Source organism: Pezoporus flaviventris, unplaced genomic scaffold (assembly GCF_033815535.1).
Source record: "Pezoporus flaviventris isolate CSIRO_AGI_PZ_B2104156 unplaced genomic scaffold, CSIRO_AGI_Pfla_v1 ptg000037l, whole genome shotgun sequence".
Lineage (NCBI taxonomy): Eukaryota > Metazoa > Chordata > Aves > Psittaciformes > Psittacidae > Pezoporus > Pezoporus flaviventris.
Genome location: NW_026892585.1, coordinates 14,918,530 through 15,062,708, shown reverse-complemented (window position 1 = coordinate 15,062,708; position 144,179 = coordinate 14,918,530). Strand labels below are relative to the sequence as shown.

General features: G+C 41.3%; 3 protein-coding genes and 1 long non-coding RNA gene across 4 annotated transcripts; 3 read left to right on the top strand and 1 right to left on the bottom strand.

The window, feature by feature from the left end:
• Positions 1 to 55,019: 55,019 nt before the first annotated feature.
• On the bottom strand, positions 55,020 to 81,709 carry LOC133275074 (uncharacterized). Its single transcript, XR_009745387.1, has 2 exons — positions 81,566 to 81,709; positions 55,020 to 55,964 (listed from the first exon to the last, which is right to left on the bottom strand). It is a non-coding gene; the product is annotated as an uncharacterized LOC133275074 (long non-coding RNA).
• A 4,374-nt stretch (positions 81,710 to 86,083) lies between these two features.
• On the top strand, positions 86,084 to 97,094 carry NPVF (neuropeptide VF precursor). The gene is made up of 4 exons (XM_061465059.1): positions 86,084 to 86,366; positions 93,278 to 93,375; positions 95,161 to 95,530; positions 96,399 to 97,094. The coding sequence occupies exons 1-4, from the start codon at positions 86,135 to 86,137 to the stop codon at positions 96,404 to 96,406; spliced, it is 708 nt and encodes a 235-aa protein (XP_061321043.1). The 5' UTR covers positions 86,084 to 86,134; the 3' UTR covers positions 96,407 to 97,094.
• A 4,697-nt stretch (positions 97,095 to 101,791) lies between these two features.
• SPMIP4 (sperm microtubule inner protein 4) lies at positions 101,792 to 122,641 on the top strand. The gene is made up of 8 exons (XM_061465100.1): positions 101,792 to 101,919; positions 102,734 to 102,889; positions 110,426 to 110,497; positions 115,916 to 115,993; positions 117,017 to 117,176; positions 119,987 to 120,050; positions 120,247 to 120,338; positions 122,423 to 122,641. The coding sequence occupies exons 1-8, from the start codon at positions 101,792 to 101,794 to the stop codon at positions 122,597 to 122,599; spliced, it is 927 nt and encodes a 308-aa protein (XP_061321084.1). The 3' UTR covers positions 122,600 to 122,641.
• An 8,889-nt stretch (positions 122,642 to 131,530) lies between these two features.
• On the top strand, positions 131,531 to 134,368 carry LOC133275062 (cytochrome c). Its single transcript, XM_061464795.1, has 3 exons — positions 131,531 to 131,681; positions 132,742 to 132,918; positions 133,078 to 134,368. Exons 2-3 carry the CDS (start codon positions 132,750 to 132,752, stop codon positions 133,221 to 133,223), a joined length of 315 nt encoding a protein of 104 aa, XP_061320779.1. The 5' UTR covers positions 131,531 to 131,681; positions 132,742 to 132,749; the 3' UTR covers positions 133,224 to 134,368.
• Positions 134,369 to 144,179: the final 9,811 nt, after the last annotated feature.

Sequence of the window (144,179 nt, the reverse complement as noted above, 5' to 3'; positions counted from 1 at the left end):
ATACCCTGTCAGAAATTATTCTGGTGACCCTGTCCAGTGCATTGCAAAGTCCTTATAAGAATGCAAAAGGCATGACACCTTCTGGTTTAGTGCTATTTTGCATTGTTGCTTCCCAACAAACAGGAGTCTTATGCAAGGCAAAGCATCAGAGGGTTGGGTTGCATATGCTTGAGAACAGTGAGAGCATCTCTGAATGATAACTAACATTATTTAATTGCAAGGGCTTTATAGCTCAGACGAGTCCCCTATGTAAGCAGGTCACAACCTTACCTTGGAGTATGCACGAGTTACGACTTGCTTCCTATCAGCTCTTGGCATCAGCTTCTACCAGCCAATTACTCATTTTCCAAACAAGCTCTTCCATCATAAAAGCATGTGCTGTCCATTGGTCCATGTGACGATTAGGAACTAGGAGGGCCTCAGTGACCCACAGGTCCGTGACTGAGTTCTTGGTGCTTTTATGACATTAAAAAAACCCCAAACCTTTCACTCTGAAATGTCTTTGGATTAAGAACTAGTTGTGAATTTGGCGTTCATTAATTTTAGATCTGAACAGGATCACTATGACCTTTGATTTTATCTTTGTTGTTGCAGCTGGGGGCAAAGTAGCAATGTAGTTTTTTCTTAGGAGACCATAATCTCAGCAAGAAAAGGACATTGCCAGCTGCACTCTGTTTCTGCCTAGCAATCTGAGATGGAAAAAGCCTGTGAGTGTAAGTGGTACAGCCCGTAAGTAGTACAGTAAATAGAGCATATTGTGCAATACAATTACTTATCTGACATTCTTCTGGACAAAACGTCCTGAATGGCTTAATGTTTTTAGTGCATATGAAAGAAGGGCAAAGAAAAGCCTCCTCAGTTTCCTCAAGGCAGACTGACTCCTAGTATTAGCGCCTCATTTGCCCTGGCTAAAGATAAATTAGCCCATTACACTACACCTCCTCTGCCCTCTGGCAATGGATTAAGTAACTTCAGTCAGGGTATGCCACAAGTTATTTTTGTGTGCTTTTACACCACAACTCAAACAACGTTCTTCTTATGCAGGCTCTGTATGCGTGTATGTATTTATTAGGGTAGGTCACGGCCCCATTATGCCAGATGATATACGTGTACATCATTAGAGACAACCCCAACTGAGACTGCACTGCGGCCTTACCTGCACCAAGTGGAACAGTTCAGGCTGCCCAATGTGTTCCCCAGATGTGCTCCCCAGGACCAGACGCTGCAGAAAAGTCCCATTCAGCCGCCTGGGCTGTGCAGCCCACAAGGGGACTAATGGCATAGTTTCAGTTAAGCATGTGCTTAAATGCTTTCCTGGGCAAGGGCCAGAACGATTTGTGTCCTGCCGGTTTCAACCCACACGGCTCCAAAGACATTTGCAAGGGTTCCGTAGAGGTAAATCAAACCCCTAGACTTGAATACAAAGTGAGCTCCGTTTTCCTCACACCGCCCAGATGAATCCCATGGAAGAAACAGAAGCCTATGGGATTTTCCACTGATGGCGTTTTGCCTAGCTCAGCCCTTCTGCGACTGTCAGAGCTGTGGTTAAAGCTGGAACCCCAAAACTTTGGCAGGCTGTCATTCTCTCAGAATGTGCAGTTTCATCAGATACAAAATGTTTTACAAAACTGGTCTTGCTCGGCCAAAATAAGGTTTTGGAAAAAAACAGGAAATGTTTTTTCACTACGTTTTCAATATTTTAAATTAGGGGTTTTGATGTCTCAATAAAAAAAAAAAAAAATTTAAAAAACATCAGTTTTAAGTTACAAATATCACTATTCAAAAGTCAGAATGCCCATTCCATGATAAGTATGTCCCCTTTTGGGTAAGAAGGGAATCTCTTTCAACATGAAAGGTACAGTCATCCACTTTACCTATGGAAATTCAGACAGAGTCTCATTTATGTATAATGCAAATATTCCATTACTTATAATCAGAAAGCATATGAGCACCTGAGAGAATGCATTCCCTGAGGCAGCTGACTTACTCAGGGGCTAGGGTTCTATCTCACATCCATCTGGAGAACTCCTTCAGGCTCTCAGAAACCCCGGGAACCCTGATAGTTCTAGCACAAGCCAAGGATTTAACAACATCCAGATACTCAGCTGCAGAGCTGAACCAGCATCCCAGGTGTTTCTAAAAGGAGGATGAACACCCGGAGGACTCCCATCCCAGACTGAAGGAAGCTGCAGAGCACAGAAACTGCAGTTTACTGACCAGAGTCAGCTTGAAAAGTAACACCACCTGAAGGGGATGGGAAGATTCATTGTCCCATCAGCTATGCCAATGAGCTGGTGGGAAACCAGACGAGAAGAGTCCATAGTGGAGGTCTTCTCCCGATGACACAAACCTTCACCTGCTTCACAAAACTGTCATCCGGTGCTAAATACATCTCAAGAGAAGGGGAAAAAAAAAGAAATTGAGAATATTAATCTACCTGAAAACATTGTTTTATTTTCTTTTTCTCTTATATAAAAGACAAATCATACATTTGGGGATGGAGGAGGAGGCAACTGCAATTTGAGCAGAAAATAAAGGTCTCAAAATCCTTTGCCAAATGGAACTTCTGCTGTGAACACAGCTTTAATCACAGTAGGACAATGTTCTTCTCTATTGTACCTTAGTGGGAGATCTGTTGGCTCAAACAAAATAGATTCTCCTCAAAGAATGAAATGAGTTGACAATGTTGATATTGTCTTTGAATGACTTCCAAAAGAAAATCAGGAAATGCATACCAAACTTGATTTGAAATGTACTTGTTGTACTGATAGGGGGGAAAAGATAATCAGATGAAATATCCTGATTATACAATTCATGAACATAGAGTGAAGTGAGAAACAGGAAATATATGAAAACATCCCTATTCATAGGTTTATATGGTCTTTTCAATTTTCATCAAGCATAGAAGACAATGAATAGCAGAGGATTTGAAGTTTGCAGAGATATTTCTGCAAATCTAGAAGCAGTGAAATGTTATAAAAGCACAGTTTAATAGAGGAAGAATTGCTTTTCCTTTTCAAATTGGTGTGTATAATTGTTTTGCAGTATTCTAACCGTCTTTCCATGATTATCCTTATTTTTAACCATCATTTTGTTGTCAGACATTTGATTCTTTTCTCACTATTGAAAACTTTTCACACTATTACCTTTATTCTTATCCTGTTATATCTGATTTTTTTTAAACAGGGATCTTTCAAGGTGAGTGTTGCTGCACAGTTTGGTTTTTCAAAACCTAGCTAGATCCAGGCACTGATCTAATGGTTCAATAGTGGCTTCTGTTGACTTTTTATTGCCCTCAAGGGAAAAAGAAATTCTGCCCTTGGGGACATAAGGGCAGTCCATCAGAGCTGTGATCTCAAACTTTATTCAGAAAGTTTTGAAACAAAAACACACTTTGTGAAATACATCTATAAAAGAGTTTTTTTCTTTGTCTACTACATTTTATTGGATCCAAGGAATTCCTTGTTAAGAAAAGAATTTATGACTGTCACTTTATCATTATATTGTATTTTTCCCATTATTTTGATCAATTATATCACCACCTTACAGAAGGGCACAGCCCATTTTCAAATATGAGGCTTTGTTTCTCTTAACAACTCAGGTGTGAGAATAGACAGGGGAAAGGGATGTTTCCCTTAACAGCTCAGGGCTATAAAAATAATAAGGACCATGATAATGCTGAGGCAAACTGAATACAACAGGTCTCCTGAATGGAACCCCCTGGCAATACAAATAGAAGTGCAAAAGGTTGTTTTTTAATTAGCAGAAGGGCACAAAATATTGAGTAATTTCACTGCCAAACTGCAATAGGAAATTGCTGTCTTCTGGGTACTACTCCATATTCCCTTGAGATCAGACGAAGCGGCTGTCTGACTAGGGCCTTGCGTTGTCCCAGGTTTCATAAGTGGGATCAGAGCAAGCCTGAGTGACAGTAGGGGATGCCCCTGTCCATGTGTGCCCACCAGTGTGCCATGGCTGTCCAGGCAGAGTGGAGGCAGGGCTGCAGTGGGATGCAGTGCTCTCAGCTGGACCAACAGGCAGTCATGTTTGATGCTAAATCCCAAGAGCTCTTAGTGAAACCTGCCTCCAAGGTGTGTTTCCCTAAACAGTGGACATGCTGAGACCCTTCTCCTGATGCAAGGGCATGCCCCACCTCCATGCTCTCTGAGCCACTATGTGCTTCCTCCTGTGCACCTTTGAGTCCAAGCCATGAGAAGAAGGATATCATACAAGTCCTAAGTGTGAGCTGTTTGCAGTACAGAAGGCACAAGAAATGCATTTAGTCCTGTAACAGGAGGACTTGGCACAGGAGTGCTGGGCAAAAGAACCTTTTATATATAGGCAGACGACCACATAAATGTGTCTCCCTTTCATTTTCTGTTGGTTTCCTCTATATCTGTAAAGCACCTCATTTTGGAACACTCCTGTGTAAATAGTTACTGCACAAGCAATCCTGAAACCTGACGGTTATGCTGGAAATCTGGGCATTCTCAGAGGTAGGGGAGTCACAAGATTTGGGATGGGTGTTTTGTACATGGATCTTCACAAAGCAAATTTTTCTGTGCTTTAAGCTCTGAGGGATATGGTGACAAAGATATTTTGCTGTAGTTGCAAACAACCCCATCTGAGGTTTGCTTCAGATTAAAAGTGACAGTCACTCGATCCAGCTCTTAAAAGGCACCTAGGTAGTTAAACTGAAAAGTCAAATGTATCCTAGTATGATGGTCACCTCATCAACCCAGTGTGACCCATTGGATCCCATACATGTTGACGTACCAGTAAAAAGAAAAATATCAAGATTGTAAACAAAACATCATTATTACTTTATGAATTTTTATCTTCTATGGTTACTTACAAGCCAAATAAAGCAGCACTCCAAGGGATTTATATTCAAAAAAGAACACTTCAGTAGTCAAGATATCGGCCTGAGATAGTATGGGGAGGAACAACTAAATCTGCTTCTCCAATCTAAAACAGGATCATCAAGGTGCCTGTGTCCACACCTGTTAGTCTGAGGAATATGGAGAGCGTAGGCTGAGTGAGGTGAGCAGATCTCAAGATCTTACATGCTGAAGACAGGCACGTTCAAGTCCATCCACTGCTGTGTCCCCCTCCTTGCCCCTGTGCCCTTTCAACATTTACTCCTGATGGAGACGAGATGAGTCAGACACAGCTACTAACTAAAACAGGAGTAATGCAGTGCTCAACCTTATTCTATATTGATCTTCTTGCCTATTAGTAGCATTGGCAATATTTCTGCTGCCAGGATGGATTTTTTTATTTGTTATCTGTCCTGTTCTCTCACTATATATTCCTTTGTGTTCTCTGCTATGGTGCCTGATTGGATTAGTCCTAGTAAAGTTAATTGATCAAGGCCTGTTGGAGTCCCAAGCTTCTAATACCTCTCCTAAAGAAGCCCATATATAGGCTATGCTGGATTCACATAACTCTGAACACACAAGAGGACCTATAGCAGAAAAATAATGACCTAAAATCCAAGCTCCTGCCTTTCTCTGGAATTTAGATATGCATTTGCTGATTTTGAATACTACTTGGATCAGTAACGAGAGGAAAACTTCCCAGAGTCTCATCAGGAAGGTTCAGGGTTAAAAGCTGCAGCAAAAAGAAATTGCACCAATTATTTCCATCTGAGATTCCTGTGTAAGAGAAAAGGCTGGTAGGCAAATTGGGATTGGTGTATTTGGACGATGAAGAAGGCATCGGTTCCCAGGAGCTGGTAATTAGCCTAGTATCACTGTTTGGACTCGTGGTTAAGCCGAGTCTGCCAGAAAAAGGGGAAGACAGATTGAGCAAATTATTTATCCTGAAAGCCATCTCAGAAACCTTGGGGAATGTTTTTCTGACCTTTGTAGCAATGTTATAGTGCTCTTGGGGGATTACAGACTGGTCGAGTAAGTTGCTCACACGTTCACTGAGAGCATTAGGCTGTTTTGTCTGAAAGACCTTCTAGGGAGGGAAAATTACTTGTCAAAGAATTAGCAGAGATGGTGGGCCTGATTTCAGCTGTTAGACTATGCCACAGGGAAAATGGTTTCTGGTTGCTGATGATATGCTATGCCTGAAGGGTGTCCCTGTGTGCCTGCAATACAACCTCTCCCCTGGCAGCTATTCACTGATGCCTGGGGATGCCTTTCCCAGCCCTCACAGCCTCATTTGACCCCGCAGCTTTCTTCAGCAGCAGATGAAAAAATGAAGAAGAAACTTTGTGGCACCTACTCAGTTACTCTTCCAGAGAGATGCTTTTTTCATGCTGCCCTTAGGAAAGCCTCATTCCCCCACAGGGTGTGTCAAGGGCTTCCTTCACTCAATTTGGGTGTCTTAGGCTCTTCAAGACTATCGTGAAGAAGCAGAAATGAGCTCACTGCAGGGCTTGCTGTGAGGTGGCAGAGCATATCCCTGCCATGCAGGGTAATATAGGAAGGACCACAGGTGGCAGGTACTAATAGGTTCACCATTTCTGTCACTAGAGCTTTCCCTGTTTCAGGTGGCACAGATTAAGCAGTAAGCGAGCAGCAATGAGCTTCAAAAATAGAGCTTCCACCCCCAGGAAGTGTCCTACAATGGTGATTGCAAGTTGCAGCAATTCTCAGATGTAAGCTTGTATTCTCTCTATAACAAGACTGAAAATACTGTGGCCCAAACATTCATATGTGTTTAACTTTAAATATAGCTATCTCAGTCATCTTCTCAGAGTGACTTATCCCCCACATCCCTTGGAAATCCCACACTGACATAAGCATCTCATAAGCACACCTGTAGCTCACTAAATGTCTGCCTGGTGCAGAAACATTTCGGAGACAGGCCCAAAGCTGCTTCCATCACTATTCAGAGCAAATTAGTGAAGCTGATGTGTTGTTTTGGAATCATCCTGGCTGACATCAGAAAACAGGATAAAATTCTAAACACAGAACTAAAATCAGTGTTGCCACAAAGGCTGTCTGGTCACATCAGAGGAACAAATGGAAGTTATTGCAACTATCCTCTGCCAATTTATGTCTATCCAGAGCGATATTTGCCATCTCATGGCAGGAAGATACTGAACTGCTCCTCAGCCACATAAAACAGTTTCCTTATCTGTGAAAGGCAGGTGCGAGGACAGTAAAATGTTTCATGCATTTTAGTGCAGCATTAATGAGATGCAGTGGTAGATTCAGGCACACTGAAGTAAATGGCATGAGGTGTCCAGTCCCATTACTTTTGTACCCACTGACTTGTCAGAAAAGACTATTCCTAGGAGCTGCTTGGTCTTTTAATGTTTTCCTCCCTTCTCCCCATTATTGTAAACTAAAATAAAAAGATTTAGTATATATTTTTGTATCCTATTTTGCAAAATTCTGTGCTGTGGCATGGTGGAATACCTGAATTTTACAGCAGCTCTGTTAGTTTTGTGCATTGCTTCTGCAAGTCTCAGAGCTGCTTCCAAAAAGGAGAAGCACAGAATAAGAAAAGAACAAAAAAGAAAAGAATGGATCTCTAGAGGTGAGGTGGAACTGAGCACAGAAACAGCGATACTTTCATGTCAGACACAGATTCAAAACTCTGGGGCTCAAGTTGTACATCATGTCACTTCCCAGAACAGTAAGGAGTTGTTTAATAAACTGACATATTGGTATGTAGCCTGAAAGAAAAGGAAATCATAGAGGAATTGTTGCAGTTTCTGAGAATGAGAGAGTCTTCACATACACGTACATGTTACAGGCTTGCATAGGCCCACTGAAATCAAATACTTGTATGTTTGAAGTTACAAACAATGCTTTCCTGCCTTAGTGGATCAAGTCCAGCGAGCTCCACACCACCCAGAACAATCTTGAAGCAGTTTCTTCCTCTCATTTGGCTCTCTTGGTATGAGAAAAAGCTTTCATAGGTTGTCATCTCTGCTTAGCAGAGGCTCTTTTCATGGATAATATGATGTTAAAGGAGAGATGAGTTGTCCTAGGAATACCTCAGTGCATTAAATCTAACATGATGAAAGGAGACAGCCCTAATCTGAAGAGAAACACAGCCACCTCCACCCAGACTCTAGTGGCAGAAGAACATAGTGCATATCTATTAAGGCACTTTAGGCAGTGAGTCATTTCTGGCAGCGAAATAACTTTATTATTCTTGATCTGCAAGAACAAGAGGCCTTCCAGGTCCACAAAAAAGAAACCAGACCAGCATCACTTCAGTTTGTAGACAAGGCAAATGGGTAAATAGATTTAGGTGAGAGACTTAGTCTTCAATACTGCATAGGAGAAAAGGGTTCCCATACTTACCCAAACCTGCTTAATTAGATCATAGCATCATTTATGATTAATTATTTCCAGGCCATAGGAAAGATGGAAAGATGGAGAAAAATTATTCCAGTAACACTGGAAAGAATTTTGAAGGAATACAATTGAAAAGGGACTCTAACCCATCCCAAGGCTGTCATCCCATTGCTGCCTATGTTTGCTTTCCACTACACCATTAGCTGGATGGCAAAATAGAGCATGAAATCTGCCATGGGAGTAGAGTCACTGCACGCAGGTCTAAGTGAGTTACTTGTTCTGCCTCCCTGCCTCCCTACTGCCTGTCATAGATGGATTTCCACAATAACACAGGTGTAGCTGCATCACCTGCCTCTTTGCCTGATGCTGTCACCAGAAATGGCATCACAACCATGGTATAAAAGGTAACGATTCTGTTCTCACATCTGAAAGGGCTTTTCATGTTAACACATCAGAGCCTTGCTCCCTTTGGGATTGTACTCTCAAGGAGTATCCTCTCTCTGTCTGGTTTAAAGCAGGAGGTTTCTGAAGCTTTGAAGGAGCAATCGCTGGGACAGCCTGGCTTTGGTGCAACAGTAACTCTCTATTCCAGCTCCCCAAACCACCACTTTTGAAGCGGTCCCTTTGATTTCACCTGATGTATTAATTCTGTAGCACATAAAATACGTGTTTTTCTGATTACTGTACACAGAAACTTATTAATAACTGGACCAGACCCATTCACTGAGGTTGTCCTGCCACCAGACTCATCTTCAGTGAAGTTGCTCTCAATTTTAATTGCTCCAACTGAATGGGACAAGAAAAGGGGTAGTGATGGTTTTGCTTTGTGCTTGAGTGTTCACTGAAAAAAAAAGAGGGAAATCACACTACCCAGCTTGACTTTTCTCATGCTGTTTGTGTCTTTAGTGTCTATGTGTAATATATATATACGTGAGTTTGCTACTTCTCAAGGAGTCGGAACTGTGCCAGATGTGTGGCAGAGCAAAAAGCAAAAGAACTCTACCCAGAAGAGCACATAATTTTATGGTGGCATTATAAACTTTTCACTACTTCTCCTACCTCCCCAGCTACAAAGTTCCTTTCCTGAACCTCAGCCCATAGAAAAGCTGAGGTACGTAGTTAAGGAGTCAGATGCAAAAAAAAACCCAAGTCAAATGGAAATCCGGTGTCTCAGCTGTAGATGTTTATAACAACAGAAGAAAATCTTCCTCAGCCAGCAAAATTTACATTTTGTTCAGCTTCACTGCTTTCTTTGCATATGAGTGCCCTGAATGAATTCACAGGTTTGAAAAAGAGGCTGAAAAAGTCACTGGTTGGATGGACTTACCTCCAGAGACAGCTAAACAAAGGATTCAGGCAACCAAACCAGGTTTTGTCTTTCTGCCCTCTGATGGCTTTGGCCTGATGTGCTTAGAGGGTGATAGTCTTAAATCAGGGAGATGAGAAAGAGAGGAAGCAAGCCATTCAAAAGCATCCAGGAGACACAGCAGCCTGCTCTGGTACAGTGCAGCTAGCCATTGCCTCAGAACTGTCACTAAGCCTCTGCTGGACTGTCGTGTCTGTGTTAATCACGTACTCCTGGTATAGAAATAAAGTGGGGCAAGCGTATTCCAAGCATATTAATGATTATATCTTTATTCATCAAATTTCCCTGTTTGTTTTTTTTTAATATATTCAGCCTGATTCTGCTGTCCCTTCCACCTGCTTGAAACACAAGTAGCAGAAGTTTCAAAGCCTGGTGCCTGTAAGGTGGGAACTGAACCTGTGTTCCCCCAGGATAAAATCCCAATTCCACTCATGCCAAGACTTTGTGAGGCAGAATTTACCAATTTAAACCCCATTTCTTTCACTGACATAAAACCTGACTTACACAAGATGTTGCTCATAAGAAGAGGCTTAGCAAGATGAAAGAGGAAAGGAAGGAGGAAGGAGTTTAGTTAAGAGGTTTACTTCAGCTTCTTATTGGAAGATAAAAGTAGAATTCCCACTGAAACTAGCAATGATTTATTTATTGGAAAAAAAAGGCAATTAAACTTTATAGTCACTAGTACTCTGTAAAAAAAAAAAACCAAAACCCATAATAAAACCAACAGATATATTAAATAATACGTTTACACTAATGGCAAACAATGTTACCATCTGCCTGCCAATCAAAGTGCATGCTAAAATTCCTCACTGAACTGGAACTGCAGAAACAAAAAGGGATACAGGAGCATTATGGCAGCCTGGGTTATAAATTACAGGCAGTAGGTATATTGCTATGAAAGTTGTATCATTCCTTACAATGAATTCAACCTCTTGACCCATCCCTTTTCTTCAAAATTTCATCTCTTTATATGGCCACTTCTTGGACAGCCAGGCCAGAATTCAGGTGCCTGAAGATCTGCAGCATGTTTAAAAAGATGAGAAACGACAAATACTTTGACAAATTATCTCTCAAGCCTGGCCATTTCTGTAGTACTTCATGCATTCTGATCAGACCTCCCAGCTTTAATGAGTTTGCCCTTGGTGGAGGCTGTGAGAGCAATATTAGTGCGTTTGCAAGAGGGTGAAATCCAGTGATGGCTGTTGCAGAGGGCAGTGCCAAAACCTGGCCAGCTTCTAGCCTGAGCTGGAGAACCAGGGAAGGAGAACCAGCTCTGGGGAGGACTGGTAAGATCGAGATAAACCAGATCTTTCCATGTCTGAAAATATTTTTCCTGGTTCCTGAACAAAACAGAAACATTTGTGTGCAAATGAAATTCTGTGCGGAGTGGAGGTCTGATAAAATGTTACTTTGGGTCAATCAAAACTTTCTGCCATTGTGAAATCAAAGCATTTTGGTCCAAGCTTGTCCTTTGAAAGCTTCTTGGTGTTTTCTTGTGTGAAAATAATAACAATGAATTGCATGTGGGAAAAAAAATCATTTCCAAATGAACACTGAAAAGATTCCATTCCAGAAATGTTCACATAGGCCACTTCAACCTTAGGGGAATGCTTTGTTCTAGGACAAGAAGTTCTGGAAACAGAATCCTGCCAGAACTGACAATTTTTTTCAAAACACTGAGAAGAAAAAATGGCACTTTTCTCTTAGAGGAAACTTTGGTTACAAAACAAATAGTTTGGGTGTACTTTGTGGAGCTGAACCATCGTGGTCTGAACCTGAGTGTCAGGAGATAACCATCAGGCAGCTTTAGCTCCTGCTAAGGTGACACCGAGTGAGGATCCTGGTCCTTGCTGTTAGTCAAACAGCATTTACTGTCGATCCTGGTAACCTCATGTGTGATCAATACTACAGATGCACCTTGGTGGATATAGTTCAGAAGTGCAATCCAGGCTCAAGCCTGTATCATTTTAAACTTGTAGGCATCCTGACAGTTGGGTACAACACCATGACATGTGGATTTATTGTAACTGGCTGCTTTCAGGAGCAGAGAAGCAGATCTCTGTTTCACAGGAGGCAGCTTACTTTCCTCGTACGGACCATGCTGAAGGCCTAACTCTGCCTATGCAGAGGTCTGAAAAAGAAGGGGTAGTTTCCCTGTGCCTCCCTACATCGATATTTATTCATTTTCCATTTACTGGCCAGAGCTGTCTAGGGGAAAGTGGGAAAGCATTATCGGCAGCAGTGCGACCCACGGATAGACCACCAGATTAAGATAAATTTCCTAATTTAAGAATTATTTTGATGGGGTGGGAAAGGGCAGATCAGTTTTGTCACCTCTGCCAACAGCCCCCGGCATGCACGACTGCTCTCATTGTGGAGGAGAGCCGTGCCTATCAGCACGGACATTAACTCTCAGCCATTACTGCAGGCAGAGCAGCTGCAGGAGCTTAGCGACCCCCCCCTACGCTTACACTGCCGGGCTATTTTAATTGCAACCCATAGCTTAAAGTCTTCATTAAGTTCTCTCCGAGCCCTGCCTCCTCCTCTGTAAGATCAGCCGCTTGTCGCCCTGACTGGCGGAGCAGCGAGGAACATCTGCAGTTCAAAAGTGATGCATATGCAACAGCGGGCTCAGGATTAAAGGTCAACAGACTCCTCCGACACCCAGGACCGTCCCTCCCTTGCAGGGTGTCTGGTGTCTTTTGTTGGAAACTCTATACTTCCTGCCAGGCTTTTTGCCCACTCGCTCAGCCCAACTGCCGCAAGGCTGGCGCGGCACCTTAGCAAGCTGCCCGGGGCTGCCCTCGCACAGTGGCTGCCGCAGGCGAATGGTCGGGTCCTTCCCTCCGCTTCTTGTCGCAAAGCCCATAGAGAGGATGACTGCAACAGCTGCAGTGCTGGCTTGCTCTTGACAAATGGTGCTGTCACTCTTCTTATTGATTAGCAATGTTATGACATTTCCCTTCAAAAACACAGATGTGGCATGGGCAGCGACAGGAGCACCGCTCTGGGAGGAACATAATGTTTGCTGTTGTTCCCATTCTCCTCTCTGCATCTGTTCATATCCTTGGCGATGGTTTCATGCGCTGACTCTTTTATCAAGAAGCAGCGGGAGCAGGTGAAACCTTTGCCTGGGTTAAAGGCAAATACGTCTTGTTCCATCAGGGGACTGAGCGGGCAGATGACAAGCCTGGTTTTCCCCCACTTTGTACCAGTGTGCTTGGAGATAGCTGGGGACTCAGTCAAGCCAGTTTTTGCAAGGGAAAGTGAAAGTGTGGTGGATCCATATGTGATTTCAGACTCCTTTTGTGAGGTCCTTGGGCCAATTTTCTGTCTCGAGAAGTATTAGTAAAACCTCATAATCATACCTATGAAGTTTTGGTGGTATATTTGCATCCAGCAGGTCATCACAGAAGCACTGAGTCCTTGCAGAACACTGCTTCACCTCCACACACAGCACCTTGCCCAATCAATCTTGTGTAGGTACACAGCTCTGCACAGACACATATCCAAGCCCATGATCTGGATCAGGGGAGGTTTTCTCATGCCTTTGTCAACTGTGTGCAAAACCTGGAAGCATTTCAGTATGCCTCTCAAAAGCCAAGCTAGAGCCTGTCTTGGGAAGTTGTCCAGGTGAATGGGTTTTACAGCCCTTCAGGGAAGTCATTCTTTCATCCCCTGGATCCCCCAAAGGGGATGTTTGCACATCAGCAGAGCCATTCTCATGCAGGTGAGCCCTAACTGCAATCCACCTCCATGGAAAACCTTCCTCCTGCAATAGAGAATGGTGACCTAATACTGCCAGGTTGCAGAGGCTTGGAAGGGGTGGCTAAGGAGGGAGGACACCAGGACCCATCTTTGGCATGAGGACAAAAGCTTCTGAGAGGGATGGTCTGAGATCAGCCTTTCTACATATGGTTAAACTGCGTTTCTGGGCAAAGCCTGCACCAGAGAGCTGTGGGTATCAGCATTTATCTCTGCTCTATGCTCAGATTTTCAGTGTAAAGGCAAGTCCTGTCCATGTGCTCTGACCACATTGGAGAGAAATCCCAGCTGGTACAGTGAGAAACAACATTTTCCTCAGTTAGGGCACAGAAGCTGACCTTCTTTTATCAAATATTTATAGGCCAAAACACAAGTTTTGGAGGTTCTCTGTATTTTAAAATTACTTAAAGCCTTTCTTAATAGTTTGAAACATTTAATTCAGCTTTCAGTAAATCCTTTGTGTGCTTCACAGGTTAGAGGAAGAGTGCTTACCTTCCAGTCCTAAAGGCTGTTCCTTAGATGCTGAATTGCAGAACCATGCACGATCTGCATTAAAAGCCTTGGAAATTCATGATAAGCTGACCCCATACACAGCAGTTAACGAGCTTGTTGTTCCATTTAAGGAATCTCTGTATCTTTTGACTCAGAAAAAGCAAAGTGTGTCCAATATAATTTCTTTCCTTGACTAAAGTCTCTTACAGTACTAATACATCTAAAATGGACTGATCCACAAGCTTGATTTACATGAACTTGAAGCAAAACACATTAGCATGATTGTGTAGGCATTACTGTACAGAGCATGCTGGTAATGAGAAGCATATTTGTGAATGCCTCTTGTACAGCTTTCTGCACATTTTACAGCCAAAAAAAGAGATACAGTCTAGAGGGAAAAAAAGAAAAATACAACAAAAACAAGATTTTGACCCCCAGGCAACATGATGTAGATTAATATGAGTTAAATGGTATGTGACCAATTTGTAAGGCATTTGGTTTGTATCTTGAGAAATTGAAGACGAGATCATTTTTCCTTGCAATCACAGTAAGCCTTAGGCTACAAGCTCTTGTAGTCTCTACAATTGCCACAGGCCTCCTCTTTAATATACTAGTGTATCCTAGAATATTTCTTACAACTTTCATAGTCCAACGATGTGATAGATTTGCTTGCATGATATACTCCTGCTGCCTTTCCTTGGGAAAAGCCTCCATTAGTTGTAATGTGTGCTTATAGCTTCTGTGAGTTTCATTAATTTCTTTGTAATATTTTGCCCAGAGCTGTTCATTTATGCAATAGTTGCAGTAATCTACATCCTATACAGTATGCAGGGATTATACAATAAGAAAAGCATTTTTCTGCCACAGGTTCATCACTACTTCTGAAGAAGATTGTTCCAGGCTGGTAAAAGGCCAGTAAATTGTGGGTTCAGAGTCAACCCACCTCTTTTGTTTATATAAGAAATTTTTGTTTATTTAAAACAGCAACAACAATGTCAAAATGATTCGGTTCTAAGTGTTTTATTGAGGTTTAGAGTGAAAACTTTCAAGTATTTTACCAAACAGGTTGTAAGACAGCATTCTCAGTGGAGCAGCTGGTCCAGAGACAGACTAATTGAGGTCACAAGGAACTCAGTAGAAGGCTTCAAATACACCTGAGGAGCTCCATACCCATGAAGCAACCTCTTCCTCTAAAATTCGTCTCCCTTATCACATCACATCGCATCACATCACACCACCTTCCTACGTGAGCAAACAGCCAGAAGACATCTCAAATGTCTCAAGTTCAGTTTAAGTTTCTACCCCACTCTTTGCAGCTATAATTCAGGAAATGAGTTGCCTTTGCTTTTCAAATGACCTAAAGAAAGTGCTCCAAAGGCAGCGACTAGAATATGCCCTTCAGGTTTCTATGCTTAAGAAAAAAAATCTATGATCTGTTTGGCAGTCTTCCACTTGGGTGTGTGGGCAATATCATTCAGGAATATGTGGTAGATATAAAGACAAGATGTTCTGTAATTGTTAAGCTCATTTGCCTGAGTAGTGGACAAGGAGGGTCAAATAGAGGTTGCTTTTCACTTATTTATTTATCTCTTTATTTATGTAAGAATTAAGATACAAGGACTGAAAGATGGGCAATCAGGCAATCATGGGCTCAAGTGCAGATGTATGGGTCAAAGCTCACCCAGGACCTCTTTGCGCCTCCAGATGCCAACATCCTTGCCACTGACAGAGGCAGATATGCAGTTCTGCAACTGTTAGAGCAGAGAAGCAGCACCCATGAACAGCTCCTCCTGCCCACCAGAGAGCAATAACAGTGCTTGAGAAATTTTGTCTCATTACTGGCTCCGGGTCCTGGCTGGTTGCTGTGTCCTTTGCAGAGTTTTGCATCACAAAATACACAAACCTATCCTTGGCTTTGCAGGCAGCAGAGGGGCATATTTCCTATGACACTTTGAGCAGTGCTTGTTGAAGAGAGAGATGTGGGATTGTGCACTCAGTTAATGACACCTTGTTAAATGCTGGCTGTGCCATGGGAAAGGAGGGATGAGCATTTTGACTCTTCACTGCTGTTGCCACCTTCTCTACTGTGCTAATGGTTATGGTGTGCTAGCCCTCACAAGCATGCCAAGCCAGGATTAGTCTCCCTCTTCCTTCAGTGGCATTATAGATGGTTTGGAGAAGAGAGGGAAGGCAGATTTGCAATAGATACTCATCCACAAAGAAAACAGGGGAAATGAGTCTTCATCCTTTTCAACATCTTCTATTTTTCAGTAAGAATATTACGGGTTTAAATGGGGTTTCTAGAAAATGGGCATCCACATAGAATCACAGATATGTTTGGGGTGAAAGGGGCTGCTAAACGTCACCTAGTCCAACCTCCTATTCAAAGCAGAGCCAGATTGACTGTTCAGGTGGGTTTCAAATACTTGTCAAGCAGAAGAACCAGGATTCAAACAGACATTTTTTTGTTTACCTTGAGTATCTCAAACTCCAGATATGACACTCAAGAAGATACATGTGGTAACACAAGCTGCTCTTCAAACCACTCCATTTGTATTCGGTTTTCCTGAAAGCACCCCTGTTGGAGGAGTGTACGTACACTGAATTCACGGGGTCACAGCCCTTTATGTCAAGGTTGAATCTGTCCTTTCCCATCCAACATAGCTATTTAACCCTGTATTTTCAAGACTTACTGTCCTTTTCCCCCCCACCTTGTTACAGGACACAGCCTCCAGTTCATCAGGGTAGCAGCCCTGGCCTGCACCCTTTGGCCTTGGGAGGATGGCAGGCTGCTCATTGAGGGCATTGGTTAGGCAGGAATTTTCTTTTCCCTCCTGCTCTCCACCATGGGATAATTACAAAACTGATGGGCTATCTCTCCTCTAAGCCCAGCAACAAAGCCTCGCAGCTTGTAAGAATAATTCAGGCACAATTAGTCTTGGTGTGAAGCCAGGGCCTCCCACGGATGCGTCTGCTTGGTCCAGTGCAGAAGCTACAATCTCTTTAATGATGGGAGGTTCAACTAAATTAAAGTTGACCCTCAGGCTTCTGGCAGCTAAATTCCAGCTGTAACCTTCCCTCTCACCCTTTCCTCTGGAAAAAACCTTACCAATAACAAAATGCAAGTGAGAGGGGGAGGAAACCTCTCTGTTGTTAACCTTTACAGGACAGTGGATGTATCCAAATCAGACAAAAAACATGATGTCTCCCGCTGAAGTGCCATAAATAGTGCTATCTCCCAGTGTGATCTTTGAGAGAATCTGGTTTGGGGAAAGAACAGAAGAGTCCTAAAAAGAGTGCGTGAAAAATGATGAAAGTTGCTTTGAAGTGAGTCCGAGAGCTGCAGTGCTTTCAGCAGCTTCCCCCTGGAAGCCCTTGAAATTCTATCTGCAATAAAAGGTACCAAAAGAAAACAGCTGGCAGGAGCTGTTAAAGTGGAAACAATATGCAGTTCAGAAGAGATAAACAGGATGGGCACGTAGTAGAATGAGAAAGAAGGTATGGATCTGTTACCTGATAAGAGCAGCACTTCTGTCCTGAGCTGAGACTGCTCAGCCAGGGAGATATCGCTGGCTTCAGGAAAGTGGCCTGGGAGGAAACAGGTTTAGCCCTTGATTTTCATGGGCACATGCATTTTACTTTGCACTGGAGGACAAGGGCAATCGGATCTGGTCCCCTGATTCTTTTCTGAATAGGTCTTGGCTTGCATAAAACAGGTTAAGGTGTCATGCTGAATGACACTGCCAAAGCAGAAGCCAGTCTTCTGTACCGATAATTCTCTAGTACCCAAGACAATGGCAGCTGGAATGGGAGCCGCTTTGCAGTTTTGGGACACTGAGGCACTCTTGCTAGCTGGGCAGTAACCCTGCTGCCAGCTGCAGAGATGGATCCACTCCTTGTGCAACTCTGAAGCAATGCCACAGCTGTGGCCAAACCTAAAGCCTGCAGCCAAATATAAAGCTGGCTTTTGCCCTCACTGATACCACAATCTTTAGAGAGAGGAACTGGTGAAGGACTAACAGTTGGGTTGGAACAGGATCTGTCAGTTTATGCAATGCAAAGTAAAATATTGCTAACGGAGAGTGCATAGACCTTTACCTGTTTTAATTTAGAGAAATCATAGACCTTGCTGTGGTCCCCAAGATCTTTACTGAAGGGACTGAGAGCAGAATATGGCCATGGGATGATGGTGAGGAATCCACATGCAACCACATCTGTGAAAAAGTCTCCCATGCTCTGATCTGCTATTGACTCTGCCCCTGTCACTACTGACAGAAAGTCTGCTTAGAGACCTCTGCTCACTGGGAACGAATATTAATCAAAACTTTTGTCCCGTCTCTACAGATGCACTTCAGATCAAAAGCATTTCTAGGGGAAAACAATAATTCAGAGATGTGGTGGGAGTGGAGCAGAATGGAGCTGAGTCATTCTTTCCATATGCTTTCATTTCTGTTTTGCACAACTCTCATTCTGCAGCTCCGATGTAATTATTTGTGTAACCATTAGATTGCCCCAGTGTTAGGTTCAGAAGCAAAACGGCAACCCACACAGCTCCACTGATTTTCCAGGCTTGTGTAATTTCAAGGAATATTAAAATACAGAGAAATGGCCTACAGTGAATTTTAGAAAAGGTGTGAAAATGTTCATATCAAATCATTGTGCAGATGACCCAAGACGTTGTACAAATAACATGTGACATGGTGTACTTAGAGTTTTGGTGAGATGTCAGCTTGGGCAGGGTCATGCTGAAGAGAGGAAAGAATAGCCAGGATTTATGTTTTCTAGATATATGTTAGATCTCCTCCATGTGGCAAGGGTCTGACACCTTGCGGAACTCTAAAGGATAACCCATAAACAGGGAGAGGATTGCATCTGTGATAGTAGGTATCATTTTACATTGTGGGCAATTCCTCTGTCTTCAGAAAGGTCCCAGTTACTCAAAATGCTTTGGGGGCTTAAATACTACTGAGGACGTGGGTCTAAAATGCTTATTCAAAAAAGGAGTCAGGCAGTCACATAGTTCCAGCAGCTCCAAGTACTTTGATATATCTGAGTCTGCAAAATTCTTTCCCACTTGCACCAGTTTTATCCTGATTTGTAACTGATTTAGCTCCCCATAAAATCAGTGGGCATCCCTCTATTTTCTGTAATAGATGCTTGACTGGGTGTTAGGGAAGAAAAGTTCAGTCTGGCTAATCCATACGCACAGATACTGTTGAACTTGCTTATTAGGAAAAGAGCTTGGGATGGATGAAAATGAAGTGCTAAACACATCCAGAAGTCAGGAGACTGAAGATGCCACCAGCAATGGAAAGATGATTCCAATACTTCCATAGGAGTAACAGATTGTATGATATTCAACTACATTTTGTCTTACAGGTAAATCCTCTGGAAGTTAATAAAATCTTCAATCTCTTTTAAAGGCTTTTGAGCAACTGAATGAAATTTAATTGTCAATTACAATCTGACCATGCAGTGCTAGATCCAGAAAACTTACAGAGAGACTCTTTCGTATTACATTCTGTAGCTTTTATAAGCAGAAGATTTCATTAAAGCATTGAGATTCATTCTTTATAAATTCTTCACAAGTCTTTCACTGAACAATTAGCAATAATATATTTTTACCTGAATGCATCCAGCTAGCAATTGATCTGTACACTGAAAAAAAGGATGTTCTCTTGTGAGAAATTCTCTGTGAATTTATAGTTCAGATAGAATCAAGAAAAGCGAACGATATTGCAGTACAGTGAACACCGTTCGCCATCCTCTCCTCCAGGTCAGTGCAAGATCTGTTTTATACAGGAAGTGGTCTTCACTGCCACAAGACCAGTGTCTTGTGTCATTGAGATCTGGTTGTACCTTGGATTTTCCAGCCTTCTTATATACAGAATCAATAATACATGTGAGGAACTGAATGGTTAGTTTCCATGTATGATTTTTTTTTTTTTTTATGTTTGCCATTTGTCTACCCTGATTTTTGACTTACCAAATATTGTTATGTTGGCCAGTTTCAAACTTGAGCCTGTGAGGACTTCTTTAGCACTCTGCAGAAATAAAATAAGGGAGAGATTCCTGTGCTCAGCAAATTCTCTGTATCTTTTGAGATGAAACCTAATTTTCAATCTTCCTGACATTTTATTCCAGATTCAGACCCAGTAACTCATTGAAGCCACTGTTACTGAAAACCACAGAAACCCTGTAACACTGTTTAGAGTTAGCCACATCCTGTTCACCCAGTGACAGCTCTTTGTTTTCCACCATCCATCACCAGGAAGGTTACCCCCAGCATCCAAGGACTGGAGCAACCAGATCCCCACCGCCTCACCAGAGCTCAGTCCCGAAGCAGCTGCCTGCATCACTCACAACCACCTTCCAGGAGCACTGGCCCTCGAGATGCTGCAAAATGAGGGCCTCAGGCAAAAGATAGCAGGATGGGTCTTGTCTGAATTGGACATGATGCCATTGCAGCCGAAAAGCTATGGGAGAGCAAAAGGGGAGACCAAAGACTTGTAATCTCGTTATATCCCCATCCTCGTTTTCCTCCCCCTGATCAAATTTAATTTGATAAAGTAATGAGGGCAATAACTGCCAAAGCTCAGGCCACCCAGGGAATAGCTGAGCACATGCAAAATGATGGATTCAGAGCAGCATGTAACATTTCTTAACACAACATGTTTCCCTTTAAATCATCATTTGAGTCTTAACTCCTGGAGCAACCTCAATATACACTGCTTGTCTCCTCAGAAGTGCCCTCTGACAGGGAACAGGCTCTGTGTGCAATGCCTTTGTCTAATTGCATTTTGGCAGAGCACAGTGAGGAAAAAAAGACAATATGAACCAGTTAATTCCATGGTCAAAGCCTGCCTATGTCTGAAAAGCAGAGGAAGGTCAAATCCTTCTCGCTTTGCTGAACTGTCCTGCGTAGGATGTGAAACACTGCTGTCCTGGTGACTCTAGGTGAGCATTAAGGGCAGCTTTCAGTCAGCTGCTCACGTTTGTGCGTGTTCACTGGTAATGGTTAATGTGACTATAATTACCGCATGGATATACTTGGTTGGCTTTCCCACACAAGCTATTTGTTGGTAGATGTAAACTGGGGAGAGGCAGGAAAGTATTACAGGACACAGGTACTTTTTGCTGACAAGTTAGAAGTATTTCTTACAACCTGAAGCTTTGCATGAAAGTATTTAAAGTATTTGCAACTCAAGATGACAAACACATTAAACATCATCATGCAGAATATCCCACTTTACATCTCATGACACGAGCCTGTGTTTGTGTGCCTTACCTCTCAATTACACAATCAGCTTTTGCTTTTCTGTATGTCTTACATTGTAAAACATGCCCTACCTTCTACAAGAGGCTAAGACAGCTGGGAAAGGTGGCTGCCCCTCTGAGCTGTGCTCCAGGAGGGGATTTAAGGAAAAGCACAGTCTCTTTTAGGAGGCTGTTGATGCTGCTGCTGCTCAAGGGAGGCAAATTAAGACTTCGGGAGATGAAAATCCTCCTTGCTCAGGCAAAGTGCCTGGGCTCTGTACTAGAACAAAAACTGTGTCCTAAGACAGGGTCTTGCAGTGACTACTGTTTAACGAACATGCTTAATATTGCAGAAAAATAGGGGATGATGATAATTTCTCCAGAGATGATAAAAAATAACCTTTTCTTTGTCTCTCATTAACAGGGACATGCAGGCAGATGAGCCTGAACCCTGGCTTCAAGAAGCATCTACCTGTCCTTTTTAAATTGGTGGGACTACTCTTGAAAAAAAACAAAACAAAACAAAACAAAAAAGGTAGAACGTAAGCCAGCTTTATTTTTCACAATTTCCTATATTCTGGCTGTGCTAAATCAGGGTCAGCAAATGACAGTCACACCAGGAGTATCCTCACAAGGATGAAGGTGTGGGAAGGCATCCAGGATAGTGTTAATGGGACTCTGAGTCTTGCAGCAGCTCTCTGCTCTGTGGCAGTCTCAAAATTCACTGTAGAGGAGGAAGGGGGAGTGTGGTCCGGAGGGGGAAAGATGGATTACCTTGTAGCTGACCTGTTCTTTGTTCATCTCTGTGGCACCACATCCTTTGCCACACAAGTCATAAAATTTCCTACCAGTAGCTATTTTGACAGTGACATAATAAACTCAGAAGGGAATGAAGAAACACATCCAGAAGTGTCAAAATAATGTAGCCTACTCTGTTTGTACTAATGTTATAATATAGTAAATTATCAGTCGTTGTATACCAACACAAAAGTAAAACTCATCTTTTAAAATTTATTTCAGAGGTTCAAACATATTTTTGCTTTTGCAAAGTAACATCACATACCTTGATAAAGAGTCCTTTTTGTTAACCTAAGAAGGAATGATTACCTCGGAAATGAACGTGATTGCTATGAAAACCTCTGGCAAGAACACAAACAAGAAAAATATAGTCTAGTATCAAAGTGGCCCGGAAAGACATGACTCAGATCATGGGTTTAATTTATTTTGGACAATTTCTCATCTGGTAGCATTTTTCCATACTATTTTAATGGCTCTGGTACTCTTACTGCATTCTAAAATTAACCTTCACCTTACATGCACTGAGGAAATCTCGTAACTACATCCGTATGCAACATTGCATAGGATTGCCAGCTGCTGGTACTATGGTATTAATTTCAAATATATTTCAATTTTCTTTGAAAAGCAGCATAATGTAAACTGAAATTATATCAAATGCAATAATAATAAATATAAAAAAGTCCGTATGTCTAAATGTAGTAGTCAGAAGCTCCCCTGCTACTGGTGTGCAGTTGTGTCAGACAATTTAGGAGCGCACTCTGCGCAGCAAAAGGCTATGAGCTGCTAGACCTGACACTGGTATGAACTAGGAGGGGCAGCTGGAACTAGATGGTCCTTTCCAACCTAAACCATTCTATGATTCTATTATTTGAGGTGCCACAGAATGATGTGACCAAACCACGTTGTCAGGCGCTGGAGGGTCAGCAGATAAAACAGATAATCTGCCCACTAATGATGCTGTCTCTGTATTTTGTGCAATCCTTGTACAGCAACAAAATAAACCCAGCAAGAGTAGGGAGGGTTTGAACCTAGGCACTGACAAAGTCAGCCTGGTGCAGTTCCATGTGAGAGACCCATTTTGCCTCTCTCTAAAGGGAGGTGGGGCCAAGCCTTGCTGGAGCAGGGAGTCACAGTGAGTATTTGCTCCTGCTCTAGTGAGCACCAGGTACATCTGGCCCACAAAGCAGCACCCAAGAAAATGCACCTACCGCAACATAGCAATAGCAGGGCAGAGTGCCTTTTGTGCTGAGCACAAGATCACAGACCTGGTTTATCCTGGCCCTCAGTGACAGCAAAATATTTACCAATGGACCATGATGCCTTTGAAATGAAGGGCTTTTCTGGGCTGAGGGTACCGGGGGTACCTCAGGAACTCAAGCAGAGAGGAGTTGCAGAGCCTGGCTATGATGATATTTGAAGTGGAAAGAAAACAGCCTGATGGCTTTGGCTGCTTCTTCAGGCTGTGGAAAAATATAGCGTAGAAATCAGTATGGAGAAGCCACTTAAAGGGATGGCATTTTTACAGTTAATATGCAATTTATCCCCTATGTTCCCAGATGCCTACTAGAAGACGATGGTGGCTTGCTTGGGTTTTTTTGCTGCTTGCTTTGTGCCTTTTTTTTTTTAATTGGTACTAATGTCTGTTCATTTTTATACACTTGGCAGGGAGCCTGAGGGGCAGGTAGATAGCTTTCAGATCATCTGTCCTATAAAGTCACTAGAAATTACCTGGTCCTCCTTTGCCCAATTATTTGATTCTCCAAATGTTGATAGTAGAGGAAGACATGAAATTGGCTCCAGGGCAGGCTTAACCTTTTCAAGAGCTCCATAATAGATTTTTCAAGCCAATTCCCTAAGTTTTATTGAGAGAAATGTACAGCAGTTCGGGTTTGCCTATATGGCCACTCATCTTTGACTGCTCGGTGGTGGTTTCGAAGCGGACTGCCAATTAGTGTTAATTGCACGGGGGTTTGTGTGCATGTACGTGTGCGTGTAACATAGACCTGTGTCTCCTCCTCAGACCATCAGTCATGTCACACATGCCACAGGCCCATCCAACAGCTGTGAGGTGACCTGGAGATGAAAAGCTCACATCCCATATCCAATCCCCAGAGCCAGCTGGGTCCGTCCCCTAAATGACTATATGAATCCTAATAACAGCTAAGGGCATTGTCAACAGGTACCCCAGGCTATCCTGCTGCCCCCAGGGAGCTGCCATGGCGGTGTGATATCTCAGCTGGTCTTATGGAAAGCCCCATGATACTGTGTTTGCCTCCACCACAGAGGGTGTGCCTCTTGGGTCAGGGGTGGGTGGATGGATGGCTCCTCACCCTCTGCTCCTAATGAGCACGACAGGTCACTGAGGAAGGGAAAATGGCCCCATTTTCCCAGCCACTCCAGCAAAGTTGTACCATCCCCAGTGAGTGGATGGTGTGGCCCTGGCTGGCAGGACAGCAGGGTTTTTTGGCTCTTGGCACACCATGAATGGGAGAGCTGTATGCTCCCAGGTGCTTGCCCACTTGCACCCAGCTCCCCACCACTCAGTCCTGATAAAAGTCAGTTTTGCTCTTCTGTTTGCTTTGCAAGTGCTTAGAGTACAGCACTTAGTAAGAAGCCTGCACCCAGCTAAGTAGGACATTTGGACCATGTGAAAAGCCTTCCTCGACCCATGTTGTCTTAAGGTTTTAATCTCTTTTTGGTTCACTGGGAATGTCTGCAGTTAACTTGCCATGGTGGGAGCACAGCCTGTAATTCACTGTGGTGTGTGTGCTGCACGTTTACAAGCTGACACTGGTAGCTGGACCTTTTAAGACTAAAACTGAGGAAATGCACAGTGAGAGCAGCCAACTCAACACTTGCAAATTGTTGCTTCCTAGAATCACAGTAAGAAATAAGATTATCATGAGGAAAGATTTTCTTTCAAAACCATCCAGATAGGGTTCATTTTAAAGCACAATTCAATATCTGCTTTCATGGATCTTAGCATTTCGATATTAAAAAAATATAAAAAAAAATTATAGAATCCTCTTTGCACCAAAACCATTAAAAACTGCTACTGGGGAAAGTTCTGATATAGTATCAATGTTGTCATTATGGCATGTATAATAAATTGCTTACCACTGTATACTGCATATAGTTCATTAAAGAGTTGCAGGTAAGAAGAGGTAAACAGTATTTTTTCTGGAAGGGAGAGATCACATCCACCGAGGAGTCAAAACTTTCGCCTGGGAAAGACCTGCAGAAAATTGTGCACCCTGATTTACACTCGTTAGTCAGGAAAGACGAGATCTGGGATGTGGTGGCAGAGGCATTTTGGGACTTTCTACGCTGTCGCTGACTCTTTGCCGCAGAGCTTGAGAAGCAAAATTTAAGCAGCCCTGTGCTGTCACCGATAATGAAGTAGCTCCACCATCTGGGGCTTTTTAGAATTGCGTTTCTTCCTCCGTAACACCAGACTCTATGCATGGGTTTTGTTTTGTTGTGCTTTTTTTAACTGGTAAGACCGCATATTCGAAATAAAAGTCACTATAAGATAAAGCTGTAAATGCGGATGGCAACATCCAGCTGGTCCTTGTGGTCTATCCAGCAAGAACTTCTGTCTCTGAACTAAGAGGAATCTTTGTTTTACAAGCTTCCCATTGCGTTGTGTTACAGCTACTAAAGTCTTTAGCAGTCACTGTCCCAAGAGATAACAGTAGAGTGGAAGAAAGGATGTATCCTAAAAATATTTTTCTGAGACACATCGTATTTATTTAATTCCATTAATTTATTTAATTCCATTAAGGCCAAGTGGAGTTATTCCTGAAATGCAAGGGTATGAAAAAAGGCAGATGCAGAACAGAAAATGAAAGGCTTTCATGAAAGAATGAATAAGGCCAGTGCCTTTATAGCTATAATTTGGTTTTATTGTTAAGAGCCTTGTCCTAAGCTCCTTGCACTCTGTTTTCAAGTAAAAATCCAGTATGTAAGCATGAATTTCAAACAGTAAGAAATTCAACCCAGCCAAAATCAGCCTGGCAGCAGAAGAGTATAATCAAACCCAGACCTTGCCCACAGTGTGGCTCTTCTCAGTTGCTCCCACATTAGCATAGTTGGATCTCATATTATGCCCCCCAAGTCTTTATTATTTTGTTTTCTTCCATATTTCCCCACACCCATTAGCTCTGGACTGGTTGGTATGAATTAACTGTGAGTCCACACATACGCAGTTTAAGGTGGGGGGGTGAGCAAGTGGCTGCATGGTCCTGAGTTACTGGATGGGCTTAAACCACAACAGACAGGTGGGCAAACTGAGTGAAGGCATGAACTTTTCAGAGCTATCTTGGAGCTCCAAGGGCTCAAGGGCTCCTATCCTGCTGGCACTGCTGTCCCCAGGGCTCTCTGACAGTGCTACCCTGCCTAAGGCTATGACTGAGAACCAAGCACCGAGCAGGTCCAAGTGGCGATGGCATCCCCTCTGCCACCCCCCTGCAGTCCTGCTATCAGCCCCTGCACAGCTTAGGACTAAGTGGCTTATTTCAGTCCCACCTGCCTTTTCTGTCAACATGGGCACCACTTTACATGGGACTCATATACAACAGGTCTCAACAGCCGCTGACCCCAGAGGATGTGTATGAGCAGCCTCAGACCTCTGAAGCTATGCAGAGAGAGAGGGAGAGGGATGGTGGTGCCCTGGAAAGACTAAAGATATCTTTTTCCCAGCAGTTCTAGTTTTAAGTCCCACTGTACATAGAAAATGTTTATTCCTCTATCGCATGTGGCTAAAAAAGAGCATACCTAGTATGTACAGAGAACTGGCGTTTGGTTTTCCCATTTGTGACCTTACCTGCAGCAGCTAAAATCCCACATAGAGATCAAATCTATTTTGTAAGTGTTTTACTGGGCGTAGCGGAAAATTTGGCATCAGAGCAAAGAGATGAAAGAAGGCAATAGTCATTGCTGACATCATGACACAAACAAAATAGACACACTCACTCCCTTTCAGAAAGGAGATAAAGAAGCATATGGGCACTCACAGTTCTGATGTTTTGTTATTTCTGTTCCTCCCCCAGCCTTACTCCCATCCTCCCTAGAAACCTCTGCTTTCTTTTCTAACTGCTGTCTTCTTGGCACTCCTCAGGATGAGAAGAAAGCAATCCCAACGGCAAAAAGAATAATGTCCTCATTTACAGAAACTGTACGAAATCCAACAATATTCTTAACAATATCAACAAGGCAACAAGGTCACGTTAGAGTTTTGAGAAACTGCAGACCTGTGTTTGCTGGTGAGGCAATAGGGTTTACACTGCTGACCATGAACGGTTGTCCCATTTCCTCCAGTCACACAAACAGTCAGAGTCCATGACCTCAGTGCTGCTGCAAAGATCATCTCACTGCTTTAACTGGTGGACCAGTAAGTTTATATCCTGAAATCAATGAAACTTAAGTCAATGAGAGAAAGAATGGGTCCACCAGCAGACACTCTTGGATAGCAATGCCCTAGTACTTCACCTGGTTTTTGCTGGAGGAGGGCAGACCCCTGCTTTCATTCAATAGCTGTGCTTGCTTCACCAAGGCAGCACTTTTTCTTGGCAAAACAGAAACCTGGAGTGCAAGAAGCACTTCCTGCACGTACCAATGTATACTTTCATAAGCAATTGTTCTAATCATTAGTTTTCTCAGACTGGTCCCTATTGCTGGGTTATACTAAGTCAGCATCCAGCCCAGGACCCTGTCCCAAAGAGCAGGCTCACAGAGCCCAAGTCCCAGAGCAGCGGTGAGCAATCCAAGCCAACCCTCCCTGTGTCCTGGCTATCAGTCAGCAGGGCAGTTGGGACTTACCCAACCAGAAACTGCACCTACATCACCTGTGTTTAAAAGCCACCATCAGATCTATTCTTCAAAGTTCTATTGAGTTTTGTTTTGAACCTGTCTAATCAGCCCATAGTTAAGAGTTTCATGGTTTAACTATTCATTGTGTGAAGAAAAGTGGTTACTTTATTTTGTTTCAATTTCCTGCCTCTCAATCCATCAAAGATTTAAAAAGAGGACAGAAAACAAAAGAGATCTTAACCCTCTTGTGAAGCCAAGTTGAAGAAAAGGAAGGTGTTTGATTTGAGATGAGATCAGGCTTCCAGAAGGGCTTTTTAAACCTTCCTAATTTCATTTATTTAAGCTCAGTGAAATAAGCTATGAAAAAACACATAAAAAGTCTCAGATTTTAAAGAACCAAAATTACCAGAAGCTTCTGATAGTATAAAATTCCTCTATTATGTATTTGGCAGCGAAGTGGCTGCATAGACAGATGACTTGCCATTAGAGCCCATATAAGTAACCGCTAGGGAAAGCACCTGCTGCAATACAGAAGATGTCGTTAGAAATGCAAAGGTCTGATTGAAAAGCAATTTGTATTCCAAGCAAATGCATAATAAGAGAAGACATACTACCCAGCATAGAGCTTCCTGCAGAGGAAAGTGACAGGCAGTAGAAAGTAGTTAATCCTCTGGAAATAATTAAACAAGATTAAGGGGAAAATATATTTGAAAATATACAATGCTTAGGCAAAACACACCTGATTCAGCTTACTGAAAAGGGAGTTTTGTCCTCTTGGTCACAGAGTCTTGCAATCTAGAGAAATTCTTTAAATTAAGAAATAGATACTGAGTCTAATTCAGTAATGAGATAATGCTATTTCAGTGGCTGTACTTGCCTATTGTTAGAGTAAAATGAATATGTACAAGGAAATTCTGGTTTTGTTTCAGAATAAATGACATTATTGCCTTCCTGTCCTGTTTCTGAGAGCGATGGGAACACAGAGAACAAAGGTTCTTGCATTCACTTTTAATACTGGTAAAACAAATGAAGCTGAAGTCAGCCTGTGTTTTCTGCCCTATTTCTTTGCACTGATCGGGTCTTGCTCCAGTGGATGTTAACAGAAAAAGTCCCATTAAAGCTGGCAGGAGACTGAGTCAGACCCTGGAGTTAAACACAGAAGTGGGATGGTGATGAAGAAAATAAATAAGATTGCCTGGTTTGTGCTGTTCAACCCACAGGCAACACAGGGCAGAACCTAAGCTGGAAAACGACAGAGCAGAAAGTCTTACGAACGTTAACAAATTGAGCATTTTCTCTCTCCTGGTATGAGAGAAAGAACTGACAGCTGTGTTTAGGAATAAGTCTTAGGAAAACTGAACAACTGAACTGATCCTGGTAAGACTATGGGAGTTTTCTGCAAGAAGTATTGATTGCCAATGTCTTTCCTTGTCCACTGTCCTGTGATGTCCACTAACCTGTGATGAAACCATGTTGAAATGTTAGGGCAGTGTGAGAGAGGCAGGAGCAGACAGGAAGACTGTCAGTGAACTCTGCACTGCACCTATCATCTAAGGCTTGAAGAGATCTGCAGGCTAAGCAAGGAAACTGAGAAGTTCCACATACAAGTATATTCAGTCTTCTGTCCTCACAAATTTGCCTTTCACTTCTTAGTCTGTGAGTATTCATGTAATTCAGAAGTGTAATCTCATGGCCAGTGTTCTATTTACCCTTGCTGACACTGAGTCCCTGAAGGGTGAAACCACATAGCCTGTTGGAGTAAAGCTCTGGCAAGACTACAGGAGCTGACAAGGGCGCATGTGATGTCCCCTTTGGCCTTGGGATGTTCATCAGCTGGACTGTACCTTATGAAAGTACGTTGGCATTGGTATTTCTTCCTTAGGAGCTGGAAAGTTACATACAGAGCCAGGTCTGGGTGCTGGCTGGGAGCAGCAGAACGAAAGGATTTCTCTCATGCACAGCAGCCCAGCATGTTGGTTTATGCTCAGTGAAATCCCTCCTGCTTGTCGGCAGTGGGGCTGTTGTTAATGCTGGGTTTTATCTTTCTAAGGTGTGACGCACAGCTCATTACAGTAATTTCAGTGGTCACAGGTGAGGTGCTGAGTATCTGCTCAGAACTGAGTTACTGAATAGGTGACATGGGGCTTTACCTCTGAGTGCTTTTGCAAGCAGAAGCAAGAAAAATGCTTCCAAAATGAAAATGACAAGAATCTGACTGCAATCTGCAAGTCAGATAGGAACACAAAGAGCATTTCATCTCCTTTGTGATTAAGAGTGAGCTTGACACATGGAAAACAACCAGACCACACAGACAAAGGAACCCTGGAAATAATAACCTTTAAAGAAGCACATCTGAAAAAAATAACTCTTCCAATGTTTAAATTTGCCTAGCAAGTATAGATGCCAAATGCATTTCAGGAATAGCTTGGCAATGACTGAGTACAACATTTAATTAAGTGATTATATAATCAACCCTCTGTTTTATGAAGCAATAATTCAATTCCCAAGTGAGTAAGCTATGAGGCTGAAGGCTGGGCAGTTTATCACAACGAAGGAATCTGATTACTGCTGAGGAAAACATAAGGACAACAATGTTATTGTTAAAATGCTAGTTTAATTAATATAAAATTAATAAGTCCTTTTTTTGGTTCATAGCAATGCGTGCCCTGCCTGAAAGATGGTGCTTCCTCCATTTTCCATGTGGAAGTGGTGGTTATTTATGGCCACACAGAATGTGCGGGAAGTTAATGATGTCACCCAGTCAATTTATTGGGTATAAAATTATAAGAGTCATTTTATCAGGGAATGATATAGTTCTTTTACTGGAGCATAAGTAGACAAGAGACCCCAGTTATGCTGTAAAAGAGAGATCAGACAAGGTAACTTCATTGCTGGAAAGCTTTGCACTGGATTATTAGTAATAATTCCACTAAATCAGAGGTTCTAGCCCCACTGTGCTGAGGTTTCACATATACACAATATGTGATCAGGGAGATTTGATCAGCAGTTGGTGAAAATACATATGGTATCAACAGCATACACAAAGTTGTACCAACAGCATATATGAAATCATACCAGCCACAAGACTTGCTCAGAGAAAAATATAATATCTTCTGCAAATAGGGTATTACAAAGAGATACAGAACGGATTGCATTAATTTATAAGTGTTTGGGGGTTGTTTAGGTTATTTTATTACATATTTCAGCAAATCAGTGTAGGAATAAGCATAGAGGGCTTTCTTGAAAGAGATTCAGAGAAACGGATCTTGTGGATGCAAGAGCAATTTACTATATGAGCATCAGAACCACGGGGAGAAAGGAGAAAAAAGCAAAAGAAGCATGAATTTGGGAAAACAATTGGATATAGGGTCAGGACAAGGAAAAATAAGAAAAGAGATGCAGTGATCAGTGTGATTAATATGTGCAGAGTGTGGTCTTCAGTGCTGAAGTGAATAATGACTTCAGGAGGGTATGAAACCTCCTGTCGCTGCTGCTATTGCATTTGCAGAGGGTCAGGGAACCCATGTGCAGACTCGGCATTTCTGAGAGGCACCTGAGATGATATCCCACCTGCTTTGAGAGATCTGGATGAGAAGAAAGAAAACTAAAATCCCAAAAGAGTCTGAGCATTGAATTTAGCCTTTTGCAGTGAATTCTACTTTTACTGTGGCACTAGGATATTAGGGGCTGTATTATGTGCTGGGTTCCCAGGATGGGCAATTCAATGGACTGCATGCCATGTAATCATTGATTTGGTGCCTTGAAACAGAGCTTATAGGGAAAGCTGCTGGGGGAAATAGCGCTAATATAGGCTGAGACTGGTTACTAAAATGAGGAGGAAAACTATTAGGTTGTAATCATTTTATAGGAAAGTGTTCTTAAGTGAGGGAAAATGGAGTTTATGTTCCATGTAGAGGAATCCCCACAGAACAGTTTCTGCTTATTAGTACTAAATTAGCCACAGCAAATGAGTGCCACTATTGTCAGTGACCTGGCATTTTATAAGCACACTGGGGCTCAGTTTTAAGCTATTTTACACACATAAAGAATGTGAGATGGAAGATAAAAACAAGGAAATCCACCCAGCAGTCACAGCTTCAAAGACTGCTGTAGGAGTGTTCTCAAGGGTGTATACATAAGTACAATGAAATTTGCTTTGCTTCTGGAGTTTGACCACTTGGCACTGAAATATGAGGCTTGCATAGAGCAATGATAGCCCTTAACAGGGAAATTGTTGGGGGTATGCACAAGTTGCAAAAAGATGAGGAATTTAAACCTTTTGAAAGAGAGGAGTCAGTGAAGGCATTTAAAAGTGGGAAAGTAATAACACCAATTGATGTGGAGGAATGACCTGGTAAATGGGACAGGTCCTTTGTGTCACCGCACAGCCCAGGATTTTTCTGTGTCGTGTCCCAGAGACTTCCTGTGCAGAGCTTCTCTCTGCCCTGCATGCTGGGGCTACAGGACAAGCTCACCGGCCACTCAGCTGGACCTTCCTTTACAGCAGGGACAACACAACTCCCATTACTCCAGATTTTGAAATCATGCCACAAGAGAATAGCCATCCTGCAAGCTGTGGGCTGTGATGGGGACTCTACCAGCTTCTCTTATGCAAGTGCAGCAGGCGTGGTGATCCTAGAGCCCTCGGCCAAAACAGCCCATCTGATCTTCTCCCTCCATGTCTATCTGTTGTGTAATGTCTATGTACTCATCCTCATGGACAGCATGTTTTTTTCACCAAGTGAAGAACAGCTGCCATATCACAACCTAGATGAAAAGAGGGTAATTTATTTTATACAGGATGTGTTGCAGTGTTCTCTGGTGAGGTTTTCTGGGTTGAGTCAATAATCACAGCACAATCTCCTTCATCTAAGGCCCAATGCCAATGTTGATTAAACTCTGTGTTCAGTGAATCTAGGCTTGAAGTTTTGATATCCGTGGGATTTCAGATGTCAAATGGACAATCAGATAGCCAAAGCAGAATTGGTAAGAGGCCACAGGCAACACAGGACAGATTCTGATGCCAGTTTCCAAGTGCTGACAAATATTAACCTACCAAGACAAATATTAACCTACCATCCAGACTATCAATCAACAAGCAAAGCTGTTGATACACCAGTGCCAGATACCAAAGAGCATCAGATACTTTTATGTTCTTCTTTCAATTTATTACACTTCAGCACTTTCCTTCTTAAAAGTTTTACAAGAGCTCTGAATTCTTAACTCAGATTTTAAAATGCACTGAGCTTCCAGATACGATGTCTAACAATGTTAACGACGGCTGGTTTCAGAACTCCCAGTAGAATTTGTATGCAATTAATGTTCTCCTCTTCTGAACAGAAACCTAGAGGTTTGCAAAACACACCATATGTTTGTCAGTTTGCCAATGAATCAAGATGTTTTTTGCAGCCTTCTGAGTTTCAATAATTAATGGTAATGTCTAAAACCTAAATCACAGTTCAGGGGCTCAGAACAGAGCTTTTGCCATGTCCAGGGTTGTTCAGCATCATCAGAGCAAGACATTTCAGGTGAGAAATTAAACATTTGTACTAACTCCCATTTTTCCCTTACCTGGCTGATCTCCCACCCCATCACCGTTGCTCCTTTTAAAATATCTGACTGAATTCCTGCAAAAGGCTTACTTATTATGCAGAGTAATGTTATTACCAGCAGGCTTTACTCTCAAACACCTGAATGTTCAGTACTCCAGTGTAATCTGCTTAGGTTGACTTGCTGTTAGTGACTGAATGATGTCTAACAGTTCACAGGTCTGAAAATCTACTTTATTCTCATCAAGTGACTTATTATTCACTTTAGCAGACTATTAGCAACCAATTAACGCAAGAAAATGAAACAAACAGAATAAATCAGGTCTTAAAATTGTGTTCACATGCAGAAGGGCTAATTTTTTATAAGCCATGTTTTATCAATGATTATTTTAAAATGTGGCTGCTTGAAAGGCTGGTCCAGAAGAGATTTCATGTTAATACTTCATATACTTATTTCTTTCACCCTTGGGTAATTCTTCTGAGACCTCTTCTGCTTCCACACTTGTGCACAAGCACCCCTGCCTTAGCTGTGACTTTATGAGTAGGTTTCCTTTCTTGGAGGTGATGATTTTGCTTTTTGCTAGGCTACTAGAAGTCTTTTCCCTTTTATTTCCCTGTGATTTGACTTATTCCAAGTCTTCTTCCCCAGTCAGATCTAAATTGGCAGTTCAAGATGGCTGATAAAGGAGCAGGAAATTCCTTAAGTGTCTATACTATGCTGGACTGCTTTTCCCCTTTTTCCCCTCCGGAGCAGAAGTATTGCAGGAAGTGTTCTAATGATAATGTCAGTTGCACTTCTGTTTCAGAATTATAAACACCACTTGAAATGGATTATTCTTTAGTTTGACCAGTATCATGAGAACATGCGCTTTAGGACTTGCTAGTTTTAGTAATACTTTCCAACACAGTACATCCACAAAACATGGAGTACATTATAAACGTTCAGAATAACTCCTTCAACCAATTGCTCCTGCCTGACAGAGGCGTGGGATGTACCAGCACCATTTGGGTCACTACCAACCTTTCCATTTCTGGGGTTAGAACACCCTTAACAGCATCCAGTGTAGACTGGAACTGCCAGAAGATTTTCTGGAGATGGGTCAGGAGTTCAAACCCTATCATGAGAACTGCAGCACAACACCAAGTGATCACAGGCATTTCATTATGCAGCCTCTTTCCCTTTAAAGATGACTGTCAGCAGCAGCAATAAAAATTTCTGGTTTAAGCCATCTCTGAATATCTCTGGGTTTCCTATTAAATGATGGTTTGCTTGCAGTGCGTTCTTTACTAAATTGATGTGGCAGCACTAATGGACTGCCTAGCAAGAAAAAAAGAGTGTTAATGCTAAGTATGACTTGCACCAATATGGTCTATTTCAGTTTGAAGCTGGCTGCAGAAATCTCAGTGCAGATAACATCTAAGTCCTATTGAGCTTAATGCGAAACTATATTATTAAGATACAAACTTGGCAGCAGCAAACACAAAGGTTTTCTTTAAAGATTCACTATCTGGTTTTTGCAAAAGCTATGTCCAGTCCACCTCCACGTGGTCATTTTAAGCCAATTTTAATCAAAAAAAGTTCTGTTTTTCTTTTTGACAATCCAGTTCTCAGCTCCATGAAAATAGTCACGAAAAAAAATCTCCCTTCACTTGAGACAAAGATGGATTTGGAAAATAAACCCCACTAATGACTCCAGAATTTAAATGGTTTTGCCATTCAAAATAAAAAATAAAAAAACAGAAAGAAAAAGGAACATTTGAGCAACATCCCTGCCCAGTAACCAAATTACTTTAGCTGGAAATCCTACTGCAAGAAATACTTTAGCTGGAAATCCTAGCGCAGTGACTCCTGGGTGCTGCAGGATAAGTATCCGATAACCCCACACTCCCACTTCCCATTAGAAAGTGCTAAGCTTCTTGCCCCATTTCTACCTGAAAGACTGCTTTCCCAGCCTTCTGCAGTGCAGTGGGTCCTCCAAACAGGAGACCGGGCTGTCCACGGGACTCTCAGGCTGGCCAGGATGGCAGGTCCTTAGGGAAGGGTAGGGACATCAAGAACCAGCACTAAAAACCCACAGGCTGGGCAGAAAAATTCTGACAAAAGCAATTTTCCATTGAAAATTGCCTGTTCAGGAAAAGGGATGGTGATTTTCACTCACCTCGCAGGAGCTCCAGCAGAGCACCGTCTGCTTTCCTACCCACAAACCCTCTCCCTTCCACTCTCTGCTAAACTTAGCAATCATCAAAATCCTGGGGGCTGAAAAAGCTTCAGATTTCCCAGGCGGGTACCAAAAGCTCAAAAGCACTTGTGGCTGCAGATCATCGACTAGGGCTCGTAGGGCTGCTACAGTCCACGAGCAGAACTGGGTCCCACAGTAGGAAGCAGGGGAAGGGGTGCCTCCTGGATATCAAAGAATGAGCTCCCCCACTGATGTTTCCTTCTGAAATCCTTGAAGTGAGACATTTTTGATAGTTTTATAATTGTTTCCTTTAAGAAAATCCCTGCTGAAGGGAATTTTCTAAGTTGTTTGAGGTTTTTGGGGGGTCTGAATTTCCCAGAGAAGGGGCAGTTTAGCTTTAGTCTGGATTCAAACAGGAAAATATTTTTCAAAGTTGTTTTTTTACTTTTATTTTAAATGAAGTCAAAGTTCATAATGTCAACTGCTAGAATTACTCTTTTTCAATCAATGCGGGAAATTTCCATGGGGGCAGAGAGAGAACAAATACAGAACAAGAAGAAAAGAAGTCAGAGAATTTCTCCTGTATGGAGAAATCCTCTGTTGCTGTGCAGCTGCCATCAGGACTTTTAGGTCATCCTTTTCTCATCTCCTATGCATGAGAACGACCTGTTGTATAAGGGGGTAAGAAGACAACTACACCGGCATGTTTGCCTGCCACAACGACACCTCAAGGCCCTGGGTAGCCACAGCCATAAACCTGCGTTAAACTTATACTTAAGTCTGACCTAGGCTTTTAGCTAGTCAGCAAAGAAGTGAAAAGAAGTAAAAATAAGTGAGAAAAGTTGGAAGCAAACTGCAGAAATAGCCTGAACATAATTTGTTTTGCCACCCTTAACATAAAGCAGGGCATGGATTGGCTGGTCCACAGGATGCATCCATCCCACATCCTCCGAATTCTCCAAACAAAACCCCATCAAAATATTTCCTCTATGTGCCTATTGGTGTTTGCGAGTTGTCGGGGCTCCCAGATTCAGTAGCACAGCTTAGCAATTCAAACAGAAAACAGTGCACTCTTGAGGGGGAGCTGGGAGAATTAAGTGTGCAACCCTTACTGACTCCCGCTGCCTGATGAAGGCACAAAAATGGGCAAAGGCAGGCAGATGTGTCACACTGGGAGAGAGAAAACTTGTTCTCTGCAGCTGAAAGGGTCAAAGAAATGCTGTCACCCTGCCAAATGCTCTTACACATGCAAAGTCCAAGAGCGTGTTTAGCAATGACACACATAGGACTGGACCAAGAGATGGGGAAGTAACTCTGCTCCTGGTGCAGTACAAGCAGGTCATTGTGTCGTTGTTGTGTGCTGCTGCCAACGGTCAGCAAAATGGCCATGCCACTGAGGAGGCTCCCAGGTGAGGGGAGACCAAGTGCCCCAGGGAAGGCAATGAAGGAACCTGCCAACGATTCCTCCATGGGACCAGCAAGATGATGCTGGGGCAGTGGAAAGAGCAGGCAAGGAGGAGGAGGAGGGCCTCCAGAGCACCCTCCAACCGATGACTGCTGCCATAGCAACAGCAGCTATGAGGGAGAGGAGGAGAGAGGCACCAGCTGTGGCTGCAGGATTGTGTTTACCCCTTATTTTCAGCAGAACTGCTCAAACACAGTACAGGGTTTCTGGGTTTGAAGGACGAAAGGGCAGATGTCCCTCTGTCAGTGGTGCTGGCTGGGCAGCTCTGCCCATGGGCTGCAGGTGCCAGTAATACTGCTCCAAGCACAGGAAGCTCCCAGCTTTCACTGATCCCTGAGCTCCCTCACACTATTTTCACTTATTTAACACAGCTGCTCCTAGCTTTCTGTAGATGTGAGATAAAAACAATTGCCAAAGTGCCCCCATGACTGTAATTTGCAGACTATGAGCATGGCTGTACCAGTACAGACTCACATAGCTTTGTACCAGATTTAATTCCTCATAACCAAGCCATTTTGCCCTGGAGTGTCTTGGATCAAACTTGGTCCCTGGCATGATACCTCTGATCCTAGCCATGATCACCAAGAGTTTAGTGTGCAAGTATAAGCCAGGCAGGATCCATTGTCAAAGGCACCTGCAGAAGGCGAGTCATCCACAGATAAGGAGATGACATGTTCTGGAAATGCAGGCCCTTAGCACTGATAGGATAAATTGCCCTCTGAGGGCAACAGAGAGCCACTACTCAGCCAAATTAAAGTGCAATATTCAAAGCCTAATGTCTGATGAAGTGACTCTCATCTGCAGAGTAATGTTGCCTACAGACCTACAGAGTCTCATTCATCTCACACAATTTACTCTCATTTCTTGCTCCCTGCAGCTGAGTCAATGGCTCACATTTTCAGAGCTGCAGTGCAGCCTCCCTCTTCTCCGCTTGGCAACCCCATGTCAGGCACAGCTAAAGATGATCCCGCCTCCTTGTTGCAAGATGCCAGCTTCAAAATATGATGTGTTTTTCCCAGACAGAAATTATCTGAGTAATGTGATTAGCAATCGTACCTATAGGGCACATTCTGTACTCCAGTTACTGTGTGATTGCCCAGAGAGTCCAGAGAAACTCAAATAACCCATTTCAGTACATTTACCAATTATCATGCAAGGATGGGTAAGAAACAATTTGCTGTTTAAAATCAGCAAATAAAATCAAGACAACTTTCAGCTTTATGAGTTTCATTTGATTTTCTTGTACTCCAGATGAACCCCCACCCCCCAAACCAGGAGTCACAAGTGATTAATATACATATATTCCACTGAAAGCCACCAAGGGCACTAAATTAAATCTGCTGTGCTCTCTCTCACTCACCCCTACACACAAATGGTCTGGAAGCCTGTGCAAGGCTTCCTATTGGATTGAGATTGCCAGCCAGCCTGAAAGCTATTAGTACTGGTTAGAGAGTCGCAGAATGATTTAGCAGAATTTGAAATGATTGCTGCAGAAGCGTGTTCCATGCTGGAGCCTGGATGCTGCTCTTGGAAAAAGCTCATGATTTTAAAGTTATTTGACAGATCTATTGGTGTTTTGGATTTTTAAGGATCCAGACTCATGCACAATCACACTATCTTTTCATGGTTTACCATCAAACTTCCTGTTTTAAAGACTAATCATGTGTAATGCAAGTGTTTGTTTCAACCCTTCCTGTTGGCGATCCATGCCAGCAGTTGCTGTGCAAATGGATGTTTTCAGAAGGGTCACAGGTCTACTAACATATCAAAGGGCAATTCCTGTAACAAGTGATGGTTATATATCATGTATATTGCACTGACTTGCTGCCTGTGTCTACCAAAAGTGCATTCTTCTAGAAGTCGATCACGCTGAGACAGAGAAACCCTGAAATCCCCCAGGCCCTTCAGCACCGCCTGTTCTGATATGTAAGAGGAAAGCACCCAGCAGCACACATACATATACTCTTCTGTTCACACAGATGGTTTTTAATGAATATTTCTTATCAGCCCACTGTAAAAATGAAATCCTCTTAGCAGAAACTGGAATCACATTTGGAACTTGAACCTTGAAATTCCTATTTGTACCAGTGCAAAGCAGTGTAAGGATCTTGGGGTTACAGGGTGAGAAAAGGGACATATGGACATCCTTCAGAGGTCTGTGCAGAATAAAAGCCATCTTGCAGTTTGCAGTCCAAAATGGCAGACTGAACTAAAGGCTATGAAAGAGTATGATTTTGCCCAATCCTACCAGCCTTGGTCATCATCTTGACAAGGACTTTACCCAATCAGGCCACTGAGGTTAGGAAGAAACCTTTTTTCTTTTGAATTGTGACAGACCTGTCTGGATGGGGAGAGCTCTCTTATTTTCCTGCAGCATACAATCCAACATGAATGGCACCCTCCAGTGGGATTCTGCCTCTGCAGCTTGCGCTAGCCATTGTGCTGCTACAGGTTTTTCACTTCCTATGATTCAGTTTGGACAATTTTGAATCTGGGAATATACAGCAACTGAAAAATCTCAGAGTCGCATGGAAGACTTACGTTTTGCCTGCAGGAATCCAGGCAGAGGTGAAAGAAAGCTTGTATACTATAGAAAAACATTTTTTTCCCCTACTTATTTGCCTTTGTGAGAAGATTTATATAGAGTGCTTACCTACTTAGCTTGGCATTTCCTTGCTGGTTTTAGGTCTAAATAAATGACCAGGATTTGAAACCATAATCTCTATTGATCAAGTACTGCAATTGCTCAGTCACAGAGAAAGGGTAATGCTGATTCCTCAGACTCAATAAGCCTGAGGCACTTAGTAAGGGCAGTGGCTTTCTTGAGTGTCCCTCCATCTCAATTCTGCCAGACAGTAAGATCTTATATCACAAAACACAAGCCTTTGTAATGAATAGAGAGGTTATTACTCAGATGGGAATGGGTATTTTTCAGCTGTCTAGTCTAGTTATTCCATGCAACATTTGGGTTTGTACCATCCTATTTCCTATCAGAACATGCCACTGTCCAATGCTGAGGTCCATTTCATGGTTGTCTGCTGGCCTTCCTGGTGCCAGCCCATCTTTCAGACTGCCTTCAACTCATCCCTCTTGTTGTGATACCTGCCCTGCCTCCTTTCCCCCCTTTGTGTGTGATCCACACCAGCAATGATCAAAGACTGACGGATGTTGTAGGTTTGTTGTGGGAGGAATAAGAGGACTGTTTTTTCAAGCCTGTTGGGTTTTTTGTTTGTTGTTTTTTTTTCCCTATCTTTATATGTTGCCCCTTGAACCTGGATTTGCGGATAGTTTCTTTTCATCATGAAAAACAAGGTGAGCTAGTTGTCAAAATACATGAGCTGGGAGAACATTTTCCTTGCAAAGCCTGACCTTAGAGTGATGTTATGAGGTGTCACAACATCATTGTGAAGTTCTTGGTAAATAAAAAAAGCTGTATAAAAGACATTATGAGCTGGAGCCTTCAACCACTGCAGTCAAGTGAAAGACTTCCAAGGGCTTTGGACCAGACACTTAAAAACCATTAAGCATGGGAATACATAATTCCCCAATAAATCCTAATCTCTGAGAGGCAGTTTCTTTGTGGGAGGGAGAAGCTGGAGAGTGCTATGGTGAGGAGTGATGCTGCCTAAAGCTTCCTTGTCTGGTAGTGTTGCCTTTCACAGAGAGCAGGATTGCACCAGAGCTTCACCTTTTCAGCTCACCCACTGAGTGCAACTAGTCTCCTTCTCAGCATCCTCACTGTCCTTTGTAAAGACCAGGGAAGTCCATCACATCCTAAAATCAAAGCACCTGATCTTACTTTAAATGCACCTAAAGCTCCAACACCCCATCACTTATCAGAGTCACTCAAATTCAATCAGTTCTCCTGCGTGTTTTTCTTCTCCTGTTTTGGCTTAAAGTCTGGCTTGGGGCTGAATCTCAGTATTGCTGCCCTGAGCAAGGGCAGATGGAGCTGCAGGAGCCAGAGGTAAGGTGCAGGCTTCCCTGGGGCTGCACACCCGCAGATGCGTGGTAAGCAATGGGAGAGCTGCCCCAGGGCTTTTCACAGTTCAAACTGTGTCTCAGGGCTGGCTTTGGCTTGGCTCCAACTTCACGTTTTCTGGCTTGGCCAAGTCATTTCTTCTCCTTGTTTTCTCTCCTCCTTTTCTTGATACCGTGCCACAAGGGTTTTTGTCTCGGGGCCAAAGACAACTACACAGACTCTTCTGATCCCATGACAGGGGGAATGTAATAGACATCCCAGGGATCTGTCTGACATTAGTCTGAAGACTTCCTTGCTAAAGCACACAAATACGGTTTTGAAGGAGCTGATGTGAATAGGACTCCACATTTTTTAATTTCAGGCAAGTGAGAGTTTTGTTTTATATTCCTGTGACTGTAGATATGTGCCAGCTCTAGGTGGGCCTGACCTAGCAGACAGAAAGGAGGAAAAAGCCCACCAAAGAGATTTTCAAGATGTAAGGATCAAATCTCCATAAATAAATTCACTAGCAGTTAGAAAAAGGACATAATCAAGATTACAGCGTCTTAAAGGAGAGAACATATTCTCTGTGTGTCTTTGCTATGGCCTTCAAATGGGCCTCTGTATTTAGCACTTTTTGGATTAGCTTTCTGCAAATTTGAGTGGAAACAGCAAATCCCAGGTCCAAGGTCCAGCAGGCAGATGGGTGGATGAAGAAATATGAAGGCAGTTCCATAACACAGAACACTTGGAAAACAAAACAAAAAACACAAAACCCAAGTTGCAAGTATAAAACACCTCCAAGCTCAAATGAAGTACTGATTTTGTAATCAGTTCTAGAGAGGCCAATTTCTTCCTCTCTGTATAACTGCATACATATATATACACCTATATATACACACATGTGTATATGCCAGACTATAAAAAGCTGTAGGGAAGTGCTGACTGTGTTTCGACTGGTGTAGGTTTGTGCATCCTTTAACTGGAGATTGGATTCTGCTTCTGCTGAGAAAATCAGATCAATCTGTGAAAATGTAGGTACCATTTTACTGTGTCTTTGCTACCCTCCCCTTCTCTTCCCCCAGCTTTTATTGCTGAGCACAACATCATACAGTGTGGATATCTATTGAGTCAGTTGTGGTCAGCACCCCCAGCCTATACTGTGGTGGGGTGAGGAGCAGAAAATGCCTTGCTGCTGTGTAAACGCTGCTCAGCAATAGCTAAATCATCTCTGTATTGCCAACACTTTTTTCATCACAAATCCAAATCATATCATACAAGCTGTTGTGAGGAAAATTAATTGTATCCCATCCAAGCCCAGCACACCATGGTTCCTCAGCTAATAGAGTTTATTTGCTCGGGTTGGTTTTTTTTTGGAGGGCTGTGTATAATTGGTTTTTTAAGGTTGTTTCTTTTCCTCCAGCCGTACATTCATTTATTTTTTTATGTAACTTTCCCCCTTGATCCTCATATTTCTGTAGTAACACAAATTTGAGATGTTACAGCACTGTCAGGAGCAAAGTTGCGTGAGGAAAAATTAAACAGGAGGATTTTACCTATTCACTGCTCTTGAAAGTTTAAGTCAACCACTGAAACTTGTATCGTCCATCACTGACTATTATCATCAGCTTTCACCTCCAGTTTGTTAGCACTGCATGCAACTCTTTGTCTTGCTGGTTCCACTGTTTGGACAGACAGAGCCAGACACCAGACAGCTCTAGTGCAAGCATGTAAGGTAGGAGGGAGGAAAGGATCAACCACAAAAGCCTTACACCCCTGGCAATAATTTGATGCCGCTCCTGAATCTCAGGGGGAAGCACAGTCCCTGCTTCATTGCCCACCAAGAGAGCAAGGTGAAGTCAGGCACCAACACTGTAGCTCTCTGGGGCTAGGAGAGACAAGTCCCACACTTTTTCTACAGAGGCAGATGTGAAAAGGAGCAATTATCTATTCACCACCTTCCACTTCCCCTCTGGGCCATGTGTCACCCATCAGAGCTGATAGGAAACCCTGAGAGGATGGAGAGGGTTTCAGACTATCATCCAATTCACTGTTCATTCATTTCAGCAGCAGCTTGTGACTCTTACAAAGCAAACACTTTTTATGGATCCTCAGGAAAAGTTTCAACAGGTATAAAATCCACGAACTAATCAACCTGCCAAAACTCTTCTTTTTCAGACCCTGGTCTCTTCCCTCAGAAGTCGCCTTCTGAAAATCTCTTTCTTACTCTGCACAGCCTACTGCAACTATGAAGTTTATTTCTCTATTTTTACCAGAGCAGTATCAACTACAAGAGTTTTAGCTATCAGATCATTTTTCATGGGCAATGTAGTAGAGCTGTCAACAGGAACAGAGGTGTGGGAGGGTTGGAGAAAAGGCCAGGCACCCAGTGCAAGAAATATTTAAGTCCTTTCCCATGAGTAAAGCCTGAAATCTCCTTGAAACTTCACAGGCAGTGCTGTTCACAAGAAACTATGCGCATATTGAGCAGAGCAAAAGGCTTCAGAAGGCTGGTTGAAGAATCATACAGCCACAGTAACTGCTGACTGCTTTTGTCTTATGCACACACACAAAGTGGGGCTGGGAAGGATATCTGAAAAACTGCTGCTGCCAGTTTCATTTACTAAAATACATTTCCCTTGGGTTTAAAGAAAAGAGAAAACAAGAAAGAACAGAAATGTCATTTGCTGACATTGTCATTCCCTGCTGCCCAGTAAATAAACATAACAACTACTTGTCACTATGGAAACTTCTTCCACGGTCCAAATTATGTAAAGGAGAGGTACTGGAGAAACTCAGAAGTCTGAGGAAATGAGCAAGTATCTAATCTAGAATTTCACGCTGTGTCTCTCCTGCAAGTATTCACACTTCTTCTAAGGTTTTTTCCTCTCTAAAGTACAAGCACACTTATTCTAGAAAGGGCAGAACATTTATCTTAAAGCTTAAACATTTGCTTAACATGCTGTGTCCGCTGTGCCTAGTGCTTTCTCCCTCTTCCCTGCCAGGGAGGCATTTGTAAATAACTGCCTTATTTGTACATCTAAAAGGCATTTGTCCCTCTAGGGAGACTGCATTTGTTCTCATTTTGTGTATCAAAGTTAGAAAGACATTGCCACAAGCAATATAAACAATGTATTGGTTTACATCAATAAAGCTAAAGCTCTTCCTCTGCCCACACTGTGTAGGAAGTCACCTAGAGATGTGGCAAAAGTGTCTCCTCCTTTCCGGGGGACTGTGCTGCCACTGACAAGGGTCTGCCCACCCTGCTTCCTCAGGGACAAATGCACTCTGAGGTGGCACCATGCTGGCACCCAGATCCTCACAGTGAAGTGCCCTTCATTTACGCAATATATAAGTCATTCTTGTTTCTAGGTCTCTGAAGAGCTAGGGACTTGGGAAGATGTATCCATGTTGATTTTCTGCTTTAATAAAATCTCAGCTCTCGCAGCTTTTTACACACTTGCACAGGAATACAGCTGAGCAGCACACCACCTCAGAGCCAAATTTGGGATTTTCTGTTCAATTAATTGGTTTATTTTGCTGAGAACCATTTTCCCTCAGTGGAGCACCTCCTGGTTTTCACCAGTGCCACAACCAGAGAACTGATTACTGAGGAAGTTCTGCTTTCTAGTTTTGATTTTTTGATTTCTCTTCAGCTAAAGAAGTGTCATTAACACTGCAAAGTGCCAGTGAATATGGAGCCTGTCTCATTTCCACACCTGTTTCCTGAGCAGCATGGGAGCAATATCTGCTTTCTTTTGTTTTTTGTTTTTTTGGTTTTTTTTTTTTAGCAGTTTATCACTTCTTGGGACTGTGAAAACCCCTCTTAAACCTGAAACACACACACAGAGGTTTTCCTTCATCATCTTCTCACAGACTCCCAGTGTCAGTCCCTCACACTCAGGGATCACCTCCCTGCCTGAGATATAGCCCAAGATGTGTTCCTGCACACAGGCCAGACCAAAGCAGGTATAGGTTTCTGGAGGAGTTAGTATGTGGAGTTTGGGTTCACACTCAGCTTTAGTATTTCTTTGGTTTTTTTAAGATTCCTTCTTGCCCTCTCATCTCCATGACATCATACACTCTCCACTAATGCATCTCATTGTCTTCTTTCCACAAATGGGTATCTCTCATGCTGTTCTTCCTCTCTTACTTTAGTAGTGTAATTTCTTTTTCTCATCCCAAGTGACTTTTGCCTTCTCACCTACCTTCTTCATAGACCTGAGACTCTGCTCATATCAATGTACAACTGTGTAACTGTCCATCATCTTTAGTTAAGTAGTCTTGATTCATTATGAGAAAATCATTTGTCTACACTGATCTCTCCAGTACCAAGCTTCACATATTGCTTTGCTTCTCATGCCCATTGACATAACTATAGCACATGCCCTAGTAATAACTTTCCAACTACAGTTACTTCCTTCCCCAAGTACCAAGGGCGGATAAAAGTTCCTCTTCAGATACATTTTTTAACATGTATTTCCCTATGTTTTTCTTTTATTCAAGAAAAATTGCATAAATCCAAATAAATAATGAGATCCCAGGGAACTGGCAATGGAAAAATAGACACAAAGATGCCTAAGGTGGTATATTTTTGCATTGTCTTTCACGTTAGGAAAAAAAACCCAAACTTTTGACTTGTAAAAAAGGTTGCAAATAAAAAAATGGCCATTTTTCCCCATCTAATTTCTTGCTGATCTGTGCAGACCTGGAAAATCAGAGGCAATACTGGTCAGATGTAGTTATGTTGGCTGAACTTTGGCAAAAAGCTGGTGCAGCTCTTGCTTTCACAGTCCTCCATTTTCCAAAGTACTTTTGGATCCTCACATTCAGGAACATTAAAATTCATTGATTTTTACTATGTTTTTTATTAAAAAAGGAAAAATGGCACAATTTTTTAGCCTGTGATTAGGAAGCAGTCGTTTATTTATAGACCCATTTGTTGCCTAAAAGCATTTCTTTTACATAATTGCTTCCTCAGAGCGTTTGCTTATGTCGATCAGAAAGTGGTTTTTGGAAGATTAGGTCATTTGTACTTGTGCAAATCTGAGCAATAATTCAAATAAAGCAAGGTCAGTTTAAATGAATACTATATCTAGCACAGGGATAAACCTATTAAATTAAAATCACAACATATGACTATGCTGATCATGTACTTACAGTGGAAAACGTCAAATGAAGATACTTTCTATTTACTAATTCATGTCAATGCCACAAAGACGAGATGAAATTCTCTTTAAAGTTGAAAGGTGGTTAGTGCATGTCAGCAGGTCAAATAGGAACTCTTTTCCAGTTGGCAGTAAGATAATGCTACTTCCATCAGTCATTGTAAATAGCTAATAGTTGAATGTTTTAAAAAAAACAAAACTGAAACCAAGAACCCAAGAGTGCTAAACAACTCAGCCAGCCAACCGAAAGAGCTGGCTTGATCTTACCATTACATTTTAAGAATACAAAACAGAGTAATTATATTCATAGTATCTACCATCTGGTTTTTGAAACAATGTGGTAATTCTGTCCATAATATTGGCGTTTTAATCATTCATGGACAAAAGCATAATTTCAGATGCATACCTCAGGCCTGCAAACTTCACACAGGTGCTTAAATTCACGTGTGAGAGTAGTTACACTGAATGCAGAGCTGCAGACTTCTTCTGCCTTTGGTGATCAAACTGTTCTTCTATTTCTAATAGTCAGAACTTGTTGATAATCATTACACACAGGATGCGTGATTTTCAAGTTGTTTGCAAAATGTTTGTGTTAATATTTAGACACCTAAATTGCACAGTATTGTCTTTGTTTTTCCCATGCATGACTGAAATGGGTCAATTCAATGGAATTTTATCCATCCTCAGTGTTTCAGAAAAATACAGAAGTATACGTTTCAGCTAAAGAATGTACACAAAGGCTTCGCTGAATGAAGCCCCAGTGGTTAATAGAGGAGAGCTTCACAATGGCCATGATGATTCTATGATATTTTATGTATGCATTTATGTGTACATAGAAATACATATTCGTGTAGGAAAAGCTAGCCAGTGCACAGACATATGGCCCCTGTCCATACCACAGCCACAGGACATGAAATTCCTGTTCTGATAAGACCCATGCTGTCTAAAAATTGAGTTCACGCAGTTTTGATCCTCTTTCCCACAATCTCAGTTTTGTTCTGCAAGCTGGCCTTAAGCCAAAGCCCCCTGTCCAGCGCCCTGCTGCCTGATGAGCCCACTCATGAACTATTCAACCACCCTGGCACAGCACAACCTCACCCATTCTCATGGTTTGCAGACATAACCGTCCTAATTCATCATGTATGTCATTTGCTCTGTGATGCTGTCATTGTTTTTTTACACAAACAGTCCCTCTTAACCTCCTGAGATATGACAGTTACTATTTTGCCCTAATAAAACTACACGTTACTCAGGAGATGGCAGCAGTCCCAATGCCAAGAGATATTTCATCCACAGAGGGTCTGTGTGGTTTTCCTATACTTGGTTCATCAAGAAGGGATAAGTCATAATTTGTAAACAAAATTGAGTTTAAATAATTTTTTGTGATGCTTTCTGCTTCAAGTATCCCCTAAAATGTATCACTTAAAGTTAGCATTAAGAGGAAATGCTATTAAGAGGGCACAAGGTAAACTCATTTAGTTGCTCAAATTGTGTAACGCAATGAATGAATATGGTAATGTATCTTCAGAGACCACAAGTAGATAATAGAGGTGAGCAGAGGTTTTCCAGCTTGGCTTCAGAAAGGCAAAAGTAATTTATCATTCTGTTGCGGTTTTGGAGGGAAGCATTTCTCATTTCTTCTGACTCTACCTCTGAAATTCTCTTAGTTTCCTTTTTTAAACCATCCAGTTTTTAAGGTTTTGCTTTCTTTTTATTTCAGACAGAGCTCCTATTGAATTCAGGCACACATAGCTTCCCCTGGAGAGGCAGCAAGCACCAGGCACTTTGAGCTTCAGCCTTGTGCTTACAGGCTTTAAGGGGCTGCAGCAACCTAGGGGTTGCCTCTCTTGGGTATCCAGCCCTCTTCTCCAGCTAGCGTAAGCAGCGTTTGGAAAGAATAAAATCATACTTTTCTCCTTTTCGCTTCTGTTGTCAGGGTCAGGGTGAGACTCCAACTATGATTGGTGGTCTATGAATAACCTCACTCCCTTTCTTTATGGCCACACAAATACACATTACGTCTTTACTACTTACATGCCTTGTCTGATATGAGCCTATTTTTAATTAATAGAAAACAAAGCCCTTTTGACCTTATCCACAGGAAATATTGCCTTATTGATGCTAGCCATAAATTAAGCTAATACATCCTGAGTGTCCAACATATTTCTCTCAGGTAACACTCACTCAAATATTAAACAGGGAGAGAAAATAAGGGAAATCCTATTACTAAACCACTGGCCTCAAGACAGACTCTGTAATTGCTAAAAGGCATATCAGAGAGAGATTTTATCGTGCCATAACTGTTGCAGAAAGTATCTGATACGATCGAAAACAGAGGGCAATTTTAGCAATGCAAAATCTAGTTGCCCAAATGGGGATGTCATCTGATGCTATAGTGAGGCAAACATCTTCAAAGGAATTCAGTGGAGAAGAGCAACCTTTACAGTGGAGAATAAAAGCTGCTGTACAAATATATACTAATTAACCTTACTAGTTTGCCTGTATAATTAGTTAGTCTCTTTGTTTTGCTTTTGGTTTTTTAACTTCAAGCAGGGCACAGCAGTAGCAATACAAAACATTTTACTTTGCCTTATATATGCTCAATGCTGGCAACAGTAGATATCTCCTCACAAATGAGCTGTCACAAATTACTCCTTGTTTGGTGGCGACATCTTTGGTCTACATCGTAGCTACAGGAAGCCTAATCAATTATGCTTCTAAAATGAAATAAAAGCTCTATGGTGCTGGGGCATAGCTCATAAAATTAATTACAAGCAAGTTTAGGTATTGAAGTACCAGTTTATGGAGGGACACATAACTTTTCATGAGACTTTGACAGGATATTACTCACAAAGATTATGAAAACACAAAAATCATTTGCAACTAGGTATTCAGACAGCGGCTTGCCTCTCACAGCTGTACATCCCAGCCATCACCCAGGGTCTGCCCCTTCCCTTTGTCAAGTGCAGACAAAGATACCAAACGATACCTCAGTATCATCACCCATACAGAGAGCACAGAGCAGTCTCCCTTAGCTGACAGCATCAGCTCAGGCAATGTCTTGTCTCTCTGCCTCTTCCTCCTACATTCTATGTTATTTCCTGCAAATTATGGCAATGGGGGGAAAACAGAACTAATTTTTTAAATTTTTTTATAACACTGGGCAACCGTGGCAATGAGAAAAATGGGAATTTTTTTACTGGCTGCATTGAGGACAAACCTGCAGTGTGAGTCATGGGATCCCAGGGAATCCAATTAGGAGTGAAACTTCACAACTGCTCCAGCCTCAGGTCACATCCAAGGTTGTGGGTGTGGATGCCCAAGATAATGAAAACAGGATTACTCAGTCATTGGTGTTTGCTTAACTGTGGAGCATAAAAATATAGAAGGTGAATTGTGACAGATGGCAGATCTTTGGGGGAAACAAGTAATTTTAATGGTAGAAGCAAACAAAGCAAATTATGGCATGGATTAATGTGGAGCCTTTCATGCAAAGATTGAAAACATGTTGCTAGTCAGCCCACCAAATGGGAGAAAAGGTAGGTAAATACCAGTATAATCATTACACTGCTGCCTAAACTGAGGCACCAAAAGGACAGGCACCTTGTCGGTATTACTGCAGCCTGAGGCAATAACGCAGGAATGCCATGGCCAGCAGTGGATGTGAGCCATTGGCTTTCATTGCCTTGCTGAGTCACCTCCTGTTCTGGCTGAAGCTGTTTAATGAATTGCCTTTATGAAGCTTCAAGACACTGAGACCCATGTAGAACGTCAAATGATGAATAGCCTGCCTCAAACATGCCATTCATAATCAAATTTTAAATGTAATTCAGCTGAATGGAGTCATTGCTCTTCTGTGTACCATTTACAAGGCCAGATGCTGATCTCTGTGAGCAGGGATGCTGCCTTCACCTGAAAGACAAGCTGTGAGCTATCCTGCACCAGAGCTGGAGAGTGAGCTGCACAAAAGCACACGGATTAACCCATCATAGAAGGGGATACGAGAGCAATGAGACATGTGAAACCAGGGTGTACATAGGTGTGTGCATGTCTGTATATAAGCATCTTAACTTTTGAATGCATTGGCCAGTTTCAAGCAGGCAAGATCCACAGGCAGCAGTCTGGGAGATAGTGCGGTTTTCCAAGTACTGAGTATAGGGAAAACAGGTTGCTGAGCAGGCAAGAGGGGGACCCTATCCATGACCCATTAGGGGAAAAAAATAAACGATGAGCCAAGGCCATCGGCCAGAAAAGCTGAAAGTAAAATTTTACAGCAACTTAAACCAAATAATTCAATTTCCAATCACAAAGCACAAGTATGTTCTTTAAATTATCATTACAGGGTTCCTTGTTACTTAGACTGGGCAACAGATTTTAATTTAAATGGAGGTCTCCTCAGAAGTGCAAAGGGGCCTTTGGGGAGGTGCAGGGGAGGAAAACTGTAATTTTTCAGGCTCCAAGTGTTCTTTTGTGTTTTATAAACAGCTGAGTGACAGCCCAGTGATTAATAAGTTACATAAATAATTATAAGCGACATGTAGCTGAATCTAGTCCACATTCCAGACATGGTACATTAAATAAAGAGAATTCTGCTCTTCCCCGCAGAAGAAAATTTATCTGGCAACAGCAGATAAATCAGAAATAATACTGTTAAAGCACATCCAGCTCTTTGGAGAGACAACTCATCAAAACCAGAAATTTCTACTGAACCTACTTTCTCAAGTGAATTGTTTCATTTACTTCAGTCCTACCTTGTACTTATTCAGTATAAAAAATTACTTTCTTCAGTTATTCATCCTCTCTGGTTGAGCTTATTATTTACCCAGGAGTGTCCTTGTGAAGAGTTTTGTGCCAGTACAGCCTTAGGCATAGGAAGGTAAATGTTAGTTTGCATTACTGACCCTGGAGTTTACTAGTAGGCTTATCAGATGTGTTTAATTGGTCATGCTTTACAGCACCATCAAGAAATTCAAGCTAAATTGATCCCTCTCCCTTGCATTAGGCACTGAAAGAGGCAAAATTAAAGACAGTGCCTGCTTATGTTTTCTGTTCTAAACACACATTTATCGTACGCAGGAATCGAGCAGTATCTCTTTTAAGTTGCTCTTAAGGCTTTTAGAGAACTTTTCTGTCTCTTCCACATCAAAATGTATGGGGATGTAATAGAAAAAAGTTCTCTGGCCCAGCACAGTACCATGAGGTGAGGAAAAAGCCCTGTTTGAAACCCAGATGTGCCCCAAGGTCTTCTTGTTTTGTGGAAGGCAAGGATGTGACCTCCAGGTAGAGAGTTGTGTGATGGGAGTGATCCTCGTATTCAGAAAACATTGAGAAGTATTTTGAAATGTGTCTAAGATGATTGAGAAGCACTAGTTAATGTTTAGCACCTCTTCTTCCCCCAGAATTCTTTTTGCATGTGTTATTCAGGTATATATATGTGACTGTGATCCTCTGGCATACCTTGTGTTCCTATGGGTGCTTCATGCCTTCCTTGCTTTTACAGGGAAAAGGGGTCACACAAGGAGCTACTTTGGTGTGAATTAATTTATGTCAGTTTTATATTATAACACTGAATGCTTTTCTATATTTTGGAGTTCTAATGAGCTTGTGGAAATAATAAAGAAGAAGAATTCTGGTAACAAACCCTGTTCTTTTTGTGAATTTCAATAAAACCCCGATTATCTGCTATATCATCTTAGCAGATAGTAGCCACATTTCCAAGAAATGTGATTACTTCAGTAATGAAAGTGTGTTTTTAACGACTTAGATTGTGAAATGAGGCATCATTTCCTAGATTCATAGATTTTAGGGACAGAAGGGACCTAAATGATTGTCTACTCCCTGTTCTCCTGTAAAAACGCCACGAACTTTCTCACTGCGGTTCCTGAAGCAAATGCATTGCTTCTAGTGAAGCTAAGCACAGCTTTCTCCAAAATGGATTTAGGCATAGTTAATTTTGTTTAGTGACAGCACTTAAACTTGCTATGTTTATATTAAATTGCATCTTCATTCCTTTTCTTGCACTTGGGATAATTCACCATTTTAAAGGCAGCTGGTTGACAGCAACATTTGACTCCCAGAATCATACATAGATATACATAGACACTTATTTAAACTAAATTTAAGCAGAGTATCCCTATAACAGGAGTACTGCACTGCTATTTTCCAGTTACCACTCTTGGCAGGAGCAGCTCTGATGCTTGTGGCATCACTAGCAGGGGAAGCCACCAGCTTTTTGATGGGCCATGCATCCCTTCAAAGTGGATTGCAGCTGGGATTTGCCCATCAGCCTTCCTGAGGATCAGAACACATATTCAGGGTCTCTTTGTTTATTGAGGGTTTCTCAAGTAGGAAAGCTTTGGTGTAAAAGCTTCTGCCTGGGACCTGAAGATGCAGAGAACTGCCAGCACATCTTAACCATGTCTTGCCTCCTCCCTCTCCAGGGTACAAGGATGAACACTTATTTAGCCTTTGCTTTCCAGGCTGTGGCCATGGGCAGGGAAAACATGGTAGCACCTGTGAGATCTTTTATATGAATTTTGTCTTCCTGGCTCTCTTTCTAACTAACCTTGATCTCTTTTTTGACCCTGCAGTGTACATAAAGGCCTTCTGGTGGAAATGCCACCTTTAATCTGCTCTTTTTACTTCTGCAGTACACACTAGTGACCCCTATTTTATCTTGCAAACTTCGCCATGACGCAGCATCAGCTTAATTTTCTCATTTAGGTCCTAGCCAAGCAAAACTCACCTTGTTTTCATCTCTTGTTGTAACTCATCCAAAGCTTTTCTAAGAACTTCCAAGATTTATTCTGTCATTTTAATCTGTTCTGGGAAAATAAATTATCCAAACAGATGCACACTTTATTTTTAGTTTCTGATTTGTAAACTGCAGTAAAAGTGGCAAAAATGCAATCTTCAGTAATAACTGAAATTTTCAGGGAAATTCTGATCCATCTTAGTGACTGTATGAGAAATGCAATCAAACAAGGCAGGAGCTCAAAATATACTGGGAAGATATGGGTGAGAAGGGAACATTTGCTTTTTTATTATGGCACAGAACTGCTGTGCAAAATAAACCTTTTTCTTCTAAGGCTTCAAGTTCATTGCAGAAATACAATCTTCCAGCAGCTGATAGAGATGCCATATAACCACATCAAGTGTCCTCTGACTCCTTATGTGCTGGTTTTGTGGCTGATTGAAAAATGAACCCATGGATGAATTTCAAATGTTTCTTTTTGTCTTACTGTACTGCACATCATAATACTGTGCTATTAAAAGTAGCTTTCAAGAGAAAAGCTCAAAAGACAGCACGCTGCAGATCATGTGCAAGTTGTTATAACCCCGTTAGTCGCACATTGCAGTTCTTAAAGGTTTTAACTTTAGAGACAATGAATGGATCTTATAAAACTGAACACCATCGAAATAACTCATCCATCAGTAATGAAAAAAAGAGAATGATATAATTTCTATTTGTCAGGGTATAATGATGTCACCACTCATTTATCCTCTGCACTTAAAGGTTGAAGCTGTTCAACAAATCTCTCCTGAGCCACATACATCTGTTGCTTTAATGGTGGCTATAGCAAAGCTTTCTGATTAGTTCACACATCATTCATCAGTTAGAACAGAAGGTAGAAGTTATTTTTCCCTACCCACAGTGCTTCATTAAAAAAATAACCTTTAATGAAATAAACGACAGCAGAATCAAGAGATAAATAAGATGAGACACGGTGCCTTAGGAAGTCGCTCTTTGAAGAACTCTTTCTAGAGCAGAGAGAAAAAAGGAGATATGGGCAGAGGGGGGCTTAACATCTGGCACAAACACAGGCTTTTCTGTGGCTCAGCACTGTGGCTGTTAGTACAACCAGATACATATGCTACGTTACAAGCCACTTACAAAAGAAATTACAAAGCAGAGTAATTCCAATTAACCAATTCCAACAAATTCCAACCAGGAAGCCTAGCAATTTGTTCAGATTTTCATATGAATCTTTAGCTGAACAATTTTGGTTTTATATACTGTATATGCTGAGAGAGCAGCACCAACCAAAGAGACCCACTGTGCCTCTGCTGCCCACCCCGCAATGCAAATGGCATTCAGCCTTATCTCCATGCCCTATAACACTGCAGGTAGGGAAGGCTTTCCTTGAGGACAGGTGACTGTGACTGCCTTCAGGGGAGGATGAGACCTGATTCCAGATTCCCCATTTTCTATGAGTGTCCTAACCACTAAGCTATCGGGTAGTCAGCATGAATCTAGCCCAAGGCTTTCTCGTACAAGGGACACAAAACTAGTAACTTCTATTTTGTTTGGTTTTCTGTTTGCATCTCAAGTTGGACTTTTTGTGTATAATGAATCCATTTTATTAGGGCAGAGGTTGAAGGAGGATATTTGTTTTGCCATTTAAAGTAATAGTAATAACTACTGATTCAATCCAAATTGAATTCTTCTTCTTCATTTGGTTTGTCCAGCAAAGCAAAACATTAACTTGAGCAAATACCTCAAGTCAGGTATTCATTTGGGAAGCAGTTGCTGCAATTACAAAGGTAGCTGCCCTACCTATTGTATCAAATAGGGTGAGTAGCTTCAGGCACAGTCAGACTGAGGTGATGAAAATAGATGTATTTTCATTTACCTGGAAATGGACCTGGAGCGGCTGCAGGGCCAGTTACAACACTCCAAGGACAGTAATGCACTGCAGTGGGATGGGAAGGTGGGCAGCCCCAGCTGTCCCTCACGTGGATCCCCGACAGCACCCTGAGCTCTTTGCTTTGCTCCCACTGTAGCTTCCAATGTACTGCAGTGGGCACTGCTGGGAGCCTTGTGCACTGATGGCACACAATGCAATCCCATACATGTCCCAGGTTTTGGTCTCAGCTAGACCAGCTTTGCAGAGCCCTGTTCCCATCATCTTAGTGACTTCTCACAGCTGTCCAGACTGCAGGTCAAAGAATGTTTTTTCTTCTCACAGTGCCACCAGTAGCATCAGTACAAATCCTGAACTCAATTTGTTTCCCACTAGAACTTCATCAGTAGTAATTATTTCAGCAGAGAGGAGAAAAATCAGACTGGATACTGACCCCACCATCTATTCAGTGGAAAAGATATAGCATTGTGCTCTAAGCTGCTGACTGCCAGGGCACAATCAGCCCAGAAGCAACCTCGTTTTCAGCAGCAGCAGTCAACAGCTTTGGTATATGGCACTCATCTGCAGCCAGAAAACACTTCCAGGATTTTGCCAACATCCCTGTGACTGTCAACCCTATTATAGCCCCTGCACTGGCTTTGCAGAGCTACAGCAGACTGTGTGAAGTACACAAAATCTGTGCAAGCTGCGGATGGATGTTCCATTGTTTCATTACTCTGATGCTGGTGTAAATTGATGGGAAATCAGAGCTAGAGGCAGGACCTCTATTATTGACTTTGATGCAGAAGGCAGCAGTCTTGATTTTCAGTTTCCAAATTGAATCTGCTAGGAGAAACAGTCAGCAGAATCGAACCAGCAGAGAAGCTGGCTATATATTTTGTTTATAGTCTCACTTAGAAAGCACAGTTTATGATCCGAGTAGCAGTAAGGCTGACTGTACAGTTGTCAGCATTCAAAACACTGTTGCTAACTCAGTCCAGGTTCAGTTTTGCCACTCTTAGGAGACGTATCCAGGGAAACCCTTGGTACAGGCTGCCATAGATTCTCCCTGTGTGATCTCACTGGTGAGGTAGGGTTGGGGTGGAGCAGGAGACGAGGTGATCCCATTCACTCCACTTCTCAGGCTGTCACACAGGAAAAGTGTCTCTCCCTGCAGAAGGAGCACAACTGGATCCCCACATGTACTCTGATGGGCTGCAGCAGAGTGGGACTGAGAGGATGTCTCTGGCACCATTTCCTGCATGAGCAAATAAAGGACAGACAGAGATGTACCCTCATCAGTTTGAGCAGAGATGAGCAAAGCCATTACCTAGCCACCTCCCTGAGATCTGTGGTTTCAAGCAGTTGTCAATGTCAGCCTGTGATTGAGGAGGTTTGATGAGTCAAGATGTTATAAACCTTCATCTCCATTTCCTCTGGAGAAAAAAATTTCTCAAGCACATTCATGGCCACAGGAGATGGCCACAACCACTTCTCTCTCCTGAAACATGCAATGAAGTAAAGCTTGCTCGGAATCATCTCACACTTCCTGGCTTTATGAAATGCATTAATTAATCCCGCATTAGCATGGGGATGGATTTCCTCCCATTGTGTATCTTCTTCCAGCCATTATTTCTATTCTTTTTAAAGTTACTTAGAAAAAGCGCTGTTCCCTATTAATCAGCATTATGCCCATGGGTTATGTATGTAGAGTAGACTGCACACAAATATGATATTCTAACACTGATTGCTCTTGGTTTGCTCCCATTTGTTACCTATTGATTTTCAGGGCTTTGGTATATATGACCATGCATGCAGTTAGTAAACCCCCTGTGTCACAGTGAAATGGCACAGGTTAAACAGTGCAGTGTATTTGTGCCTGGATGTGTGTATGTGCAATCTGTGAATTTCAAGAGCTATAAGCACAAGCTCGCCTGTACAAGATAGGTTTGAAGAGCTGACATTAAAGGTAATATGAAAGTTCAGAGGTGCAAAATAATTTAAATGCACAGAAGAGGTAGCAATAACGTTTCTAAACCCAGGCAGTGAATTATGTATATAAGAAACATTAAAAATGCAAAGATGACTCTATTTGCATTCGGAATGCCCCCTAGCTGTTACCAAAGAGGAGGAAATTGCTTTATGCTGGATTCAAGGGCATACTACTTAGTGCTGTATTTAAGTCAAGAAGGAATATCACTCATTTTTATTCTACCACTTAACTTGGGCTTATGTAATCTGTCTGATAGCGGAGTCAGTTGTCTTACTGTATTTTCTATCACAGAGAGAGAATATATAATTCAATCATTAAACCTTTATTTTCAACCGGTTCAGAGATCCCTCAGAACCATATTCGTGCATGTAAATCATGGGCTGTCATCAGCCCAAGAGGATGGAAATATCAGTATTGGGCTGTCCTTTCCCAAATCACTTTTGAGTAATCACGGGACAAAATTAAACTTATTCACCATTTGGGGAATACGTAGATGATGTGAAACAGTTGAATGACACATGGTTTATTTGCAGGGAGTGGGGTAAGGTATCACTTCAGAGCAACCAGGATCTAAAACAGGAGGCCTGGTTCATCTAAATGAATTTAAACCCTGCCTGGGAGGAAATTTGTGAGTGAAAATTGCCTTTCTTGGCCCTCACTCCAACAGTAGTGACTGTGAGCTGGACGTCAGCAAGTGGCATGAATAAGTGTGTGAGCAAATGACTCCATCTAAGTAAGGATTTAGGCTTGGACGTGGTACTGAGAAAAACATCTCATATCCTGCTATCAGGATATTTTAGCTCACAGCATCTGTAGGTTGTCAAAACTGACCTCACCTGATGTCAGGAGAGTCATCTCGGGTGTAATTCTGGAGTTCTCATAGGATCAACTGTTTTTCTGAATAGACCAGTTACCTCCTGATCTTTTCCCTCTCTCCCAAAGAACAACAACTATTGCATGGGTTTGGTCAATTTTAAACAGAAGGACAAAAGATGGTAGAAGAATTACAGCTAAAGCCAGGAAGAAAAACACTGGAGATTAAATTCAGATATGGGAGTAAGAAACTTCCATTAAAAGAGACATTGATGTGAGTCAGTGTATCTCGCTTAAGGGGCAAAGCAAAGCTGGAAAAGTGAACATCTCCTTAATGAATATCAGAAACATGGGGGCAAGAGACAGACAAATCAGAGGTCATGTGTTGTATCACCCGTGTCAAAAAGAAGCAAGAAAATAAATGAGACTTTCAAGAATAGACTAAAGCCATTAGAACAGGGACGGCTGGAAAGGGAGGGCTGCGCACAGGGATAAAAACTAGCAGTGTGTCTGCAGAAAGCAATGAATACTGGATTCACCAGTCTGGTAATTTCTGTAACAGAGGACTCCTGGAGAAATGGCCTTTGTATGTGTTAGGGGTGAAAGAGTGCCGGATTACACTGTGCGGGGCAGTGTGGAATAACAGGGACAACTGCTCCAGAGAAGTGGTGTTACAGGATGGAGGTCTGAAGCCTGCTCTCTGAGGGGGATCAAGAAGTATCCATGGAGAAGCCCAGAGGAAGAATACTGTTAATGCTTCAGCCTGACATATTTTGTTTAATATTAAAGGCCAAACTGATGCTGACTGTTAAATCGATATCAAATCAAGACTGGAATGTTTTATGATCATGGACAGTGAACTCCCTACTGCTGGAGTCATAAATGATGTCACTTTTCAGCAGTCCTGGGGCTGCCAATATTCAGGCCAGAAATGCCCATTTTAATTAAAAACTTTAATCTTAAACACAAAGCGTCACTTGCTGACAGTGAGAAGTACTCCTTTGTGTTCCTCGTGTGCTTTTGAGGCTCTGTGTGGAGCATGAGACAGTCTATGTCCTGCTCAGCACCATCCCATCCCTGTGGCAAGGCCCTGACTGAAGACAAACCTACTGTCAGAACAAGCTTGATGTAAGAGCTGAGGAGAACACAGGTCTTGAGATGTGAAGGATGGCATTTGGGTGTGAAGGAATGCCACATACTTGTGTACAGCACACCTCTAAAATACCCTGTGCACTTCAAACACAGCTTAACTGGGATCGGGAAGTCCACTCCTTTATGTTCCTCCCCAGTACCAAGGAGCACGGTAGCATGTGCTTTAAATCAGTAGTGCTTAGTCTGACTTTGCTATTATTTTTGCTTGGCATGGGCTGGACCCAGAATCCTCTAAAGACAGGTGTATTCTGCATCTGAGTCTTTGAATCAGCCCCCAGAGGATGAATTTTATCAAGGATTTCATAGCCTAGAATGATTGAAATCAACAGAGACCTTTGCCACTTTCTTATTTATGTTGCCCCACTTGGTGAATACATGCCAGTGACTGGGAAGGCTGCACTACAAGGTCATTTTTTATACCTTTTAAAGTGAAGCATTATTTAGGCACATGTCAAAGCTTTCACAGGTCTTAAGGATTAAACATGAACCACAGGTGTGGCTCATCTCAGGGATGAAAAGGTTTGTTGGCACTGGGGGGGTTTGAAGTAATGTCTCCCATAAATCCGAAGACTGACTGGAGGCTTGTGAACAGGAATGTCAGGAACTGACTCCCTCTTGCTGTACTCCAAATCTGTGCTGTGGATCCACAAAGACATAGCAACATCAGGATCTCATCACCATAAAGTCCATTCCCAGGTCAGGATTCCCTGCGCGGCCTGTGACAGATGGCCGACCACAGCTGAAATCAACTCATCCTGTTCAGTAAACCTTTTCCAGCAGTGACAATCACAAGCCCTCTTCTGCTAGATCAGTCACCTTAGAGAAATAGCAAACTTGGAGGAGATTTCATCAGACAGGAACAATGTCAAGTCAGAAACTTTGCATTACTCTGGTCTAGTAAGCCATTCAAAGTAGCTGAGTAGGGTTATTTTGCTGTTGTGAAACACATCTGCGTTCATCCACCAAAGTAGTGTGAGTAAGGGGGATTTGCTTAGTTTTTTGTCTTCTTCAAACAGACAGAAAATATCCCCTCTGCAAAATTAATGCCTGCTTGTAAGTTCTAAGGCTAGCTGTATCCTTTGCTTTTAAATTTGCCCCAGATCTGTCAAAATTGCTTTCACAAGTGCAGGCTGACATAATGATAATAAAAAAAAAAGACAGTTTCTAATTGGAGTGGGACATACGTTACAGTCATGTCATTTTACAAGGGGAAAGTGATGTTTTCTAGTTCATATGTTATGATAATTCCCCTTGAGAAATGTTTCTCCTAGATGAGAACTTTGCCTATATGGTGTAGATCATCTTGCAGTAAAGAGATAGAAATATTATGGGAGTTTCCACAACAAGATTTTGTGGAAGAGCTCATAGGTTAACATATTACACATGCTCCATGGAGGTCATTCGACATCTACAGCAAAACATTCCTGGTGTATAATTAACATCTCATTTTACCTCTGCTTTTCAGTTCAGAAAAACTGATAAAATATGTTTAGCCAGAAAATAATTTTTGCACATCTCACAAGTAAGGAGTGGAGTTTATTCAGAAATTTAATAAAAAAATAAATCTACCTTTTACTTCTAAGAGCTGTTTTTTTTTCCTATGAGCAGGCATCTTCCACCTTTGCCCAAAATGATTTGCACCAGATACCCTTTGACTAAGAACACCGAACAAAATAAGCTGACAATCCAATGCAGTGTGATCCTCCTTATCAATAATATAAGAATATTACTTATAATTACTTTATTTGAAAATGGCAATAACATCCTATTAACCTGGAAATTAACTTTGGACAACTGTTCCTATGAGATAATATATGGAATCTATTTCATTGAAATCTCTGTCTTTATGTGAATAGCTTTTAGCTAATTTTGTTGGCTGCAAATGGGTCCCCCTTATTTCATTTAAATGGAGACAGAATTAAAAGGAATGGGAAGCTTCACCATAAGATCCAGGTCTTTGTCTTTTGTCTGTATGAAAAATCCTTTTCCTCACAGTGTAAAGACTACTCTGTTAAATTATGATGTAGCTTTTACCTAACAAAGTTTTCTGCCTTTCCAGCATTAGCTGCCCTGGTTATGCCAGGAGCCAAGGGCCATGAATGACAGGCAATACCTTCACTGATTTGACCTGGCACTTGCAGATCTGTGCTGTTTTCCAGGTATTTGAATACATTCAATAGCAGCAGCCACAGTGCATGCATTGATCCAGCACTAGCAATGCTGCCAATGTAATCCTGACCTGGTGCTCACTGCACCCTGACTTGTGTGCAGGGTTGGAAGCTGCTCCTTGATGTGAAATACAGCACAAAAACCTCAGTGTTCCTTCTACTTGCAGGGTCCCCCAGCTCTGAATTCCTTTTCTTTCCCCTGATTTCCATTTAGCCAAGCTTTTCTCATTCCCAGTGTCAGGTCAGCTTTGACAATTCACAAGTCATCATATTTATCCTCCAGGGTCTCTCCTATAGGTGCCTATAGGTGGTCTAAACAGGTCATGGAGGACATACTGCCTCATGGTGAACACAGTGAGCACAAGGAAGGCAGTGTGACTACAGCCTTCCCTGCTCTCCTGCTCTCCACATGAGACTGATAATCCCCTTGACTATTACACCATCTAACACTCCAGTGAAGGAAATAATGTTCTATGATCTCCATTCAACAAAATTCTTAAATACCTGCTTAAGATGTATGCCTTGCTGCCTCTGGAGTCAAAAAGATTAGTCATGTACTTGCAGTTAAAACACATGCATGAGTATTTAATATGTTTTAATGGTTCTATATATTCATTTGTCTGTTAAATAGCTGCAGTCCTGGACGTCCCCACTGAAAACAGGATGAAACTCATACATCAGATGCCTTCAGTCCACCAGACTGTTCATAGCTGGGGGAGGGAGAAGAGGGAGGAAGTGTACTAGTAGTGAGTAAGCAGAGATTTTGTATCGTGCAACAATAGGTAGCTATATTTTTTTGTACATTGATATGAAGTACTCATATTGTTATTTCTCTGAAAGAATGATTTGAGGAACTATTACGAAAGGGAAAGCACAGCTGTACTTTAAATGCTGTTTCACTGCTCTCTCCATGCTCCATGCTGTGCAGCAGACCACAGATATGGTTGTGCCAACTCACACAAATTGATAACCTTCAAGATAGACTTTCACCATGTATTTTAATTTTCAGCTTCTGGATCTTCTATATTCTTTAATCTATTAAACGATTTTCATAATATCACCTCTTTAAAATACTGATTTTATTCTGAGCTTTACCAAGTGAACAATAGTCTGGCTATCATTGACCTAAATGAATCCTATTTTAGGTAAATGGTCTTTGTCTATTATTATAGTTCATACTTAATTGCTGAACAGAACAGCAACCAACACACTTGCTTCTATTGGAATAATTCCATTCAGTAGCAGCTTCAAGAGTTATAATTCTTTAGGTTAAACCAAGTAGAACACAACATTATTTCACAGCAAGTTGGTCATTTCAATCAATGTACCTGTTAAAACAACCTAACAACCTGCTATATGGTGCAAGAGGCAGCTTCTACAGAGCAGGCACTCAGGGTGGCTGTAGACCTGACTGAACCAACCACTTCAGGTGATTTGATAACTGCTTTGCATTATTAAAGCAGCATGGGTAGCTAGAGCATACCAACCAGTGAGGCCCAAAGTAGTCTACCATAAAGTGCCATATGGTTATTTACAAATGTGAATGCAACTTCTATTGAGATTTTAAGCAATTATCTGTTAATGGGACACCATAGAAAGAGCTGTACAGAGTGTTAGTCTTTATTTTAGAAGCAAAGTAGAAAAGAACTCTATCCTTGAATAAGACTGGAATAGATTCTGGTTTCATTGCATTGCTAATGTCCCTTAAATCTGAGCAGTAAGGACCTTCTTAGCAAAGAAGAGATTCACAGTCCGTGCCACTGGACTTTGATTCTGGTCAAAATATAAACAAATTAATTCACTAGCTGAGACAATGATTTGGGCACCATGTACCCTAAAGTTCCATTCAGAGGATGTCTTGAAGCACATGTACTCATTTAAGAGCTGCAAAATGCTCTCCTTACATTAGCTTCAGTGGATTTCTTTGCATACTTTAAGTTACAAGTATGCTGTAGTACTTTATTTTAGCTGAAGGCTATATGTGATGGGAACATCCTATTCATTCTTTGTTGCCATAATTAAACAACCATCACATAAAACCTCTGCCCCCAAAGAGTGAGCTTCAAAGCAACAACTTTGTGCTGTCTGATTCTATTTCCAGATACCTGTTTGCACAGCCAGACAAGCCTTCATTATTTATTTTATCCATTGTCTAATAATATTTTAATATTTACAGTCTCTGAAGTGAAGGCTTTCCATACCGGGGTTCTGTCACTGCTCATCCATGGCTGAATTGTCGTTGAATAAAAGGCAGTGGTCTCATCAGCTTCCCTTAAAGAAGGACTGGGACCCCAAGTCAGTCACTGTGTATGAAATATACATCTCCTTAGTTTTCCCCTTGCCCTCTCAGTCCCCCAGTGTGAAATGAAGAAAAGTATTTCCTCATATTTCTCATGTCTGAATGTTATATCACTTAAGCCTGCGTAATAACGTTCTGGAAATGGCTGGTTAACAACTGCCACAGCACAAGCAAGTAGCTTTGATCAATCTTAAATCCTCATCCCTTGACACTTTAATCAAAATAATTTAAAATTCTATTAAGCACAATATGCGGAGCATTAACACCCTGAACCAGTGAGCAGTTAGAGCGGGAAGGCTGAGTGATACGTCTGAATAACAGCCTTGTTAGAAAGGCTATCATCTTTTGCTCCTTGCTGAATCATCAGCGATGATAGTGGCAATATCACTCTTTCATTGTTAATGTATGGCTCAAAGGATCTGACAAGGAGCTAAATTTCTGATTACCTGGGATAAGCCGCTTTACTGAAGTAAGTAAAATGTTCTGTCCTTTAAGACTGAAGTGGGTTCTGGAGCTGCCCATCACCCAGGAGCAGGGGTAGTAACAGGCCAGCCAACATTATTCCTGCTGTGCAATTCTCCAGCCTCCCCAGTCTTGCTGCTACCAACTCATTTCATTCAGATCTGCTGCTCTGTCTTGAGGTTTCTTCTGTTCCTTACGGTTGTGTTTTTTTTTCTCCATTGTTTTTCTAAACACCAGAATGCAGCATCCCAAAGGACAGAACCAAAAGGCTCATCCACCAGTCACTGGGCAACTGCCATCTCCCAGCACAGTTACCATTTAAGAATTGAAAACACTTAAATGCCTTTCAAAGCTTTGTACTGACTAAATGTTCCGATACTGACTCAGATTTTTTAGAGGATGGGGGTTTTGTTTCTGCTGGCAGTGCAGATGTCCATCTGGACAATGACAAAGGAGGGTAAATGTTTTGGGTTGATCTTGGCTGTGCCTTTGTGGCCAAGCCCATCATGAGAAGTGCACACAGAAATCACAGATACCCTCACAAGCCCCCTTCCTTTGGACTAGAGCTCTGGTTTTATTTGTGCAATGCCTTAGGCATGCAGATCTGAGGTAAAGCCCGTATCTCAGGAAATATGTGCATACAAAACCTCATTTTTGTTTCCTTGTTTAAAATAGAATGGGGTAGGTTTAGGTGATGTCTCCAGGCCCTTTCAACCTTATCTTCTATAATTCTATGAAACTAAAAAAAAAGTGACATCTACTCAAAAACACAGACATGTTTTTCCTACTACATTATAAATGGGCCAATACTTACACATAGATTGAATCATGAATGGTAATAGAGAGGAATTTCATAAGAAATGAAAGAAAAAGGGAAATTACAATAATTAACTAGTCGTGACAGAAACTGGAGGAATTCCTGGATGCTGTTTGTGTAATGCAAAGAATCTTTTGAAGCAGCAGAACACATTTTCCAAGTCACACTTGGGAAATGTAGTTATTACAGTCCTGTGTATATAAAAAAAAAAATTAAAAAGCCAAAATAAGTTAAGAATAGCTTTGAAAACTCAAAAAACTCACAGGAAAAGCCAAATTAGCTGCTAAACTATCTCAACTATTACATTGCATCTTAGCCACTGGAGTATACAAACAACAATCTCCCTTGAACTGTTTGCAAAGAGCTAGATCAGTGATTGTGATTATGAAATTCAAACCCGTGAACACAGGGAGCTTTTTAGTACAGCAAGTGAAATCATTACTAATTCCCCACTGCCAGAACACATACCTCAGTGTGTGTGTGTGAGCACAGCCTCTCACGTAGTTTTTTCTTTCACAGTAAGATCTGGTAAAAAACTGCTTCACTAGGTTTTAAAGCCCACTGGAGGTGCTGTACATTAACTGAGAAGACTGATCAACCCATACAGTATTAAAAAGACATTTGTAGACTCATTTAATCAATAATGTACAGTATTAGTGTGCAATTTAGATCGAGAGAAGACAGCTGTAAGACTATGATGCATCAGCTAATGAAAATCAGAGTGTGATTCACTTAAGTAGAGAGGCCAAGAGGCGGCTCCTAAGCTGTGGTGGGAATAGTGATGGTAGCATGCACTCCTGAGCCTCTGAGGCCATACCCCAGAGGAGGATTTCTCCCACAGCAAAGGTCTGAGTGAGCTGTCTCTCATGCAGCATCCTTTCTATGCGTATAAGCAGGAAATTTTCTGAGCCACAAAGGCACCAGGTTTCTAAAAGAGTCAGACAAGATGATAAAATTTGACCTTGAAATGTTTCAGAAGTTGACAGCCACCTGGGATATGTCGACATACACAAGCCTGATCTGAAATCCTGCTTGATTTCAAGACTCAAGAAAGAAGGATTTCTTTGTGAAAAGGAGCAAGAAGAGGAAATTCTGCACTGTTCACATGAATTACTCTAAAGCTATATAGCAAACCCATATGATAGCTTTCAGTGCCATTCTACAGAAATGGCTATTCAGTCCTAAGCACCGTCTTTTTCTTAGAGATTTGGACCTTTCTTAATGCTAGAAAACTCACAGTTCCCTGCAGGTGTGAAGTCCACCCTGCAATGGGCCTAGCTGGCCTTGTGCTTCCATTCCTAAATCACTTTTGTGCAATGAGCAAGCTGCCATGCAGGACTGGGAAAGTGTAGAGAAGCAGTGGTTACCTGGGTCACTATCCTTAATGCACTGTGCCTTGGGGTTAAAACCTGCTTTGAGTTGCCCAGGAGTTTCAGACAGGACTGGGACCAGCAAAAGAAGCAGGATTAGATACTTAAAGCTGGCTCTTCTTCCCATCCTCTTTCCATCTACCTCTTTAAACCCCAAATATAAACCTCTCAGGCTGTTTAGAACCTATTCACAAGTTTATATAGATTTTCACAGACGTTCTCTACCCAAGTGCTTGTTTCATTAATGAGGCAGATACGTTTCAATGTGCAGAACATGTCAGGCTCTTGGCAGTGACAGTCGCTTCATGGATGCACCATCTGCTGCCCTCCGGTGTGACTGGTTACCTACTTTTCATGGCACATTTCTTTTTGCTGGCTGAATGACTCCCAAATCCATGAGGTGCTCTTTGAGAAAGCTGTGTAGAATCTCCTGATGTCAATACTTATGCAAACACATATTTCCATTAGAATAGCCTTGTTCATCTTCATGTTCTCCTATGGAAGTGTGATATTTCTTCTGTCTGCAGTTTTTGCTAGCAGAAGTCTGCTCCTTCCATTTGTAGGGAGGCACAGATAGAAGACTATTTTCTACCACAAGCGCTGAAGAAAGTAGCTGTGATTACAATATATGAACTGACAGAGAAGGGAGCTTGGAAAAAAGGGAAGACTTTCTGTATTTCCTTAATCTTCTGCATAAATCACCACGTGTCTCTCTGTTGTGCCAAACATCACAACTACCTTAAAGGGAGGGAACAGGGAGGGCAGGTAGACAATGATTTTTCCTGCATGAGAAAGCAGGCATTTGGACTGCTATTAATAGAAGTTCAAAATAATTGGGGGGAAAAAAATCACAATCATAAAATTTCAAGTTTTCTGACATGTTCTGTAATCACTAATTCTTGGTAATGTTCACTGTCTTACTTTACATAAAATCACTGCTGATACAAGTTTAGTTTTATGTAATACCCCATATGGTGGATTCATAAAACCTTCTACAGGGAATGCCATCATAAACTACTATTTTCTGCTATAAAAAATAATCATTAAAGTCCAGACATGCACAAACAAGGTAATCTGCCATAAATTCTGAAATGGTAAAAACACTACAAATGTAAATGTATTCAACTCCCATTGCAATGCATGTAATTTCCATAGCTTTAATAGAAATCCTGCAGTTGCAGTGGCTTGGCGATGGGTTATAAATATAGTAGGAATGAGTCAGCATGCAAATCCCTTCTGTGGAAAACAACTTGGGAGATTTTATAGCCCAAAGCTGTTTATTATTTTGTAAGAACAGTAATGCAAGTTCATGTTCAAAACCTGCTGAGAGAAGAATTTGCAAAACATCCTATTACGGAACAGGCAGGAAAAAAGTTAAGACCTATGTAATAGGACTGCGCTAGAACATTTTCACATCCCCATTTAGCTGATTTTTTTCTTTTTCCTCATGTACTTATTAGGCTCCTTGTGAGATTATCACTATGTTATCACTATTATCACACTGATAAAATGAGAGCACAGCTAAGGTTTGGGATTTCATTTCTCAGTTAATGCAACAGTCCTTAAAACTGCAGACACATGGAACAAAAAAGAGGTTTCTGGAAGCTTGCTTTAAATAAAGGAATTGCAATTAATTTTTAAAGATTTGGGTTGGTTTTTGCTTGAGGGTTTTAAAAAAGAAAATATTTTTCTGTTGCTGTGATTAATAATCAGGAGAGAATGTATTTCTGATGCTTCCAACCCCCTTTATACCCAGCTGACTCAAGCATTTCTGTTTTACATAACAGACTGCAATGAACAAATTCTATAAACATGATCTAATGATGTTGCTTAGGTATACTAGCAAGTGCAGAAAGCTATTTACTTTCAAGGCTGTCTCCATTATGCATTTCACACAGCAGAGAAACACTTTTGATGCCAATGAATAAATAACGAGGCAGGTTCTTCAACTGGACTAGGGCAGAAGTACATTTCCCAGCCCTCAGTGCCCTGTGCCAAGCAAAGAACTTCTCTGGTGTGGTCCTATACAGTCCAATGCTGGCCCAAGGCCATATGGACACCAGCTACGCTAGCACTAACAGAGCCAGATGCATAGGGCTGCAATGGTTACACCACTCAAAAGCACAGAAATCTGAGCTACTTGGGGCTTTCAGACCCCTCACAAATCTAGGCAGAGCATACGTGTGCACTAACTTTCGTGGATTAGATAGAGCTGTCAGTGTAGCTATAAGGATTACTTTTTTTTTTTACCAGGACCATAAAGTTGCTACTGGAAGTGAAAGAGTTTTACCTGTTTACCTGGAGACTGGGAGAACAAAAATAACAATTAGGTCCACATTTATTCATTCATTTATTTATTTTAACATTTCAACTATATTTTGATAGGAAAATGAAAACAAAGTGTATAGATTACAAGGTCAGTTTGCATGGAATGTTGTAGGGTTGTTGTTTTTCAAAGCAACAGAAAATATGATTTTTTGGATCAGTTTGAATCAGTGGGGGCTCATCTGGTTGCTGCAATGCTTGGTCAGAGTTGTCACTCAGGTCTTCCTGCTTCTCTCTGTAGGATGGAAACCTTTGCTAAATTATCCTTCCTGTGCAACCTCCCCATCTACTGATTGGCATCAGGTGAGTCAGATACCCTCAATATACAATGACAGGTATGGCCTCACCTGGAGAAATTCACACTGCAACCCAAATGAAATGCTAAATAAGATTTGCAAGATGCCTTTCAAATGGAGCCAGAAGGAAAAAAATCTGATTAAATTTGACTTAAAGAAAAATCAAAATGTTTGGACTCAAAATGCTCATGTTTTGTTTTCATCAAATACAGTCTAATTTTGACATTTTAGGGCTATTTTGAACATTTTCTTATTTTGAATTCTTAGACTGTCTTGGGAGAAATAGCAGATTTTTTTTGCAAACTGGCTGCACAATGAAACATCTAAAATACAATTATTCACTTAGTCAAAATGAAGAATATAACTTAGGTCAGCTAGATAGTGAGGAGATACAGAATAATAGAATCATAGAATAGTTAGGATTGGAAAAGACCTTAAGATCATCAAGTTCCAACCCCTGATGTGAAATAAATAATATATATAAATTATCTATATAATAATATAGATAAAAAATGTTTATTTAGATAAAGACAACTGATTTGCAACCCACATATGCAGCAGTCATAGTTATAAAAAGCCAGTTAAGCCCAAATATATAAAATACATGTAAAAAGCCTAAGTTATAAACTTAGCCAGCACCGGAAAACACTCATTCCTATGGTATATCTAATTTCCACATTACTCAGAAAAATTATTTTTTTACTTAAGAACCAGTACAAAATTACTTTTTAAGAACTTTCAGTTCTGATTTTGTTACTGTCTCAGAAGTCTCATGACCATATATCAAATCTAAATAATAATGTTTGAGACTAAAATCAACAAAGGCCACATCTGTAAAATGTATCCAAAGTGAAAGGGGCAGGAAGCCTCCATTTTCTATAAGCAGCTAACCCTGTCTAAATAACCACTATCATTACTGTAATTTCCTTCTCCAGTTTAAAAGAAAGGCATCTTTCCATATGCAGGACAGAGGAAGTAGGAATTTTTCTATTAATAAGAATAACAGGTCTTGGACTATTCCAGTCAAAAGCTGATCCCACATTTAATTATATTATTAGTTTCCTAAAGAACATACTTTCCCAGCAGGAGACAGAATTGCATGAAACTCTATTTTCCCTCGTGGCAGCATGAACGCTGACTAACCCCATTGCTACTAACAGGACAGAGACAGTGCAAGAGCAGAAATCTACATTAAGAGCTGAAAGTCACTAAAATCATTGCCACTCAGTTTCCCACTTCAGCTCCCAAATTCAATAAAATTTTGCCCAAACTTAGATCCATTTTGCACTTCTGCACTTGGCTTATCACAGCCCTGCTGTAAATAACCACACAAAATCCCTGTTCTAGGGTAATAAAGGACATGAGGACACAAAAAGCTGCAGGTTGAAACAGCTCACAGGTGACATTGTCCTTCAGTTCCCTATTTTCTTCCAGATAGCTGAACCCACAAGAGCTATATGTAACAAACCTCTCTTAGGTCTTTAATTTCTGAACAAAGTCAGCGCATGCTGGTGCTGACATCCAAAACTGCACCTTCCTGAGCAAGTTTTGAGCTAATAGTCACCAACACCAAAACAAGATGAATAGAATAGCAGAACTTCAGTTGTCCTCATCAGATATAAAGCCACATAAAATCCCATATATTTCTAGAGCTTTCTGAGGGTGAAGTAGTCTGCCTGTCTAAAACATTAAAAAAATATAAGGCCTGTGGCCAAATCTTCCATTGCATGAAGCTCTGTCTTAGAGCAGGTCAGGAGACAGCAAGGCACCTTTGAGCCAGTTTCGACCTTCTTTCCCTATGGTGTCCAAAACTGGTCTGTATTACTCTTGGTTCCTCACAGGACTGCCAGCCTGGTGGAGCACCAGGAGATGTGCCATGCGCTAGCACTGCCTCTACCCTTGACAGCCACACTTCTTGTGCACCTCTTGTAAGCACTGCCCTCCCTACCTGCAGGAAAGCAGGAGGCAGAGAGCAGAGAAGTGCCACTGCTGCCCTTCTGCCACCTCAACGTCCTCCTGAACCAGGGCCCAGGATACGAGCTCTTCTTGAAAAGTGTAGCACAGGGTGTGCATTTGGAGGAAGACCCACAAAGGTACCTCAGTTACTGACACACTCAACAGACCAGTGCCTAAAAGCTAGGCCTACACGTAATGAAGCAAGATGCCCAAGGACATTTCTGTTGCATAGGTGTAGATAAGGTCACCCAGAGGTTCCCTGCAGATGTGGGAATGCAAGACATACTCAGAAAGGTCTTCGGGGATTCTCCTTTTAGAGTCTGTTATTAGCCCTGCTACCTGTTAATTCCACACCTTTCCAGTGCAAGAGACTTCAACAGAAAGCAGGCATAGACATGAATCTGTCCCTTACAAATATAATCTCAGTTCTCTGAGCTGGGCTCCATGAGCCATGATACTGTGGCTTAACAAATCAGCATCTGAAATTGGCAGGTTTCCACCACCAGCTCACATGTGTGTGAGTGTTTTTTCAGGCTTGTGCAACAGAAGTTGTGATTTCTCAGTTCTTTCCTCTTCCACTGGATCATAATTTAAGATCCATCATTCAAGACTGCCTGATCTTGATCCACGTCCATATATCACAGAGAACATTAAAACCTGACCTTTATACACAGGATAATAAATACCTATGAGTCACTTACAAGGTAGTAACTCACTCTCACAGTTCAGCAGAGAGTAAAGGCTGAACCTCAACATGAAAACCTTCAGTTGCTGCCAAATATGAGGGGGCTTATAATAATACTTTTATATTGGTAAGCCGATAAAGAAGGCTAAATGTATTTCAGAAGTGTGATGATACATTAGCAAACAGAAATGGAGCTGAGCAGTTGCCAAAAACCTGGAAAATCCAGGATGCTGCAATCTCCACCTGCATAATTCAAGGAATTAACTGTATTTGTCCTAGAAGCCAGCTGGGTCGGTCTGACTTCAACACAACAGGCAGTGCGTCAGCCGACACAGTCATCTGCCAGCTTCTTCACTTTTACCACCTGATACAGCAGCTGATGCAGTGACATTGTTACTGTGAAATGGGGAGTGGGTTTGCAGGGCTTCTTGCTTCTCAAGATCTGCTTTTTGACACTGGAGTCACACCGGTGGGCAGTGTGAGGATGGCTTTTCTGTGGGGATGGCTGATGCATGGCTGGTGAGCAGCCAGAGGGAGTCGCAGGCAGTTTCAGCATCTGCAGCTGTAGCCCTCAGACCAAAAGGAAAGATGAGCCTTGAGGTATTTTTAGGCTTCCATCATGAAGCACTGTCTGTGTGGGAGGGCACAGGCATAACCTTTAGAACACAGCACAAGAAGAAATATTATCATGATTTAAAGGGTTGACATCCGATGGCCAGGTCTCTTGAAACTCTCTTCCACCTCGATAGCTATAGTTAATATTTACACAGAGAGCTCTTGAATCAAAGAAGAGGAGGGGAAAAAGAAGCCTTGATGATGTAATTTCAGCAGCCAAGAACACCCAGTGCAATATTTTGTGCATTCATCAGCACACAATTTTAATGTGACATTAACATTCTTCCCTTTGCACGTTAAAAGGGACCAAGAAGCAAGAGGGCACGGACAATGCCTCTTTGCTCTCCAATGCATTTCCCCACCTTGGAAGCAAGGCAGTAGCAACAATGGGTACATGTCTTTTGTGCCACCTGAGCCACCATTTTTCTATCTTGCTCTTGTTCATGCCATGCAAATATGAGCTGAGATCACCAGCTATTCCCCCATACTTTTGGCAGGAAAGTGGCAGAGGGGGAGTTACTGCTGCTCGCCTAGCAGTGAATTACAGGCTTTTGGCTCATAATTTATACTATCCTGAGAGGAGACTCAAGGAAAATTAATTTACACAGCCTAGAGAAAAGAGTGCTAAGCAGCCCCTGTCACAGGGGGCTCACTGGTGTAAATCTTACATACCATGACCAAAATCAGAGGCATTATGAAAGGTTTATAAGTAAAAGTGGACTTTGGTTCACAGTCCCTAAATACTAACAGCAAAACACTTGGAAGGACAGGAAATCTTAATTTCTGGTATGGGGACAAGGAAAAGGAATAGCACAAAGCGAACAGAAGAAACCCTGAAGTGAGAAAAAGGGAAACATGTTCAACGAGAAGGATCAATGAGATATTGGAATGACCTGCTGAGGGGGGACACAAAACCACGTCTGGTTTGTTCCTTTCATTACTGGCCAGGGAACATAGGAAATACTCAGAGAATTCAGTGTTGACTAAGCCACATGAGGCAGGCCACAACCCCAGTCTTCCCCCTTGACTCACAGCAGAGCTCCTTTTGCCTGCCCATAAGGGCACTTGAGGTCCTTGCTCATAGGTGCCACCTGGTTGCTAAACCGCAGGCAGCAGCGAGCAGGAACAGCATGCTGGCTCCTCTCGGCTATGGTGCTCCTCTCAGGACAGAGACCACAGGAGAGATTCTGCCTCCTCTCAGATTGTTAATCCTCACTGCCTTTGTGCAGAAAAAGATAGGCAGAATCTTTCCACAAAGAGCAATTTTTTCACCCCAACAGTTTCTTTTCCAGCAGCAAGGTACAAAATGCACCTTTTCTTCCTGGAGCCTTGAGCTGATTATTTCCGTCTGTGAGTTCCTTGCCTTCATTCTGTCAACAGTCAGGCCGCCTAAGCAGGCATCGTTTTGAAAAGACAGCCCCTGGCATTAAGAGGTAGAGATATTTATGGAGAATTTTGCTTCATTAAGTAGCCCATAAAATTAGGAATCATTGAGCACCAGGGGTAAGAGACCACAATTAGTCAACATTATAAATGCCTGGTTTCACAAAGGAACATATAAAGGTTTTAATATAGCTCTACCTGCTGATCTGCTGGATGTGAGCTACTCTCACTTGAGCAGGATCTTCATTCGCTACACCACAGTAGCAAACCTCTTTGAATTAGAAAGGGCTTATTATGCATCTCAGTGATAGCACTGAGCATATTTACTGAACTGTAATGTGAGAAAGCCTTGGCAGGGCTGCTTTTGGACTCTACCAAGCTGGTGCCTCTCATGATACAGAAACTTTTACAGGAAGATGTGCTTGTAATCTCCTGCCTTAGGAAATTCTGTAAAATCCAAAAATGAATGCAGTGCAATTTGTTTCCCTGAGACTGAAAATATAAACACTGTGAAACAGAACCAAACAATGAATAAGACTATAATGTACACGTTTTTCAGTCTCCAAAAGTCAGCTTTTTCAGTGGTCCAGAGAGTGCTGCGCTTGATGCTTTCAGCAACGCCGGGAGAGTGACAAATATTTAATTAGGAATAATCACCTTTTCTTTTTGTTTCCTTTTTGGTATCACAGAACTTATAATGACTTTGCTTTACTCGAGTAATTTCACCCAAAAAACATCTAGTCTGTCCTGCTGGAACCGATGTCTATGTACACAGTTCCATCCAATGCAACATAATGTAGCTTTTTTGAAACTAGTGCAATATCTATTTTCCTTTAATGGCACATGCTCAGTACTTAAACAAACCTCAAAAATCATTAGCATTCATAATTCATTCTCTATTCATTCAAACTCTGTAGTAGCCTTGCTGGGCTACCCACTCTTTTTGTAAGATGGGCTGCTCTATCTGCTAGCACCCCTGCCTTCTTTTAAGCATCTAATGCAAAATAATAATGACCTTACAAACACAAACAACATATACAGCATCAGAGAAATAGTTATAAAGCAGTAAAGAGAAAATGCAGACATTCCTTTTCTAAGCATGTTAGCCCTTTCCTATTCTTCCCTTCGTTCTGTAAATTAACATTTTTTGCAGATAAAAAAGACAAATTCATAAATTACTGCATTTGGCAGTGGAATGTAGCAATGGTGGCAAGTCACAGCTGGAGAGCTTGAAATGTGGCAGCTTTCTTCAAGGCCATCATTTTCCTGCTCCTTTGGGAATCGCTGCTAAATGTGGCTACTGCTAATGTAATGAATATGAATCCATGTAAATCTCAGATGTGGAGCTGGGAGCTGTCCCCTCACAGGCAAAAAGGGAAATTTATTATTTTCCTATGCAGATTTTGTGAGCGTGCATGCGTGTATAGCTGTGACCTTCCTTCCGCAGCTCACCTGCTCTTAAGTACCCAGGTACTGCCGAACTTCCCATTTTTCATTCTGCGGCAAACCACCAACATGCACTCCCTCCCTTTTGAAGATGCCTGGCAGAATAATACACCACCTGTTCATCCCCCATTTCTACCCCCCTCCTTACTAATTAAGCTCTGAAACTGTTTCCAAACAAAATTGGATTTCTTTTCTTCTGCTCCCCCAGCCTTCATCCCCTGACTGCACCTCCGTAAACATTTTTGATTGGCCATGAAAGGCACAGAAACAGCCACAAATAAGAGGACCTGTCACTTCAGCCAAAGCCATTAGTGCTGCATGGAGAAAGCTGGCTGAGCTCATACTGAGCGACTGCATGACGTGCCCAGGGATGGAGAGCAACAGAGAGGGTTCCTAACCTGTATCCAGAGGGGTCTCAGAAAGGATGGGGTGGATAGGAAAGAGCTGCTTGACTTCCCTGCCCTGCAAAGGCTACAGGTTGACTGACTCATCAAAAAAGCAGGACATCTGAGTAGCTAACAGACATTTTCCATAGAGGAGGGGGCTGTGTGAGGTATGTGTGTTCTGAGTTTGTTTCCACCACAGAACAGGCAGTTGGAATTTTAATCCATGTAGCTTTTGCCTCCATGCTCGTACAGTGCCTCACACAATGGGTCTTTGTCTGTTGGCACAGTACCACTGCAGTACATACCATAAATAATAATTGAAATAACAGTTATAAAGCTAAGATTTTTTTTAATGGTCTCTAGAGCTGGAAGTTGTTTCTGGGCAATTGGCATTTTTGAAAATCAGGTCACCTGGTTAGGTTCCTAATTCTGAATGCAGAGTCTTATTTTACCATTCATTTTCTTTAAAGTAAGCCTCCAACTTGGCTCATGTAGACAAATATGACGTGAGGGAAAGCAGTGGAAACACTTGTCAAAATAAACCAAGAATAATCATTGGATTCCATTCACAAGTTTTTGGAGAGAAAATATGAGGCCAGCCACCAAATAAGAACAGTTTCAGCCAAGATCTACAAGTAGAGGGACATTGTTCTGCTTGACAGTTCTTCATCAAAGTGATTAACAAGCCTGACTGATGACCCTTTGGGCTCAGATGCACAGTTAGGGTATTGCACATCAGCTGAGCTATCAGCACACTTCCTATGTGCGTGGCCTTGCAAATATAAAATTATGTGACTTGGCTTCACCCCCTTCACTGGGACTAATCAAAGTCATGTTGTCTTATATTTGCTGTCACTAAAACCATTCATGTGGCTACCACAGGCTCAGTTGTGGCCCTGCAAACAATACTGGAAACTAATTCAAGCAACAGCCTGAGTGCTGTTTGGATTCATATAACCAAAAGCAGAGTTCCTCCTAAAATGGTCTGGGTGCCATCCACCTTCTAAAGTGCAAGTCTTAAAGTCAGAGAACTTGCACCTGAGAAGTGCAAATCTTTCTCTCCTGATTATGAAGGGAGCCACGTTAATCACCTCACGTAACTAGACTGGAAGCAAACAGTGCTAGCTGGTGCAAGTCCCATCCCATTTACTTGAGCTCTCCGAGAACCGCTTTATCCTCTAACTTGAAAGTTCCAGTTTGGAGTCCTATATCCCAGTTCATATGCAACAGCAGAGCCACATATAAAAAAGTGTCCTTTGGTTCAGTCCAGGAAGAAAGTGCTTACTGGGTTCAAACTCCTCCAGGGAACCCCACCTCTCTTTTCTTTTCTGGACTAGGGCAGAATTGAACTAGTGACCAAAGGAGAGGCCATGCAAAGGTAGTCAACTACAATAATCGCCTCTAATACATTTCACAAGAAATTTTATTAGTTTAGTTAGTATCCTGCTCTGCTGCACTTCCAAGCACACTAATTCATGGTTCTGCCACATCTTGATTCAGAATGTGATCAACTTCAGCTAATTACCCGTCCAACTTGTGAGTTTCTAAAGGGGTTGCACAGAGCTCATGTTACCATGTATAGCTGGACCACTGATGGGAAGCAGGGTTTTGGCAAGAATATTCTGTGTGTGAAAAAGTATGATGATAATTTCACAGCAGAATTTGGTTTTAGTGTTTGTGGATGTCAGGGTTTAAAGCAAGCCGGTACCTCAGAACCACGCAGCCACTCACTCGCTCTCCCCCCTTCCTCCCCCTGCTCCCAGAGGGATGGGAAGGAGAATCGAAAGAATGTAACTCCCACAGGCTGAAATAAGAACAGCCCAGTAACCAAGGTATAGCATAAATGACTGCTGCTACCACCAGTAATAATAATGATAAGGGAAATAACAAGGGAAGAGAACACAACCGCTTGCCACCGCCTGACTGATACCCAGCCCAACTGAGCAGTGATCTAGCCCTTCTGGGTAACTGCCCCCAGTTTATATACTGGGCATGACGTGCTGTGGTATGGAATACCTCTTTGGTCAGTTTGGGTCAGGTGTCCTGTCTCTGCTTCCTCACGGCTTCCCCTCCTCCCTGGCAGAGCATGAGACTCACAAGTCCTTGGTCGGAGTAAACGTTACTGAGCAGCAACTAAAAACATCGGTGTTATCAGTGTTGTTCCCAGGCTGGAAGTCAAGACCACAGCACTGCACCAGCTACCAAGAAGGAGAAAAATGACTGCTACTGCTGAACCAAAGACAGTGGACCTACTTCTGCTTCTGCTGAAATTAATAGTGAAATTGCCACTGCCTTCAGCAGAAAAACAACCAAGGTCTTTATTCCACAGAAACTCTAGCAGTAAAATACAAGAAATTCATTTTAGTTATTATATTTTGGAAGGCTGACAACAGCTGCATGAAGAACTGAACCTGCATCTCCCAGGGAGACATGTCATAACACTTAAATCACTAAGCCATTCCCTTTGATGTCCATGTTGTATTATAAAATTAATCTTTTGTAGCAATTAATTAGAGTAGTTATGAGGAAAGTCATGCAGTCTGAGGCTCACATTTATTGCTCAGTGTGGCCTTGTTTGTTTAGTCAGATTCCCTTAAGCCATTAATAGAGCTGTATGTTAATTTCCTTAATGCTTCTGATCAGCATGTTCTGAGTTACAACTCCACTAGGGCTTCATAGATTATCCCAATACATAGTACAAGTAAACAAGAGATACTACTTCCCTCTGCATGTCAGTCTCCCTGGATACCCTAATGAGATTACATCTACACCAGTCAAAATTGTTAGAGATAAGCAAATGAAACTCCTTGAGCTGTGACTGACTTTTCTGGAACATTCAGCCCTGAAGAGTTTAAAAATAAAAAGTTGCCTGGGTTTCTTGCTGAAACTGTGAATAAGTAAAGAAAGCGAATACATTCTTTAGCCAGCTTTCTTTTCTTCAAAAGTATTTCTCAGGAAATGCTTTAAAAGCTCAGTAAAGCACAGTCCCAATTTTCTTGAAAGGAAGTGAGCTAAGAGTAAATCTTGAAAACGACAGACCTAAAAACTGAAATGGAATTTATTCAAATGTCTTTCATGTCTAATGCATAAAGCCTGGTTGCTCCATCAAAGTTGCTTTGAATCAACCCTAGGTGCTTAAGCATGTGAAAAACCCTAAGCTCATGTAAGAAATTTTGAGCTTATGTATGTAACTTAACAACCGGTCCAAATCTCTCACTGGTCTCACATTCCAGTAGTGATATGGAAACAAGCAGGCACTTGTCTCAGGATGCCAGAGAATGATAACTACATTTGTTATGCTTGCCTAAAGGAGTCAGATACTGGAAAAATGAAACATTACTGTACTAAAAATAAAGTACTGCACCCCTCAAAAACAACTGAACAAAAAACAATCCCCAGACCAAAATGAGTGGAAATCACTACACAGTGTCTGCTTAATGCACTTGGTTATGTATGTTTTCTTCTTCAGATCCTACAGCAGCTACTCACAGATGCAGAACTGGAGGAATGATCTTCAAGTCCTTCATTTCTGCAACTCAGACTGGTAAAAATGGCAGTCTGTTTCAAAAAGCCAGGAAGCCCTTGGAACAACATGTAAATGGGAGTTTGAAGGCTGCAAATCTCACATACAGAGAGATCAAGATTTCTCAGGAGGCTGGAGCTCACGGTGTGGACAATGGGCGAGACCAGGGCAGGCCAAGCCCTCCAAGCTGCATCAGGCACAGCACTATGGTCCCCAGCATGGGATAACTGACTTTCTCACAAAGCGTTTAGCCACTGGATCTATGTGTCTCTCCCCATCTCCTCAAAACCGGCAAGTCACCCCCCCAGTTGAATAATCTGAATGTCCATTGACATCTCTGTCACGGTTTATACCTGTGCAGCTCAGCATTACTTCTGAAAAGAGGTTTGGTCCTTAAATACCTCTTCTTTGTTGTGCAGAGTACTAGCACTTTAAACAGTAAACAGTCTTTTGTCTTGGTGATGATGAGCAAAAGAAATCATAAGTCAGTGTCTCCTTCTATATGCCGACTTCTTTAATATATACTATGGGGGGGAGGGGGTGTTTGTCTTGAAAATGGCCTCTTTTAATTTTTCTTCCTTTTTTTTAACACCCCCCCCCCCCCCCCCCCCAAAACCTGAGCTTCCTGCTTAGGGTCAAACTGGTAAAACCTTATACTCTATAGGTATGTATGTCATGTATATCCACTGTAGTTCAAAGGCACTGTCTTTCCACCAACTCTTTGCAAGAGGTTGCACTAAAGAAAAGCTGTGGGATGCAGAACCTACTATTGAGTAGTTCATTGAACTCTTGAGATCTTTGCTCTACAGATGAACCTAGAGGAAAAAGATGAGACACGTATCCTGAGAGAAATGGATATGTGCATGTCAGTGGTGTATCAGTTTCTAATCAATATTAAACCTCTAAATGCCAAGATCAATAACAGCTGCAGGGTTATAACTGTCACATAGTTTCTCAAACATATGGGTCAGTAATGATTTTCGCTTTGTGTTCTTTATGTTTAGCGGATGAGGAATCTCTACTTTCATCTTTAATATTTTCAATATTGAAATTCATATATACTCTAATGATCAGATGTCAGGGCCATGAGTAAGATCACCCTTTAGCTTAACAGACAATAAACACACCACAAAGATCCTACACTCTTTCCAAAACATAGTTCTGCAACGATGAGTTGATGTGGAGACAGGGACTCTTTTCAGTAATGGAATAGGTCAATAGGTTTTGGTTTGGGGAACTGTCTGCCAGCAACCAAAGCCATACTGCAATGGCTCAGCATGATCCTTAAATGGGAAGAGTTGTTCTGTATCATTTTGTCTCCTGCACCTTAAAGAATAGCTGGAAAATTGTCACTGCCTACAGATCCTCAGCAATATGACAGCTCCGAGAGCACCTGACTGAACCAGCCACTTAAGAATTCTTTTCACCTATGATTTTTCATCAGGAGATATTGATTCCCATCATTTCACAGACAAGTGAAACAATTGCATTTCTGGTGAAGCTTTGTTGTAGTTGCAAAGATATAGAAATGGGCAGGGTCTAAACAAAAGCATTTGAACTCTCTTTGAGTTCAAATATGAAGTTTGACTGGATAATGGTAATTGTTGGACTGCCTTAGAGAAAAAATAAGTAGTTCCATTAGAAAGGGAATGGGTTACAAAGCCTCAAGTTTTTCAGCTGTAGAAACTTGGACTATTCACCCAGGAAACTGGAAGTACTATATGGGTTTTGCTCATTTAATGTAATATTCCTTGAAGTCTAGGTATGGGAATGTGGAGATGCAGTGCACCCTCATGGAGAAGTGACAAGGGTTTCTGTAGTGCCCCCAAAGCAGAAAATGAAATGAATGTTATGTATTTCTTCCCTGTCTCTGCTCTCATTCTGATAATAGTGTGGCTGTGAGGGCTCTGTTTTGTCACTGTGTACAATCTACATACACAGCTTGAGAAAAAGCCCCACACAGTAAGATCCCTGCCAAATTATTACCCTCAGTGCCAACTGCTACACAGTGGAGAAGATAAGACTTCCTTTATTCTGCCATGTCCTACCATGAAGGCATGGCCCAGCCTTTGTTTTAATTAATCACACTCAAATTTGGATTTAAAAATGAGCAATTTTTAAAATGGAATAATACTTTAATATAACTGATGTATGCATGGTAGAAGCAAAGATAATTGCTTCTATTAATTGTTTCAATTAATAAATATATTACAGGAAAATGGACATGATCACCCCCAGAACTGGGCAGATCTACAAAAATGAACAGCTCTACTTTTAATGAAATCCTTCTTTATCTTTCTCTTATATGTGAGGTTTTGTGAAAACTAAAGCTCCCAGGAATGTCTGTAGGAGACTGGTTTTGCTCAGTTTCAAAAGTGCTTCTCTCTGTTGGCATTCAATGGTTTTACAAGAGAAAATAATGAAAACAAGTAAAACCTGTAACCATCCCCAGAGGGACAGAAGTCAAACAACAGAAAGCTGATGTCTTTGAGCTAACTGAGCCACAATAGACAGGTCTTAGCGCAGTAAGACATTCCAGAGACTGCATTAGGGACTGTCAAACCTACCTCACTAACACTAGTTAACTAAGAGATAGGGAGATCTTACTGTTTGGATCAAAGCTTTTCTTGTCTGGATGAAAGATCACATCAGCTTTGAAAGAAAGTTCCAGATGTCTATGGGAAAAATAAATAAATAAAAAATTCCTCTTCCATTCAGCTTGTTTTCCAGCAAATTTTGAATTACTTTGTCAAGAAGAACAAAATAATATCCCAGCCGGAGAATGTGCCAGATGTTTCATTTAAAAACAACGTGAAGTCAGGAAGGTGGTAGCCAACTTAGAGGGACTGTTTGATCCTTTCCCAAGATTCCATTATTTCTGAGCAAGAGCGATATTAAATCATTCACTCTAATCAGTTCTCCATTTAAGAACAAGCAATCTTTATAAAAACACGTCTAACTGTGGTCTCCTTCATACAGGGGTGTCATGGCACCAGCATGTAATGGATGATATAGCAAACCAGATCTAGGAATAGTGACCTTACTATGCTGCAGCTCACTAAAAAGGCTGCAGGGGTTATCAACCAAGTGACTTAATAGTGTTCCATAAAAAGTTATGTGAATAGTAAATTCAAATACATTTGGTGCATTAGTGGATCAGAAAAACTTACCGGAAAACAGTTTCTGACACCATGTTCATTGGCTCATCCATTTTTGAGAGCATATAGATGAGCTGATTGCTTTAGACATTAATACACTCAAGTGCTTCGTTGCTAGCAAGGAGCAGATATATTAGGGAACTTGAAAGAAAAGCAGTCAAACATAGACTTGGTTTGGCAATAGAAAATGCACACTTAGTGTCAGTGAGCATTTTGCCAGGGTAAGGCTGACTCATCCGCTGTTTACTTATCATAATTCCTCGCATATGCTTGTGTTGTGAGTGAGAACACAGCCAAAGACGTGAGCTTCTTTGTTAAACAAGTGGATCAACAGTCTCAAGTTATTTTAGCATTTGTTGGGAAGGATTTTACAGGCCCTTAAAAATGCAAGATGCCAAGAATAAATTGTTAGAGCAAAAAAAGTGTATCAAAGCCTAGGCTTTGAAATATGAAGGTTTGCAGCTTAGGAAAAGCACCCAATAGCTGTAGTCTGATAGTTCAAGAATGAACTCTTCTGTACTGTACCAACTACATTACATTCAGAAAGTTTTGCCTCTGACTGCTATGACAGTGGCATTATTTAGACTCCCTGTGGAAACGTATTTCCCACAAAGATGGGTTTATACCAAAGGCAAAGAAAAAGTAGCCCAAGTTTTGGTGAAGTATGGATTAAATCTGAGGTGTTTTCCTCAGCTTCTTCTCTCTGAGATGAACGGGAGGACTATGTTCCCTCTTAGATTAAGAATTCACCTGTGTGCAGTGATCTTGCTTAGACACAGATCGGTATGCCAGAGGCACATGCTGAAAAGTGCGCCATGGAAAGCACACAATGTCTCAAAATACGAGACCTAAATTTATGGTTCCTTTGAGCTGTGTGAGCATTAAATATTTGGATGAGAAATGTGCAGTACAAAATCCTGATTTTCACATTATTTTGAAAAGAAACGAGCTTTCGGGTACTGTGAACACTTGTTTATACAGCCTTACTGCTGCTCATTTTTGCTTTGATTTAAAATTACAGAAGCAGAAGTAAAAATATTCCACCCTTTTAAATACCAATAAAATGTGTGAATTATCTTCTAAATAAAAAAAAGTCCATAAAATAACAGACTTGGAAATTTTCATATAAATATTCTGCTGTAAACAAACCAGTTGACTGAGCAAAATAAATTTATAAATTTAGGGGAGAACAACAGCAGAAAACAATGAGCTTTCATTCCCTTTGGAAACCAAAGTGGATAAATAGGTTTAGTCATTTCTTTCCCAAGAGAGGCTCAAAGCGTGCATTTTTTTCAATGTAAAGTGCAAGGAATTGCATTGCGTTTTGAATTCCATCTTAAAACTAATTAAAGGTTTGATTGTGCCACTTTCTCTGTGTTGGAATGCACTTCAATATCTACTCAGCTTAAGGCATGTGCTGAAGGAGAACTACTCAAGCACTTAACATCATTAACTGTGATTTTATGTGCTTTGCTGGATCTGGGCCAAAATGTATAGAGCATATTACTCATCTTGCAAGTGAATGACAAAAATTAATGTCATCGAGGCAATTAATGAAATGGATTTACTCCAGATCTAGGTTGCTGTATCTCAGAGCAGCCTCCTTTTCATTTAATTGAAATGTTCAGGTTAAATCAGATGCACAGAGTTATATGGAAGACGTCAGATTTTGCTTAGAAAGACACAAAAATAGCATCATTAAAATGTATTTCAAGGCCAGGTTAACTAATGGGGATGTTTAAAATCTGTTTAATATTCTTTCCTGTCCATGCTGTACTTTTGTTTGTTACTATATTTTAGGTTAATGTCACTTGCAATAATTAGGTGCTAAGTATTTTGATTGCAAGCAGCCAGCTAAAAGACCAAGTGACAATCCTGATCCCCGTTTACCAGTAAGGCTTCCCGCCGTCACAGGTTTCTGAAGCAGGTGCCTAAAAAGCTCTCTTAAATAAATATCTCATGCCCCCATGTGGTTAAATTGAGAGATTGCAGAGTAAATCCTTTGGAGTTGCTTTTCTGTTTCTTTTTATTTGCGTACAGCACTGTGTGCCCAAAGAAATTATGATAACCAAATTGCATAACAGCCTAATTTAGATATTTTATCAATAATGAAATTATACATATAAGTAAAATCTAGAAAATGCTGAGTTGTTTTAGGCATTACCATGGCCTAACCTAGGATAGAGTGCACAAAATCTGACAAAAACTGCTTCACATTAAATTGCAGTGTATACTGCATTGACCAGTGCTTAGGAGGGAACTAGCTAAAACCTGCTCATTAATGTCTGGGCGCCTTGGGGTTTTAGGTATAGTTTAATTGCAAATACACCCCGAAGATACAAATTTATATAAATCAGTAGATCTAGTGTCAAAGAGGGGATGTGTGGGTTTTTCTCCTATACAAATGTCCTATCTTAGGAGCTTTGACAAAGCGGATATCATGATAGATTTTTGTAGTATATTTCTTCCCATCCCAGACTAAAGAATAAGAAGAATGATTATCAGCATCACATCCAGCATCTGGCCTTTACAACAAAAAGAAACAGAAGGCAAAGTTTTGGCTCCTCTTGGCCACAGATATACTTTTTGACCTGTAGTAAAATCCCTGAAACTTGTACTGAAGGATATTAGTAGAGACACTGAGTTTTTCTAAATGCCAAGGTCAGTTACTTCCATCAAAATCAAAAGCTTTAGGGCATCCCCTACCTCTCTATGTTTTTAACTCTCCTAAGCAGCTCCACAGCACTGCTGCCAAGTTTGTGATGCCTCTGCTCTCAGTGCTCGGGGTACAATGGGTAGATTGTCCAGCTGAGCTGACTGTTAGACGCGTATATTTATTTATTTGCACTAAGTAATTGGCAGTTACTTGTTGAGCAGAATATGGCTGTGATGCTACAGCAGGCTAGCACATGACACTTAAATTAGCTACCTACTGTGCTCATCCCCTTTTGCTGTGATTGCCTCCCTGCCATACTCACAACTAATCAAATTAAGGGTTACGTCCATCTGTTCTGAACCAAAATCCATGGCACAGCGTTAGGGTGGGATTAAGCCCAAGACCTGCCTCCTGCTCTGGCCTGGCATCTGCCTGTGATGCATCACGCTGACCTCCCCTCAGCCTTCTATTACAGTGACATCCTGTGCAAGAAGCTGGTGAGGTTAACTTTAATTGAGAAATTAATATACAGCAGGGGGGAAAGAAAGAGAAAAGAAAATATGTGAAAGTGGGAGTCATACAGCTGTTTGTCATATAGAGATGTGAAATTGGTAGTCATTATGCCCTCCTGCATCTGGACAAATAGTTGCTAAATTAAACAGTCTTTAAAGAGACAAAGACAGGCAAAACCAGAGCTTCCTCCTTTTGCCCCCAGCTTCTGGCAGCCTGCTCCTAAAGAATGATTGTAATTCTACAAAAACAAATGCAAGAGTATAGGGAACTACATGATAGAACTAGGTGACTGTTATCAGTATCTCCAGTGATGTACTGTTGTAAATAGAGAAATAAACAGCTCACTACTGTAAAAAAATTACAGGGCTCTAAATCCACCAGGGGATTGTGGTGATATCATAAACTATAAGAGCAAAAGCTCAAGTGGCCTTATGCAGTCACCACAATCCAGCAGAGGAATTACAGCCCTATAACTCAAGATTTACTTAGTTTGTACACTTTACAGAGCACAGAACTGAGCTTTGGATCAGTGCCCTGCACAGACTGTCCAGGTTTGATCTTCCCCCCCTGCTCTTTGTCTCTTACTCTCTTCCTTCACAGGCACCGTACACGGCTCTCATCGTTCCTAGCACTTGCCTTACAAGAGCCGCCGAAGCTCCTTTGCTACAGGACTGATTTTGTCTCTAATAAATGTGTGCAAGGTTCAGGGAACTGAGCAGCAAACAAACTGACTTGGCATCTGAGAAGGATTTTGGGGGACACTGTCTTACAAAACCTCCCTCCAGTACATGCTTATCTGATGCCCAAACCAATATGTCAAGAATTACAAAATGACTTTTCGAGGCCATTGCCAGCCCATCCCAGAAATGCTGGGCACTACAGGTGACTCTTAGCAGTAAATGTTCTTTATTCATAAACAGTTGTGAAACGTTCTCTTTCAAAACAAAGTGAGGTTGCACACAGCTGTTTCAGTATATATGGGTCCCAAACCAGCACAGCAATTAAGCTTGAGTAATCCTGTCTTTTCTTCTAGATCATTTCAGCTGAAGATGGTGTGTCCCATCCTGTATTCAGATGTTAGATTTGTTCTTTAAGGGCTTCTTTTTTTAAAGTAATTTCTTCGTATCATCCTTTCCCCATTCAGCTGTCCTGAGATACCAAAGAGGAGCTGCTGAACAGCTAGTGGTGGGTTCCAGTACTCACTTGCACCTTGCCATTCCCAGTCTTCCCATTAGAAATTTTCTGATTCCACAGTCACACCATAGGGATCAGATCTTCACAAGAATCTGCCCTCTGTATTTCGGGTGAACAGGGATGCACAAACAATTAAAAAAACCAAAAGGGATGGAAAGCAGTTCACCAGACCATAAAACCTCAGTGATAAAGCAGCCAAGCTGTCCAGCCAGCCCAGCATGCTATCTCAAACAGTATCCAGTACCACATTCCAAAGAAAGTTGCACAAAATATGCAATCATTGGACAACTGTCTGCATTGTTAACCTCGCCTATTTGCAGTCAAGTTGGTACCTCTCTTCCCAAGCCCTGCTTTACCTCGCTGAGAAGCCCTTGACTGTCTCTCTCTCTAGAAGGTGGCCCCGGCAGGAGGCTCACTCAGTGTCTTCTCGGCTCCTCATTTCTTCCCCAGGTGAGATAACAGCAGTCTGTCAAGCCCTTTTCTGGCTCCAGCTGATTTGGTCAACAGCAATGGGAGCTGGCAGGAGCTGGTGAGGAGCAGCAGGCTGCTTCTTGGTGACCTGGTTTGTCAGAGGTGAGCACAGCCCTGACCCTGATGCAGGGAGATGCATGAGGCAGAAGTCTACCCCACCTCTCCCCATGCTCATGGTGGTGAGACGGGCACCTTCCATGAGCTAGGATTGTGAATTATTATTTCTATGCAAGCATCAAAAATAACTCTCAGCCATGGACCACGGCCCCATGGTGGTGGCTGTGCTTCTCCACATCCCCTTCACAATGTAAAGACATGTTACAGGCCCTGTGGGTAGGATTCAGCTCAAGGTTAAGTAATGGCACCATCAGCTCCTTCACCACCAGATGCAAAGTTTAGTACTTCCCAATGAAATACTAATTCCCATTCCAGGATACTGTCTAAAGTCACTGTTGTAAAACAGCAAGGATGAAAAGAACAGATTTTTCTCTCCCCTTTTCCCTTTAAAAAGCTACACTGGGGGAGGGGGGTGTAGAAGGAAAGGGGGGGAGGGAACAAAAAAATGAAAATCAACTCAAAAACTGGAGAGAAGCTTTGTTTCAAATAAGCTGGACCCGCTTCTCTAGTTTTGTCAGTAAAATGCTTGCAGCCTCTTTCTCCCTCCAAGAAACATAGGTGTTTCCCTTTCATTTTTTTCCTCTCCTAAATTGTTTACATTTTTTCCTAAAGCGAGTTTCAGACCCTGCAGCCCACAACTCAGCTAATAAATAGTGCAATCTTCGTGCTCCTCTGTTTATGTACAGTGCATAGGGGAACTATTAAATGAGTACAATATTTCTAGGGAAAAATCATTCCACAAAAGCTGAGAGCAAGGAATGAAGGTGTCTGTATCTATAACTAACACAGGTTCCAAACTGAAAAAGGGAAGGGGGAACATGGAATAATGAAATCTATTAAGAATCCCTTGGTTAATAGTTAACTTGAATAAAAGCTGCTAATGATATTTTAAAGTCCTGAAGGAGTTTTTCAAGACATAATTTAATGTTGTATTTTTTTCTTCATGCACTTTCCATTGCTGCCTGTGGACCCTAGATTTAATCAGATTTCCCATTCTTCTAAGACTTTATGAAGTCCTTCTTGATTTGCAGCCAACCAAAGCACTTTCAATAATGTATGGTAAAAGGGTTTAATTTTTAATATACAAGAATGGGCTAGAGCTGCTACACACTGTAGTAGATTGGTAAGTACAGTATTACACTCTGCAGAGTAGTTAGTAAAAAAGAAGAATGCATTTATATCCCAAATGTTATTGAAAACATGTTTATTTTATTACTAACAAATGTATAATTGAAGAACCTGTCTAATCCAGAATTACTGTTCACACCTTCTTTACCAAGATAAAGTCATTTTCAGCTTGTTACCATAATAACTCAAGCCTCCCATGGTTTTCTGTCTCTCATGCTGCTCTGCTGCTCCAAAAGCTCAAGGAAAAAATAGAGAACCGATTAAAATGTGAGGTTACACATTCATATTCTGGATTCAGCTAAGCAAGGGGGAAAATATCTTCTAACACTGGAGACCAATTCATAGGGGTTAACCTTAAAATAAGATTATTTGTACCTTGATATTTGCATGCATTTGTCCTTTGTTTAATACTACCCAGAAAACAAGAATGCTCAGAGCTACATATAGATGAAAACCGAGGCTAAAAGTGAAGGTCTGACACTGCAAATCAGAGAGGGCTGTTTCATAAAAGTTGCTTTCCTTTACCAAGCTATAGTACACAAAGAAAGGGGCTTTCATAGTAAATTCCCCTATTCTTCAAAATCCCCAAAGATGAACTAATGCTTCCTTAATATATTAATAAGATAGAAATTATCACTGTGCCATAGTAACTGTACAGATGCTGAGGCTTTATACCTGTGGTAATTCATCTGAGTCATTCCTGATTTATTATTGGTTTCTTAATGAAATGAGGCAAATCTGTTTCTCTATGCATAAGTGTGTGCCTGTCAGTCACCCTCGATAACTTTCAAGTCTAGAAGCCAAATTCAGTTGAATTTGGCAGGGAGAAGTCTTGCTGAAATTCCACTTCATGATAACACGCATGGCAAGAGAGGATAGACACGCTGCTCATGCAGGGATCCTACAGTAAGGTTAATCCTTACTGGACCTCAGAGAATATACGTTGTTGTTTACTCTTTAATCTCAAAGTCATGGGAAACCAAGCTTCACTGGCTTCCCTGATCACTGAAATATTTACTGTCAGTATAAGAGGAACACCAGGCCTACATTCGAATACAGTGTCAGGGTAGTGACGGCACTGGAAGTATGACCATCTGCTTAGAGCCATAGATATTTCAGGCAAATACACCTTGGCTTGTGCACCAGGACTAAGCACAACACAGAAAAGCCAGCACAACCCACTGCATCCCATAGGAATGCCTGGAAAATGAACAGAATTGCTTGCCAGTGAAAAAAAATTATATTTTTAAATCTTCTTACTTCAAAATGAGCCATAGAATAGGTCACATGAAATATAATGGCAAAATTGATATATTATGAATGATTTATCATTATGGAAATATGCAGATGCTTATTGGTGACAAGAGTCATATAACATACAATTTTCACACAATAGGTTGTTAATAATGGATAAGGATTTATCAGTATATCCTTTTTTAAAGAAAGAGCAATATTAAAACTTGTTCTTTCACTGGAATCAAATAACTTACTGTACATTGAGTTGCTTGTGAAATTGAGCTACTCTTGCCATTACTACTAATTACATTTTAATGTTGAATTTCTAAAGGAAATGTACATCAAATCACTGCAGGAACTCATCACAGATCAGATCCGCCTTACTGTTACACCACTAAGCCAAAATTAATGCTTTTTCCTGTGCCTACATACACTACATTAAGAGAAAAAAGGAAGGAAGCACTACCTTGTCCTAGTTTGTAGCATGTTCCTGGTAGGAAAACTTAAAACTGGTCCTGCCTGTGAGGCTTGTTTCACATGCACATGGGAGGATTTGCTCCTATTTAACTAGGAAATTTTCAGAACAGAAGCTCAGTTATGGCCAAGTCGTAGGGATAGCTGGGCTGATGAGTGATGTAAGATAATGAGACAAAACAAGTGTGGGACAAGAGGCTAGGAACTCTGCATGTGTTTTCAGCAATACTCAGAGCCTGCTCCCCATCTTATGCCTTAGTCAGACCCTTTGAGATCAAACTGGAGCAACTCAAGAATAGTCAGCCCTCTTCGCAATGCTGTTTGTTGCTACCAGCAGAGGTGTCTTCCCTCCACAAATAAGCAATCTTAATAGATCATGCCTCAGTTGAAGCTAGCAGAGCCAGTTTATTCTCTGCTGAAGATGGTCTAAACATAGCAGAACTCGCAGTCACATTGATGTATGCTCACATTATCCATTCTGGTACTTGAGTGAGAGGTTCCGACAAGTCCTTCCTCAAGAAAGATAAAGAACAATCATCGTAACTGCTTGAAATTTCCAAAGAGTTCCTGCTGTAAGCCTTCAAAGGCAAATTAATCCATAAGAAAGGTACAGGGACGTACAGCTCTCTCTCTGCCTGGCATGCAAAACACCTGAAAACTTCACTTTGTGTTGATTAGGAAATCAACATACATACAAGACAAACCGAATGTCAAGAAGGCCTGATGTTTAGACAACAGCAATACATTTTCCTATCCTGTCTAGGGAAAACAGAAGTTGTATTTGTGCCAAACAATGCAGGAGAGTTTTTGGAGCTTGCCAATTCCATTTAATTTAGAAAGCAAATATCTTCACACAGTTAATTGAAAGACCATTGATCAAGAAAGGTTCATAAACCAGCAGCTAGGTAAAAGGAAAGCCCAATGGTAAATGACCACATGGTAGATAGATGTTAGCGCATGAATTGCATTCATTATTGTCTTTATTGTTGCCATAAAGAAAAGGAATTTGGAAAATCCATCTGTTCCCACAGATGGAAGCCCCCTGACATGAGGCTCCAGAGAGTCAGGAACCTGTATTCAGTCCTCAGTGAAAAGAGACAATTGCTGTCCCTGACCTACCAGAGCACTAAGAGGACATGAGCTCCTTTTAGAGGTCTTCTCCATTGACAGCCTCCTTTTATTCCCACTGTTTTCCAAAGAATTTGACCCAGATTTGCAAATACAAAAATTTTGGCACCCCAAAAACTCCATTTCCCTGCCAAGAATATTTATTCTTTTTGAAGAAAAAAGAGAAGTCACTTACTCTGAGAGGAAGCTACCAAGGCGCTCTGAGGACTGATGATGCTTCCTTACTTCCTACATACATTTATGTATGTACATGCAACCACTCTTCAGGAATCATTACTGGTCCAGTATCTTTCCCCTCCTCATCTACAACATCCTACTCTAAAAATGTAGAACAGTCTCAGGGAATGCAAAGGTTAAGCACTGCCCCTTGAGACTATACAGAATAGTGTTTTTTCTCATCATATGTCACTTTTCCAAGCAGTTTTCTGAAGGAAGCACCAGAACTTTGAATCCAGCCTTTGCTGCTGTTAGCCGGGGCCAGAAGGATTACATACAGCTAAGAAACAAAGAGGAAATTAATGTAATTAGTGTGTACAACAAGGGAAAACAGCACATAAAAGGCAGTGACTGATTAGAAGGCATTCTTTTCTCATAGGGGCTCCTAATTAGTTTACTAATACCATTCTTATCTATTTTAACAATTTAATGGTCTCTTGTCACATCAGAAATGAGCAGAACCTGTCACACCCTCTCCACCTGGGGAAGTTCACCTGAGAAGAAACTGTTTCCTTTTCACTTCCAGCTGTCAATGAGATTTCCATCTTCCCTGGGAAGGGGGCTGCTTCCCACATGCTCTGTGCCAGGCAGGTTCACCTCAATAGCAAGCTCTCCCCACATAACTCTGCTTCCAGATGCTACCTCTACATCCGGCTCCCAGATCACCACTTTCATCTGGCTGACACCTTAGTCTAAGCCCCACCAGAGGATAGACTAGCACGGCAAACCAATCCTTTGGTGTCCAAAAGTATAGTGGTCCTAATCTCAGGGATAGGATTACTCCTGATCCCTGGATTGCTCAAGCAGTAATGACCTTAAGATGACAGAGGGTAGATTTAGATTAGGTATTAGGAAGAAGTTCTTTACTGTGAGAGTGGCACAGGGTGCCCAGAGAAGCTGTGGATGCCCCACACTTGTCAGTATTCAAGGCCACATTGGATGGGGCTTTGAGCAACCTGGTCTAGTGGAAGGCATCCCTGCCCATGTCAGGGGCATTGGAACTGGGTGATCTCGAGGTTCTTTCCAACCCAAACCATTCTGCGATTCTATTATTCTATGGCCCAAGCTTAAACAGGGACTTGCTGCTCCTCCCCCTATTGGATAAGAATTAAAGTGTGGGAGAGGCAAAGAAGAAGTTGTTATTTCTCCTAGGGAGATCATTAATTAAAATTTATTTTTCTCATTTTTCACTTTAAGTGAATCTAGTAAGCAATGTGGGTGACACGTTTAGTGTTTCCCACTATTTTAGTCAAGTTAAAGCAATAGTCATGTCAGAGCAGTTTCCAACACACCTGTGGTTCTCACAAGTCCGAAAGGAGGTACGAGTATCTTGTTAGATCTAATACAATGCCACTTAATGCCTGCAGGATCTCAGAGAATCTAAGGCAGAAATTAATCCATGCATGGCACACAGCTTTAAACCCATAAAACCTGGCAACTTAATTCTAAAATCAGGTTACTTCCAAATCCTTCAGCTTCACAGTGCAGTAAACCCAGTAACATACTGTCAACAGATAAAAAGTCAATACTATCCATACTGCCTACAACATAAAACGTTCTCTTGGGACAACTTTGCCCATTTTTCGATGAGCAATCAGATATTTTTCCTTGTGCAGCTGATTTTAAGTAGTACCATATGAGATGAAGGCAATCATTTCAAGAATTTAAGAATAACAAATGAGAGAACATCACAATATGCCTTTTGTATGGCACCCTGGCTCACCAGCCTATCTAGCAACCAATTCAATGTGCACTTTAAGGGCATATTTAGTGTGCAGCCTGAATCCCCTCTGGGGACAGAACATACATGGGTAGTCCAGTGCTTTCATAGCATGCAGCAAAGGGGCAGGTGCCTTTTTAAAACCTGCTATTGGAAATTTGGCCCTAAGAACATAGAGGTAACACAACTTTGAAATTTCTGGAAACTTAACTGATGGGCAGGGTTCTAAAAGCATTTTCCTAATTCAGCCTGAATGCAAATTAACATGTTCAATTTAGCGCAAAGACACGATGTAGATCGATAGATGTCATTGATGCATAACATCTCTTATGACCTGACCAACAACTTCAGTAGATACCACTTGATTTCAATAGGCCAAATGTCCCTAGTTATACATAAAAAACAAGCCTTATATGATCACTTAAAGAGAGCAATGCATATATGAAGAAAGCTTCCTTTCACAGTCCTTCTGAGGACACTGATACAAAAGAAACAAGGTGTTTTCTTCTGCTGGTGATGGAACATTGTGGCTGTTGTAAGTCCCTATGTTATGGCTCTCAAGTTTAGTTAATTAAGACATATTTCACCAGAGGAAACTATTTGTAAAGACAGTGTGTCCCTAACAAGAATCTATGCTGCTTAAGAGGGCTCACAAAACAAATTCCCAACATTCTTCAAATAAATTCAAATTACTTCCCTAATTAAGAATTGCAGCTTTTGAGACTGATGTCATAGGAACAAAACCTTTTTGTTTTCTGATCATATAAAATGATGGCAGTTTTCTTTTCTGTACAGATTCTGAGCTCCTTAAGTAAGTGTAATTTGAGAGAAATGAAATTCATTCCAATTAAGTTTGTTCTGTTTGCTTTAGCTATAGTGGTGTTTCAGACATCGAATACTATGTGCCTAGATGAGCTGATGAAGTCCAGTCTGCAGAGCACAGAAGATGATGTTGATAAGTATTACAAGGTAAGAGCTGTATTGCTATGAATTATTTGGGAGAACTGTGGGTCAGACCTTGAGCACTTTGAAATCTTTGGCAAAGGCTCTCCTAACCCCACTGCACAGTACTCAGCATTGCAGAACTAGCAGTATGGAAAAAGCTTGTTGGAAGAATTTTCAGGAAATACATTTGCTTGAACACATACACTGTGCAAATCAATTCGTGTTTCAATTTTCTTGTAATACAGCCTTGCAATTACATGGAGACTTACTCTGAAATGTTTCTTGCTTACATAGTGGGGCCTCACTTAAAATTCCTGTCAGGCGTTTTATGCACAGAATATAACAGATATATTATTAATCCAAAATTAATAAAGGCATGCTTGTGATACTCAAAGAATAATGATAAACAGGGAACATCTTAAATTTAATACAATTAATGGTTTTAAAATTCTACTCTGGAAATTGACTATAAAAACATCTTTGCGGGGCTGCACATTTATTATATCTCAATAGATGCCAAATTAAATTTGTACAGTCCATCTGTATTATTTTTCTTGTCTACCCTGCAAATACTCCCTGGGAAATGAGAGCCAACCTCTCTTTCTGACTGATCATCATTGGTGTACTAAAGATCCTTCAAACCAAAATGCGACGTCAATTATTTTAGTGAACTGCTGTGGTCTTCAGCTCACTGTCTTTTACATACTTCAGAAGGGGTGTGCAGGTGCAATCAGAGGGATAGTTTATTTAATGTTTTAATCATGGAATATGAACTAGAATGGTTCATTCCCCTTCTCTCTGAGTAGCTGGAAAAGTTCCCAGGAAGTCACCAAACAGGGACAAGGAACTGAAATGAAGATTAGTAACATTTGTGTCTTTAACTGAAATTGAAAAACGTATTTGTACCTATTTGCTGTTAAGGCTTGGAAATCTATCATTGCCATAAAAATAAGTGACTTTAATATGCCCAGGGAAAGAACACCGCTATAAGGTCATGTTGATATAGCTAGTTTTCAGGCAGCAGCTGCCCTTTGCATCATGAGACCAGAAATACACCAGGCTCAGTTCTTCATCGTATGCCAGCGTAGACACAGAATGTAGATTTTGTGCTGGCTGCACAAAAATTAGGAGCCCGGGAGCTCCTAATGCATCTTGTGTCCTAGTGGAGGACCAAAGCAACTTAAAGCTGAGGACAATCTCTACACTGCAAGGCCAGAACAGGCATCATATCAACTTGACTGAAACACTTGCCATTCATTTCCCTGGTTGTTAGCCCAGGAGGATATTGGGCCAAAAGCATCCATCAAGTGCTTAGGAAGAAATGAGCTATACCTTCAGGTAGCTTGACCCATCCTTCTGTTCATCCAGACTAGATGAGTAAGAGGCTGGGTCTGTGTCAAGTTACCAAACATAGCCAGCATCTTCCCCTGCAGACAACTTCAGTTGGTGATACTAGAAAATGTGGACCTGACAGTGCCTCCTGTCTACACTTCACTGATGGCACAGGTACCAACACCTATGCCCAGAAATATTTCCAACTGACACCATTTGAACAGTTCTAGATACCGATATGGAAATGCTCTCTTGAGTCAGTGTACTGAAAAGGTAAGCAGGACAATGTCTGCATATGAAATAATCCACATTACAATGGAGTTTAGCAAATAACATCTAAAAAGCATTAGACACCCAAAAGAGGGTGTTACCCATCAGCTTTCTAGAAAGATATGAAAATGAATACTTTGTGTGATTGGTAGCTGGAGTAATGCCCCATAAAATGATAGTATCCTTTATTTAATTCTTTTTCTTTAGATTAAAGATGTCTTGGAAGAAAAGGAGAGGAGTCTCAATTTTGAAGAAATGAAAGACTGGGGATCGAAAAATATCCTTAAAATGAACCCTTCTACCATAAACAAGATGCCAAATTCAGCTGCTAATTTACCTCTTAGGTTTGGAAGAGGTTATCCAGAAGAAAGAAGCATTAAACCAATTGCTAATTTGCCTCTGAGATTTGGCAGAGCTTTTGGAGATAACATACCTAGGCATGCTCCAGAAGTATCACACAGGCCTGGGAGGTCTCCACTTGTTAAAAGTTCCAGTCAGTCACTTCTAAATTTTCCACAGAGATTTGGGAAGTCACTGTCTGTCAATCTGCCTCAAGAAGTTCAGGAATCTGAACCAGGTAATACTATACAAGTGTTCAAGCCATATATTAAAATGCATATTAAATCATAGGTTAGGGATGATCAAATACAACCAGATTTCCTCAAGGGATATTCCCTAAGCATTTTGATGAGCCCAGTTTGCAGTTCATCAAATCAAAAAGCCTCAAGTACTAGTAGAGAGTCTCTTTATGAAACCTTTTCTAATGAGAAGATGCCAAATATCCAAAGCTGCAAATGTTCATATGACAAGATTAGGTTTGAAAACACTTTTTTAGATCAGTTTTCACATTGAAAAGTTTAAAGCTTTGGTGAAAAAGGTTCAGGATTATTAAAATATCTCATTTCTGCGCTATAAAGTGACCAAATAAAATTACTCTTCTATTTTCTAAATTTATGCAAATTAGAGTTAAAAAAAAAAGAAAGACAAAATTCCAAGCTGAATTGCAGCATTTTGAAAATGATGGCAGTTCTCATGCAAACCTTCTGTTTTTTTTCCTTCAGACTCCCTTACTGAGGCAAGGTTTGAGATTTTGATTCTTCCAAATTAAGATGAAAAATTTGTTTTGACATCTCAGAAATTTTTTTAGGATAGGAAAAAATATTTATTGCCTGTTACTGGGAATAATTTAAAGCAGCTCCTCAATATCAGTCCTTCGTATCATATATGCTGCTTTATCCAAACTCTCCATTTGCCTTGTAACTGAGTTTCAGCTGGCTCCCCCGATGTGTATCTGCTGCATGCATGAGGTAGAAATTCAGGCCAGGAAAGGTAACTGATATATTCAAAGCCAAGGTTCTTTCTTGTTTAATCTGATTCCTGTAATTTCTTTCTCACCGTCTCACCTGATTGTAACAGATTTTGTTTTATTTGTCTGATATTTTTAGGGATATGAGTTCTACCAGTTACGGTAATACTGGAATGAAATAATGAAGACAGAATCTGAAAGACACTGAAAATCTGCAATGTGTTTTCAAAACTAAAGGTCATGGAAAGGAAACCTATAAGAACTGTAATGCAAACCTGACTTCATGTTATGAATAATTCTGTACAAACCCTTGATGTATAAGGCAATGACAATTGTAGTGACTGTTGTAGCAGTTTACTTCAGTGGCAGTGTAGTATAAATTCTGTTTACTTCTGTGCAACTTCTGTCCTGTTGGTTGTAAAACCTGATTTCAGAACAATGGCTGTATAACTGAAAGCATTTCAACCAAAATTAAAAGAAGCATAGTATGAATAAAGCAGCATGGTACAAATAAAATGAAGTCTACAATACTAATAACAAACAGGAGCAGGATCAAAACCACTGGTACTCTTTGTGTCATATGCAGCTAAAGAAAAACAAGTAAAATGTAGAGAGAGCACTTTTCCTGTTGTTTATGAGTCATGTTATACATAAATCTGAAAGGTAACTTGTCAAGAATTTGTCACAAATAAAACCTACTATCTTGGACCCCACTGAGGAATAACATCTAACTAAAGTCACATGCGTTGTAATGTAATGATCTTGGGCTTTATATCTGAGATAATGCCCTTCCTAATGGTCTACAAGATCTGCCCTGTGGGTGTCCCACTTCCTCTGTTATTGTGAATGACACGTACACATGCAGAAGGGACTACTCCATTTAAGCCTGAACTTCTATTTCATACTTCCTATCAAAACCATTCTCTTCTAAATGAAATATCATGTGTTCAGGCTTCCTCCAAAACTGAGTTTTCAGTAAGCTTTGAAGAGAAGCTAAATTCGCACCTGTTACAGGGAAGCCAAATATAGTAGACTACAGGACCTCAGGGATTCTTTCTTCTGGTCCTCAGATGCTGCATTACTTTTACACCATGTCTGGCCAATGGTGGAAATAGGCATACCCCCCAAAACCAGACCACATGTACAAACGTGTATGTATGTACTTGACAGTCACACCTTGACAGTCACAACTGATTACCAACCAACAAGACAGCAGCATCATTACAGTCTCCAATTATATACCAACAAGACTGACATAAACACACAAATGGGCTGATCCCTTTATCACTCATAGGTTAATAAAACTGAAAGCTGCTAGCAGATCTCTCACCCAAACAAGGCAAACAGGTGCCTCCAGTTGCTCTTCCATATCTGTTATCTCTTTAGCAGCTGGCTTTCAGACCCTTGTTCGCTCACTGTCCTGTCCTATGGTCTCCCTGGTAGCTGGCTCCTACACCTCTCATCCTGCTCACCACCTAGTCCAGCTTTAAATTCGTATTAGAATCACACACACAAATGGGTCCCTTCATCAGCAGCTGTTAGATATTCAGTCTGTTGAAGAGCTGATATCCACGCAATCCATCTCTCCAGTTGCTAGCCCTCAGGCTTGCAGGATTCTTCAACCCTTGGTCTCTATCTCGAGCTGCTGGCACTCAGACCACTCACTCTCACCAGCTGACCTGGCTTGAAATCAGCTAGCAGATCATGACACGTGTGCATGCAGAATAGAGAGCACATTCACACAGGAAAACATTCACTTATCAAGTTTACCAAGAAGACAAGACATACTGTGATGATCAGGCACAGGGCATAGCCTGACAAAAAATGACGGCAGCTTGACTACATGCAGCTGACCTCTTTTATCCCCTCTCTTCCTCATTTTCCCATACTTGCTCCTCTCCCATGTATCTCGATCCCTGCATTTGACTGTTTTTGGCTCTCCCCTAAACATCCCAAAATAAATCCAGCACTTTCCCACATCTCTTGAAACATCCCATAATAAATTTTATGCGATTCTGCAAGGCCTCTCAGATATCCCATTGTAAGTTTGCTGTTTCCTATGAGATTCATGATAACCAGTTACAGAGCTCTGGCTGAACCTCCTCAAGGCATTGAGTGGTTCCTTAAAGATCCCATCAATCACTGATCTAAGACTTCTGCTCTTTGTTACTGTCTTCTTATCTCTTCTTCCTTGGGGTTTGGGTATCTGAGAGTTTAATTTATTGTTTCTTCTGTCTCGTCTTAGTCTTTTATGCTGAATAACTGGTAACCAGATATCTTTACATTCCACATATCTTTAGAAGAACCTGGAAAAAATCCTAATCAAACTGATCACTTTTATCAGATAAATTCATACTTGGGACAGAGCCTAAGGTGCTGTTCTTCTACAAACTTCATGAGGCTACTTGAAACAACACTATTCAGCCTGTGGCTGGGGAATCGAATTCAACCCAAAGTAGTAAGAACACAGTCTTGAAAATATCTAGTCCCTCTACTCACTTAAACATGAAATATCAAAGAGATAGGGCCATCTAAACAGATCATAAACAATGAGATTGTACATTTTGAAAGGAAGAAAGAGTCCAAAACCAATCTTCGGGCTTCTCAGTCTCAGAAAACTACCTAACAAGTGCTGGTGAAAGACCAGGTTTGTAGCATTACTTGGGTACTGCAGCCAAGTCCATGCTGAAGGACACTGGTCAACAATTTGCGGAGGGGAAAGTTGAAGACCCAGCCTATGAAGTAGAAATCTTGTCATTGCCTGCCACCAGAACAGGATGTCATTCTTTCTTTAGTCTTGAAAAATGGGGATCTTTTAGTGATTTACAGTCAAATGAACAGCAGAAGGAGGTGCCCTGAACTTTGTGTCGTTCTGGTTCTGCAAACCACACTGCACATCATGCAACCCAAGAGCAAACAAGATTTGTGAGAATCCCTGAGCAGCAATAGAAGCTGCTTTTGCAAGGAACGTATCACCTAGCAACAGGAAAAGGGTACACATCAATTGGCATTAATGATGGCTGCTATGGGAGGAAAGCAGAAGCCCAAACACTGGCCCAGCAGCAGGTAAAATTAGGTTGCCCTCTTATTGCACGCTCCACAGCACAGATACAGGAGATGGCTGTTGATTTATTTTCCCTCAGCAGAGGAAGAGCTAGGTGAAAAGTACATAAAGAAGGAATTATGCTATGCTCTGCAAAATTTCTGTTTGGCTTGAAAGTGTGTGAGCCAAGAAAACAATCACTGCATAGTGCAATGGGAGGAGAAGGGGCACGACAGGCAACATACACTGCTATAGATGTTACTCACCAGATTATTTATTATCCATATACAGATACTATTCACGAATTGGGAAAAAGCAAGGAAAGAACTCGTGTAAATCAAGTGACAGACTATCGAGGCTTACCAGCAGGAATTCTAGAAGGGCTCAGGAGCTCCCAGCCTTCCTTGTCATCCACATAATATTTATGTCTGGTATTAAAGCCTCCATGCAAAAACAACACCAGGCTTATTTTAGATTCTGACTTAAGCTTATAGAGAGGACACCGACAACCCACTGATTAATTTATAAGTCCGAGAGCTCATCATGCTGTTGACTTCAATATAACATTTGGACAGATTTAGTGGAATGTAAAAAGACACTGTTGTTTTACTCACAGAAGGAGCCAAAGACTTGGGCATCCGGCATTCAAAATCTCTCAGTCTTAGATTCACTTCAACTGCTTTTTTAACCACCTTTTGCATTTTCTGCAAAGGATGACAACTGGGCTAGCCTTGGGCATCACAGGCCACTAGAAACTTCCAAACCCTGAACAAGGCATTTGAAAAATTGCCCCCTCTTGAAGAGTACACATTATGAGGAATTGGAAATGTTTTCATTAGTGACACCCACTAAAATACATCTAGCACAAATGCATGGAAGCCCATAGATACCCAATTCACACTTGCGCTGCTCTTCTGATGACACAAGGTGTAGAAGGGCTTCAGCTAATGCCACTCAGATCTTTAGTAGCATAAAATATGGATGAGAAAAATCTGTGCTTTAACTCTTTCCATCTTCTGGAACTCACTGACCACTTAGCTCCTTCCCCCTGCTTTGTCATATTTGGCACACCTGTTCTGGTTTTGGAGTTTTTGCGCTGTATATCTTTATCTTGTTTCTGACGCTCATAACAATTGACTTTTACCTCACTTATCAATTACCATGTTCTTTGTCCTTAGTATGACATCCAGCTACTTTATCTCTTGCAATATATTGAAAACGATAGGCACAGGCTTCACCATGGGCTGCACCACAGGCTGCCGGGGAATGTCTGCTCCGGCACCCGAAGCATCTCTTGACCTCCTTCTTCAGTGACCTTGGTGTCTGCAAGGTTCTTTCTCTCATATATTTTGACTCCTCTCTCTGGCTGAAATTGCAGTTTTCTTTCCCTCCCAAGCTTAACTATGTTATCCCAGAAGCACTAGCACTGTTGCTGATGGGCTCGGTCTTGGCCAGCAGTTGGGTCCACCTTGGAGCCAGCTGACATTGGCTCTATCAGATGTAAAGGAAGCTGCTAGCAGCTTCTCACAGAAACCACCTCTGTAGCCTCACTGTGACTAAAGCCTTGCCATGCAAACCCAGTACAATGCTGAACAAAGGCAGTAAGGTCTGATGAGCCCATGTGCTGTTCATTCCCAGGAGGGATCAGCTGGACCATTTAATGGGTTAGGGAATGAATTAGAACAGAGAGGAACTTTTTAAGATCAGATGCTTCTCTTAGATGCTCAATTCTGTGGGTACACAAAATACATCTTTATCTTGGGATAATAAAAATCTTTAGAGTTAACTATACTATATGACCAATATGGAGAATTTTATTCCTAACACAGTAGAGACAAACTTCCTTTGAACCCTGCTATTGAAGAGACAGGCTTAAAGAAAAAATAGAACCATATGTTGGATGCTGAGCCTGTCTTTAAGTGTGGTTACCTTTCTGACTAAGTACCTACTTGCCCTTAGAGATCATCATCAATTCTAAGAGCTGCAAGTTTGCCTCTCTCTCAAGAGGGATTTAAAATGAAATGACAGTGCCTAATTCATCAGCTGATTTCTTTTGGCAGCTATGAAAGAGAAGTTTCAAGTTTAATTTAAATACCTGTGAAGAAATTAAATATCAGTGAAGGTACACCAGTGTACCGATAGTGTAGTTATACTAGGATCACATATGGCTTATGGGATCTTGAAAAGAAGTGTGAAGGATTCTCAATTGCTCTTGGAGTATCAGTCCTGTGTGGAAAGAGCAGGGGAGTCAAAAGAGGAGACCAGCTTCAGAAGCTACTTCCTGTGCCAGCTCAGCCACTGCCATACGCTTCCCAAAGTTCCATATTTCAAGACATTTCCTTAAAAATGTATTCTTGCAGACATTTATACTGCATATGAATTTATGAATCCCTGGGGTGGCCTGGAGGATTGCAGAGCCCACCCTCATCTCAAATGTATAACTAGTGATAAACCCTTTCTGGTCTTACTTCCTTCCCTGCTAAGCGCAGATGGTGCACGGTTTGGCACTAGCACAACAGCAGCGCAGGCTGTGCCTGTGCAGTGGGGATTTTCCTAGTTACCCAAGAAAGCACAGAGATGAGGAGATGGTATCTTGGGCTGACTGTGAAAGGGGCATGTAGGTGAAAGCTAACAGGTAATGTATAAAGTAATGGCTTTCTTTTTCCATTTATCAATGTATAATAGCAAAATATTCTCTTTTATTAGTACTACCTTGACTGTGAATAATCTATTCTTGGTATAATTGCTTTCTTAAATTATTATTGCATTATATGCTCTCACACGCCTGCTACAGAATCTCTTGTTCAGATCCTCACCAGCTGACAAGCACTAGAGACATCACTGTACATGCATGTGTTACCTATTCTGGCTCTGTGTACTTGTCAGAAAAATGTGATAAGCAGCAGTCTTAACTGAAATGATACAACCTTCTGTAAGCCTGTATTTGATAGCATTATTCATACAAGGGATAATTAAACAGTATACAACATAAACAGGCAGTGTGGCCTGATCCTGACCTCAGACTGGGATAAATCTAAATTAATCAATATATTTACTGATTGATTGACATGACATGGAAAGTGAGTGCAATTTAACTTACAAGTAAACCAAAGAATCAGTGAAAGCATGAAGAAGCCGTCACGTGCAATTATGCAGTGTTTTTTATGTAAGCAGGCCAAAAGTGAGGCACAGACCAACGAACTAAAATTACCTTAGCTGACAGGAAAGAAATGGTTCTTACTTGGTTCTTTGAACATGCAAGTCACATCTTCATATTCTGGGTTAGGACATAAAACTAAGGAAATTGTGTGTAGCTAATCTGACAATCCAAACAGCCAACTGCTGTACTCAAATGAAAGATGTACATAAAAGCACTGTATACAGGAAAAAACTGTCCCGGAGATACACAATTTTATGTGTGTTCTCTAAAGCAAAAGCAAGACGTTTGCGGTTACCAAAACGCAATGTAGGTCTGAAATCCCCGCCGCTGCAGAACTGACCTGTGGCCACGAGAGGGCAGAAAGAACATCCCTTGTAAAGCTTGATTTTGAGGCGAATCGTGGACAGAACCTGGGCTGTGAACTGCCGTAAGAGGGTGCTGGAGGGCTGACGAAAACGCGAACTACACGGCTAGCTTTACAAAAGCTACGTCTTGAACTTTCGATGTTAACGAAGTCTGGTCACACTCAACTTTCCACCTTTAAATAACTATGCCTAGAACAAGTACAATTAAAAAAAGACATCACAGTGGCATTTGACATAAAGCCTCAATAAAGCATTTCTTTGTATTAAGCTGGATACCAATGCTTTCTAACTTCTGCCTTTTAGCACTGGCTTAAGGGTTAGAATATGTATCATTTCTCACTCCAATAAGCAGCTTGCTTTGGCTCCATTTGGATCCAGCTGCATGTGCAGTTCTCACAGCATCATAGATATCAAAATCAGTGAGAATTCCGGAGAATGACATCTCAGTCCACTGAAATGCTCACATCCCTCTAGTTTCTCCATCAAAACTAGGGGGAAAACATGAATTAGATAAATTACTTTTCTCCCTATTTAGCTGAGCTGTTCTCACTTTATCTCAGCACACCACCACAAAGGTAACAGAAACACAGTTTTAATCAGTTAGAAATGACCTTTCTATTTTCCCTTTCCACTGGTTATGTCACATTACACCACCTGAAACATATAATTTTTCAGTGTAGAGGAGGTACTGGTTTAGTAACTACCTCTGCAAATCGTCATCTTTTCTGCATTAGTCACTTGGAAGGTTAAAAGAGCTCTGTCCTGATGTAGCCTGGTAAGGGAGCTATATAGAGAGGTCTCAGGGACCTTAGTGCTCCCAATTAGCTGTTTCTCGAAGAAACTCACTAACTTGGAGATGCAGGTGGCAGAGATACACCCAGCTTAGGTACTGATAGATTTACATGTTGAATGACCTCTTCTGTGTGAAGATTTAGCAGGTAGAAGTAATGTCCTCACCCTTTTACCTCCAGCTAAGCACACCCTCTATAGTAACAACTAAGGCAGGCTAAGGCAGGTCATTCCCATAGTATCTTAAAACCACAACTCTAAATCTTCCATATATTTTTTTGGAAGGAAATAACAGAGTTTTTCAACAGTTGAATAATAAATGAAAGAAGGAAAAGGCTCTGCTGAGCCTTTCCATACATCCAGCTCCAGACACCATGAAGCGCGAAAAGGAAATATAGAAAATACTTTTTTTTTTTTTTCAGAATATATTAAACTTGTGAACTCTGGGAATTACTGGTACAGCTGTATCACTTGTACATGGCATCGACATTAAAGTGCAGTTCACTTTAATGTGACAGCCAACTCATCCATTTTAAAAACAAACCAGTGGTCCAAAATCATAATAAACCAATTACTGGCTCTACTGGATAATAGCAATACAACAGTGCATTTAATAGGTATTCAGAAAAGCTATTTATGTATTATCACTTGCCAAATGACTTACTTCCAGCTTTTTCACACTCCTTTTCCAAGAAAAGCAGGGCTTCCAGCTAATTTTGCCCTGGCTGGTGAAAGAAACACCAGAACAAAAACACTCTTCTCAAACACATCCATTTATTTTGATGCCAATTCAACTCAAACAAAAGCCACACTGAGAGGAAAGATCAGCAGAAGAAAGTAAACCAGACCAAAATCTATCACCATGCCTGTCAAACACAAGAGGGCAGAAACACCCAGCAAGTCAATTAACCGGAATCCAAACTCCACCAGTGGCCAGGTCCAACTGTCTTGAAGGGTGGTGTGAAAACCCCACACAAGAACTAAGCAAATAATATTGGTATCTCCAAGAATGGGAATAAGAAGTGGCAGTTCAGGGAAGTCCTGCTGATGTGCTGCATGCCTTATTTGAAATGGTCTTGGCTCAGGCGGTTTGTCAAGAATTGAACTGACACCCACATGACTTTACTCAGTTCTTCCCAATTAAACTTTCTGTAATGAACTGGCTTTCGGTTTGGCTTGTGGCTCTATTGACCGCTTTGCTCAGGAGAGGTAAAACAGCACATCACCTACATGTCTCAGATCGCAGCTCCCAACTGTGCTCTAACATCCTCCCTCTCACGCACTAGGTAACCGTCTGCTGCCATCACCAGCTGCCTCACCGTGTGTCACCTCAAATGATCCAAACACCCTCTCACTGTGATATCAAATACTACCAGAACACAGGCCAAAGCATACTCACAGTGCACTGCACTGAACAAGGACATAGGCTTAGTGCACAGTTCTGCCCTATTATTCTCAGACTAAAGCCAAAACATAGCACTGTAACAGTTTCTAGGAAGAAAATTAACAATCCTAGCTGAAACCAGGACACACAGTTTCCCATTAACCTTTTCTTCTGAAGACAGAGAGACAATAAAACTTGAGATAAGAGCAGCTACTCCCCAGATACTGTCTCCTGTTTTGGAATAATATCTCTTTGGGGCACAGTAAACACAGTATTTGAAGGCTGTTACATTTAGAAATTAATTTTTACTTAGGTGTCATTCATCAGTACATGAATGTATCATCTTCATATACATACCTGCCTTCTCCCACTGGAAACTCTTCCTCATCAAGAGGCTCATAGTGAGATAATTCATTCTCTTAGCCATGGATTTCTGAAAGCTCTGGGGATGAAACGTGAATCATCACGTTTCCTGCTTTGGAGAGACATCACCCTGGAAACCAGTGATTTCCTTTGTGGGTGACTTCTCCTGGATGAGTAAGGACTTGGAACTTTGGTCCTGCCAGCACCTGGCTCAACCTGACTTCATCCTCTTTCTTCTACTGCTGTCTTCCCCCACCTACTGTCAGCCCTCTAGCTGGAGTGGCCTCACTGCACTATAACCCCCTTGGCTTCTTCTGCCAAGGAACTGAGCCAGTTTGCCAGGAGCAGCAATGGACAGACAGTGGATGTCCTTCTGCATGCATTGGACAGTGTCCAGAGAACATTGTTCATAGGGATGCCTTAACCCTTGTTCTGTATCCTACTGCTAAATACAGGTGTCAAGGGCTGGGAACTTGAGATTCCCAAGCCAGCCACCTGGAAATGCTGTGCTATTAACTGTTTCTGGAGATGAAGGCAGATTTTAGGATTTGTGTGGTGGCTTTGGACTAGTGCAGCTGCAGAGACATGGGATGTATGTGTTCAGAACCCTTTTGATGAAGGGATGAAGGGGTACGGACTACTACCTATCAGTGGAGCTGGTGTTCGTATGATGGGTATGACTGCAGATGGGTGTAAGTCTGTATATACATTGTGGATTTGGTGGTGTAGATCCCTGCCTCAGTGAGCAGCTACTGTGATTGAGCTGCAAAAAGCAGCTGTGAACTGTGTGGCACCTCCCTATATGTGCAACAGGCAGGGACAAAAAAAGCTACTAGTCACAGGTCCCAGCTGTAAGTCTGGCAGCCAAAAATACATTTACCAGAAAGCTGGATATATAGGAAATTCTGCTAGGGTCTGAATAGCATGGCCTCAGAACTGCATTACATTCCAAACCCACAGCAGTCCTGCTGGAATGGAAGTCTGGCTTCTGTTTCTTGCCCACTTCCAGATCATGAATCAACAACTCTTAACATTTGTGTCTTTGCAAGCCACTAGTACTTGAATCTGTCATCAGTAGAAGATTCCCACAGTGCTCATGTAGACACCATAGCAGACCACCCAACACTCTAGAACCAGAACTTGAAAATGATTCCATTCAAACTATTTGATATCCATTCCCTGTTACTAAAAGTATTTTCTAATGGTTACGTTCTTCTGGCAAAATACAATTTTTTCTTTCTGTTTTAAGGAAAGAAAGTGCTTTCTGCTCTGTGCAGTAGTCTGTCAGTTCCCTGGGAAATGCAGCTGAAAAAAGGACTGCTAAAATATGTTACCTATCTATATACGTATGTATATATATGCAGGTTTAGGGCTCAAAATCTCCTGAAATAGCACTCATAAAGAATAAAAGCATGTATATTTTATTTCTAATTTGGAATAAATGAGGACCTTTCGCAAACTTATCACCAACATTTATCATGTTATTCTTTGATAAACTCCTCTTTTGAACTTCTTTTCCTCGATTACAAGTTGGCCTAGAATGACTGCGATAAACTTTAAAATTAGAATTTAAAACTACAGGAAGATGCATTTTGCTTTCACAGTCCTCAGTGTGTATTCAGGAAGTTTCAGGAATCAATGCAGTTTTACTGTACTTTACAGGCACAATTCTATTGTTAGCTAGGGGGCAGGATATGGCAGAATTCCTGCAGTGGTTAAAGTTCTGGAAAGCTGAACCTCCCTGATGCTTAATACTCTTGTTTTTTTTTTTTAACCTAAATTTCTATTTTTTTTTTTTTCATACATATCAGTTTCCATCATTAGCCTCAAGTCCTCCAGTGTTCTTTCACCTGAGATTTTATGTTATTTGTTAGCAAAATCAAATCTTAGTTTCTGTCTTACTGACAGAATAAATCTACAGTTGTGGAAGTTAGAAATGGCGATAGTTTCTACTAAATAATTGACTACATTGACTATATTTCTGAGGTTCTTACCGACTGCTCATGATGCACTCTAAAACTTTGTTCACTCTAGCCCTTTTTGACATTCTCTGGGCAGAGACACTTTCATCTGTGTCCTTGAGATTTTCAGTATCACTGGATCAATATTAGCTATAAATGTTTCTTTAGGAGAAGGAGACTTGGAAGCATTTTAAGCTTAACAGAGTCTGTTTGGGCTGAATGGATGATCAGATCTTTGTGTGCAATGCTTCTCTTTCTGCCAAAGGTAAAGGACTGCAACTTAATAACCTATAGACAGCAGTCAACAGGAATGATTTATTAATGTTTTCAGAGTCAGCTTAATGAATACAACCACTACAGCCATGCAGGTGACTTGGCATCTGCCTGCCTACTTTCAAAAAGGGGAAATAAGGCTTTAGATAGAAGAAATGGATGACTGAGCTCCTTCAGAAACTTAGAAAAGCTTTTCAGTAGTCTATAGCTCACCAGATTCATATTTGGTTCACTGTACAATGCAAACACATTGTACTGGCAAATAACTGATGGGTATCTCTTCCTAGTCGAGCTCAATGACGTACTTCTTGCAGGCAAGAAGTATTCCTTTAAACGTTCTGTGATTTTGGTGTCAATCTTTACAACACTAAATCAAAACTATGTAAGGCGAACACGCATCTAAACACATCAAACTGCTTGATCTCAAATGACACAGATGTGCGGAAATGTACTGACTGTCCTCAGCCACTAGCACACCCATGTGAAGTGCCTGACACAGCTTGCATTCAGTGTGAATTACAGCTACTAAACAGTAATGTTTCTCATGCCTCTCTAGAGATGGAGAGAGGAGCTTTTCAAAGGCACAAATAACAAATGCTGAAATCAGTGTGAATTAGATGCTAAAGCTTTCATCTGTGTCATTGCATATATTCACTGCCCATATGCCAGTATGAGTGCAGTACTGAAGGGCCAGTGCAGGTATCTACATGCTAGCAGCTGAGACTCAATTACACTGTAAGATGTATGTGCTGCACATTTCTATCACCTTTCTTCCTATCACTGATCAAAACATAATAGACTTGATTCAAGTTCATCAAACAATTGCCAGTCACCACTGTACTTCTCCTAGTGACAGTTCACCATAACAGAATGAATAATTCTCACCCAGAATAAGGCTCAGATAACTAAGCACCAAGAAAATCCAACCAAGTTGTCATTGTTTAAAAGATATCAGGTAGCCATCACTGCTGCTTCCATTGAAAGACATTTTGGTTTGTGTTTATTTTTTCTTTCAGATATAGAGTTCATGGAATCCCTTCACTTTTGCAAGCTTTCCTGGAGAGCAATTCAAAGGATAAGTTTCCACGGACATCTGTTAAAGAACATGGTAGCCTTGTGATAGTGGTGTAGACCCTTGGCCAAGGTCTTCTCACAGTCAGAATGTTTAAGTGAAGTGTTTTTAACAAGAATAGCAACCGACAGCTAGCAGGTTAGCCCGAGATGTACAAACATCTGCATTCCAAAAATGGGCAATTTAGGAATCTACTCTTTCCACAATTCCCAAAATATTAATGGGGGGATATACTAGTACCCACAAATCTCTACACAGTATTTTGCTGAAACACTGCACTTTGCAGAGACACTGCTCCAAAAGATGTCAAATCTTCTGGATTTCATTAGTATTACTTAGTGAGCCATGCCACCCAATGCATCAAACACAAAAGCAGTGAAAAGTGCAAGCACGGTAGTCAAACTAGTCAAAGGCTGAGCATTTCCAGGTTAGTATGTTTTCGTTTTAATGCTGGAAGGAGAATTTGTGTCATGGCAATCTTACATATACATTGATCAACCCAGAACAGAATTCAGACCTCTAAAATCCCTGAATTTGGCTCTAAAGTGAGCGCTGCTGCACCATAGAAGCACCCTCCTGTGGCACTGTCATAGGGGAGTACCCTCAGCACCAGGTGTCCTGCCAGAAGGGTGCAGGGGACCTGACGTCTGGGATGGAAGTCAAGTGCTACCATGGTGTGATGGGGCAGAGAAGGAAGGAAGGGAACCTCAGTGACTTTAGTTTAACATGGACGTGCTCAGCACTTCTGAACACAGCCTTGCACAACAGCTGGAAGACTGATGCCTGCATTGCTCAACTGACAGCATCGTGGCACAGAAACACACATTATGCTAGACTGTGTTAATATGGGGAAGTTCTTGAAGAGGAAGGGAAGACAATAACCATTCTGAACTTGTGGTTATACCTGGAATATTATGAGCATATTCCTATTGGATTGCTCTAAAACCCCCAAGCTTTGGGAGCTCGCAAACCAGACATAAAAGTCAAAAAAAAACCTTCTGATTCAGCCTCATTTCTCTCCCATTCTTGCAACCAGCATCTTTTCTTCAGCCATGCAGTGAAGGCCACACATTTCTTTCAGTAACAGACACTTGATTACATGCTTTGGGTGAAGCTCAGCTTTAGCAAGGCCAGGTCAGACCAGGAAAATCCTACTGGTTATGGCTGATTTTTCCAACTGCATTTCCTTCATTTTGACACTCCCATTTGCTCTCTTCTGTTGTGTTGTTTTTGGGGTTGTGTTTTGTTTTTTTTACCTGATGTCCCATGCTAACAACTGCTTTGTTTTTCCATTATTTAAACTCAAAGACATATTTGGTGCCATCTTCTCTTTAGACTGTGTTCAGTGAAAAGCACCGTGCAGTTTGGCTGGATTTGGCATCAGAAAGAGATGAAAGTGATCCTTATAATGTAGGAATAATTCCTCACAGAGCCAAAAGTTGGAACATGCATCCATTCGAGGCATTCCCACAGCTCCTACTGAGTGTTACGTGCGCATGGGGTGGGGCTGTAAGGGTCAGGCTTTCACAGGGGGAAATGATCAGTGTTCTCAGGAGCCTTGGATTCAGGCATGGGTGTTCAGCACCTCTCAAGATCCAGTCCTGCACAACTTTGATTTTGAAACCCAGGACACACTTCCACACACCTATGAGTTTTGATATTAAGGGTATCTGAGAAATCAAGACAAAAACATATCAATTTATTTATAAGCAAATAGTGCATAAGCCTTATAAATTTACGCTTTCTTTTTGCACAGAGGCCTTCCCACCGAGCAATACTGTGATGTCACTCAGCAGAATAAAAGCGACGTGCGTATGAACGGTGAACTGTAAGTTTAAATTGTGCGTTAACCAGATTGTGAATTTAGTGCATAAAACAGCAAACTGAACATTCATTCCACTCTGGTGATAGTACACACATGTGATATGAAGTGCAGACACCACATGAAATCTGAAGGGCCATGGTCTCCAAAAACAGATTAGTAACAAAGCAGAGCAAACACAGTTGTGAAGGAAATTCAGAGTATGGCATTGTGACCCTCCAGTTTAGTGTCTCTTCAGTAAGGGTCTCTGAGTTTGCTCTGCAGGTTGTCCATACTTATCAACTAGGAAATACTCAAAAATATTAGCCTTTCCACTAGTTAGAATTCAGATCAAACTGAAGCAACTGAAGTAACCACAACACCATGTGCATTTTAGACCATGTTTTCTGGTGTGTGTATCTATACAGAGGGATGTATTTTCGGAGGAGGCTTGGCAAGTATTATTTTCCTCACTGCTGCTGTTTTAAGATACCAGGTTGTGAATTTGGATGCTGCTGCAATTCTGCAATTCAACATTTTGCCACTTGATGGCACCAGCAAAATGCTTAAATTCGATGAAACTACCGAGATTTTAGATTGAGGTAATTTAACGTGTAAGGGTAAATTCTTCAAAAGCAGGAAATGAACAAGCTATACCTCCCATATTAGCAGTAGAGCATATTAGAAACTCGAAAATAATTTTACAACGAATTCCCAGTTATCTTTGAGATAACGGTGAGGCACATTGACTCCACTGCTCTCCTTTCAGCCCTTCCGCATGAGAGGTACCTGTTCCCCATTCTGTATAAAAGCAGGCACTCTAGAAAAGCAGGAGAGCTAATGATAAACAGGCTGCAGAAGGTGCACAAGGAAACCTGCGACCCTGCTCTTTGTAATCCACTGTTTTTTGCAGGCTTCTCTCTCTATTACCTCATTAGAGCATGCAACACCAGCAGAAATGAGTTACCTATCAGCGTGTACAAGCCAAAACTCCTTTGTGCTAGGACAGCTGAGGCCTTTGACCTCTAGTGCCTCTAGTGCCACAGCACTAGAGGCACTGGCTATGCTGCTTCCGCAGAATTTGATTACATGCTATAAGGAAGTAGCAAGTTTCCCTGCAAGTTTCTTCCTACAAGTTTCCTAAGCACTAAGTGACAAGAACTGTCACACGCAGTTTTGTAACATAATGGAGCACTTTTAAAGTTGTTTTAAAACCAACATCCATGCAAAGTGAGCACTCTCCTGTTGCACAGTCAAGCTGGGTGGTTCAGTTTTGTTACTGAGTTGATCCTCAAGAAAACTCCATTGACTGCAATGGAATGATGGAACAATTTGATCCACTGGGACTTGCTAGTGGAGTATTCTCTTATGTGACTTTTATATTAGCACCCCTGAAAGAGCAGAAATACGGGCAAATTGGAGAGTAAAATTAAAACTCTCTGTGCACGGCTAGAATGTTTTCAGTTGTTCGTAGGCTGGCCAACCTCAGATGCACCTTGGTTAAGGATGCTTTGGGACTCATTCATTTCTTAGCAAGAGCATTTCTTATGCCAGTTGCTCACCAGAACAGATCATCCATGCACACAGGCCGAGGTAAAGATCACAGCACCTTTCTGGATATCTGCTTCCTTCTGAGGAAGCCAGCAGGGACTGCTGTGACTCTATGCCCGTTTGCTGCTAGCTGTATAAGGAGGAGGGAACTTTTACACAGGAGTAGATCAAACTGTGTCCCTGAACACACTGAAAAGTACATGATCTTGGACTCTGGTTGTTTGATCAACAGCGCACACATTATTTTGCACTCACAACTTAACTTAAAACATGCCAGGTACCTAAAAATATCTTATGGTCTATGCTTTGTCCTAGTTGGAGTGTTTTCCTTTTCTATAAGGTTGTATATTCTTGATCTTTGAAAGACTTTTAAATTTAAGGAAAGAATATACCCTTTAAATCAAAAAGTGAAACACACACATGCAAAAAACCACCCTTCTACGTTCATAGTCCAAGGACTTTCAGAGCAAATAGCCTTCCTGCTGCCAGGGACTATTAAGTGGTGACAGCCACATGAAAACTTTCCTGAAAAATACCCTCCGAGTGGTGCTCTGCAGTCCTACCTGGGAGCTATTAACACTCAGTTTATTTACCTTACAGCCTGTGAGGGCTCCTTCCAGCCATTACTGTCTTTTGTGGGAAATTAATTACCAGGTATTTGCAATAACTCTGTACACTTTCATGGAACAACTATGCCTCTGCCTTAAGTAAGCACACTATGTATCCTTGTGCAGTTTTGCACTAGAATGAATAACTGGGTTTGTGCAGATGTGCTTTTGTAAGTGCTTTAGCAGTGGGCCACATGCACATGACCTCCCAGTCAAATGTACTGGAGGAAAGTAGTTGCCTCCTGTCTTCTAAAGGTGTAATGAGTCCTCAAACTCACATCAAATGACTGCAAAAATCATGAAAGGCCTTGAAAAACATCCTTCAGCCCTAGAACTCTAGTTATATACACACATTACACCAGACTAGAGCATTTGCAGCTATTCTTCCATGGAGAAGTCACACCAATGAGGTTTTCCGTGAGTGTAATGACAGCACAGAATGAATGAAAACTGGCTTTTTTCCATGCGAGATTTAATCTGTTTTCACTGCTTATCATGTCGCACAGCACTTACATTCCTCTGGCTGTCCTCCAGCTCCTCAACCTCTGGTGGTTCTCTGACCTACAGCTCCCTGACAAAGCAGGTTTTAAGGTTAAGCAAGGTAAGTGATTCCCTCCCTTCACAAGAAGGCTGCAGAGAAAGCCAATTTACACATGTGAAATGTTTTATTCTCCAGCCATAATTTCATTCCTGTTAAAATTTGCAGATACATCTTATCATCTTCATAATTTACGGAGTATGTGGGAAATTAATAGGAAAGAGCCACAGAAAAGTTCTCTGACCTGATCTAGAAAAGAAGATGAAGATCATGAGGCTCCCCACACTGCATCCATTTCAGGCCAACACCACACTTGAGAGAAGAAAAAGTTCAGAGGCTCTTACCATGTGTCAGAGAGAGGAAAAATAGTGGTAAGTGGGAGCCCCTCACGAAGATCACAGTGTGTCTTTTATTACCATTACTGGGCAAGTGTGTCTCTGCACCTGGTGCTCTGCACTACAACCAGAGGAGAGATGCAGAACTACTGCAGGCAAAGCCAGTGTCTCCGTAGGATACTCTCTCACATGAAACTGGTTTATATCTATTTTATCTAAAATAGGTTTTGAATAGTGACCACAGTGCACTCCTGACTGAGGAAATGGGATGGTGTCCATCTGGACCACTCCCTGGATTTGTATGAAGATAAAACCCTTTTGAAAATGCAAAGCTTTGCTGGCTCTTACAACATGAGTTCACAAAGCTCCTGTAAATCATGGAAGAGTCATGAAAATGCATGTTCATCCTTACTTTATTGCTGCCTTAAATTTGGATATTATAATGAAAAGTGCTCTATAAAGGCACTTAAGTGTTTCTGCCATGCCAGAGCACAAAGCAGATGTGACTGTCCTTATTTATACCTATTTGTATCAGGAACATGTTCAATGAATGCAGTGAAGAATGTGTCAATTCACAGTGTAACACGGTGCGAACAGAAATGGAAACTGAAAATACTTACGTTTCTTTTCAATTCGCATTGTGTTACTGTAGTAACTGTAATATTTGCATTGTTAATTGTAATATTCTAACACAATGCGAATTGAAAAGAAACAGTAAGATGTCTACAGCACCAGTAGACATACGGCACCAATTCTAACTGTAGAAATGGAAGAACAATTAGAAGTATCTCTGGAATAAACTTTTAAGGATTGCTGTTCTGTAAGTATGGCTCTGTCTGCAAAAGCTTTCCATTTTCAAGACAGATACAAAGCTTGAATCAGAAGTACCAGGTTGTTATAGATGTAACAATGTACAAATGGTTGTCAGAATCCAACACTTTGTTTAAGCCGTGCTATCTTCGTAGCATCACACATTAAAAGTAGATCTTTTGTTCAGCTCAGCTGAGGTGTGAGTTATGCTGGCAGGGTAATTTGTGAGATATCACACCTTATGTTGATTGCACTGAGTCCCATAGCATCACACCACAGATTTCACAATGAAATGCATGACTTCTGTATGTTGTATCAGCACGTATGAACAAAATTGATCTGGCACTTAAACTCTGAAGTTTATTTTCAGAACACCCACATCAGTATGGTAAGAAATAAGCAAGGGAGAAGACTTCCTCTTTGCAACTGTGCAACACCTACTTTTGTGGAAAATAATTCAGTGATGGAGTGGCCAAGCTGCGGCTCTTGAGTCACAGGTTACCTGGAAGAGAGCTTAGACGCAGCTCCTGTGCCACAGCTATGAATCATTAACCAGGCTACTGAGTAATCCCCAGATGTGGGAGCAGAACCCACAGGAACTCCTAAGGCTGAAATGATGGAGTCCCATGGGGCCTATTAATATCCCATATGGTTCTGTATTCAAACTGAGCAAGGGCAGGGGCCCTGAGAAGTTATCACCATCTCCTGCTTGGGAATGCATCTGGGACATCCCTCTCATCACTGAGAAACAGAAGATTTCTTTTTCTTTATCAATATGAAGATTTTGGTATATGGCTTGAAGAATCAAGAAACTTTGTGTGATCACAGGGCAAATAGAAAAGCCTACTCTCCTGCCCATACATGGTGATGAACCTTTCAAGCAAGGTCTTGTAAGTAAGCCTTTCTCATGAAACACATGAGATTTTGGAGCTCCAGGTGAACCACTGAGATTAGTGCAGTAATACTGTAGTTCAGGGTCTTCTTTTTTTGACTACGCCACAAAGAACCATTAAGCCAATTAATTATTGTTTTAATCTTAGATATTTTTCTGACTTGGCACAATTGCCAAGAGACTCTGAGCTAGACTCGGTGATGAAATTCTTGCCCTTTAAAGTTAGTGCTTTCATCTGATTGCCTCTCTTCGAATTTATTTGAAGCATAAAATAAGTCCCCGTGGCAAAATACAAATACTTTAGCGGCATGGCATGGATACGTATTTTCTCTGCGAGTATAAACAGGATTCTTTTTGTTTTGCATTACTGAAAAAAGGATATATTTTTTCTAATAGCACATACCATTGTGCTATTAATATAGAGCTTATTACACAAAAGTGAAAGAGGCTAGATTTTTTTTTTCCTTACTCCTTTTAAAAAGACATTCTGCACATCACTTGTTCCCAGTGTCTTTTCAGACTTTGGCACCTGGCAACACAAAACATTCCTGATGTAATGAGTGGTATCAGTAAGAATACTGGCTGCGCTGCTTACATACTGATTTGTCCCTAACGTATACTGATTACACTGATTCAGATAAAATGTGGGAGGTACAAATGAACACAGGTCACTTTAGGTAATTTATCTATTATTATTCCTCCCTAATTCAGACTTCGTAAACCACCAGGCAGTTTAACTAAGGAAGTACATTTCACTTATATCTTACTGCCCCTTAACGAAATAAAAAGGCAAGTTGTTCTTACGGCCATAATTGCACAGTGTAGGCTCCTTGGCAATAAGCAGCATCAATGCAACTAGGAAAAAATACCTCTCTCAAGAAGCACGTAATGATAGGTTTAGCAGGTTAGCAGTGCTTGCCTAGCACACCTGCTCTCCTAACAAATTCTGATCTTGCTGACTTGCCTATGGGCTAATTGGGTTTTCTTGGCTGTTCTGTTCATGGCCTCTTTACCTAATGGGAGTTAAAGTCCTTGGGAGCATCTACCAAGCACAGCTAACGGATCAAGAGCATGCATAAAGCAGATTTATGAGAGAGAAGCCTCTGAAAAGTCCAGTTTGGTAATCTTGTTATGCCATGATCCATAGCCTCAGGAATGCAATGTATTTGGCTCCTGTATAAGGTTGTGACTTTGTTTTATACAGCCCCTGGGGAAAGGTGTTTGTTTTCAGTAAGCTGCTGCATGCAGCTCTGGTAAAGCGTAGAAGAATCCAAACAGGGTGCTAAGCTTTCTTACTGGAGTAAACTGCTGCTTTCATTTTCTTCAGAAGATTTCAGGATTCCCTGATTTTAATAGGTTTTTTAATCATTCCATCACAAAAAACTGAAAGCTGAAAAGAACAGCTACAGGAACATGGGCACTCCATGAAATCCTGGTTCTTAGTACCACAAAAAATTCCCCATTTTAGCTTCATCCTCCTTCCTCCCTGGAAAAAAAAAAAATATGTCTTCTTAGAGGCAAATTTTGATTTCACAAGCACAAACTCAGTTACTATTAATCGGATATGAATCAGAAGTCCATATTTTCCTTCCCTCAAGCCACGTGGAAGTAAATGTGAATTGGTATGACTGATTCTGTACAAAAGCCGCAAAGGAATTATTGTGAATTCTTTGCAGCTAAGCAAGAGGATTAAAGAACTAAGATGTCACCTTTCTGATTCTCACATCTCTCCCAGTTCTTACAGTGTTATATTTAAAGTTAAAATCTGAAATGCAAAATAAGGAAATTCTCTTTCTGTTCTTCTTCCTGACAACTCAAACCAACCCAATTTCCTACTTCTCATCGCTATCAGACACACAGCTCTAGATACACCATATTCCCAAACTCCAGATCACCTGAGGATTGTGACACTTCGATCGATGCAAGCAGTCATCAGCTTTTGCATCCCAATATCCCTACCAAGGCCAACGACGTGGTTTTCTGAGGAAGACCAGAGGCAAGACAGCAGTCTTGTGGCTTACCATGTATTCTTGAAACCTAATTAGAAACACTACTGAACTCCTGACTCTCCTCTACTGCAGCTTAACAGAGCCAAAATCTGAATGTAATAGTGGTCAAGCTATGCATTATGGCTTAAATTAGAGCTCTATGTGTTGATAGTTGCAGTCTCCATGAGGATATCTTCAGCACTGAAAATGATGAATAAACCCAACTCATGTGACCACCTTGTAGCCCCAGAAGCCAACAGAGCTATTAACATTGCTGCTAATCCCCACAAAAGCAAGACGGATTATTTAGTGTATCTGATCTCTTCTGCCAGAGAAAATCATTCTCTGCAGTCCAAAACAGTGAAACTGAAAGGAAAAAATTGCATCAGCAGGATCAAACACGAGCAATTTTGGGGCCTAAGTCATGGCTGCCGTACCTGTGCTGAGGACAAGAGGTAGTCCTGAAACTGCAGCTGAATATTTTAATATACTTTATTATTACACACATGGTAGAACAAGGTCCAGGGAGAAAAAACAGCTCATCCCTTACAAAGACTGAGATGAAGCCCTAGACATTTGTTATTTACAGAACACCATGTAAGCCATCATGACACATTTGGGTTTAACCCCAGCAGCATTTTACCCTGAAAGTGTTTTACATAATATACTGGAGGAGAAGGGAATGAAATTTTTGTTCTTATTCTGCTTTTCCCTGGAGTCATTTTACTACGTTGGGATTTTGACAGGTGCTTAATTTTGGAAGACTTCAAAGATCACCTGCATGAACTGATGAGGAGTCCTTGGCAGCTGCTGACAACTCAGGGTTATGGGGAATTTACACAGGAGAAAGCCAGCAGGCATCTCTGTGTACCATAGCAGGGTTTGCCAGGAAGGGTTTGGCAATAACTGTGTGAAACAGAAAAAGCATACACTGGCATGGATAAGAAGCTTTTCACCAGAGTAAAAGCTGATAGTATTAAGTAAGAGGCCAATTTGCATTCATTAGCTGCCATTCCTAGTCATCGGCACAGTGCTGTACAGTTATGTATGTAATCAGGTACACAAGCCATGTTTCATGGAGCATTTGTCCATTCAAACCTAAAATCTTTCCACAGAATTTGTCATGCTAGGAGTAGTCATTTTTCAGTCAATTTTCATTTATCATTGACCAGTTTAAGAAACACAAATCATGTGTGAAGCTGGACTTACAAAGCCTATTTTTGCACAACGGGGGGATCTTCAGAGGCCAAGACCTATTTCCAGCAAAGCTTAGCAGGTTCAGAAGTGCTAGGCTGAGGCTGAAGTGCCACCACTGGCACTTAGAAAACACATCAACTTCATTTGCTGTTCCCTTCATACAGTCTGGCTTCTTCTGACACCAGGACACCCCAGCTTTCAGTGACCAAAAGGAAATCTCTGGTCAGGTACAGATAACCCATGCCACACTCAGGTGACTTTTACCAGTGGGAGGTCATATTTAAAAGCTTTGCAACAATTCTACATCTGAGCTTTACAAAACTCAAGTGTAGCTGTTATGTAGTTAATACTAACAGCACTATTGCGAAGTAAATAGGGAAACTGAGGCAGAAAGCCCGGGAAAAAAAGCAGTGATAGACCCAGGGTCAGAAATAAAGCTCTTCCAAGTATGCAGTGCAGTTTCATTTTTCTAGTGCATCTAGTAGCACTCAGTTATTCCTCTGATGGTGACAATATGAGTTCAGAGCCAGCTTCACAGTTCATCAAGCTTTACTGTTTGTTGTTGCTCTTTGTAAAAATCACACACAGAAAATACAAGAAGAAACTTCCCTGCCGGTATGTGAATCAATCCAGAGGTCCTGGAATTGGCCATGGACAGATGGCCTTCTGCAGAGGCAGCTTTATCTGGTATAAGAGCCAGCCCAGAGCTGCTTGTCACCAACTCTCTGCCTGAGACAACTCGCCTTGCGGATCTGGTGATGCAGATAAGTCCATTGGGTGCTTCTGAAAAGACAGCTGGGTTAATTTATGCTGATTAAATGGATGATTTAATCTAACCCTGCCGATTTTGTGAAGATGAATTCTGTCTGCAGATCCATGAGGTCAGTGTCCCAAGGTAGAAGAGACATTAACAGCAGTGCACAGAAAGAACCTCTTCCATCAGCACAGACATCTTTTCAGTGAGCATACAACTACAGCTTAAAATGCAGATCCATCTGTCATGCTGATCAATGATGTCCCATTAGAGTATGTTAACTATTTCTCCATAGGTAATCCATGAACCCATTAAGGTTGTCAGTACTTCCTCTGACTCTAAGAAGGCTGTGCACTGGCCAGGATACAAATATTTACAATATATAGTTCATCTTGAAAAGAGCAAAATAGGGTTTTTTGTTTTTTTCAGGTTTCTTCTTAAACTTCTCTGGGTATATTTTTACACAGAGAGCTACAATGAAAGACTACACTGAAGAACTGGATTTCAAGTTATTTAAATTGAATTCAGCTGAATTGTGTATCTGTTCAACCTTCCACCTCAGGAGTATACCTTACTGAAGACATTTTTCCACCACATTTTTACTTACATTAGCATTTACTAAACAGGTAATTGGGGAGGGGAGGGCAACATGACACGTTATTTCAGTCCTTTAAAATAGTCTTTTCCATCCAGCACACATATTTGGTTTATACTTTACCTATTTCTTCTTATCCTTCTGCTTCCTAGGTTTGCTGAAGGAAAAGGTCAATACACCATCCAAATCCACCAAAGATAATGGCCCCCAACTCCACTTTTAGAGCCAGAACATAACCTCCCTCCAAGAACAATATGGTACAAAACACTGAAAGGGCTCTGGGGATCACAGCATACAGTCAGGACTTCACAGGCAAGCATTTTTTGTTATATTAGTTTACTTGGAATGGCAATGCAAGACAACAAAGTGTTAGCCCCTAGATTTCTCAGTGAAATTCATTAAGGCCACAAGAATTGTAAATTATCTGAGATTTTTCAGGGGACTGTGCATTAATTCTTATTTCCCTAACCTATAAAAATGTGGGACAATAAAATATATCTCCATTAAGGAAGAGCTCCTATGAATCCCCTTATCCTAGATAACTATCACGTGAAAGCAGTTGGCAAATTAACTGGAGAACTAGGGGAAGATGTGGAACTAGTAAGTGCTGCATTTACTAAGAATCTTGTGTTTCCACCACATGTAATGCTGGCAAGAGTATTATCAAATTCTTCTAGCAGAATTAAGCCTTCCCTTCGATAATACTCAAGCACAGGGCAAAGCTCACTCTTAAACAGAGGCACAAATTCAGTACACTAAATCAGTCCTGACAGATGGTTGACAGAACTTCTGCAATGAATTAATGACTTGTTCAGGGTTTGCCAGGGAGGAAGTTATTGTTATTAGCTGCTTATTTTTTATCTTATTTAAAGTTGCCACCAACATATGACAGCAATTCAAACAACCTTTTGCCTTGAGAAGTATGAGTAATAGCTTCCATAAAAGAAGTTGGCAGCTCTCATGTGAATGGTGCAGCACAGCAGAGACTGAAACATACTGGCTAGATGTTCAGCTGGTGTTGATCAGGACAACCCCACTGACCTCATAAATTGACTGTCTTTATTTCACATTGTGCATTTGATAAGTGGCCTATTACCATTGCAGACTATTGACTTACCAGGTTAAGTTTGGCAGAGTGTCTATGATTCATCCTCCTCCATTTACATGATTTGCCTTTCTTCCTTAAGAGTCCATCAGTAACATTATCAGATTCTATTTTAATGCAACGATTTACTATAAAGAATGTACAAATCTATATTGGAAAATTCCACATTTAATGTTTTCAACAATTTTTACATTCTATGTGGCCTGTATAAAAAGGAAAAGACACTATTTGTATTAAATGCTACTCATGCAAATGAAGCATAACATGGTATATAAGCATAGCAAATCAAGTTGAGCTGCATTTTGCTAATGCAACATTACCCGTGCTGGCTTAAGCCATTCCGTGACACCTACACATTGTCATGCAGAGTACATGCACAGGTCTAATTGATTGTAACTGACCAAGCAATTCTGTGGGTAAACAGAAGGAATGGATTCCTGCTCTGCCGGCTTTACAGCACTTTCAGGTTCAAACTCCACAGACATATAATTAGCAAGGCAACTATGATAGATGCTGTCATTTTCTTAGTCCAAAAATGGCCCTGGATAGAAAGTCCCCAAATTGTCCTGGGGTTTTTTTTTACTTCTATTGGAATAAAAAAAAAACAACACAGAAACAAACAAAACACCCAAACAAAAAACACCCAAAACAAGCAAACAAACAAGACCCAAGTGAGGACATCTCTTTTGAAATGGCATTTACAAGTTTCCGATAATTGAATCCCTGTATCTGAAAAGGAAAAGCTGTCTAGCTTTTTCTCCAGTGTGATGAAAAATGTTTCACTTTATGATGATGAACACTTGAATGCGATAAAGAACATTTTTAACAGCTTGTCCCTGGAAATGAAAATCCAAACCAGGAGTTCTATTACCCTCTGGCTTCCAAAGTGAGATTGGCAGTGGCCTAATGTGACACGTGCTACTTTATCTGAACAATATTATCCCATTTAAAACATACATACCATAAATACCGAACACTTGGATTGTTCAGCACAGTAACTGCTGAAACCCATTATTTGGCTGTAGGACTCAAATGTACTTTTTGCTTGAACAGTTCCTGCGTAATGTGGTTTTAACTCTGCACCAGTATCTGAAGCCTCAACAGTACAAATGATTAATACAGGGTAACAGCGTTCAAGCAGTGAATCAAACTGTGGTTGAGAAAGCTAAAAAGCCACACATCAGTGAGCATCCTCAATCTCACTCACAACAGTTCCTAAAAGAAGTTAAAAACACACTAATGCAAGTCACAGTTTATATGATCACACTGCTTATGAGACCACAAATGGGAAGACAGGTGCTTATAGAAGAAAGGAAAAGAGAACATGAGATACTTAAATCCATTTAGAGCTCATGAATTGGGGTGGAGCAGAATATTTTCTTTTCCAAAGCATAAAGACTGACTCTAAGCTCCCTATGTGCCAGGACAGTAATACATGTCTGGGCAGCTTCCCTTTACCTGGGAGACTCCTAACAGAGCTATTTCACTAGTTTCAGGCAACAGTCTGCTAAAATAAGTTTTCCCTGCTAAAATAAAAGACTCACATGACGAGGTAAATCTTGTGACTTCCTCCATATAGAAAGAAATATTTCTGCCTAGTCTCCCAGAGGTAGGACCTCTTGAAGGGTGCACTGTGTATTTACTTCAAGGTCAATGTCCCAATGAGTCAATTCTGCAAGAACAGTGTTCAGATGCCTCTGTCTTCATTCAGGGTTTCTACTGTCATAGCCGGCTACTCAGGCACGATGCTGAGTAAAACAAAACCAGTGGCCAGCCTAGATAAGGAGTGTAAAGTGACAGAAAGCACAGACCAGAAATGGGATGTGAGCCAAGGGCAGGCCACTGTATGAGCATTACAGTCTGACTGGGAATAAACTTAGGCTGGGAATCATAAGATGATTTTTAATGGTCACAGCAGGGAGGTTGGGGAATAGCTCTTCTATAGATGAAGAATCAGGAAAAAGGCTGCTTCAGAATGCAGTTTATGAATGGAGCTATAACACGGTTGCCAACAGCAGTGGGGGATCATAGTTACTGACCTGACAAGGCCCTTTGCAGGCCCTCACAAGCACCAAGCTTCCAGGTCAAAAGGATCCTCTACTACTCTGCAGGGAATCAAAGGCCAATATTGTCAGCACTACCATGTACACACAGGGACATAGCACATTCCCAAAGCTTTCACGCATTAAGGTTGACCGTGGCCTGTCCAAGCCTACATTCCTATGTCAAACCTATTGTAGCTTCTGTTTCAGACTCCTCTTTCTTTTTTTCCTCACCATCTAAGACAGGAATGTTTAAAAGAACTGTAAAGGCCATAGAGACTATTTAAACTACAATGAAGACTGGTAGAGAAAGAATGGGATTTAGCAATCCTTGCAGGGCTTTGAAGGAGCTTTAGAATGAATCAGGTAAACTGCAGAAAACATGTAATCTGTTATCAGGAGTTAGCCCTAGATGGCTGCAAGCAGTCAATACAGTAGCTAAGGATTAAGAGCAGGCATTAACTTGGTGGTTATAAAAAAAATGAAGAGCAAGAGATAGGGACAGAAGAGTGCTGCTGTGTTGTGCTTACTGAGCTGTTTAGGATGCCCGAAAGTGTGAACAACAACCAACCAAACAGAAAAGTACCCAAATACAATATATTTAAACATCTTATATAATTTTTGTAAAGACTTTTGAAAATAAAAAAGTAGCAAAGGAAGATTTAATGAAAAGGTATCTCACAGATTAGCAACTGGCTTTGCAAAAAGAATGCAAAGAATCAGTTTAAACTGCTATTTTCTATGTGCTGACAAATAAACATTGCAGCTACCCAGAATTCAGGAACATTGCTAATATTGGTTCAATGAATGTCTTAAGGACCTGCAGCCAAGCAGGGATTAGGGAAGCAGAAATAGCACATCGGCATTCATTGTGTTGGGGTTTTTAACTGCTTAATTAAACAGGGGATTATTCAATTAACCCACAGAGGACCTGAAGAGGGAGCAAAATACCACTGTGTTTTTCAATGAGAGTTTTTTCATTGCAGCCTCCTAAACCATCCCATTAAGAGATCAGGCATATTCCTCTCTCCCTTCAAGCAAATCACCAGAATAGAGGAGACTGCCAGGATCAGACACGGAATATACGCCTTGAACAGAACCGTGCTTCCAGCTAGTCTTATCCACTGGACTTCCCTTTACAGAAAGAGATATGAGGAAAGAATCATGGCAGAAACACAAATGCCTGATTACTTTATTCATGTGTTAGATCCTCAGGAGGCCAGTCAGGACACAGTGCCCCAGAAGTGCACTATTTTCTGTGCAAGTATTCAGAGTACAAAGGACACCGTTTGTACTCTGAATATATAAGGATATAAGGAAATAATGGGGTTCTAAAGAAAACGATGTGAAAGGAGTCAGAGAGCTTACTTTCCATAGAAAGTGGGAGGATATTCACTTTCTATCCCACCCTTAACACACCTCAGAATCAATCAGACTTTTGGTTCTTAAAACAGAGATAATTAATGAGTTTATTAGTACACAAAAAGAGTGCAGGAGACTATGTAAAGGATTTAGTACAAAAGTAACTAAGCAGAATAGTAACAGATGAAATTTAAAAGTGAAGTATGAAAAAACATGTTTCAAAGACTGTTGAAGACAACTCAGCCACAAACGGGTTTTTAATTAGTTGTTACCTACTGGAGGAATGATTTCAAAGTAAGTGCAGACTCCTGCCTTTTGCTCTGCCTCTAGCACTATTTAGAAGAGACTGGTGTTAAGCTGCAGAGAAGAAAGAATATTATGTTATTTCATAATCTTGCATTTAGTTTTTGTTCACCACATTTCAGAGAGAAAAAAATATTAAAAATGGGGGGTTAGTTATGCCCAAGAAAGACTTGTGAAATATGAAATTAATTTTGGGGGAAAAACAAAACCCACAACTAAACCAAAACAAAACCCACCACACAAACAAACAAACACCACAAGCAAACAAACATAAAAAACAAACAACCCCAAAAACCTATAAGCTGTAATTTAGCAATGAGTACATTTACAGCAGTAGAGTTTCATCAGTCATTTGTATCATGTATCTGTGAGCTCCTGAATGCAAAAACTTTGGGACATTTTGTTTGGTCGAACTGATCAGACAAAAGAAGAAATTTAGAAAGTATGCTTTAATTTACTTGTTTAGTTTTCTGCTTGGAATATGATGAAGGCAAAGATCTTAGTATTTTTATAAAAGACTTAGAGCACATCCTAGCAGCATAAGAAAAGCATCTGCAATGCTAGTAGTTTGGATTAAGTGTTCTCAGTGCTCTGAGACTTCATGCTTTAGGATAATAAGCTCATCCTTGGTAGTTTTTAGTGTCTCCAAAGCATCCAGCACCGATCATTGTCGCAAACAGTGCTAAACCCCTAATCTGCTCTTATATAACACCTGACACCTTCCTAAAGTCATATGTAAAAACAAGCAGACAGTGAAGTTGCGATGTTAAAGCCTGATTCTAAAACTACCAGCCCTGCAATTACAAAACCCTTGAAAACTTGACACAACAGGCAGCAAAAATAGCATAAGATCTCCACAGGGAAGAATCCTACCTCTTCACTGCCAGAAACATCCCATGGGTGCTATCACTTGCAGCAGTGATTTCCTCTCAGTGAAGGCGACCTATGCATCTATGAATCATGAACATGTTCTTATGACTTAGTAAGGCTTCATATTCAACTGCTCCTCCTGCTGCTATGCACAGAACCCCCACAGCTCTGCAGAGAACTGGGTATATACTTAGAAGCATTAAGCCTGCCATAGCATACAAGTTTTAGATAGAAGAACATAGCTAAATTTGCCAATATATGGCGTTATTTCTACTTACATTATAAACAGTTTCTACTTTGAAAATCCTCAGGTAAGCAAAGCTTTCATTTTTAAGACTCTCATCTGAATAGCGAGGCAATGCAAGTGTTCTTATTTCATGAAAGGTTCTCCAGTCTGGCCTACAGTTTAACTGTGGAGGCGTTAGTAGATTACATTAGATTAGCATACCATCATTACATAAGGAAGCCCAGCCATACAAATCTCTTTACAAAAGCAGTCTTAATTTGGAGCTTTTCTCAAGTCTAAGTTGACGCTTGGAGACTAATTTGACAGTATCTTCATTAAAGTGGCTGCAGAAGTACTTCTTCCTCTATGGCTTGGATTATTCAGAAACTAATGTCCCAACTGATCATGTAAGTGAGAAGACAGTATTCTTTCACTCCCACAGATACACACAGCAAAGGTATTATCACAGCAGGTAATTGTCATCCCCTCCAAACAGGATACAGCTGAAATTCTTCTGTTTGATTCATTAGAAAGAAAAAAATTTTTTTTTTAATTTGAAAATGTGCTATCTTTGGAAATGGTTTTAAATTTAAAGAGGGAGATTTAGATATTAGGAAAAAATTCTTCCCTGTGAGGGTGGTGAGGTGCTGGCACAGGGTGCCCAGAGAAGCTGTGGCTGCCCCATCCCTGGCAGTGTTCAAGGCCAGGTTGGATGGGGCTTGGAGCAACCTGGTCTAGTGGTAGGTGTCCTTCCCCATGGCAGAGGGTTGGAACTGGATGAGCTCTAAGGTCCTTTCCAACCCAAACCATTCTGTGATTCTATGATTCCTCGCCTCCTAAAAATAGAAACTGAGGCCAGTAGAAAGTACTGGTCTTGCAGCATGTTTTTTGTCAGATGGAATCATACTCACAGACAATGCCCAAGGACATTTATTATACCTCCACTATGTTAAGCTTTCCAGTAAAAATAGCAGGAGACTAGATTTAGAGTTAAAAACATAATGGATTTAATAAACAGATACCCTTTAATTTGTTGTTCAAGTATTGAGCCCTTAAAGTTCTTTTCCAAAAGCAACAAAACTATGTTTTTAAGATGAACTTCTGGCAAATTGCTAGGTCCCGAATCTTTCAAATGTGAATGTCCTTGTGAGTTAACTTGATTAACTTTGGCCTTGAGTCCAGAAATGGTCTTCTTTTAAATTACTATCTTGGATCACCTGTCTTTTTAGCCTACTTTCACTACAGGCACTGGCTTATAAGGATTCAGAATGAGTTTTTCTGATAGTAAAATAGAAGTTGAGGCAGTCCTATCCTAGGACAACTCTTGACACTTGCAAGTCCTTTTTTGGTATTCCACACTTCACTGCAAATTACCTGACATCATGCATTTATGTTTTGTACTCACTACTCCTCTAAACTCATTCAAAAAGATGCCCCTGTTGTGTTACTTGCCTCAAACCATGATCAAAGAAGTTGTTCCCCACACTTCTATCTTATAGTGAAGTCCAAGGCCTCATTGTACTCTTCTGTGAGTCTACAGGTAACTAGACATCTATCAGACTACAAGCAGCTTCTAGAACAAATGCTTCAGCAGGGTATTTCAGTGTCTCAACACAGAAAAGACAGGCACTGAGTCAATATGCTGAGCTGGAGGTCTGTGTCTAAGTTGACAAAGAGTGACTCTGAACCCTGGATCTTCTTGATCTATCCAGCTCCCCACCAGCCAGATGCTGGGAATGGCAGGGGCCTTTTCCTACACCAGTCTTGGAGACACCTCACCATAAAAATAGATCTACATACCTGTGTCATAAATCCACAGTGTCAAATAAAGGACAAAGTACTTTGCTATTTTTACACCTGGTAAATTCATTAGTAAATTTATCAGTAAGTCATGGCATTATAAAGGTTGTGTGACTGATTCAGCCATGAAGTATTCTGGCAATCTCCCAGCTGTTAGCTCTGGCTGGATTGGCTGGTGTCGCTCTGCCTGTGCTCCCTGTCAATTTTTTGGTGCTTACTGCGATGGTGAGCAGCATTGCCTCACCCTGGGCCTAACTGGAGCCTACAACGTTCTGGCCATGCAATTCTCAGCCTCTCCCCTCACCTGAAACCTCTTATAGTAGGATGTCTTGGTATTTTCCCCTAGTGTCAAGTAGTTGCAATCACAGCCCTACAAAACTCATTCTCCAAAACCACAGCTCTGCCTTCATCTGCTAAGATCAAATCCTTCAATGGACACTCTGCACTCTGGGGTGCAGAAAATACTTCTATATCCCATTCCCAAATATTTAATCTCTATAGCACACGCATGTGATGATGCCGCAGCAGTTCTTTTTAGTTTGAGAATAGCTTTCATGTTTTCAATAACAACAAATATGCATTGAATGCAATCCACATATTAAAAAATTTAAGTCATGATGTTGTCAGAGACAACTGCACAAAGCATAAATATGGTGCCACAGGATATTACTACTAACAGAGCTTAAAATAAAACCAAAACTTCCTTGATGAAAGAGTTACAGAAAAGTAGATGCTGTGCATAAATTTAGCTTTGTCTTAAGAAGGAGCCTAATACGAAGTGGTCCCGCAGCACCTCAGAGACTCTGCCTTTCCAGCTGTTTCAAGCAGTAGCACATTTAACCTTTCTGTCTTAGACTGTATAAAACACAGCAAACAGAAGAGATTAGAGGCACACCATTCATCAGGCATTTTTATTCACTCTTCAGTTTATAATGTTTCCATCTTTGTTCCCATTTGGGTGAGCAGGCTCCTGTCTTCCATCCAAATGCCCTGTTAAAAGACATGAATAACATAAAGCCATCAGTACATTTCAAATGACTGGACTTGCACTGTTACTGTGTTGAAAAGTAACCCTCAAAGCATACGTTTGCCACTACAGAGTATTTCTGAAGGGTGCTAGCATCAAGAACTTTTCAACACCAGCCTAGAATGACTCTTTCATGTCGATAAACCAGGCTTTGAAAAAACTACGGTGAAATACACCTTTCTCTCGAACCATTTCATAGGCAGAAAAAAAAAAGAAGTGCGGGTCTTCTGGACAGCTTCAGTACAATTCAGAAACTACAATGGTGCAAATTAGTCAGTACTATCTTGAGATGAGGTAAGATTTATGACCCAGATCATAACTCAAGGTTTTTCTTAAAACCAGCTCACACCGCCGTGACTGCAGCACAAATCAGGGACTCATCAACACCAGCACAGTTAGCTGATAACTAGTAACAGCTCAAGCTTTGTCTTATTTCCCTACAGTAAGAGGATGAAAAGAGGCCAAGGTACTCAAGCACCTAATCCCTGATGATTTCGACACAAGAAATAGGTTGTGAGGTATTTGTCAAGGACCAAACAAGAAATTTACCATGTAACAGACAGGTGCTCCTGAGTGACAGTCTAGGTCTTTAACAAGGCCATCTTTCTTCTTGTATCTGCAGTGTACCTTTTAAAGAGAAGTTGCTGGCTCTTTTGCCATGTTTCCTTTCGTGTTAGACTTCGCACATTTGGTTTATTTTTCCTTCCTTCAGGACATGAAGCAAAAATAAATTACATAGCAGTAATTCTGATTGCAAAATAACTGCTGTTCCAGCATGTAATGGTCTGAGGTAGTAAAAAGACAAAAGCATTTCAGGTGTAACCACAATGAATAACTGAAGGACTAAAATATGACCCTTCTAGGCAAACCACACCAAATCTAATGAATGTTAATACATGTAGGAAAATCACAGAGCATTGAAAATGAGCCCTGGGTCATTTTAGTTTGTTCCAGCAATTCAAATCCACAAAGCCAGAAAAGCCCTGACTTTGAATTTAGCATTGCCTCTGGAAGTCACACAACATACTCTGTGCCACAGGGGAAGTCATACAACACGTGCAGGATTCACACGTATATACACTACAGATGTTTGTATTTAGCAAAGAAAGGTAAAATTTCACTATTTGTCTGTCTTAACAACCACAGAATATTTCAAGAAGTCAAATACTGAGCGTCTTGAACTACACCCTCTTTCCTGCACCTTCTACTTATATACCAGTTCTTAGCACTGTCTTGCTTCAGATTCACACTTAGTAAAGCCCAAACAGGCTAAAACAAGTAAGTCAAGTCCTCTCCACTTGAGATACTTCTTAGTGGTGAAAACACATCTTCTAAACTAGTTTATTTTTATATCAGGCAGAACCTCAGCTTCCACTAACAATACAGTCTGCAAACCCACAAAATCATTTGTATCATTCACACCTCCATGGAAGGGTATTCCACCATGCCTGCTGGCGCTCACTCACACAGCAGACATCTGCATGGTCAGGCGTAAGGAAAAGCAGACAACAGTTTGTTTTACAGGCTGATTGTTAGTACACTGATCTTCAGTGCTGAAAGCCATTCCACTGTCTGGAATTCAGATGCAGTTTTCAACAACAGCTTCCTGGAGAAAAATTAATGTAACATAGCTACAGTGTCCTGGAGAAAAATTAATGTAACATAGCTACAGTGTCCCTCCACATGCATCAGAAAGGTTAACCATGAAGTTCAGCATGCAATGCTCAGTATGGAGCATATATACTTAGAAGGCAAAACCCAGCAGAAATCAAGAGAGCTACAGAAGCTTGAAGTCTGCCTTCTGTGAAGAAAGGGAAAACCTTTGAACGGATTCAGTGCCCATCAGTCCACAGTAAATGCTTAAAGAAGCTTAGGAATTTACACTGCTATAATTTCTTAAAGCAGCTTAAAAGGCACTTTCAGCTCCTTCCTCTTAAAGATAAGAGAGACCAGGGTCTTATCACAGGTCTTGGTATTAGTTACAAACATCTGACTCCTAGAATCATACAAGACATGGAAGCCTTCCTAATAAAATTACAGTCCTTACAATCATGGTAGAAAGTCTGAAAACATGAGTAAAGTGCACCATGAAGGCTCAAAACCAAACGGGGAATAAAAGAAACAGTGAATGCCTTTAGTTTTTAAACTGGTATTTGTTCATTCAACCTTGTGATTCCAGGAGTCTGAAATGATTTGAGATCTCAGCTGAGCAACAGCCGGAGCCATCAAGATGCCCACTTAAAGTGCTTCCATTGCGCACTCACTCACTCACTCCCCATGAAGTACAGGAAGTTAGGTGTGTATCATAAGCAAATTAGCTTTATTGTGGTAAGTGTACTGTCACGAAGATTACAGTGATGTGAAAGTTGAGGAGCGGATCAGTATTTTATATGCGCCTTGTGGTGAAATGTTTCACAAACGTGTGTATCATGGCCTGGACACCGTGAGCACTGGAAGAAACACAAAGTAAGAAGTGACAATTTAATGGACACCCTTATGAATTGCCTCTGATGAGGCTTCACCCTGTCCTCATTCCCCTTTCCTTCACGCTGGCACCTGAGGTGAGCGCTGCTCCACAGGCAGCCACAGGAGGTCACGCAGCCCCGCTCTAGCACAGCACGGGCGCACGCAGGGAACTGAAGCATGTTAAGCGCCGGATTCTCGCAGCGTTACTGCCCGCAGCTGAGGCAAACAGCTCACTTCTCTTGCCCATCGGGTATGTGTCCCCACACGAAGCCCTGTTACCGGCGGGGCAGCCCTGCGCTCCGCACCCCTCAGGGCAACCACCGCGCTCCCCCCGCAGACTGCCACAGCCAACCGGGGTAACGGGGCACTACCGCTCTGCGCATGCGTCCAGAGCCCACCTCGCTCCCGCCTGCCCCATCGTCCTTCTGCGCATCAGCGTTACGTATGACGCCATGACGTAGGGAGTTCGCCGGTCTCAACCTACCCCGCTAGCGAGCAGCGCCGTGACATCACTTCAGCGGACGGATGCCGTAACCAATCAGAGGCCTAGAGGCCGGCACTCGATTGGTTGTCAGGCCGGGAGTGGTGGGCGGAGTGCCGGCTTAGCTTGGTTGCGGCAAGCCCGGGTTACATAGGGCGGGGTACGGCGTGTCCTTGGGCTCAGCGGCCGGACGGTGCTGGAGATATCGGGCTTGCCGTCACCGTCGTGGGCGCAGCGTCAGCAGGGCGGCCGGTCAGGCAGGTGCGGGCGGGACAGGCCCGGGTCGGCGCTGGGCTCGACTGGCTCTGGGTCCGGATGCGGGCTTACGCCTGTCGGCGCGGCCCAGCGGAGCCGTTATGTGGGAGCGGGGCGGGAGGGCTGCGGGACGGGGTGGGCAGTGCTTTCGTCTTTCTTCGAGGCGCGGTTCCCGCCTGCGCGGGCCGAGGTGAGGGAGCCTGGGGCCGCGGCCTAAGGAGGCGTCCGGGGCGCGGCGGAAGGTCACGGCGAGGCCCAGCGGCCGCGCGGTGGGAGCCTGCGGCCGGGGAGCCGGAGGAGTGCGGAGGGAACTCGGCCCGCCCGGGCTCTGCCGGCCGGGGGTGGGTGGCGCGGCGCGGCCCACCCAGCGCGCCCTTGGGTGAGGCGGCAGCTGCCCCCCGGGTGCCGTGCCAGGGTCGCGTCGCTCGCCTGGAGGGTGGTCCGGGGCCGGGAGCTGACTTCCCGCCTCAAGGTCAGGCTTTGCGGGGTTGAGTCGGGCCGCGAGGTACGGGTGCCCTTGGGAGCTTTCGCCGCACCGCGTGCAGATAGCGGCGCCGGTGGCAGGTGTTCGGGGGCATGTGGGCCCGAGGCGGGGGGAGCCGGGCGGCTTCGTGCTTGCCCCGGCCCCTTCCGAGCAGGGGTGCCGGTGCACTTTTTCAGCGGGAGAAAAGTGTAAACGGCCCTGACCCTTTATCCAGGGTTATTTATGACTGGGAAACTTCCCTGTTATAGATACATAGGCTGCATGTGGAAGTCGTGTTTAACGAATGCTTCAGCAATTGTCTCCATGCTGTTTAAGTGCCGTGGGGCAGTTACTTTGGGGGGGGGAGCTTTTCCTGCTCTTAAAGCGTGTTTATCACCTTGGTGCTTTTTACATAGTCTAATGAATCAATTCTAATCTTCACACCCAGGAGTTAAAGCTTGTGGATAGAAAGTGTGCTGGCGAATTACTAGGCTGGTGGGCCATACATACCATTTTATAAACTATTAGGATGCTTTTAAAGCTCCTGTTCAATAGGTGACCTTGAAATTGCGACACTGACTTCCGTGTGTGTTCTTGGTCTAGTGCTGAAAATGGGAGATATTGAGAAGGGCAAGAAGATCTTTGTCCAGAAATGTTCCCAGTGCCATACAGTTGAAAAGGGAGGCAAGCATAAGACTGGACCCAACCTGAACGGCATATTTGGACGCAAGACTGGGCAAGCTGAGGGCTTCTCTTACACGGATGCTAACAAAAATAAAGGTAAGCTTAGAGCTGCTTGTCTGAATCACTGGGGACAAAAACGTTCAGTTCTTGGGTGATACTTTCTGAAGCCTGACGAAAAGTGAAATAACATGGAGGACAAGAACATAAATGTTTGTTATTTTAAAGTCATTAACTATCTTTTTTTCTTCTCTCTAGGTATCACCTGGGGTGAGGATACTCTGATGGAGTATTTGGAAAATCCAAAGAAATACATCCCAGGAACAAAGATGATTTTTGCTGGTATCAAGAAGAAGTCTGAGAGAGCAGACTTAATAGCATACCTCAAAAGTGCCACAAAGTAAAAGTTATCTGCTGCCTTATTTATTTCACAAGGGAGATGGTTATGGAAGTGTCTGTGATGAGTTTGGTTTTTAAACTTTCTATTTTTACATATACTGTGTCTAACCTTAAAATCTGTCTCGCCCATCAGATGACATTGCTCATGGTGGGTCACTGAAGTACACTCTTGTTTGGCAGCCATTAACTTAATGGAAACTATGTAATTGGGTTGATTTAAATGACAATGTTCAGTCATTCTTGATCATAGAATTAAAAAAAATATAAATAAACATTTCCTGCCTCTTCATTGTTTAAAAAAAGTATATAAATAATCAGATGAATAATTGTCAACAGCATAATAGCTTTGACAAGCCCAGCTACTTCAGGGTGGTTTTTGGCATCTTCCACCAGACATCTTCGGTTACATTACTTTAAAGATTTAAAAAAAACAAAACACCCAAACTGAACAGAGCAACAAAAACTTTTAAAAAACCCAAATAAACCACCCCAAGATAATATTTTTCTAAACTTAATCAGTGCTGAGTGTTGTGGTATATATTAATCTGTCTAAAGCTTGCACTAAGAATGCAATAACTACATCTGACTTAAGTACTATTTGTGAAATGGCAGTTGTGCTCAGCCCCTTTTCTTTTATCTAGGGGAAGCATGTTACCTAATTTATCCAGGCTGACAGCTGCATGCACCAGTAGAGTACATCTCCCCTTCAGAAACATCTGCAGTTTTGAAATGTGACTGAAGCCACTTTGTTCAGTAAATCTTTCAAAACAGCCATTCTTAGTGGAATGAGTAGAACAAGAAAGCATCCTTGGTGCTAAAGACCAAGCTGAGTGTAATTAAATCTTCTTAATCCAGCACAAGTGTTCACGTAAAATCTATTGTTACAGGCAATTTCAGATGAAGGGGTGCCAGAAAAATGTGCTGGTAGACTGAAGGGAAAGTCTTTCTCCATGCCTGGCTGTAGCCAATGTCATTACTTCTGAAGGTTCTGTTTTGCACAGTGTAAAGTGGTATTTTTAATGTTTTAACTGCATTTTTTTTCATACCAAGTGAATTGTTCAGATGAATGTATTTACTGTGTACCAACAGTAAGACATAACTCGGAGCAATCAGTACTGTAAAATTAAAAAAATAAAAGTTGTTTGCTGTATGTGTCTGAAATTCAGTGAAAAATGGGTAATGTAGACAGTAGTTTGGGCATCTAGCTTTCCATCACTAGGGAATAAGACAAGCAGAACCTTACCATGAAGAGAAGTATGGAGTTGGTGTGAGAAGTACTTACACATGTGGCAAAGTTAGAAAGTATTTTTCACTAGAATGAGCAAAGCTGAGCTCTTTCACTGTTTTTAACAGCACTTTTGTTGTGTTTCCGTGAGTGTGACAGGCAGAAAACTCAAAAGTAGCCTGAAAGCTGTAGCAGTGCTGTATGATTGCATGAGTCTGAGTCATAACAAGTTATAACATTGTGCTTAATGGCTGAGGTGCAAAGGGCTGTTACACAGAATTAATGAGTGAAAAGAATTAAGGTTTCAGTGAACAATGAAACAAGTTTCAATGGTTACTAACCCTGTGTGTTGTGATTTCCTGACTAAATACACAAGCAGAGTTTCTTGCAGCCTTAGTATTAACCAGCAGCTCTACTAAAGCTTGTTAAGAGATAAACTTCAAATTGTAGCAGTATACTACTGTTTCAGTTTTCAAAAGTGGCATAACACCTTTATGGCTCTGCAGAACTTATTTTTCACTGTGCCAAGTTCCTGGTGGAGCAGTTGTAGATACAGAATGTAACCTTGCCTGGCTCTGCAGTCCTCTGAATGATTGGGGTGGATTGCATGGAGAGAGTTGTGACACTTTCTGTTCTGTCAGCACCTTTATGAGATGAAAAAGGACTGTGTAATATCCAAGCTGCTCTTCTTACCTAGTTGAGCTGGAGAAGAAACAGGCTGTAGAGAAGAGGATTTTGCAGTAAGGTGGCATTTAATTTTGTACAGGCAACAATTTGCAAACAGGAAGTTATCCATCAGCAGAAAAACTTAGGAGAAAGCAGAGTGGCCCTTTGCCCAAAGTAAGCAGAGGACACAGTTCAGCTTGGCTTGCTCTATCTACCTCAGAAACCTCAGTGCCAAGACTAGTGCAGCTGATACATATCACTGAAGATGGAGAAAAAGGAACTTTTAAATTCTATCCTGGGGATGCATCTTTCTTTACATTTCAGGGAAGAAACTCTTCTGACCTTCAAAATTTCATCTTAACTACAATTACAGGCCTAGACAGCAACAGCTTAAAACATTTTTTGTAGTAGATGGCTAGCAGCCATTTACCACTGGACAAACACAACAGTATATTCTACTAGTGGGTCAGCAAAGTATATTGAAATGAAAGGTTAGATTATTACTTGTTTAGATAATACAAGTGCCTGGGTGTGCTTTTTGGAAGGTGGGAGGGAGGTGTCCAGATTGGTTGTGGAATCAAGCTTTAGTTCTTTCTAGTTTTATAGAAGTGAAGGTGTGCTTTTGTTTTATGAAGAAGCCTTTTAGTGTTTTTCTTCCCGGTAGCAATACCAGTCTAGACTCTTGGCATTTCAGTAGTTCCAAATTAGGGAATTAGGATACCGTTGCCAAACATTGCACCATCCTGTAAAAAGTGGTTCTTGGCTACTAGCTCACAGATCTGATGGGGCATGCCTTTAAAACTGATCTTGCAATATTTTCACATGTAGTTATGCAAATGCATAAATATGTCAACATAAAATCATTTAGGTTGGAAAAGACCTTTGAGGTCAAGTTAAACTGTTAACCAGCATTGCCAAGTGCACCACTAAACCATGTCCTTATGCGCCACATCTGCATGTCTTAAATACTTCCAGTGGTAGCAACTCCTCCACTTCCCTGAGCAGCTTGTTTCAATGCTTGACAACTCTCTCTGTGAAGAATTTTTCCCTAATACCCAGTCTAAACCTCCCCTGGTGCTGCTTGAGGCCATTACCTCTTGTCCTATCACTCCACCTAGCAGCTCTCCAGCCGCTTCTCCCCAAGCCTGTAGGGGTTGGCGTGGCCCAAGTGCAAGACCCAACACTTTGTCTTGTTTGCCCATCAGTGCAGCCTGTACAGATCCCTCTGCAAAGCCTCCCTATCCTTCAGCTGATCAACACTCCCAGCCAACTCGGTGTCATTCACAAATTCACTGAGGGTGCACTCAATCCCGTCATCCAGATCATTGGTAAAGATAAAAAAGAGAACGGGCCCCAGTACTGAGCCCTGGGGAGCACCACTTGTGACCAGCCACTAATGGGATTTAACTCCATTCACCAGCACTCTTTGGGTTCAGCCAGCCAGCCAGTTTTTTTACCCAGTGAAGCATATACCTGTCCAAGCCATGAACAACCAGTTTCTCCAGAACAGGAGAACGCTGTGGGAAATGGTGTTAAAAGGCTTTACTAAGGTCTAGGCAGACAACATCCACAGCCTTTCCCTTGTCAACTAAGTGGGTCACCTTGTTACAGAAGGAGATCTGGTCAGTTGATAATGACTGGAAAAGTAAAATTCAAAAGTACAGTTTCACAGCATGACTTCTCAAAATCAAAATGAAATAGGCAGGGTATTTTTAAAAGGATGGAAGTAATTGCATCCCATTGAAATCTAGTGATACAGAAGCTCTTTTTTTATTCAGAGTCTAATGATTCAAGTGTAATCATGCTACAAACAGTTTAATTTGGGAAAGTTCCACTTGTAGCCATCTGTGCAACTGTAGATAATCACTTCAGGTAAAGATGTGTGCATTTTAGTAGATCTAATCTTGTTGGGATTATGTAATACTTAATTTTTTTTATATAAATATATTATTAGTGATCCAAAACAGATGTGATACATTATGTTTCTCTTATGGAGGAGAACAGAAATTAAACAGCTGTAGTTAAATAGTTAAGAACTACTAGATACTCCAGTCTCTCTATATCAAAGGTCATTGAAGTGCACATATTTACCTCTGTAGTAAGCCTCATCTTTTGCCTCTATCCAAAACACATCCTAAAAACTCTTCCAGGGCCAACGCCAACCGAAGACTCTGTTACCATATATTGGATGAGTTGAATCATTTCAGTGATGTCCTGAAAACCTGGTTATTTGGGAGGTGAGCAGCCCAGAGCTAGCAGTAGCAATTGCTTACCCTGGTGAAGGATGTGAAGTCCTGTTCCTTTTCAGTGCTGCAATGGCTATCAGGTGGTTGTCACCATCTCTGTGTGATTCAATATTTGCATGTTTTTTCTGTGATCTTTCTTTTGTTATGAAATGCGGGAAATAGTGATGGACACCTTTTGAATAATTGGTTTCTGGTTACAAGTGTCACAGAAGGTGAGAGATGTGGATGACGTTTGCTTCTGTGACAAGGTACAGATCCACATCCTCAGATTTCCAGAAGGCTGCATTAACCACCAAACTGAATGTGTGTGCTGGAAAGAAGATTCTCTATACCTCTGTTGAAGCTGTCATTTTGCAAAAGGAGACCCAGAAGGAAAATGAGCAAAGGAGGAGCTAACTGTAGCATAGTGTTCAAAACATGTACCTTGGAGCAGGGGAGAAGGTGTATTCTTTCCAGGTTGTTTATGCATTTAATTTTAAACAGTCTTGGGTAAAAATAAACCTGGAAGTGGAGAAGTCATTACTCTGCTGGTTTTACATCTCATTAATGCTGTTCACTGCAGCTTGCTCAAGCAACGTGAGCCCTTGCCTTGTTCCTTTGAGAATAACCCACTCTCCAGATGCATTTTTCCCCTACCTCTCCACATGTTAAAACCTATTTTTGTATGCAAGACTATGCTGTCCCTGTTTCATCACAGTGCCAGTCTTTTGGTCAGAAGCACTCAAAAGCTCTTGATGGAAACATAGAGTAGTGTTCTAATCCTTGCAATAATCTGCAGGAATTCACTGCTGACGTCCCATTCAGTTGTGACTGAATGGTGGACAGAATTATGACTGATGACAATTTCTTTTTAAGAAGAAATGGCTCTTTAATCTATGTGATATTTCCTTTTATTGATTTCTTAAATCCTAATTTTTTAACACAGCTAACTAGAGCACATAGAGTTTTACACGGCTTTTACCTGCACTATGTCTCTGCTGGGTTTTTTACTGTGAGATGCAGCACAATGATGTGAGCATTCCCTGGTGTATGGCGCTTCCAGACAAGCAGGGAAAATGCACCACATACACTGAATTTTATAAATATCATTGGTGTCACTTACATGTCACTGGTAGCCTCAAGCATCAGGTGCTCTTACCCATGTTTCATTGCAGGAATGTGCCTACACTGACTGTAACCAGTCTTTCCCTGAAAGCTTTTCTCGCATTTCTGTTCCACTGCTGGAGAACAGGAATGGAAATCAGACTTCTGCATATCTCACCATGTTTTCTGTAAGACTCTATTTTCAATTATTCTTTAGTTTACCTGCTATTGCCATTAGATGTGGAGTTCTTCCAGTGCTGTTTTTAAAGGAAAGGTACCACATATTCAATTCCACAAATTTTAATTCTAATTTGCATGTACAAATTATCACTGGTTATCTTACCCATCTGGTGTTCCTCTTCTTCATATTACCTGTTACCATTACACTTTATACTTCTTTTGTATTGGCTGAACTGCAGGCAGCTTCTTGTACTTTACTATTCAAATGTACTCTTCAATTTACACATCCCTTAAGTGTGATAGTGGGCTGTTTTTTAAAGTTTCCAGATAGTGACTTTACTTGAAAATCCTTCTTTCATTGCCTTTCTCATGGTTAAAAATATTTATTTTAAATTCACTGGAAAGGACTTGGGTTTTAACTATCCTTCACACAATGACACTACATTTTTGTATATACCACTGCTCTGGACGCAGCTATTCTTACGTATTGAACAAGGATTGTGTCCTTCACTTGGATACCTGAGAAACAGTCTTCTTGAGAACCTCAGAAACACGATTCCAAAAAAGCAATCATGGTAAATGCTGAGAAACTTCTGCAACTGGCACTACTTGACCAGTCTATTGCTTACAGCAAATAAACAGGAGGGGGAGCCAATGTACTGAAAAGCCGCAGAAGCAATAATGCGCTTGAAGGTAATCGGAACAAACCTCACGGTTTGAAAGATGAAGTTCATTTGTACAAAAAGCAGTTTTACTGCAAGTTCTCAGCCAAAAGCACCGGAGGTGATTAGTACAGCAGAATGCATTGTTATGTCTGCAATAAGTTTAGGGTCTTGTGAATTCTTAAGCTGATTCATATTTCATATTTCATCAGGCTAGCTCAAGTTTGAAATAGCCTGTATTAAATTTCCACCTATTCAGATGGTAAAAGATTTAGCTAGAATGCAAAATGTTTCTTTCTGACTGCTCAAAGAATCCTAATCAAAAGTGGCAATCTCTAATGCATATTCTGGCTTTATTCCTACTGTGGAACTCACTTTGGTATTGGCACTTGAACTATTATGCTTGAAATGGATACCTAGATTGTCATATAGTTTCTGCACTAGCAGTCAGATAGGATCACGAGGACCTTTGTTAGTAAAAATGAACTTTAAATCCTGTTAATACTGTTTTATGGATGGTGTTTGATTATAGACTCAAATTACTCTGAAAACCATGGTAAGTTTTGTAATACAGGTAAAACTAAATACTAGTATTGTTACTATTTAAGGTCCTAGGAAAACTCACATTTGTAATATTGAGTCAATATTACATTACAATGCAATACTGTAGCATGTTTTACTTAGCTGTGATATTTCTCAGGGGGTTATCAATGTCAGTTTAACTATCAGTATGGATTTTCTGGCACACGGTCAAACAGGAAGCCTTTGCAATTCTTCAAAAGACCATGTTGTCTTTCTTCCTACCAATCCATGGTTGACGTGTATGTTGGAAGTCAAGCTTGGTTTTCAGTGCCCAACACTATCAGGAGCAGTGTGATCAGTCATTAAAAATTTAGCTCATATGCGTGTTTGCTGTCACTCTGAATTCTCAGAAAGATGACATCTCTCTCTGTACCAGCATGCAGTGACACATCAGAAATGTGCACAGAAAGAAGCAATCCAAAGGGAGAGCTTTGCAGTTGAAAGAGACTTCCACATCAAGAACATAGCCTTCTACAAATGAACAGGGTCACAGGATACACATCAAGATGACACAGATGAAACAAAGACAGGGAAACAATATTGGAATAAAACAAGGTTAGTATAGGGTGAAATATTACATATTTCTCATTACATGTTCAGCAGTTACAAAGACTGTGCCTGTGCTTTAACCTGCTGAGCCAGGTATTGCTGTATGACAGAAAAAGCAGTGGAAACTCAGAAGCAATAAAAAACAGACTTGGCTACTTTCAGCAGAAGGTCTGGCAGCTCTGTGTGAGTTCAGTGACTATCCCTTTGGTTGGATGCCTTTAATTTTGCTTCATCTCTGTGAAGTCATCGAATTGAAGCTACCTGGCTCCAGCAGTCTGTACTTCGATTCCACTGATTTGAGTGATATATATTCCACATTAGCAAATCAGCCAGCTGAGAAATGGTGTGATGTTTACTCAGCGCACGTATCAAATGATGTTTTGCAGGGCTGTAAGCTCTGATCCTTCTGTAACACTAGAGCATAATGTTCTCACTCACACAACATGCTTCAGTTACACTGCAGCTGATGGCATAGCTTTAAATTTTGCTCCAGCTTCAGATCTGAAAAGTACAGGTCAGTAATTTTCAGTAGCTATGATGGGCATAATGTAGATAAAAGTGCAACAAGAAGGGCTCTACACAGGAGAAAGTCGTCTTACAGTAGAGTCAGCATAAAAACCAGCCTTTTTTCCTTAGCCATGGTATATAAAAAGCATTGATGGAGAACATGACCTAAATTACATTTACATTGCAGATTTATTTTCTTCTAAGGATATTCGTTCTCTGAGCTGCTCTGTGCCAATCCAGAACTCAGTTGAAATTCAAGTCATCAAGAAAGTCATCAAGATAAAAAGACCAAAAGCCCAGTGAATCCACATCTATTACAGTGCCATCTGGCTCTTTAGCTGTCTGGCTTTTTAACACCAGTTTTCAGTTTCTAGATAGTGCAGTCGGATGCTCTGATTGATCAGGTTAGCCAGATTTATCTTTTTCTCTAATAAAATGGTTTCCAATGAATATTCTTAATTATTTCAAGATTTTAAGAAAACTATTCCTTTGATAAAGCAGTTGGTTTTATTTTTCTCACATCATTCGAATCAGCAGTCTGTATAGCACTGATGATCGCAGTCTGGGCAGGTGGGTTTTTCTGGGTTATTTGTTGGTTGGTCATTTGTTTGTTTTGCACGAACTAATAGGTTTTCATTTAGAAAGTCTCTGAATGGCCCAGCCAGTCACTTCCTCATGGAAGAATGTACTAGTATTATCACAAGGGCTATGCTTTTTTTCCTATTTCTCTGACTGCTTGAAGGTGACTCTGAGGGACTGCAAATACTGGGTAATAATTGAGAATTTCTTATTACTTCATGTGCAGAAATTAATTTTACTGTTGCACATCATATGCTCACTTTCTCTTCATTTACGCACCTGAGGTAATCTGAGAGCTTGTAACTTCACTGAAAACAGTGGTAAATATCGAGTGTACATTTTATGAGAGCACTCAACACCAGAGGTTTCAGAGCTAGTTTAACTTCCAGTAGCACAGGTGCATTAAGTCTAAACAAAAGCTTTATACCAGCATGATGAGAATCTTTAACGTGAGAGTTTCATATTAAAACATTAATGAAATTCTGCAATGTTTGATCCTCTGGTGGCCCATCCTGATTTCCTTTGCAGGCCTCAACTACATGTCTCCACAGAATCAAATACATGGCTACAGTGACGACTAAAACATTCAGCTGGCAGATGCTTGTTTTAAGCTATTTTAAGGGAGCTCCTGCATGAACGCAATAGCATCTTAATTTTTCTTTTATTTTTGTGTAACTGAAGCCCTCGTCTCTCTCACACACATGGAAGATGGAAGAGGAAAGAGAGGGGCTAATGAGCTGTGATTGCTTTATAGAGCTCTTTTCAATAGCTGTGGATGTACTCCATATAGGTGAGACTTTTTTCTTTTCCTGTGGCTTGTTCATGCCTATGGTTTGTCCCCAGCCACAGAGGAGACCTTCTCCCTTATTGTGAAGCCACCTTTTAAAGGAAAGCCTGTTATTTTGTTGCCTAAGCCCATCTTTTCCAGTAAATGTCTATTTCAGCAGGAACCAGTCCGACTCTGCACACTCTTGTGCCTGTCTCTGAAACTTGTTTCTTTGCAAGGACATGGAACTGTTGGAACAAGTCCACGAGGATGATCAGGGGCCTGGAGCACCTCCCATATGAAGACAGGCTGAGAAAGTTGGGGCTGTTCAGCCTGGAGAAGAGAAGGCTGCGTGGAGACCTCATAGCAGCCTTCCAGTATCTGAAGGGGGCCTATAGGGTGCTGGGGAGGGACTCTTCATTAGGGACTGTAGTGATAGGACAAGGGGTAATGGGTTAAAACTTAAACACGGGAAGTTTAGATTGGATATAAGGAAGAAGTTCTTTACTGTGAGGGTGGTGAGGCACTGGAATGGGTTGCCCAGGGAAGCTGTGAATGCTCCATCCCTGGCAGTGTGCAACGCCAGGTTGGACAGAGCCTTGGGTGACATGGTTTAGTGTGAGGTGTCCCTGCCCATGGCAGTGGGGTTGGAACCTGATGATCTTAAGGTTCTTTCCAATCCTAACTATTCTGTGATTCTACAAGCTTTAAGAAGTGCAGGGGTTTTATTTGATTAATAGAAGCAGAGTTTTCACTACTCTCAGGAGTGATATCCACTTACAATTGTAAAATTGAAAGCTTTGAACTTTCTAACTGTGAGCGAATATCCATCTATTTAAAATCTGCAAGTAGGTGGAAATTTTCTGTCTTGCCAAGATATTGCTACAGGCAATTTTGTAAGTACTGAATAGACTTTGGTTAGTTCAGAAATGCTAGGGTGTTTCTCTTGTGCTTTAATGGATATATAAGGCTGTGAACCTGCCAGTGTCTAATCACAGAAAATGCAAGTGCCATTAAGTCCACCCAACATGTATAAAGCATGCCAGAGGTGTGAACTCAACTGTTTATTTCTTGTCAGTCTCAGGAAATCCAAGACCTAAGAAAAACTACAGGAGTCAAGTATAAATTAATGTGTGCATGTCACACATTCTGCCTGAAGTTTGGCTCCTACACTCAGGATTTACTCTCCATATTCACCTTGGGTTTAGTTCCCTGTCACCATGACCAAAACAAGAAACCTCTTCTGGCCACTGTATGGGCTGGGAAAGTTGAGTGTAGTCCACTGCAGTAAAGCATCTCAACAGGGGCTTGCAAGGCTAGTGTTTATATATATGTATCAGGCCTGAAGTTCTGGGGTTTTATTTGTCAGCTTTTGTTTTTCAGCTTTGTTGGCTTCTTGTTTATATGTCCCTTCCTGGATTATTTCTCTTTAGCTGCAAAAGTTGCCTTGGAAAAGCCCAGAGGCCAGTATTTGTATTCCTTGTTTGAATCCCATGCTAAGGAAGATATAGGAGAGGCAGTCCAGTGATTGAAAAGAAGCTAATGTTTTGCTGCTGTTGAATCTCTTACAGCAAGAAAAGCTAATTTAATGACTGAAGCAACAAATTTGGTTAAAAAGACATACTATACCCGGAATCCCAGATTTATGTCCTAGAGGGATCAACTCTTCATCCTTCATTTATCCAGCATTAAATTGTCTATTTGGAAGGAGCTTGTCTACAGTGAATGGATGATGAATCTTCCCACCTCCTCCCAGTTCCACCCCAGCTCCTTCTGGAAAAGTTGTGGTTTCTCTGTCTTCTCTGAACAGCCTTTTTTTGGTACTACTCTGCTGTTTGCTCCTTGATTGTAATCTCATATACATGTTCTATAGTCTCTTGCTTTACACTTTATGTACAGATAACGAGAGGTTAATA

What these genes read in the sequence shown, in the direction of transcription:
- LOC133275062 (XM_061464795.1), top strand. Translation starts at nt 132,750, where the DNA reads ATGGGAGATATTGAGAAGGGCAAGAAGATCTTTGTCCAGAAATGTTCC. An exon ending in GGATGCTAACAAAAATAAAG is followed by an intron (nt 132,919 to 133,077) that starts GTAAGCTTAGAG and finishes TCTTCTCTCTAG; the next exon opens with GTATCACCTGGGGTGAGGAT.
- SPMIP4 (XM_061465100.1), top strand. Translation starts at nt 101,792, where the DNA reads ATGGTGCACGGTTTGGCACTAGCACAACAGCAGCGCAGGCTGTGCCTG. An exon ending in ATACAGTCAGGACTTCACAG is followed by an intron (nt 120,051 to 120,246) that starts GCAAGCATTTTT and finishes ATCTCCATTAAG; the next exon opens with GAAGAGCTCCTATGAATCCC. An exon ending in TAGGGGAAGATGTGGAACTA is followed by an intron (nt 120,339 to 122,422) that starts GTAAGTGCTGCA and finishes TCCTCCATATAG; the next exon opens with AAAGAAATATTTCTGCCTAG.
- NPVF (XM_061465059.1), top strand. Translation starts at nt 86,135, where the DNA reads ATGCTATCTCAAACAGTATCCAGTACCACATTCCAAAGAAAGTTGCAC. An exon ending in GCTCCTCATTTCTTCCCCAG is followed by an intron (nt 86,367 to 93,277) that starts GTGAGATAACAG and finishes TGTTTGCTTTAG; the next exon opens with CTATAGTGGTGTTTCAGACA. An exon ending in ATGTTGATAAGTATTACAAG is followed by an intron (nt 93,376 to 95,160) that starts GTAAGAGCTGTA and finishes CTTTTTCTTTAG; the next exon opens with ATTAAAGATGTCTTGGAAGA.